At 40.0% G+C, this 105,358-nt stretch overlaps 1 protein-coding gene across 1 annotated transcript; it reads left to right on the plus strand.

The window, feature by feature from the left end:
• Nucleotides 1-22,324: 22,324 nt before the first annotated feature.
• Nucleotides 22,325-83,221, plus strand: CDYL2 (chromodomain Y like 2). The gene is made up of 7 exons (XM_036390427.2): nucleotides 22,325-22,554; nucleotides 54,366-54,960; nucleotides 63,052-63,269; nucleotides 71,013-71,185; nucleotides 75,560-75,770; nucleotides 76,471-76,614; nucleotides 78,701-83,221. The coding sequence occupies exons 1-7, from the start codon at nucleotides 22,531-22,533 to the stop codon at nucleotides 78,857-78,859; spliced, it is 1,524 nt and encodes a 507-aa protein (XP_036246320.1). The 5' UTR covers nucleotides 22,325-22,530; the 3' UTR covers nucleotides 78,860-83,221.
• Nucleotides 83,222-105,358: the final 22,137 nt, after the last annotated feature.

The raw sequence follows: 105,358 nt of genomic DNA on the forward strand, positions 1-105,358 counted from the left end.
TAACTTGGTAAGAATTAATCTGCCTAAGTCAAAAGGTGACATTAAAATCTCTAAAATGGAAGCAAAAATTTTCTTTCCTCTATCCTTCCATAAACTGGATGGCTACACCTGGTTTTAAAAGGAATACTTCTTTGTTTCCTACTAAAAAAAGAAATCGTTTTCCATAAAGTGTTGGCTTTCTTGGTAAAATGCTCATTCATTAAAATAGAAAAAAAATCATTGCAAAATACATAGAGGGCTTTAAACTGTATTAAGGTTCTAGAACAGACATGTAGTTTGAGTCTTGCACTTCCATGAGAGGAAAACTGTAATGTAACTCTGAAAAGACAATAGCAAAAATAAGACACTCTGGAAACATTTCCAAATTCAAAATTTGAGATTCTAAACCAAAATCTTTCAATTGAAAAAATTTGTGGTTTCACTGTTTACTTTTTTTTTCCTTTTTTTTAACAAAATCAAAAAGTATTTCCATTAGCTTTAAAAGCAAACTTTCAGAATAATTATCTCTAAACAGACAGAGATATTCACTTAGCTTGATAAATGCAAGAACAGTTGAGTAGGACATGTCTTTGAGAAAGAGTAGAAGCATCAGATTGTACTAACTAGATTTAGGCAAAAAAATGTTCTTCTCTCCCAAAAGATTATTAAGAAGCTGAAGACATTACTGCACTATATTTATCGAAGTACAAGGCATGAACAGTTGCTAAAATCTCCCTCCTGTGAGGTCAGATACAGAGTCACCAGCAGGAGGATGCTGAGGAGCTACTGCAGTGTGAACCAGGCTGTGGCTCCTGGCCCATCCCAGAACACGACTTGAGTGAACTCTTGCTGTGAAGAGACTGCCATGGGGAGTATCTGACCACTGGCCAGTTCATAGAAATATTCTGGGTGGTCATTAAATATTACAATATTAGTCCTTTGTAAGAGCCATGAAGACACACTCAAGTGAAGGAGATTTTAGCCCTCAGCCATTAACATAATTAGCTTTTATTCTGCTTTTTTCAGGCCAACTCAGAGCATTAAATGCACGTACAAATTTCCTACTTCTTACAGAGGACACAGATGTGAGCTAATTGAAAGATCTCAGAAAACATGTATCTTTTGGAGGAAATATACATTTCTTGTGCCTACTGATGTCTTTGTAATTTCACCCTCTTAAGAGATAATAGCTGTCTTCTTTTCCCCTGTAAATTAAAGGTACCCTTATTAACTCAATAAAATAATAGTGGTAAAAGGGAACAAGTACCAGGCCCATTATACTCTTGCATTGCATAAAACCAGTATTCTTCAATAGAAATTTTCACTGTAACTGGTCTCTAGAAATTAGACCTCTACGGAGAAAAAATATTTACACAGGACTTCAAGATTTTAAAATTTAACTTCATTGTAAATTAAAAACCAAAGCTTATAAAAGCTGTGCACACTACCAAAAAGACTGCAAAGAACAAGGCTGGCAGGGAATGTATTTCCCCCAGATTACTAAGACAAATATTGTGTCTCTTAATTAATAGCTGTTGATTGATTTTTCTTTCATAAATTTTTCCAATTGCTTTTAAATTCATGAAAACTTTTCCTTTCCACAGGATCCTGTGGCAGATAGTTCCACAGGTGAATCCCATGGCTCTAAACTTTTGCTGTTCTGAACCTGCCTGATGCTGCTTTCATTTCATGCCCCACATTTTGTTGAGAGACACAGTGAGCAATTTCCTCCTCACTTTTTCCATGCCACTCTGATTTCATGGATATCTATCATATCCTTCATTTACAGGCTAAAAAGTGCCACTCTTCATTCATTATCCAAGAGGATGCAGCATTACTCCTTTGATTTGGAATGCTGTTTCCACAATTTTCCATCTTCTGGAATTCTACTGCATTTCCTTTGAGGCACAGAACCAAAAATTTGTATACAGTGTTATGGATTAAACAGCATAACATGCAGCAACTTTATAATGCTTTCTGGTTTGTTTATATTTTTCCTGATTTGTGTCAATATCCAATTTTTTTTGACCAATCCTGGGTATTAAACTGACAAAGTGAACTGAGTGACACTCAACTGAGTGGTGCCCTGACCCTGCTTTGAGCAGAGGGGTTGCAGTATAAATTCTCTAGATGTCTCTTCCATTTCAAAAACTCAGTGAAGTCTGGGATTCAAGCTTAGGGGATGGCAGATGAAAGATTTCTATTTTGCCATTGTCCAAGACATTGGAGTCACTCCTGTCTGTCCCAGAGTGATGCACAGCCTCGGCAACCCCCGTTGGAGAAAAATGAACACAAACTGGATCAAGCACAGAAAATCATTACTAAGATGAATGGGAAAGGCAGAGCTTATCTTCCACAAGAAAACTAAATGAACTTAGGCTCAGCCTAGCAGACTGAAGCCTGCAAAGGTTTATGATTGATGTCTGAAGTACATTAGAGAGCTAAATACATTGAATGGCTATTTTAGCTATATGACAGCACTGAATTAACAACAAATTGTCCAGGTGTATGAACCATTCTCAAAAAAACTGAAGCTAGAAAATAGGAGAAATATTCTGAGAAGGTTTTAAACAACATTTTCATCTGCCAGTGATTCTGGCAGTACCAAAATCAAAAGCTTATTATATTTAATATTGAGTTTACCAAGTTTTGACATTTTTGTGAGCTCTTTCTTGAAACTAAGTGATGGGAGAGACAATGTAATTTTACAATGTGCTTTAGCTTTCATGAAATTTCAGACTGTAATGGAATATGACACTTGAAATTTCTCTATCCACATCTATCTCAAGTGCAACATATGTAGCTTGAATCTATGAGCTATAGCAACAAGTCTGAGAGAGGCTTCCCACAAATTCTGCATAAAATTCTTAACAATATAATGAGGAAAAACTTCAAAAGTCTCAGAACTGCCTATATTGAAAAGAGAAATACAAGCCCAGAGAAATACAGCTCTTGGAAAAGGTGATTAATGACTTAGAAATTATAGCTGCTAACTCTTTCTAAGGAGATGTCACAAATGTTTACAGAGCTAAAGCAGCAATGTTTCTATCACCTCAAATAAAGGCCCTTATTAATGACTGGAAACAACAAGAAATTCCTTGAACATTAGGTCAGAAAACTCAAGACAACAGCCTATATTCTGCCTATTAAAACGGGAGAAGAAAGTACAATCAAAGTAATCAAACTGAACAGGCTTCTACGCTTGCTTTTTAAAACCTCCTGTTCCCTGACCTCCCTGTGCATGAAGCATTTAAGCTACACAAAGGTGGGGCAGAGTTTGGGAACCCATTGGCCTCGGCCCTGGAGAGCTGTTCAGTGCTGCTGTGTCAGAGGAGCCACATGTCAGATTTTATTTGAGCTGCAAAAGTCAATCTGGTAGTTAGGAAGTACAGAGCATGAGACATTATACACCTCATAAACTCTTCTAGTCAGAGCATTCTACACAAAAGACTTTGAGTCACTGACTTTTTCAGGACTAGTTAAGTACATAAAGCATGTCCAGTGCATTGCTGCTACAACAAAAGGTCTGTCACACCATGCAGAGGGTTTGTGCCTACTCATAAACAGCTTGGGTAAGATCTCTCCCTCCTCCCAAGCTGTGTCCACCCTGACACACAAGTGCATCTTATTTTGGGGAGCACCACATGCAGGGAAAGATCAGCTCAGGTGAGAGATCTGTTTGTTTCACGAAGAAAAAGCAACAGAGCTTTTCTAACTCTTTAATTTTAAACAGGAAAAAAATGTTGTTCCAGTTTTTAGACAAACATCAGCATCTCTGAGGATCATTTTACTCCTTTGATGGAGCAGCATTATCACATTATCTCTGGAGTGAACACAAGTCTCCCTACAATTCACATTTTAATTCTCATTTTAATCACTCTCTCTTACCAAGTCTTGACCTCACTAGGGGAATGGCACATACATCACTGGCCCCAGGAGAGTCAGTTCAAGACTCTTTTTTGTACATAAATTATTTCTGAATATGGACACAAGACATACAAAAGTGCCCAACACTTAAATCTTTAATTACTATTATTGCAGATTACACGAATCTCCTGCTTATTAAAGTGGCGAACTTCTGACAGGATTTAAACAAATTACTCTTGTGTGGTGGAACAGATCACATCTGGAACAGTCAGTCCAATCAATCACCATCCTGCTGTGGAGCAATAGTGATGGCAGTTGCCTTGTAAACCTTCTCTGGAGAGCTCCTGGGGAGTAGACCGGGGTGAACAGGTTCAAGGTAAGCTCAGTTGTCAGTGTTTGCTTGTGGATCTTTTTTAATGTTCTAATTTAATTGCTTAACTGATTTTGTTTCAGAGCCTTTTGGACACCTGAGCTGATTTACCAGTATAATGAACTCATTTAGGCTTTACTATTCTGATCAAAAATTTAATTTGAATGTGAATACATTTATTTGCCCAAGTATATTCCTTTTTCCACTTAATTCTCCTGTCATTTTTTTAAATTTACTGCTTGAAGAGCAGACTTAAATATTTCAGCCAAAAGGTCTGGCTCAATCCCATCTCATTTGATGGGAAGTCATTGAAAGACTTGGCTGGAAGTGGATGGGTTCCTAATGGTTCCCTGAAGGAACACCAGGTCTAAGGGACAACTGAGTGGCCATCATTGCACTTTTTTCACAAATATTTACATAAGTGTCAATATACATTTTATACTCTTCCTTAGGGTCAACACACCCTGAATATTACATAACTTTCTACAAACTAATAAAAGTTAAAGAAAACTTCCTTGGAGTTTCCTGGAAGTCTGGATGGAGTAGAGCTGAAGGCTTTAGCTCCACTTCACTATGCTGCCACTTGAGCCATCCATTTTCTTTACCTCAAAGATTTATGATGACCAGAAATGGTTCGGAGACCACAGGAATAATGAATGGAATCCTCAGTGACACATATGTAATAATATGAACTTGATGGCTCCTCATGAACTCAGATTCTACACTTTTAATATTCTGTGGCCCAGATTTACTGACATCTTGCAGCCATTCACTCTTTATTCTGGTACTTGCCTGTATGGAACTACTAAGAGAAATTGTATATTAGCCTTGTCTCTGTAACTTACAGTAACTTCCCATTATACATAAATGGAATCATCTGGGACTGCATCATCCTAAATGCTAAAATAAATGTGGAACAAATACTACCATCTAGATGTAGCTACATTTAGCTCTATCAATATGTGCCATATTCTACTTAGAATAAATAGCTCTTCAATTTTCATGAACAACGTTTATAAAATTCTGGTCTAAGATGAAACAAGCTTATTCCAAAGTTACCAGTTATGGAATATTACTTTACAAATTTATATTTTCAGCTTTTCTGTAACTTCCCAAGTTGACTCAACCATTAATGCATGAAATGTGTTGATGGTCAGATAACTCATCAAAACCAACCTTAGCTAGAGATTACCACCATATTAACACAAAATTTTCACTGATTTTCCTTCAAGTGATCAAAAGTCACAAGACTATAGCTGATGCTGCATATATCCTCTATTTCCCCATCATCAGTTGGGTTTATGCCATGAGTCATATCCCACAAGGTCAAAATGTTAAACACAACAGAGGATTCATTCTATATAATGCAACCCTCTGTAACATAATTTAGACTTACTCTGATGCAATATTATAAATTACTTTTGGTTTATATGTTCCAATAGTAAAATTCATGTAGCTTATAATAGGTTTTGATATTATTATTCTTATGTTACTATAATATTGAACACATTAAAACACAACAGGATGTAAAGACTCCAGCTCGTACCACTTCAGTGGAATTAAGATCTTTGTAACCAAGAGGCAGATCAAACCCAAACATAAATTTTACTATCTACATAGCTTAGAAACATAAGACAGGAACAAGTTCAGTAGGGCAAATAGTATAAAGTAAATTTAGTACTGAAATATATTTTCCATATAACAGGCTGACAAGTTTTTGAAGGTTTGCAAAAGGCACTTTATGACCCATTAGGAATCAAATGCAATATTTGTGGCACAAGTGCATATACTGTAACATTTATTGAGTCTATTTATCTGCGATAAAACACATAGGATACAAAATGTGAAAGCCATTACCATGTTTTGTTCCCATTTATTTACCTGGCCAGGATACACTATTGAATTTCCCAAGTCATTTATGACACAGTCATGGGAATATGGCAATTGCATAAATAAAAGTCAAAATGCAAAGCTGTACCCATTGAAAAATTGCCTTTTATAGCAGTTCTTAATCTCCTCTTTCCTCACCACACAAATATAGCACATTAACCATTTACTGATCTTTGATGTCATCATGTGATCTTTAAAATGAAAATGTGTGGACTTAAACAAAACTCTGTTCTGTAACAGACTAATGCAGTTGGCCTTTGTTGTGACAAAGGGGCAAGTGTTTGTGATGCTGGATGCCAAATATCATAATCATGGACAGAGCAACAGGAGAGAGAGGCACCATGGATCAGCATCATTGGTTTAGCCTGGTAATGAGAAGCAACCTTAAATAGAAAATAGTTGGGTACATCTAAAATAAATCATGTCTTTGTTGGAAACTGATTAAAATACATGAAACTAGTAATGAAATTAGTTTCCAACTTCCATCTAGGCCATACACAGACTGCAGACACAAAATACCTTCTACCATGAACACATCTCAAGATAGAAGTGCTGGAACCTCCACACACAAGGGATTAAAAAACATCCAAACACCTGGGTCCTTGCAGTTTTTAGTGAATGCAGTGAACTTACAGACAACATTCTGCTTGCACTGACAAAAGAAGTACTAATGTTGCAGTCATATACTTCAATTTCTTCTGCCTTTTTTTCTTTTTTTTTCTTTTTTTTTTCTTTTTTTGTACCAGTCATACTCAAATACCTGTAATCACATAAATTGCTGAGTCATTCAGCATGCACTGCTGACTCATGGCTGCTTCAGTTTACTTGTGTGAAGAAAAGCCTGAGAGAAATTATTTAGTTAAGTAGCTGCAACAGAATTAGAATTTCCTATCCTGGTTCTACTCACATAAAAATAATTATTATATTTAAGTGCATAACTACCTTCTTGCCTACCTGAAAGCTCAATAAGAGCTTTGCTTGCTGACAGAAAAAAAAAGAAAAGATATCCATTATGTTCTCAAACAAGAGGCTTCTAAACAGAAAAGGTGACATAAATCTCACCATTTTAGTAAGTGCAAAGTTCTGTACCAGTAAGCAACCAATGCCTGCCATGGTTGTGGTCTCAGAATTTCCCATCATTTGGCATGTTGGAGTAAATGATCTGGAGAGCTCTTCCTGAGCTTCCAGCATTTATTGCAGAGGCTTCCCCACCTTTACGCTCTCCATGAACAACTGCAGTTGATGTTCTACGTCCTACTTGATATTTCCACAACAGAAGGAATGGGCCATATGTTTTCCAGCTACAACAAGAACAATGTGTGGAGAGATGAGACTCTCAGACTCTCAGTGCCAAATCCTGCTCTGCTGCCATGATGTGGCCCCAGTGATTTCAAGATGTGGCTTTAGGGATAAAAGGAAGAATGGAAATGCAGCTACATCACAGGGCAGCTTTAAATGAAGAGGCAGAATATAGAAAAGTATGAGCAATATTATGAGTAACACATAATTATGTTTTAAAGCAGAACTATGAATCAAAATACTCATTAATGGAACCCCTGAATTTATTAATTTTGGTAAAGAGGTAAGCCACTAAACTGCCTTCGAAGTGGTGTTAATAGAAAGGTCAGTCAGTCATTACCAGCATAAAGTATCATCCTGCACTTTGGAGAATTTGAATGCTTAGTAATGGATATTAAAAGAAAAGCTGGAGTTTTTTCAGTGCATTTTAGCTGAAAATTGGAATATTCTTCACATAGAAACATACCAGGAAAAAAATTATAACCTTTTCACAGCAGGAAATGTCAGTGCTAAACTACAGAACAACAGAAATATTACATTTCTATTGGGGTTTTTTTGAAATGCAACTGTGTAAGCGTTGACTAATGGTGAGGGAGAGACACTCAGCAAATATTACAAGTGCTTTTTACCCTATTTATTGCAGATGTAAGTGATTCAAAATTCCCACAGACACACTCCACCTGTGGAAACCCAAACAGTGTAGAGGAAAGGCAGCTGGGAAGCCATATTTTTTATTTCATGGAAAGTTTTAATCAGCAACAAAAATATTTCATTAAATTTGGGAAAGGGGTCTGCATAAAACATGTTCTTGATTATCAGAATTGAGAACATTTGCATGTTTTCAGACTTTAAGTAAAAAAATAGATGTCCCAACAAAGTTCTTCCATCCCCAAAAGTGGTACTTAATTGAAAAGTACCATTTTATTTCCAAAAAAAAAAAAAATTTGCTGAAAAATTCCTACTTGCAACTTCTGGTTTTAATGCTCAGCCTAAGAGTCTGGAAACCATTGACACTGATAAATTTGCTTGCAGTAGCAGAGCAATGCTGCAAACTTCTTGCAATCCCCACCTCCCTTCAGGGACCCAGAAATAGCTGCCCAAGTCCCACCGTGGGTTTAGCTGATTCATGAGAAATACAATTAGGCCAGGAAAAAAATGCACTGATTAGTCATTTCCCAGATAGGTTTTTGCAGGTGAGAGCTGCAGTGTTGGAGATTCTTTTGAGTCGTAAGAAACTCAGCCAAACTGGAGAGGCAATTCCAACAGCCCTCATTAACTGACTCTTAATCCACAAGTATAAAGTAATTTGTGTTCTGTTTTTAGGGATTAATCTAGGCCAGAGCAAGAGTTTCTAGTAGGCCTAATGCACAAGAAAATCCCAAATGCTGAAGGAAAAGCTTGCAAACAAGAACATGGCTTGATACACATCTTATCACCCCCCAGTTTATTTGGTCCTACTCCAGAGTTCTACAGCAGTTGCAATCAGTAACAAGATAGCTGTGTTGATAAAGGAAGTCTGAGTAATGGGCATGGAGAATTTAGTTACTGAAACAGTGCTCCAGACCTGATAAAAATAGCAAAATTTCTCTGGAAAATATAGGAAGTGTTTTACCAAGAACTTAATGAAGAAGAACATTTCTTGAAACTTCTTGTCCAGTCTCCACAATGCTTTTGTACTGGACCTGTGATTGCTACAGACCAGTCTTGGGCCACAATGAATCCAGAACAGCAAAATAATTTCCCCTTGACAAGATTATACCAAACCGGCCCTCCATACTTGATGAAAAGGGAGCTTCTTCTTCCTCCTCTTGTAGGTTAGAGGGAAGGATTTAGAAAGTTTAAAAAACCCTGTTATTGGCCATTATTGTTATTGACCAGTCCAAGATTTATAATGTCTAAAACCCTGTATTTTAAAAGATTCTTAAAACCATTTTGACAGGCCACCATGGTTGCCACAGGTTTTTGAAACTCAGAAGGCAGAATGCCCTTAAGCTTAAAAAGTGCCTTTACTTCATCCCATTGAATTGTACTCAAGCTGAGCCCAATTACAAATGGTTTAAAATTGACATTTTCTTCTTATACTTGAATTGCTCAGGAAAATTTAGGAACATAGGACTGGAAGGGATCTCCTGAGTCATCAGATGCAGGCTACAGGCACCATATTATATAATTCTTTTCATAAAAGTCTTGAGCTCCACCTTAAAAGCTGCTGTTCTTTTTCTGAACCCACTTCTTCATTTTCAGGGTGTTCCAGATCCTCATAAAAATAAAAAAGCTTTCCTCTGATTTCCAGTCAGTTTAGACACATTTTTTATCCATAAGCATATACTGCCCTTTAGCACAATAGTTCTTTTCCTTGTCTTGTATTTATTCCCTCAGGTATTCATATTGTCTCTGGTTTTCCCCTCCAATGCTGAACAAGCCAAGTCTTATCCTAAAACAGGTCTTTCACTCTCCTAATGAGCTTCAGGAGCACAGCAAAAATGAGTGTCCATGGGCATCCTAAAGGGCCAGGTTTGCAGGGCTAACCTAGAGCTGCCACACTGCTCTTCCCCAACCCAAACCATTAAGCATTCATCAACAATTTCAGTTAAGAAATGGATTAAGCAAAACCCCTCCAATACACCCATTTTTGGAGCTCAGCACCAGCAGGGAACAAAAGGAAGACAACACTGGTGCATGTTTAGGTTTTTTATTTCTCAGGTTCTTTTGGAATTGATAATTCTGGAAGCATGTGATCTAAGGAGAAAACCAGAAAACATCAAGAAGGGTTTTTAAGTGTTGTATAAAAAGCCACTGAAATCAGTCTGAATTTTCTAGAAGCTCTCAAAACATTTTTAACCAATGGGGGGTAGGTTTTAAACATTTAGTGACTGCCAAGACAACAGAAGTAATGGGACATAGGTCCTTGCAACAGCATAGTACACAAAGACTGGTGTAATCATGTTGCCTGTGGACTTCTTGGTGGATATAATAAACATAGCTCTTGGAAAAGAAGTGAGGAAATACAACATCAAAAATGGGAAAGAAAAAACCAGAGATTATATAATCACATTCGGTGAGTCAACGTTGATTTTGATGAAGAAAAAAAATAAACACATGGAAAATTAGCTTGAGTATTAGAAAAAGCTTATAATTTCATGGAGCTTGGAAACTGCAAAACAGTGAAATCTTAAAGTTTGTAGCAAAAATCACTGGATGTTTGTAGCAAAAATCAGTGGAACAAAGCAGAGTTGATCTGAAAGCATTTTTCTATATTTTCTGTCTTCTGTTTCTCAGGGTTTGAGATGGTCATTCTTTGCTGAGTTTTCTTAGCTTTTTTTGTATTATACCAAATAAATTTCCTTCTAAATTCCACCCTGAATTTCTCTCTGTAGAGGAATTTCAGGGTGATGGATCAGAATGGCACCACATCTATTTCTCAGTGAATACAGTGAATACACCTGATGCCAGAGAGCAGGGAGAGGAGCCCCACCACTGTTCCACCATTCCTTTTGTGTATGCCCAGGGCTGAGAAGCTCTGGAGAAGGGCAGTGAGAGCAAGGGAATCATTTGCCAGCCTAAAAGATGAACACTCATCAACAGCATTTATGAATGACTTAGCATTCAGAGTGCACTTGGGACAGTCTTGTGCATCCACCATGGACACACACAAAGAAAGACACATAAACCAGAAAATTAATCCTTTCTATGTCATTTTAGCCAGCACAATGTGTCAGCCTGACCTTACAAAATACATTCTGAAGATGCCACAGTGGGACAACAGCAATACATTTTAGCAAGCAGGAGACTTGTGGCTTCAATATTACATTCAAAAGTCCAGCCTAGCTGAAGGAAAGGTTGGTACTTTGCTTCAACATATCACCACTTTTCTGCCCTTGTTGGACAGTTCTGAAATCTGGAGCAATGCAAATTAACCCCTTTAAAAGAATAGGAAAGGAGCTGTATGTACTGAAAAGAGAGGTGAGAATATATCACAAGAGTCTTTAAGGCCATCAGGCACAGCTTTCAAGAGCAACCATAGGTCAAAGGAGCAGTTGATATCATAACTGATTATTGATTTGATTCACAAGTTCTCCTGAGTCAGTTTTATCTGTTATTGCTCAATTTTGCTGTAGATCCCCACAGCAACTACTCAGTGGCTCCTGATACAGTTGTCTCTGTCCTCTTATAAGAAATACAGTATCTTTTTGTAACTTTACATATTCTCTGTCCATATATGAAATTTCCTCCATGTCTACCCTCACTCGTGTGAAAGAAGTATTATTCCATCTGAAGACAAATAGTTCAATTTGAAATTAATCTTCTACTTTTGAAATTATTCTTCCTCATTACACATCTGAAGAAATACATTTTCTAACTGTCAAGAACAAATACTGTTTTTAGGGTGCCACTTTCCAACTCAATTAACATCAGTAGTGTGTTCTCAGTGTTCTGTTAAAGCCTGCTCATGGACCAAGTTACCTCTATCCTATTAATCATGTGAAAGTAGAGGCAAGGTTTGCTCTGTAAGGAATTTTACTACCCAGGAAAGGTGACAGTTAACAGCCATAAAGTCTGAAGTGTACTCATGGATTTCCTGGGAGCAGGCAGCTGATACACACAACCTTTGGGCTAAGCACACCACATCTGAAGATGACAGTGACATTCTGGGTTTATAGCCACCAACATTAGTCTTTTGAGATCAATAAAAAAAGTTGCTGGTTTTGTGACATGAATAACAGTTCACCTAGACTTGAAACTTAAGATTCCAAACATATTTCACAGACATATTTTCCTTTTCTAGTTGGGAGCAGACTACTCGTTTTGAGCCTTCCTCCACTTCAGCTGCTTTTGCTGTCTTTCAATTGCGCCGACAGAGTCAGCAAGGAGGCAGCTACTGAGCACGACTGGCTGCACCAGAAGGAGCCAAAGGCAGTTCCTGCCTCTGCTGCTGTCACCACCATGTGACAGCAGAGCCACTGAAGCAATCTCATGAGTTAAGCAGAGTCCACAGCCCAGCTTGTCCATGACCTGTGAGAAGTCCATGACAGCAGCCAGCACAACACACCCACGTGGCCGTGGTGAGACATCACGGGTGGGTCAGGCAGAATTCAGACAGGCAGGGAGGGAATGAGACTTGTGGACAGGAGAGGAGCTGTTTCTGGGCATGGGAGCGTGCTACCAGTGGGGCTGAAAGTACTTTTTACCCTATTTTCAAGCACTGTCTCTGCTGCTCTGGGCAACCAAAGAAACACCCCCTGTAACAGTACTGGACCCTCCAAGAAACTCTGGCTCAGGCTGCAGCTCCTGCTCAACAAACAGCACCAGACTGCAAAGGCAGAGAGTGACCAGGCACATCAGCCCACTCTGCTCCTTTCTGAATGTCAAATGTTGGCAGGTACACCCAAGAATCATCAAGCAGCCATCAATGGCCGTGTCCCTGGGTTGCAGTGCCTTGTAGAGCTAACATTCTGGAAAAGTTCATGGGTCAGACTCTAAAATAGCCTGAAAACAAAAAATAAAGACAAAACATGAAATCTGCATCACATAAATGTAGAAAACACTGTCCTCCTAGCAATGCCAAATGCCCAAATTCAGGTATATTTTACTAACCTTTGTTTGTTTGTTTGACTACACATTTGAGTAGAGCATCAGCATCACAACAATAACTGGCACACCATGATCACCTCACAGGTTCTCTTGCTTCCTGCCTTCCTTCAGCTGAAGCCACCTTGGTACTCGCGCACAAGGCAGTGAAGAAAGAGCACACAGCAATGCAGAGAGCAGGAGCTCCAGAACAGGATACATTCTGCTACCACCCTGGTTTAATTACTATTTGCTGTTCAAGGCTGCACAGATTACCTCCACCCACGCAAGGTAATTTGAACACTTTTATTTCGTCTAACTATGTACTGACACAATGTTAACAGTTGCAATTTCAAGGAGCAAAATCCTTAGAACTGAAGTTACAGATCAAGGAGAAAAATCTCAGATCTCTCCCTCTGGTTTCATAAAATTCTAAAATAGCCGAGCATGGAAAGGACCTCTGGAGGTCATCCAGTCCACCTTCTTTTTCAAAGGGTTAATTTCAAAGTTAGATAAGGCAGTCCAAGGCCTTGTCCAGTTGAGTCTTGAAAGCCTTTGAAGATGGAGAACCCACAAACTCTCTAGGCATCTGTTCCATCACTTAATCTCTCTCATCATGATTTTTTTCCTTCTGTCCAGTCATATTTTCCCCATTTACAACTTGTGATCATTGCACCACATCCTTTTGCTATGTAATGCTCAGAAAAGTCTGGCACATCCTCCCCATGACCACTCCTTAGGACCACTATCAGATCCACCTTAGCCTTCTCTTCCCTGCACTACACAAACCTCTGTCCCTCAGCCCCTTCTCCTGTGAGGTTCTCAGTCACTCCAGCCACTTGAATGACCTGAGTGCTCCCCCAGCACAGCACAGCACAGCACAGCAGAGAAACACTGTCCTGCTCTGCACCAACCAGGCTGGGAGGGTTGAAAACTCTCCCTACCCAGGACAGGGACATCAGGTGGGAGGTCCCAGTCTCCACATCAATTTAAAGTTCACAGTGAAGCCAGGTGCTCACCTCTGCATTCACAGCCACATCAGGACCTAAATTCTGTTCGGGGGGTCAACAGGGTAGAGAACATGGGTCAAAGATTTCTGAATAAAGAGCAAAAATGATCAAAAACACCACTAAGGAATTAAGTAGCCATTTTCACGGGGATACTTAGTTGACACATGCTCTGAAACTGTGTTATTAAAACTAGAACAGAAGATTATATATTTCATTACCCAGAATTAGAATGAGAATGGACTGGTTTGTGCACAAAAGAGAATGTAACTGAGAGACTGTTCAAGATAACAAAAAAAAAACCAAGACTGTCATCTGATGATATCAGCACCAATATGCTGCACTGTCTTGAATAAAAAATTATCTGTATCAGATACACTAAGTTGCACAAACTCACAAATAAACAAAACTCAGGTCTCATTTCCATACAGTGCATTTAGACAGGCTGATTTGGTTTGGTGTACCTGGTTAACAACAGAGGGAACACAGAGCAATACAAGTTACTGAGAAGTACAACTACAACTGACCAGAAAGCCAGGCTGAAACAAAGACCCAACTTCTGCTTTCAGGGACTCTGAAAAGTAAGAAGTAACATGTTGCCAAGAGAGTATATGAAGAAGCAAAATTAATGCACTATTCTAGAACTGGAATAACACTGAGTAAGACAAAGTGTGAGAGGTGAGTCAGGAGTAATCCTTGGATCCTACCAACATTATCTCCAGTTAAAAAGTCCAGATGGGAATTTCAGGGAAGGTGAATTGCTGTTTGCTATGTTGACATCATTACTTAAATTCACTGGAAGTTCAGATTTCAGGTTTTGGTTTTTAATACACTCCAGCCTGCTTTGTTCTGAAAGACCACCAGGAAATTTAGGGTTGAGTGTAAAGGTACAAACCTGACTCTCATATCTCCTCAAGCTTTATGTTACCTGATTTTTCAAGAATTACTCTCAATTCACACTGATAAATGAATTAGTCTTTCTAATTAAAACTAGGCCTTTTTTCATTGAGTTTTCTCACTCTAGGACAGTCCAGCCTGGTTTAAGAAAGACTATTATAGAGGCTATGTACCAGTTCATGCCTCCTCCAAGTGGGCTGGCTTCCATCTCATCTGTACTGACACACTGGGTAGAGGCACTAAAGAAATTTAAATGGTTTGTTATATGGAAATCAGAATTACAAATGCATTTACAATTTTTAAAAATCACTCTAGCAACAACTAAAAAGAGTTAAGTTCTTGACAATTCTGAAGTTGAGAATATTTAATGTCTAAAAAAATGAAAAAGAGAATATAAAAACTTAGAATAATGTCTAATAACAAGATATTACAAGTTTCTAAGTTCTTTATGAAAAATTTTATGAGTAATGCTTTGGAAGGGTACTTTTCCTGCAAATAAATGTAATGCAAATACTTAAGTCCCATAAGACCAAGTTTATAGCCCTTGCCCTAAAAAGCAGTCCTAATGATTAACATAGCTAAGTATGTACTGTAATGCAGAGCCTGATGCATATTCATTCACAGTGGGTATAATTCTCTTCTTAGAGACACTACCAAACCACCAGCAGCCCTTGTATGTAAATGGAGACTTCCATTATCTTGTATTTAAAGGCATCTATAATAACAAATAATCAACATGTGCGATGTATTTACACATTTTTAAGGTGCACACTGTATGATAAGGCACCATTAAACATATATTATTTTAAAACATAAAACGTTTAAACAAAATAAATTAAAAAGAAAAATATTCCTTTAAAATTTAGTTTCCACACTTCTAAAAAAAAAAAAAAAAAACTCCTGTGAATATATAAATCTTTCAAAAAGTGTGCTATTAGGAATTCCAGCTAACTTGGCACAGAATGAATTTCTGAATGACCAGCAGACAAAATGAATTCTGCTTCTCCCTGGACTACATTCGTTTTCTCCCATTTTGCCAAGATCAAAAAGCCCTTATTTTAGCTTTCCAGGCAAAGAGTAGCTAATCCTTGACTAGCTCATAATAATATTTTAGGCTGTGCTATGATATTCAAATACAACATATATTCATTTTCCTGAGTGAAATCCAACATAATTTACAAAGGCCCAAGAATCCTATAAGCACAACAAGAAGTCTCTCCTTAAAGAATGTCATCAGAAACAGCACCACAGATTTGCCAATTAACTGATGGAGAAAGGTCCTCAGAGCTGGGGTACTGATTTCATCCCTGGCTATGCAGCCATGCTCAAAACCCAACTGGAGACAGTCACAAGCAAATGCACTCTAGATGACTCAGGGCTGAGCTGCAGGCTTGGAGTAGACACAGAGATTGTCTCCAGCCACCACTATTCTATATTTCCTTATAATTGTGTGTATTTTTAAACACTTTCAGCGTATCATGGAGTTTTTGCTTGTAAGCCCAGAAAAACAGACTTGAAGGTACCTTGTGGCTTCAGCCTCTCCATCCTCACAAATAAATACATTATGTAATCCTTCTCATGGATGGATCCAGCCCCATACTTTTTCTCATTAGTAAGGAATAATGCTTTTAGTTTCCTGAAATGTTATGTGTCCTTGCATAGTTTCAGAGTCATTATTAAATCATGCAGTGGTTTTCCCTTTCTTGGGCAACCCTCATGAGCAGCCTGCTATGCACAGAGGGTTTGTGAGAGGCAAATACAGAGGTGCAAGCTGAGTCCATGATTAAAAGCCACAAAACACAGTATTGCTTAACATATACCATTTATACACCTAGATCCTCAAACCTGCATATTTGTAGGCTGGGTATCATTAATTCAGTACAATTTTTATAGAGCAAAGATTCAGGGAGAAAAAACAGCTTAAAAAATTAGCTTACTAATGTGCTGTAATACACTGTGATCACTCTGAATATCACATGCACTCTATGTGTAAACCACACTGAACATGTCAGATGGCTTCCCTTAAGAGAATCACTCAGATTAATCTGTTTCCTATTGTCTTGCTGTTTATGGATTATTTAAAACGGTTCTAATACTTCTTGCCCAGATGTAATAAATGAATAATATTAATAAAATTAATAAATAAATAATATAAATAAAAGCAATAAAACATATCCCAACCTCCTTTAATTTCAAGTTTCAAATCCCATATTCTACTACAACTTACAGCATTCTTAGGTGTTCACATATTGTTATTTGCTGCTTAACAGAAGAAGCCACTGGAGCTCCACTTCACACTTCAGTTTCAACTCACACAAAAAATAAGGCCATAACCCAAAATCTCTAATACTGGACTCTTTCCTGATGTTAAGGATATACAGAAGTATAGAAAAACAATGTGTGCCATTTGCTCCTGTTGGATGTACATCATGATTTCCTAAATCAGCTCCAATTTTGAAGGTTCTGTGCAGACAAGAGCTCCCAAATGAGACCGACTTCTACATACATGATCTACACTTTGTCTTTTTTTTCACCTTAGTTGGAAAGTCAGCAAACCGTCCAACAGGAATGCTTTGGCACCTTCTTATTATCTCTGACAACATGTCAAGTGGCAAAAAAGGCATTTGCAAACAAGAGGGAGAAGAATGTGCAAAGATTCTATTTTTGGTGCTATATTGGGAAGTACTCAATGTGTTCAGAGAAAGACAAAGTTATCGTCATTTTATCCTTGGACAAAGTTTTTTCCCCTTCCCCAGATAAGGCAAAATGGTATTGGCCATACTAAAGATAACAAAATAGACTCATAAAGTTGAAAGAAATAACGTCACTTTTCAGAACAGCAGCCATTAAAATGAACTGTCAACCCTAGAAAAGTTCTGTTCCACGGTGAATGATGCACTGCAACAAACAAACATTACTTTGTTTTCCATATATTACTGTTGGTTTCATTATACTGTGGTATTTAAGCTTCTATTTCAAATGTTTCCTCTTGATGATAAGTAATTGCATGTTATAAGATCCAAAGAAGGGTTTGGAGGAAGACATTAATTTAGCATCAGAATCAAATGATCACAACTACTTGTTTGCTTCCAAAGACAGCATGGCACAAAGCAAAGTGCATGGGGCTTTCCCCAAGCCTAGTTCTTCTCACAAAAGAATGCAAATCAATTATTAAAAAGCCATGCTGCTTTCTTATCTTCTCATGTTCATCTCATTTCTAATTTTTAGATGGTCTCTGTATGCCAAGGACACCCTCCTCTTGTTTTGCAGTTCCTTTTTCACATCTTGGATAATTTTTGTGATAAGCTTCCTCTGGTATCCTGGTGCTCCCTCAGACCTACCAGGTGAGTATGGAGCCACCACAGTTCCCAAACCCTGAGGAATCCCTGATCCTGCCTATCTCCCATCCAAGACAGTGGTGCCATAAACAATTCTCCTTTTCCTGCAGTAGCTGCTCACCATTTCCTGTCATCTGCTACTCTGCGAACCTACTAAGACACTTTTTTCATTTTCACTCACTGACTTTTTCCATGTTCTGATCATCCTCCCTTCTTAGGTTGGCGATAGACATCTTGCTACCTTGTTCCCTGCTTTTGCTTCAGTTACTGCTGCTAAAATATTCCTTTGCCTCCCCCATTTTTTCACACAACCAAGGCTTTGCACAGCCTTCTCCTTGCATTTGCCTTTGGTTCCTTATTCTTCACTCATGCCTTGTTTTCTCCCATTCTCTCATATAATTTTCATACCTTAGCACATCAATTCTCTCAATTTCTCCATTTATTAATTATTCTTGCCCATCATTCTTGTTCCTCTTCAAGAGCCAACGCAGCCCCTCATGGCAATGTTTTGTACAAGGTGTTTGCAAATACTCAGCTGCACTCAGTGGCTGTACAGTTCCCACATATTTGTATAGCCCTGGACTGATTGACTAAGCAATCAATAACAAATCAATAGCCCAGCTATGACAGCAGTATTTTTGCTTTCTGGAATAGAATACTTTTGCTCTGAAATGTATTCAGATTGAGAGATAATTCCTTCAAACACAGTAGTGGAAACCAGAGCATCCATCAAATCCAAAGAAGTGTTCGAATGTGATGTATCTTGTCTGGAATGCCTCCCTTGCCTGCATTACTCTCTTGGGATAGGAAATAAGAGAAGGCAGCAAAACAATAAGAGTAATGAATAATCACATACTTAGCAAAACCATTAAGTTTAGAGCTTGAAATTTGTACAACAATCTGGAATTTGCTGCAATTTAATTTCATAGATATTACCATTGAAAAGCAAATAAAACTGGAAAAGATGTATTCCCAGAAAATCTATTATCAGAAACCCTAAAAGATTATCATAAATTTAAGCATTTCTATTTTTTACACAAGACTCAGAGGAACACCATTTGCCCTGTCTAGTTACAATAAAGACCTGCTGGGCAAATGAAGGTCACTTGAATTTTTTACAACTTAAAACTTTGTTTTCTGCTCACTCACAGGGAAATACACCAAAACCATAACGAACTTTTCTTGGGTTTGACAATCACAAAAGTTCTCTTTAAGTACTCTCTCTCGCTATTGACTCACAAACCACGGCATCCCAAGGGACTGTGCCCTCTGAAACGAGGAGCGAGTAATCAGGAAAAAGATGTTTCCCCTCTTCAAAGCATCCACTAAAGCATTCATCCTTTCAAAACTTCCAAGCTACTATTTGTTTGGGTTGTAAATCTTACAGCAACAATATTGACAATGTTATTGTAAACACTGTACAATGTAAATGAAATTGTCAAAAATATAGACCAGGTCATGGAGACTTCTTCCAATATGGCACAGGGTGAACTGGTCTCATTTCTTCTGTCTGGGAACACAGAAACAGCAAAGCCCAGAAAGAACAGTTTGATTATTAGACCTATCTCAAAATAAAAGACTTATACTCTTCTACAGCTTGGAAAGGGACTTTTTTTAATTCAGTCAAGAGACCTTTGGAAAGAGTTGATACCATGAAGGAAGCCAACAGTTTCAGAGAACAAATATTTCAGTATGCAACGAAAAATTACTCACCAGCTCTGACTGCCATTTTGTTTACTGCTGTGGAAGGCTGCAAAATGTAGTTGTAATAAAGCAGATATTGAAGAGATGTATTAAAACACCTACTTATTGTGGATATATTCTTATATTCGACTCAATGAGCTGATTTGCTACTGTAAACATTAAATGTCACTTTACAATAAAACAAAATAATTGATTTATCAAGAAGAAACCATGGGGTGTGATTATTAAGTAATGCACTGCTTGGAAATTAAAAAGTATTTGCTGCATTAATTATTGGAATTACTACACATGGGTAGTTTCCAGTATTTCTTTATCTTTTCAACATTTTCCTCTTCAAATACCAAATCCCAACAATCCAAATATTGCTGGCAACTTGGAAAGCAGAGGACAACTCTCCAGTTACCACAGTCAGGTAAAAAAAAAGTCTTGTCCTTAGGAGTCCAACATCATCACACACCTCTGTAGACCACACAAACCATAAACGTCTTTGAGCTCCAAACTACCATTAGATAGTTTTTATTGAACTCTCAGTCAATACTAAGCTGGTTAGCTGGCAAGTTCATAATCACCAGAGGTAATATTCACAGTTCAGGAGATGGGGTCAAGCAAGAGCTGGATGTACATGCATGATTTCCTACTTTCACGATAAGAAGTGACAATGTTCAAAATACCCAATATTGATATTTTAAAAAGGAATCCTCTCAGCCAGAAGGGTCTTTGGCTTCACATCACTTGAACCACAGCAGGATTTTTGGTCATAAATAAAATTTTGGAAATAATTCAGTGCACAGTACCAGCGACTTTTATTAACCATTATCACATTCAATAAGCCTCTCCAACCTGTGCTCTGAGCAGTGCCAATTCTCACATTCACATGGAAAATCAAGAAGGGAAAAACAACAAACACAAGAAGATGAACAAAAGCCACAACTGTGGCAAAGCCAGACCATACAACCACTACTGATCCCAGGTTACAGGGAATGGCTGTGAGGTGAGAACAATGAGTCTGAAATTCAGTAACAACTAGAGCTGGCTGGCTACAGAGCCAAGGTGTGAAGAGCTGGTCAGAGAACACCCTCACGGTGCTCCTTCCTACCAATAAATAAGATATCGAGAGGACACTCAACACTTTACCTGGAGAAGCACATCCTCCACAGCCCGGAGCCGCAGGAACACGACGTGGTGCTCATCAGCCTCCACAGGGAGCAGCTCTTACCTCTTCGGTGGCCCCAGCATCCTGCTTGGGGCTCTTTTCCACACCGCGGCTCCTGCCTCCTCTGGAGTCCATCACTGCTGCAAAGTGCGTCTTCCCATCACCATGAGCCCATTCCTCTTCACAGAATCACCAGTTCATAGCATCACTCATGGTGGAAGGGACCCGAGTGGGTCATCTGGTCCAACCACCCAGCTCTAGGGTCATCCTACAGCACATGGCACGGGATTGCATCCAGGCCGCTCCTGAATACGTCCAGACTCGGGTCGCTCAGGGCCGGTTCCTGTGGGAGAAGCTCCTCAGGCTCTGCAGCGATGGCCGGCGAAGGCCGCTGGTCAGTCAAGGCGCCGCCCGGCTCACTCGGCATCACCTTCACACGTTCCACACGTTCCCCGTCTCTCAGGTAAGCACCGCGGGGACGCCAGCGGCCATGGGGCGGCATTTTTCCTCCAAGAAACGACACGGACGGCTCTAAAGTGGCGATGGCCGATGGCTGCGTGTCGCCGCGCATCCCCCGGCCGCTTCAAAATTCCAACCACCGCCTCCCACGTGGAGGGCAGGTGGCGGGAGGCCGCTGGCTTTCACATCCCCGAGTGGGCTGGCGAACCTGTAAAATGGCTGGGGGACAGCGGGAGAGGCATCGCCGTGCCCGGCGGGGAGCGGGGACGAGAGGTGTCCCCGAGCCCCGCCGCGCTGCCCGCGCCGCCGCTCCTCGGGCGCTGCCGCCCGCTCGGCTCCCTCGGCGATGGCCATGGGCGGCGGGGCGGCCACGCGGCGCCGGGGGGGCGGAAGGTGCCAGCAGGGCCGCCCGAGGCCCCGCGCCCGCCTCTCCCCGTGGTGACCTTGGGCGGGCGGTGCGGCCCTCCCCGCCGCGCGCCCGCTCCGGCACCCACCCCTCCCGCCCGCCCCTGTATTTCTTCTTTTTTTTTTTTTTTTTTAATTATTATTTTTTATTTATTTATTTTGGCCGCGGAAAGAGTTTGAGGCGGGGGGGGGCGGAGGGAGGGAGGAGGAGGAGGGAGAGGAGGCCGCCGTCAGAGCGGCCCGGGGACTTTCCCGGAGGGAGGGCGCGGAGGGGACCCGTCCCGGTCCCGGTCCCCGCCCGGGGCGGGAGGCGGCGGCGGCGGGCGGGGTGTGAGGGGAGGGCGGGGGGCGCCGGCCCCGCCGCCGCGGGGGAGACGCGGCTCCCGGCGCTGTGCGCCCGAGCTGCTGCTGCTGCTGGTTACGCCAGCCCCGCCGCCTGCCTCTCCGCTCTCCTCGCCTCTGATTCTGCGCACAGCCAGCCCCAAAGCCTGTCATTCTGCAAAACACAGTTTACTCAACAGAGAGAGCGAGTGGGGGAGCGGGAGAGGTGGAGAGAGGGAGACGGCGCGGAGGAGCCCAGTCCCGCACCCCAGCATGGCTTCGGGGGACCTTTACGAGGTACCGGGGGCCGCGGGGCGGGCGGGCGGCGCGGGGGGAGCCGGCCGGGGCGCCGCCGAGGGCAGCGGGGGCGCGTTCGGAGCCGCTCCGCCGAGCCCTCGTAGTTGCCGAAGAGCGGAGGAAATCGCCGAGGGAAGGGCTGGGGTGGGGGGAAAAGGGCTGGCGTGTGTGCCCGGGGGGGGCAGGGAGGGATGGAGCGGCTCCCCTCCCTTCCCGCTGCCTCTCTCTTTCTCTTTCTCTCTCTACTTTCCATCGGGCTTGATCTTAGCAGGCCTTGCAAGAGGGAAGGAGGAAGGAGTGAAGGAGAGCGAGAGTTAGCGGTAGGATGGGGAGGCGATCGCGGTGTGATGAGCCCGGAGAGTGGAGAAAGTCCAGGTAAAGTCATAGGCGCTCTGGACGTGCTGAATGTGCAGATTAGTGCGAAAAAATGCGCCTTAGCGCTGCCGGGAGGCGCAGGGATGGAGGCGGCTCTGCGCCCGCTGTGCAAAGTGCAGGAGCCGGCGCCAGGTTGCTTCACCTCCTGCCCGGGGTGCTGCCGGGGCGGCGGGGGCGGCGGCCGGGCCGGGCCCCGGCTCCCCGCGGGCCGCAAAGTTTGGCGGGGGCCCCGCTGCGGGCGGCCCGGGGTGCGAGGTGGGGCGGGCGGCGCCCCCCGGCCCCGCAGCCCGGCGTGCGCTGCCCCCCGGCCGCGGCGGCGGCGACAGCGGCGGGGCAGCATCGGGCGACGGCCGCCGGGTCGGGGGCAGGCAGGGAAAAAGGAGCCGGCGGGCGGTGGGTGAGACCCAGCCGAATTTTGACCTCCGGCACCCAGTTCCAATGCCCCGAGTGAGAACGAGTCTAGCCACTCTTGCCCATGCCAGAGAAGAAGAAGGGAGAAAGCTGAAATGAAAAATAAGACAGACTGGACATGGGTGTTTGAAATATCCAGTTCCAGTAAGTGGAATTAGGGTGGAAGTGTTAAAAACACCAAACATGACTGGATGTCCTACACTTCTTGGTCTGGAGCACCTCCTCAGGCTCCACATTTCCTGGTGAAATGGCCGTTTGCATTGAGGTTCTCTGAAGTGCACAGTTTAAGACCTAGGACAGAAAACATCACCTTCCAGTTGGAGCTGTGTGCCAGTGATAGGTACTGCTCAACCATCACGGTGTGCTTGGGTGTAGAACTGCTGCTGTGGTTGGTCGGACATGGTTGGACTTATTCTCTGTTTGATGATCTTGATGATCAGTTGTAGGGTTTCAAGTGCAAGAAGTGCAGGATCTGACAGGTTTCATGTAGACAGTTTTCACTTTGTCATTGTCTTTCAAAGTCTTTAGCAGAGGTCACAGCTAAGGGATGACATTGCTCTATTAGGATGGTATTTTACTGTGTGTGACACAGACCTCCTCTGAAGTGAACAGCACTTAAACTCTCCTATGTGGTGTTAAATTATCAGATGTACATGATGATCTGGATAGTGTCATTGACCTCCCCCCCCTCCCCACCATTCTGCAGTATCTGTCATTTAACCTGTAATTTTAAGGATATTGTAAGTCAGTTGTATTGCTGTTGTGACTCCAGAATAGCCAGTGGGAGTTCTGTGAAGAACAACTTTGACCCAAAAAAGTTAGCAATACAATTTTAGGATTAGTAGTTTCTGGGGTGCATAGAAGATCTTTGCCTGGTGTTGTCTGGGTTTTCTTTAGACGTTTGGATTCGTTCTAGAAAGAAATGAAGCTAGTAGGTCATAGGCTAATGGTAGCCATGCTGGTTTAGCTCTGACTAATCGTTAAAAAATTCTGCTGTTTTATGATCCTTGTGTTGTAAGATGGTGACGTTTGGTAGTTGGATGTGGCAGTGTCGCTGTGTGACATCAAGTGAGGTTGCTCAAGTGGTCACCTGGTGTGTTCTGTGAGGGAGCAGACCAACAGCCCAGTTTGCAGGCAGTCTCTTTGCAGGCATCTGCATGGAGGAATGAATTTTTGGTACTGTGGTTCAAAGCCTCTGAATCACTTCCTTTCTTTGTTACTCCACTTGAAATACTTTTGCTTATCATTGTGCATATCTTCAATATGGAAGAATTGTCTCTACCAGAAGAGGTAGGCGGAAGAAGTGTGGCTGTTCCTTTCTTATTGTGTGAGGTGTTTGGAAAATGACCTCAACTGGTCATAGTGTAAAATCTTCATCTACATGTTGGACACTTGGCAAAAATGTGTGCAGGGCTTCAGTTATCAATCCATTTGCATTTTGCATCTTCACTAGGAAGTTCTCCATTACAGAGGTCAGAAGAAATGTCTAGAAAGCTGAAGAATTTGAATATCTAATAGGTAGCAATTGTGTAGATGGTAGTGCCTTCATTTAAAAGATCACTCAGCTTTGCCTCCCTGCTTTTTCCCCTTCCCAAAAAGCAGCTGCATCCAGCGGATTGATTAGAAAGAAACTCTTAGAGCTTGGATGTCCCACGCCAGTTTGCAAGTGAGATGAAGTGCTTTGTGCCCTCAGAGCAGTCCAAGTTCTTGAACAAGTAAAACGTTATGTGGATCATAAGATAATCATTAAACAGTTTCAGGATTTTACTTTGAAATAATTTGGGACTGTGGGTGTAAATAAACAATTTGGATCTTATGGTGACATTCCAAAGGTATAGTGCACTCTTGATTCCCTTTTCACTTGTTAGTAATATCCAAGTCCTTCAAGGATTCTTACTGAACTTCATCAAGTAAGACCAATAATTAACTCTGCAATTTGGAGAATGTAATACTGGCTGAAAAATTATTTTTAAAGCCAATCACGACACAGAAGCCCTGATAAAGCACATGGAAAAAGTGCTGTGTGTATATTGCCTGTATGAACTCATCATACTTTGGTGGTACCCAAGAAACTTTTATAAATTTTGAAATTTTGGAAGTAGATGTGCATATTTATCCTGTCAGTTCATTCATTTTCTACTGTTGTGTTATTTTAAAAGGCTTTTCAACCTTTAAACTTAAAGATAAATTCAATTACTGCCTTTATAATGAAGCAAAATAAGATCACAGACAAAATAACCTCAGTGTTTGGTTAGGTAGGTGCCTTTTTCCAGTTAGAAATGGCTTTTAATCATCTGAAATGCCAGCCTATTACATTTAGGTTAGGAGTGGGAAACAGGCACCAATTTATTCTAGAAGCAAAAAACCACCCATTAGGAGTTCTGTGTTTCCTGGTAGTCAGTTCTAGACCTGTGTGGTAGAACCAAGACACTTTACAACTAAAGATAATTATTCCATTATACGGTAAAATGTAGGTGTTAGTTTTGATGCTTTTAAGTACATTTTTTCCTTTAACAGTAAAGGATGTTGTGTATGTTTTAGTGTAATTCTCAGGCTATATGAAATACTGGTTTGCCTTTGCTTGACTTCCATGTGCTTATGATTTCAAGCTTTTATGAGTGGGTGAAAGTGTCATGGAATATTCCTTTCTTTTTCCTTGCTTTTCCTCTTAAGAGGTAACCTGTTAAATATTAAAGACCTATGGTGCATGTTTCCTTAGAAATAATAATCTGAAAATAAAGGACTGACAAAAAGGGTCTTCAGAGTAGCCTTCAGTAAAGCTGCCCTGGTTTGCCTTGTGTTTTACAATACACTGTTGGATGCATGGACAGGAAATACTCGTTCATTTCGGCAACAGACTGAAAGGGAAATGTATTTACTTTTAAATACCAACTTTGTTGATTTCACATTAAAGTTTTCAGTAACTTGAAGTAACATTTTTCATTTTTCACGTGCAATTCCATGTACATGACCTGAACCCAGACAGTTATCTCACAGACTCTGGTATTTTAAGTCTATGACATGGCTGTAGAGGGGAGAAAAATTCCATATGAACTGTGCTCCTAACTTTTTTTCCCGAGCCCAGAGCATCCTTTTTACTGCAATAAAAACCTCCTTTACTGATGAATATGTGAGCCAGTTATCAGTGTTAGAGAGATGCTCTTTAAACACATTTCAGTGCTTTTTTTAATTTAATATTTTGGGGAGTTGGTATGCAATGAACACCATTAGACTTTCAGGGGTGATGAACTTGAAATCTAAATTGGTATTTTACCATTGTGGCAGACTGTATTACACCTTTGATAAGTGATCTAAATATTATACCCAGTTCTCTGAAGGGGACTTAACATCTACGCATTTCTGGATCACAATAATAAAACCAGTTTTTAAAGCTCAATAGTTACTGCATTTAAGGGAAGAATGACATTTTTAAAAATGGCATCTTCTCACTGAAATGATGCAATGCCCATGGCTAGGAGCACGTCCACCACAGTGACACATTTCCATTCAATCTTAGCCTGTTTAATCAGCAGTGTAAGAATGAGCTGCAGTTTATTTCAGCTCACATGATCCACTAGAAAGATAACATACTTCCAGATAATTGCAACATTTCCCATTTATACCTGCACTCAGGTACCAGCAAAGTCAAAACTTGAAGATAATAATGGCACTGTTTGGGCTGTTGAATCCCTATGACATGTGGAGACATGCAGATGGGAGAGAACAGGGTTGAACTTTTGGATGCAAGGTTTGGCTTGAATGCAGGGTTTAGAAAATCATCTTTGCTTTACAAAGAAATGCAAGTTTTTGAACGTTGTGCTTTCCATCTTGTATCTCTTTCAATGGAGTCACTTTTTAGCAGAGATACATACTCAAACCTGCTTATGGAACTAAAAAGCAGAAATCTATTTTTTAAGTATGTCACGTGTATTTTCTAAGACAGAGGTGACTTGGAAGAAGATGGTGCATTTTAGTAAAGGTTATTATTTCTCAAATCAACCTCTGTATTTTGATACAACTGTGTTGAAGGAATAGGACTGACTTCACAAGCAGAAAGCAGTGGCTTGAAGTAGGATTTGGGGAACGTAGAAGAGTTAAGCACCTGCTCCTGTACACTGGCAAGCTGTGGATGCAATGCTGATTTCAGTAATACTGAGCTGGCACTCACAAGCTCTAAGATTTGGTTGTCTGTAAGTAACACCTTTTCAATTTTTTTTGTGCAAAAGCTTTACTAGCAACTATTTTGAAGAATCAGCTATTTATCACTGATCTGTTCTCAAAATCAGTGTTTAGAAGACAACTGTCCTCAAAATCAAGTAACCTCCAAGCAATATTAACTTCAGTAGGTAAAAATCCAGAAATTTTGTTGCCTGATGAAAGTTTTCAGGACTCTGTTCCAAATGTGGTGTGATTTGCAGTGCAGACTGTATTCCTCAATCCTAAACTGGGCAATCATCTGAGGTATAAATTGAGGTATAGAGATGGTAACAAAGAGTTAACCAGAGGTCCTCTCTGCCCACATCATGGCACTTCTCTAAATTAAAGTTACCAAGCAAGGTTCAAGAGCAGACCTGGATAACTCTGGCAATATTCACTGTCTTACTAAGAAATTCCACTTTAGAGCTGCATCTGGAACATAGCAATGCCCATGACTGTCTTGTTTACCTACATCATCACTGCTACCACCAGCCCAGCTTCCTCATTACACTGTAAACTGCTGAGCATATTTTGGGACACCCAAAACCCATTGATTTCTTGTTACAATCTTGATAAAGTGTTTTATCTGGCTCAAGTGTAGCTTGCTTCAAGGTACAAGTCTTTAGTGTGCTGCTGCTTGAGAGGGACACTGAAACACACCCTTGTCACTCTTAAGAGCCTGAACATTTGAAGTGAAGGTACCTCCAAAGCCACTGAACTGAACAGGCTTCCTTCCCTTCAATGTCCAGGTTCAGTGCCCATAACTATGCAAAGATTCAAATTGCATCATTTTTGGTAACACTTCCTGAATGACAAATACAGTGCTTTATTTTGGGCTGGTCTTTGATTGAATATTAAAATCCAGCAATAAACTCATTGCTTAGTAAGTTTCTTCTGAAAGTTAAAATATTTTGAGAGAGACAGCTCAAATAATGGCAAAATTTAAATGTAGTCTAATATTGAAGGAAATGGGCTAATTATTTTTTTAAAATCAATGGAGTGATTGTGATGGCCAGCTATGTTGTAAATAGCATTTCTTTGTCCATTCATTTGACTTCTAGCATTAGTACAGTTTCTTGGCTCTGTACATTTTCATCAGTGCAGTCCCTTTTTGTTGTTCCTTCTTATCCATATATTTTTCAGATCATTTTTGCAGCACAATTTATGGCACTGGAATCCTGACACTGGCAAAAAAATATTAAATAGTTAACTGTTTCTTGTATTCAAACTATTAGAACAATATAATTAAAGTCAAATGTTTGTAATGTACATTCATGCAAATACAAATATTTTGGTTTTGACAAAAGGAAATTCATCCTTTCTGCCTGTTGAATTACAATGCCACACTCTTTGTTTACTATTAAAATTTTACATTGGTAATATTGCAGCACTAAAAGAAATACACTTGAGTCTGTTTTCTTCTATTACACAGAGCAAATGTAGATTACAGTACTATTTCAATACTATCTCATTACAAGTCCTGATATAAAATATTGCTGCAAATTTATTTGGTCTCTAAAGACTTTCACAAGAAATTGATATGATTGACCTGTGTAGAAAAGAATGATTCTTCTCATGCCTCACCAAAAAGAGGAATTAGGCTGACTCTTGCAAAATGGTAAAGGGTAGTATGAGCAGGAGACTGCAACAAAACACTAAAGCAAAACCATCTTTTTAAAACATCTGTCAGAAAGACACTTCTGTCTGAAAATAGCAGTTCCCCTACTTGAGCTTTCCTAGATGTCTCATAGAATATCCACAAAATTTGCACCCCATTCCTTCAGAGGAGCAAACCAGAAACAATGAGGATATTTTCTTCCTTCATGTTCTTCAATGCATTTATTTAGATTTTGTTGGGGTTTGGTGAAATCATCCTATATTAATCACTTATATGTGCTGATACCAATGGATTAAGAAGGAATACGAGGGACTGCACAGTGCTAAGTCTGAGAGCCATTGCATACAGATTAGTAGCACCTGTCAAAAGAAATAGAATTAGCAGATACATGTGAACATGGCTTGGTTTGGACAAAAGGCAACATTTTTATAGGACATCTCACAGATCTTAGGGTCAATATTTAGAGAAGAACGACTCTGGCTGCTGTAAATGCTTTTTCAAAAAGCCTTTTTGTAAGATCCCACAGGAGCAGCTGGTAACAAAACCAAACTATGGTCCAAGAGGTTTGGTCATTTCTTAGACCACCTGGTTTACAGAGAGGTGTCTATGAATAGAGATTTCAAACACTGGTATTGGGACCTGTGTTGTATAACAGAGCCATCAATTATTTGAAAATAATGACATTTATTCCTGATAATTTATAGATTATTATTATTATTATTATAATTGTCAAGACAAAAGTTGGCAGTGAAGAGCTGAATGACAGCAACTGAAATTCAGTGCTTACAAATGCAAGCTAATGATCAAAGGAAAAATAATCCTGACTATTCATGCATAAAAATGAGCCCTGAAGAAGATGTTACTATTCTGGAGAAATCTTGGAATCATCGTGGAAGGTTTCTGGGTGTGTCCACATTAGTATTTTAATTTGGATCACGTGCATGCTTTTGAAGTGAACCTCCCTGTGATCCCCAGGTACCATACCTGTGCTTGCATCACAGCACTGTCTTGGAGAGCAGTGACCACACTCCCCTGCAGTGCAACCAAACCAGAAAATGTGTTTCAGCTCCTAATGGGTGTCCAGTCCACTGGACCAGACTTCGGGCAAACAGAAGTTTACATGTTATTAAAAAAGCACTCAGAATGAAAGAGAAGATGATGATCCTTGCGTCCCTGGGGAACATGGTGCTTCCACCTCTGCAGCAGTGCACCCACTGCCAGGAGACACAGAACTAGAAGTGATGCAGAGAAAGGCCATCAGGGCATGGAGTGGCTGTCAGTGAGATGACATCTTATGAAAACTTTCTGGCTGGGTAAAGAAGTGATTGAATGGTACAGAAAAGACAGATGGGGGATGTTCAGTTAAGTCAGAGATGAATGCTGTTTCTCATTGCACAAGAAAAGTTATGCAGCAAAGGAAATAATTAGGCAAGTGATGGAGACAAGGGAAGTACTTCACAGTATTTAAATCTTGGAACTCTTTGCATGCAATGTTGTGGAAATCAGAATTGTAAAAGGTTTCAAAGAATGGTAAAGCAGGTTCTTGGTAGATTGATCCCTTTACACTTTTCAGCACAAAGCAATCTTTAAACTGCTAATCATGAGAAGCTGTGAGGGCAGAACAAGGGCAACACTTACTCTACAGATGCTGTTTCCCAAGCATCCAATACTAATTTCTGTTTGAATATACAACACGTTGAGCTAAGTGGACCTTTAGTCTGACCTCGTATGGCAGTTCTTAGTTTTGTACTTACTACAGTCATTAAACAAACATAGTTATTGACTAAGGTGTTGATATGGTCTGCAGAGATCACAAACACACAAGCTGCATCCCAGTATTCTAATTGCTAACCCTTGTGAATTAATATCTTTGCAATGCAAAAAACAAAACAGAATAGTTTGGTTTGGTTTGGTTTCTGCTTTAGAGCCCTCACAGTCTAGATTTAGAATCATAGAACCATTAAGTTTGGAAAAGTCTTCTAACCATTAAGCCAGCACCATTAACCATCCTCACCTCTAAGTTATGATCCCAAGTACTTTTTGAACACCTCCAAGGATGGTGAGTCCACCACTGCCCAGGACAGCCTTTTCCAGACTTCTAACAAGTTGCAGTGTGTGGTACAAACCAACAAAAGAGAAGAAGAGAGGAGGTGATAAAGTACCATTGAATCAAACTTATGTAATAAAAATGAAGTTTTGGCTCCTTGTTGTCACTCTGCTTAAGAACTGGGCCTAAAGGGTTAAACTAGAAAACATTCCAGTAAATGCATGGCATGAGGCAAATGATTGAGTCAATGTTACTGGAAAGTCACATTAATGGAATAATATGTTTCTGATGAACAAACAAGGTTTCTACTATGAGAAAAGCATTTCAGCATCTTAAAGGGTTTATCCACAGCTTTCCCACATTTATGGTTTTGGATGGGATTTATAGACTTCCTTAATACTGTACAGAATTGTCAGTCTGCCTAACCTCAATATACATCAAAAAGCCACTAACTTTTAATTAACTTTTAACAAACTCATCAGTTGGTTATTCTGTTGTTAGGGTTTTTTCCCAGAAATGGTGATTATTAATATACTGATATATAAACAGCCTCATTTCTAACTGACCAGCCTGACCTGTCAAATTCTTTCACACATATACAATGAACTTTTCTGTGACATCACTTGGCAGTCACTGCAACAAAGGAAAGAGCATTGCTCATGTATCTTATTATTCTTAGTAATATGAGAGATCTTAAAATAAAGTGTGACGTTGCATAGTTTTTTTAAAGACTACTTTGTGAAATTTGTTTTACTCTGCTAATGGTTTTGCCTTTAAATGTTATGCAGTTGAAATTTGCTCTCCTATTTTCCATTTTTTGGGGAAGGGACAATTTTGCAAAATATGACATGACATTAATGCACCTAATGAATTTGTCTTTCAGAAATCTTTTGTGATAAGTTTCAGGTATTTTAGCATAGGCAATCTGACAGGAAAGGTGCTGGAGAAATGCTGGGTTCACATGGAAGGAAAAGGCACAGTAATGCTTACAGGGCTTGTAAATGGGTTCTGAGAGAAACTGCAAAGATGTTGATCACAAAGTGTTTTGGTGATTAATGTAAGGGAGGAATAGCAGACTGCAAATGGGAGTGCATGAATTTAGGATGACACAGCACGGAAGACCTTCGTTGATGTGAAGTGACTGAATTTATCTCTACATAAGCACAGGAAGTAGGAAACTTAGGTTCAGCAATGGTGCAACATAGCAAAGTTTCAAATGAAATAGGAATATGACTCACATATTAAAAGCTATACAGAGAAGAGGAGGGAAACTTTAGATCCCAAATTAAGTACCAGGAATTAGAGGGAAAACTACATTTATGTTCAAAAATTACTTCACATGATTCCAGGAGAAATAACCTGAAAGTTCTTGAAGGAATGATAAATACAGGCTGAGGAGGGGCAAGAACTTTGTGATTTTTCTGCAGTAACTGGAAGCAAGAGTCTGTAATAGGGTCCAGGTGCATAAACTCAAGCTTTCCACAATCTGAAAATTGGGAAAGTTGAGAAAAAACTTGTGCTATGGTGTTCAGTAAATATTAGCACTGGTTCATCCTTTTCTGCTGTGCTGACAAGTCAGAACCAATGTACTGTATTACAACAGTCAGAAAGGACATGGTAGAGATGATGAAGAACTTGACAGTGTTGTATTCATGTGGTCACTATTACAGACCATGTGCTGCTGTTTGCTGCAGATTGATAGATGGTGGTATGCAGTGTTTGTACAGTCAGCAGAATGCATCATGGTATGGAAACAGTGATAAAAGTGACAGGAAATTGAAAGAAGCAATGAAAAAGAAATTATTTCTGGGGGTGTGGTTTTGGGTGTGGTTTTTAGGGTATTTTGTTTGTTTCATTTTTTACAGTGAAACTGCAAAATGACCACTTCTCTGTCTTTGTGTATAAAAACAGCGTGAGATAGGTAATTAAATAGACAGGCAGTTCAGGTAGCAAAATTCAATAAGATTGAATGTTCCTTGAACTTACCTTTATGGTCTGTTAATGTCTTATGTGCAGTAGAAGCCACAATCATCTGTGCACTGATGATACACAGAAGGTGTGACAGAAACACCAGAGAAAGTTGTGCTTGATAATCTGTTTTAACATCTACCAATGAAATTGCTTCTCTTTCACCCTACACACAAAGAAACCCTCAGGTTTCTTAAGAAAAGGAAAAGAGTGAGGTCCTTGGCCAGCTTTTTTGGCCTTCCCAGTGCTGCATTTTATTTGCCTCTTGGTGTCAAAAATGGTGATTGTCAATTAACTGTAGGAAATGTGGCTCCCTCAGAGGAAAATATTTGAGTATCAATGTGCTGAGCAACACCTTCAGAGCCCATGTGATTTGGATCAGCTCCTTCCTCTACTTTTAGCTGGTTTAGGACCTTGTGCAGCATTCTGCACACAATAGTGATGTGTTAGTGCTGATAGGGAAGCTGAAGTGTAAGTACACCGTCAGAATACACAGTGAGCAGGGTGCCTGTGTGGCCTGGTGGAGCTCAGGAGCATCAGAGAGCTCTGCTCCTCCCCTGGCCTCACTCAGCATTGGAGGCCATTGGAAGGAGACTTTTCACCAGCAGCAAATTCCATTGCCTTTCCTATGCATTGCATCAGATGATGGGTTAAAGCACGAGTGCCAAGGTGGCCTTGTCATCTCTCCCTGCTGACTAAGGCTTGTGTGAATAGTCTGTTGTATGGCATTTAACAAATGGATCAAAATAATAAAAGTTACAAGCTCCAAGGAAGATACCCTTTTTTTTTCATTGTACACATCCCAAGATTTGCATTATTATTCTCATCAATCTTTTGTTACACTGAGAATATGCATTCATTGAAGAGCAGCATGGCTCAACATGTGGACTACCAGTTCTAGTTCATAATCTCCTATGAGCTGCCTCCTGCTGCCGCAGGAAGCATTAAGAAATTGCCAGAACTGATGGAAGACTGTTCTTTCTCCCAGCTGAATAGCATCTCCCCAGCTTTGTCATGGGCACCACAAAGGATGACAGATCTTTTTCCTGCATTGTTTGACCATGCTGTGCTTTGGCTTTCTGACATGACATCACTTTCAGTATTTCTATGAGTGCCTCTCGGAAGCGGATCAGGTATTGCAGTGGCACAGGGTGACCACTTACTGCCAAGCTGCTGTGGGCTGTGATTCAAATTGTTCTGCAACTGTGCTGCTGTTAGTTTTTGTGCTTCATCCACTCATGTCAAACACCACTGACAACCTGCTCTGTTTAGAAGAAAGGTAGGTCTCCTTTTAACATGAACTGAACCTTCTATTTGTACTGTGAATGATGCAATTTCCTCCCCTGCTAATAACTGCTACTCTTGTAGCCTATTTAGTTTACAGGGGAAAAAAAGTCTTGCTTACTGATCAATAAGAGATGTAGTTTACATATAGTTTTTATTTTGGATATGCAGTTTGTATTGCTGGTATATCTTAGCTTACACAACCCTTGATTTACTACACTCCATTTGAAGATATGTGTCCAAAGGACAGGTTACAAACTAAGGACAATATTTTTTGAAGTTTTGCTACAAGGCAGAATTCCTTTAGTTAACTGAAATAAATTCTGCTTTAATATAACTTTTCTAAGATGTCCAGATTCCCTTATTAATTCTAGGATTTTGGGGAGCACAGAACAGCTTTAACATAAGTTTTCCTAAAAATCTTTCTTACTTCATGTCCATCTGCTGTTGCTCCTGTTACCACCAAAAGGCAGCCATTCCACAATAACAAGCATCTTAAAAGTTGCAGTGTAATGGCAGTTGATCTTTCCAAGTGCTGGGTTAGACACCAAGGATGTTGTTTAGTGCTGAGAAATCACCAAGGTATGTTTTGGATGTACATTTAAATACATACACTTTCTCAGGCATTGAGGGGATATCTGGGGATTGCCTACAGATATTTAGTAGTTGATATATCACTTATTCAAGATTTGGAAAGTACTTGAGAAGTAAGCCTCAGGGTTAGCAGAGGAGCTGTGTGATAAGCCTTAGCTCTCACAGAAGAACTGATAGCAAGACCTACCTTTTCATTCCCCCTCTGATTATACAGTAGTGCAATACAGCTTTGCAGAGACAGATACAGCCTAGCTGAGGGACGCAGAGGATGAACCAAGGCTGGTTTACAGCCAGTTTTGAGGCTTTTTTTTTTCTTTTGAAGTGACTACTCTGCAGCTCCATTTCTGAGATGGTTACTTGAACCTGTGACTCAAACAGAGACATCTCAGAACGGGGTGAAGCGGTGGCTGCAGCCCTTGTGGGACAGAAACTGCTGAGTGCTCAGAGCACCTTCCCCTCTGCAAACATGGTGGCAGCTGCTTTCGATCTGTGGCTTCTCACTGCTATTGTGTGAGGGAATCACACTCTGAGTTTCATGAGCCACAACACAGAGTTAGTAAAGCTGTGGCTCATCTAGGACTGGGTGTTATTTTAATGAGCTTAATAAATCCTATATAGGACTGAAAGTTTCTTTGGAGTTCTCAGTCCTGCAAAGCAGCGCTCTCAGTCTGACCTTTGAGCTTTGTACACTGCAGAGCTCAGAAAAACTGCACCAGTTCTACACTGCACCAATTTCAGCAACATCAGCAACCCCAGTGGAAGTAGCTCACCCACTTTAGCAGCTGTTCTCAGCATCAAGTTGATCAGACATTGTACTGCAAAGGGCTTCCACTGCCACAGCTCACTGTGGTCACAGACACTCACTGAAGTCCAGGAGATCCACACTCATGTAAAAAGAAAATTATTTGCTTTTGAAAGAAGTACAGTAGATAAGGAGTTGGAATTTTGTTAACCAAACTCATCACATGATTAAAGCTGAAATCTTCATGAATGTTAATATTGTTCTTGTAAAGCATGAATGGCAAGGATTCATTCCATGTACAGTATGGACACTGACCTTCAAAAGGAAAAATTAATTGCAGCAGCATTTATCTCACTTTTGGCAAAGCAGGGTGAGGAACTAGTATAATTTTTTTTAAGTACTATCACAGTTGTTTTCTGGCTACATTACAATTTCATTAATGGATGTGTATTGTAAGTTATCTATCCTTGGACAGCCTACTGTCAAGGAACAGTCAAATGAAAAAATCACTTTTTTAAAATTATTTCAGTGTGGTTTAATACCAAATGCTGAGAAATACGGTAGCTATACCAAGAAAATTAAAAGCCCTAGGGCTAAATATTTTTAGAAAAGTCACTTAAAAACAAAACTTCAACCAACTAAGTTGACCTTGGTTGTTACAGTGCTGGAGAACTTTGGTTTTGCACAGCTATAACACTGTTGGTATTACTTATCAGAATCTGCCAGTGGTGTAAGGTTGTGGCTTCTACTAATTAAAAAAAATACAGCTTTTGATTGAGATGATTAGGGAGATGTCCAACATGCCATTGAAAAGGTTTTCAGGTATCTAAACCCAAAAGATACCTGAGGGTTTGGCCCTTAAGTGAAAATATTCACAATTTTCCAGAACTTTCCTGGAGCAAAAGGTTGTGTCTCTATTCCAGGAAAAGGATGGCATCCTAGAACACAACAGGATTGCTGCATCCTTCCTTATGGTAGATGTGTGCTGCTCATTTTTGTGTGAGTGTAGCACAGACAAGCAACAAATCTCCCATGTGGCATATGGGCAAGGCAGTCACTTGAGCAGCAGCGATGTACAGTTTGGGCAATCCACACAGCCATTTCCAGATCATTCCTAGTCCCAAACCACTTGTTCTCTTCTGAAGACTCTGTAAGGAACTTCTCCACTCAGCCCTGCTCCATCACTCTTCCCATCCCTTCCCTTTGTGGTGCCAGTGGCATTTCCCTGGATGTTGTTGGCCTTGCTTTGGGAGGGTCCCTGGCAGCCCTGCTCTGCCCATCTGCAGCTCCCTGGCACCCCACTGCCTCTCTCTGCTGCCCCCATGCACAGGAGAGCCTGGAGGATGAGACAGGCTGTCACAGCTGACTCCACAGACAACTTGGCCTCAAAACTAAACTCAGGGTGTATTTTTGAATGTCATGTAAGCTACAAACGTGTTGCAAGGACAGGGAGGTGTTGCTGATGTCCTCCCTCTGTCTCCTCACACTTGGCTGCGCTGGACCAGGGAGCTCATGTGCCACTGATGCAAACATTCACTGCATTCACCCCGTGGAGTTCCCTGATGATGCACAACTGGGTTATTTCAGTGGAAATTGATTCACTAGTCATGAATTTCATTTGAGAAAACCATGTAATTTTTGGTTCACTGTCTGCTCTAAAGTGGCAGCAGCTCTTTTACATACCCCAACAGGCTCAGCAAACTATTTAGTCAGTTTGAGATTGAGAGGAAAATGCTGTTACGTCTTCATTTCCCACATGCAGCTGATGGTGAATCACTCATGCCTAGTGAATGGTCTGTCAGGTCAGCAAAACCAACACCTTTCTTATTTTTGGGCAGATATCTCCAAAAGACTCTAATTGTTTGGATAAAAAATGTGAAAGTACTTTACTACAGTAAAAAATATATGAGACACCAACTCAACTTATTTAACTCCTTACACTTTATGAATGTTTCGTGTGTCTGCTTTCCACTCCTAGAGTGTTCTGTTTCAGTTTGTTTAACTGGTATTTTTGAATTCATGGCATACAATTTTTAATAACCCAAACACTGAAAAAAAATTTTTTCAGGTAAATTGTTAATTTTTTATAGTTGTGCATCTTTCATAGATGACTTCTTCTTAAGCTTTTGCACTTAGGTAGTATTATGACTCTAAATGAATCCAAATACATATTTAGCACTTAAACTTTTTGCAGCCAAACAAGGCTGTTTTCCTGTTTCCAGCAGGGTACAGATCTGTGCAGATGTAAAGCAGTTTGTGGACAGATGTGGGTAATTATGTAGTTGTTTGCAGTGATCCAGTATAGCACAGTGAAGACTTCTCTTTGGCCATGTGACTGAGCACATGGCTACAGATTGAAGACAATAAGTAATAAACTTTTTTTACCAGAAATAAAACTGGGGCACAGAAGTGAGCACATCTTCCTTGCATTTAATTTTTCCATCTATGTTAATCAAAATTGTGCCATTTTAAGAGGTGCAATGTTTTTCTAAGGAATAAAACTAAGAAAAGAAGTTACTTATATTGATCTGGTGAATGCAGTTATTATAGTTACACACTTCATAAAAGTGCTCTCTCCCAATAATATCCAAAATAACATGAATTTGAACTTTAAACATAAGTGATGATCCCTAACATCTAGGATGAAGTTTCAGAATATGACTCTAAAGCAGCTACAAAAATTTAGACAGAGCCATCACATTAGCTCCCAAATTTTAAAAAATGTAAAGAAACAGAGACCATCTGTTCAGTAAGTTGCAAACCACTTTGCAGGATTTAATGTTTGGAAAATTAAATTAACTAAGAGATATAAAAAGTGCCAGTGGCTGGAAGTTTACCCTTCAAAATCAGAGTTGAGACACACTTTTTAACATTAAGGTTATAGCATTCTATTTATGGGACTTGGATTCACTACCAGCAATGGTGTACTTTCTGTGAATCACTTCAAATTAAGGCATGATGACTTTGGAATAATGTGGTTCAAGTAAATCAGAATTTGGGACCTCATGCAGAACACGGATGAAAAACGTTCCTGTGCAGCCCAGTGGGTGTAATTGTCCCTTTTGGAGTTCAAATCTGTAACTGAGCCTAAAAGTAGTGTCATGACACACAAAGAAGCAAATCTGGGCCTCCTACTGAAAAGAAACATGGGTTCCTCATAACAGAGTGACTCTGGGACTTCTTTGGTGCCCTGGTATGCAAAACTCGTTCTAGATCTGTATTTGAGTTTTAATCTATGTTTCTACGTGTTTTTAGTGTTATCAAGACATCATATCCCCAAAGGTTTATAGCCACAGAATAAACATTTGTCAAAAAAGGAAAACTTCGGTGACATTGAAAAAAATTTGTGATATCATATGTCATTTACTCCAGCAGGTCACTATTATTTTAATAGTTTTGTGTTTTCATTGTAGATTATACTATACACTAAACACCTAAAATGCTAGAAACCTCAAGCTCATATATGCAGAGTCTGTCTCGCCATTATTTTTAGAACATTTGATGAACAGGATATTATTAGCTTTTTATGTTAAACAGTGGTTAAAAATCTATAGTTTGAGGAAAGGCATGGTGACCAACTGTTGGAGAATGAGTTCTGGTGTGTGAATAAACTATAAAGTGCAGATCACTCTAACGGAGCAGAAACTTCCAGTATTTTATGCTGTTTCAAATAACAAGTGATTTTAGACTCTAATTCTTTAGAATGATACACTTTTTCACTGGACACACAGTATATTTAGATTATCACTGGATGCCCTTCATTGAACAATGCCCACAATTACTTACATAATTAGATTTAACGTAGCTGACTTAGGAGTCTGTGACTAGATGGGCACGAGAAAAGGGAAAGAATGATGTCTTGGGGATGGTTTATTATCCCATATCATTTTTGAGGTTTTTGATCTGTTTGTGTCCGGAGTGGCAGCTGTCCCCACCCCAGCTTTGGGCTATCTATCTCCATTTTTGGGAGCCAAGATGGGGTTTCCCAAGGGAGTTGGCGGTGGGGTGGGAGGCAGCCCTTTCATTTCAGCACGTTCTGTTAACTGGATATATGCAGTGGGTATCTCTGACCAGGGTTCCTGCTGTTTCTGTGGGTTTTGCTTCTTTTTGGTTTGTTTCTTTTTTTTGCTTTGGCACCGTCACTGAGCTTGCCAGCTTGGCTTCTCTTGCTGCTCTGCCTTTGGGAAGCCCAGAGCCAGTGTGTGCCCATCAGGACTGGGAACACCCTCATTTAGTGCTGGTGAGCAATCCCAGGGACTCTGGCCCTGCCGTGTTTGGGAGCGGGGCTGCTGCTGCCCAGTCCCTGCCGTGTTGCTCCAGGGTTTGTGCTACACTGGAGCTGTTTGGGAGGTGCCATGGTCCACAAACAGCTTCAGAGCTTCTGCTGCTTCTTGCTTGCTGCCCCAGGTGTGCCTGCCCTGCCATTCCAGCTTGCTGTTCCTGAGGTTTCCTGCCACAGCTCCTTTCACTCTCCAGAGTGAAAGCCCTTCACAAACTCACACGCATGGGTTTGTGAAGGAAGCCCCTTCCCTTCTCCATCCCACGCCATTACCGCGCACAGAGAGGCGGCCGGACCCGCGCCACAGCGCCCCCTGCAGCCGTGGGGGAATCATTGCACCCCTGCCCGCCCGGAGCCAGCAGCGCTCCCGCTGGCTGTGCCCGGAACTGCACACAAAGGGAAAGGGCCTGCAGCCCAGAGAGGCTGTGGTTGGGTTTCTGGGGGGAAAGTTCCACAATTCACTGTTTATTCCATTTTTATGCTTTAAATGAACATTGTTTTTTCACTTTCACCCCGTAGTATCCATTTCTCACATTGACAGAAGAAAAGGGAGCTATTGAAGCCCTTTTCTCCTTAAAAGGAATGCCTATTCCAGGGCATTTTCTCCTGAAATTTGTCTTGAAACCGAGACAAACCAAAATCATAAAATGGAGATTGTGGGGTGAAGAGAACCTGAAAAATATCCTTGTTCCTTAAAGATCTGGGGTTTTAATCATATTTTTTTAAAGACTATTTTTAAAAAAATTGAAGCCAAAAAGATTTTTGTTTGTTGAAGATAAATTGCACTTCTGATTCTTACAAAGAATTGAAGTGACTTATTGATTAACTTGGACAGGACTGTCCATTTTGATACGTATAGTATTTCAAAAAGTTTAAAAAATGAGAAGGTACATCATCAAACAACTGAAAGTAGAAAGATTTCAGATATTCAGATTATCTTGAATAAAAACTTGATATTCTATGGCCATCAGGGAAATTTTTAAACACCTCACAATGCTCATCTGAGTAAGGAATATTTCCAGAAAATCTTGGAGATGTACAGGTGATTCAGACAATTTTTTCTTACTGTCACCTTTGGAAGACTCTTTCCAGCCATTTAGAGAGAAACTGGAGACTATTCCATCCATTTTTCCCCAGCGTCATCTAACCAGTATTTATCCTTACACATGTCATAAAATGTCTGTGATTCCCTCTAGAAGTAATGCAAACTTGCCTTTTAAAACCTGCACTAACTATTTCTGATTGTTGCATTAATGGAATGAGCAAGACAAGAACTGTAAAGGTCCTGGAGCAGAGGGTGCTGCCTCTGCCTGCACTGCACAGTCCATGTGACATTCAGCAGCCAAGGGCAAGGTCTTCTCCAGAATAACACCGAATTTTTGCACAGCAAAACTAACATCTCTGTCTTTGGGGCACACTGGGCAATCATTAGCACTTTTCTGACAGACACTCTGGACTAGATTTTGTGATTAACATATTGTGACCATTTCATTTCAAGAACAAGTCAAACGTTATGGCACGCTACATATTAAAGGAAAGTGCTCACTGCTCCAAGCTCCACCTGTGATGCTGCTAAATAACAGTAATGAGCATTAGTATCCATGTCATAGGATAGGTTTACATGGTGCTTTGTAACTATGAAAATAACATTTCAGAGTGGTAATTGGGGAATCATATACTCTATAGGGAAATCCTCTGATTATCTAAAAACAAACTTGGTTAGTTTAAATCCTTCTTGCATGACCACAAAAGTTTCTTGTTGCCTTGGAATTAAAATCAAAAAAATTAAACATGTGCACATCATCTTGAAATCTTCAAAACACAAAATACTTTCTTATTATCTAGAAGGCAAGATTACTTATTCCACATGCCTTACATTAGTTATTAGCCCTAAAAATATTCCAAAAGTGTGAGGTTTATGTTCCTTCATTGGACTACAGCATATAAGAATATATAATAGATTATAAGCACAATAAAAGCAAAACTTATCCCAGTATTTTTGTATTTCTGCTGAGGTACTAAGAATATAGCACCTCTCCCTTGTGGGTCTTATTGTTTATTTCTGTGATATTCTTTCTATGTATGCCTTTGTACACAATGCTCTTTGGAGAGAAACAACAGTTGAAGTGTGATCAGAAATTCCAAATGTTATTTCAGAGCCATATAATCCTGATATAGTATTTTTCTTGTGAGTTTCTTGCCCCTCCTAAGTTTGCCAGGAACCTTTTGGTCTTATCAGGCCATTATATTGCATATTCTGCCCCCAGACTGTGAGATGAAAGCAGCAAGCATCATACAAAATGCACATATACAGAACAAGTTAATCTTGGGATTTTTCCCCTTTTTTTTTCCCCACTATGCTTCAAAACAGATCTGCTTCACCAAAATTTTTATTTTGTACACTGCTCTACACACTAATTATCTCAATGCACTTTTCCCATATTCCACACCAGGTCTGAAATTACTTCACAGAGTGGGTGTTCTTTTTGGATGAGGCACATAAAAGCAAAGAGAACAGTTGAGATGGTGACATGGACTAGTGAAACACAAACTCTGACCTTGAAGCCCTATCTAAGCATCCTATCCTGCAGAACACTCTATTCCTACTTCAGCACAAACCTCCAGGACAGGTACAGGAAACACAAGTATATTTTGATTAGCATATTTCCTCTTAGCTTTGTGGTAAAGGTTTGGCAACTTATCCCTCTTATCCCTGCCTTTGATTCCATCATGTTGAACAAAGAGCTAATAAACAGCTGTTGCCATGGAGCATGTTATATGTGCACACCCCAGCTTAGCACATTCCTTCTTCTCCTTATACCATGAATACTGAATGTTCATTTAAACACTGAAAAGACATTGAGGAATGACTTCACAATGTATCTCAGTACTAAAAAACATCCATTTAATGACTAGGAAAATTTATGAGCAGCTGACCTAGGTCTTCAAACCCATCTTTTTGTACATCTCAAAGAGTGGATGGCTCTTGCTGTATGACTGAAGGCAAACAAACCCTAATGGTACCAGGTCAAAGAAAGTTAGAAGTTCAAAGCTGGTTGTAGCAAGCTCCCTTCCAGCTGCCTGGTGAATCTAAACTCAGATTAATTGAGTCAATTCACACACACACTTCCACAGATTGCACAGAACTCGATTTTCCAAATGGAGATGCTTTTCTAAGTGAAAAAGAATGAATAAAAAATTAGTAAATTATTAGTAATTATTTTAGCCAAAATGTATTACAGAATCATATAATAATGCAGGTTGGAAGGGACTTTTGGAGATCATCTGATCCACCCCTTTGCTTAAGGCAGCACTGACTTAATTAGGTTGCTCAGGGTCTTGCTCAGTCAAGTTGTGAATATCTCTGAGTGGATATCCCATAGCCTCTCAGGATATCTGTCCTTGTATTTGACCACATGTGTGGTTTGTGCTAGGCATGACAGTGAGGACAGCAGAAGATTCTTACTGACTCATTAGAATCAGATTAATTAGCTGTCCAATTTGTAAGAGTCCTAGAAGTTAAAAGTCCTTTTTGTAGGCTCATAAACCATTTGCAAGTGGGATCTTAGTATTAAAAGTGACTCAGAGGTTTGTTATACTAGAGTGGGAACTTAAGTGTCCATTCATGAAGTACCTGGATAACAGTTTGGGTGTTGGAGCATCAGTGTGCATTGGTCTCTGCACTAACCCTCAATTAATAACAAGCAGACAGCTGCAGCCTTCCCCAGCTCCAGTTTGTGACTGGCATAGTGCCACAGAAGGAACATACACTAACCCAGTCCCAGTGGGACAAATACAGGGAATCAATCTTAGAAAAACCTTCATCTATAAAAATATAATTCTGTAATTGCCCTATTCTACAGAGAGATATGGAACAAAGCCCTTTGCCACACTGCTGCGAATGCATCCAGGAGCAGCTGAGATATTCACACAGCCGCCAAGTTAGGAATCTGACTAACAAATACATGGAAAATTTCCTCAGTAATATATTCACTGCTTACATATTCAATAGTGCTTCGAGCATAGACATTTCTAAATGGTTCCTCAGCTTCATCATAGTTCCAGTCTTACCCTGGCTCTTGATGGGTCTGCACCATCTCTGAACAGAAACAGGAGGTAGCTGCAGGATGGAGATGTGCACATGCCTCCACAGGAGCCCTTGGAGTGATGTGGCAGGAGTTTGGAGCAGGGTGGCAAGATCTGTACCCTGCCACCTGAGAACCCCCAGGGCTGTTCCTTAGGACCTCCCTGAAAGGAGTAATGGATTCCAATCTAGAGCAACCCCTACTACTGCCTGGCTGGAAGTACTGCCAGCACTTGGCTGAAACCTTATCATCAGGAATCATGATGACCTGAAAGAACTCAGGACTCATCAGTTAACAAGTCCTTGGCTTGAGTGAATTACCAGAGCTGACAGAGGACTCACTGAGATCAAGGAATGGTGTCCATCTGTTGCCAAAGGCAGCTTTAAGAGATGTAGGGCCTGAGGACAGCAGGAGGGTAACCTGTGGCTGTCTCCTGGGCAGCACCATCAGTGGCTGTGATGGCAGCTCCTGGGGACTCTGCATTGCCAGAGGAGCTTCAGGGCAGCCTGTGGCCAGAGCGTGCCCTGCAGTGTGCTGTGCTCAGCCTGACTCACTGCAGACACTGGGACAAGCCCACATGTGTCAGTGCCTTTCACCCACCCTGGAAGCAAACAGCCTCCTCAGAGCCCAGCTGACTGCTCCAAAGCACACTTGGTTAAATCAGTGGATATGCTTTCATACCCCGTGTCTCTGTGTTTAGAGCACTGGCCCCATATTTTAAATGCAGATGATTTTTCATTAGCTGCACTCTCAGATGATTTAAGATGCATCTGTCTGATGAACATTGACAGCTTTCATAACTGCTTTTGCTGCTGTCCATAAGATAGTTTGTTCCTTCCAAGCACCAGTAGGAAGTTGGTTTTACACTGGGCAGAATTCAAATCTCAAACACAAATTAAATATGCAGTGAAAACCAATGCAGTAATTGAGGCCAAAACTTGGCCTACTGACCCTGCTCATCTGAATGCTATTTCTATGGGGATAATGATATATTATTCTTCCTTTTTGACAATTACTTCTTCACAGATAATTTTTGAAATTTTCTGTGCCATTTTTCTGTGATGTTGCTCTGGTATCCTGGATACTTAGTTGTAATATTCTGTGCTCCTGTCACGCCATTATAGTTGCCTAAAGCATGTTTCTTTATTCCTTTTTCTGCTCTACCTTTCTTTTTGGCTCTTTCCTGTATTCTGCCACCACATTAACTTCATTTGTGTAACCACAAAAATGAAGAATTCTACTGAATTCTGAAAGAAACCTTTGTGTTTCGTGAGTTTTCTTCCCTTATTATCCCGCTACTTTCCAAACTGCTACTTCAGCTTTTCACTCAAAGGATCACCCCTCGGCCTTCTGTATTGTACAAAGTCATCTATTTTTAGCCCTTTCCCTTTAAAACCTTTCCCTGCATGGTATTATTCACAAATTTGACTGTTACTTCTTTTGCTATATGGATGTTCCAAACCAACTGCCCCTTATTCTAGTCTGGATAGAAAGTATGAAGTGGATAAATGATTTATCCTTCTCATATCACCTTATCCCTGTCCAGTCACTCATATAGCATGGACAAGGTTCTGCATTTTCTTCTCCCTTCTGTGTCAGTGATGGGGAGAGATTACTGTCCTCCATTCACATTCAGACCCGGGGATTATTTTTGATTTGCTCTGTCAGGTATGTATTACTGTTGTCCTACTTCTGGCCAGGACAGGGTTAATTTTTTGTGGTAGCCAGAAGGGGCATGGCCAGGACCTTGATGTTTTTCTATACTCCCTCACATAATTGCCAGGGACAGGGAAAGGGACTCTTCCAGGGAGAGGGGGTTTCTTCCAGTCAAGAAAATGTGGTAGAGGGAGCTGTCTGATATTGTTTACTTACAGGGAGTTCTTCTGTGTGAATTATTTATTTTCTTACACCTCTTGTTGCTGTTACTGTTAATTTTTATCTCACTGCTGTTTCCAGTAAATTGTTCGTATCTCAACCCATGGTCTTTGCCTTTTGTGTCTCCAGTTGGAGGGGAAGGGAGAACAGAGGGTGGTTTTAAAGGGAGTACTAAATTGGAGAATATAATTTCTAAGCCATGACAATAATTTAAATATAGTTATATCTCCCTGTGTGCCAGAGCTACAAAATGCATACTGCCACTGGAGATTCTTTACACAAAAACTGCTGTTTCATATCCTAGATCTAGAGTAACTACATCTCATTGTCCATTTGTCTTGTTTTGCAACCCAGAGCCTTCATTTTTACCAAACTTTCATTTCAGTCCTTGAAAATCTCTGCAAAACTCTTGCATTACCCTGCCTTAGATATCCCTGTACAATCCACTTTGAGCCCTTTGATACAGGACTGACCAGTGTCCCCTTGCAGGCCCCTCTTGTCCCTCATGTCCTCTTTGCCATGTCACCTATGCAGAGCCAGCAAGGCTCCCTGTTCACTTGGTAAATCCTCTCTGAACCTCTGAAATCCCAAATCCTCAACACCTATAGATGCATTTAGTGACACAGGGCTCCCTCAAAACCAAGGCTTTCACATCTCTGTGCTCAAATTTACCACTTTGCTGTAAAAGGGCTAAGAAAATATTTTTCTACCTACCCCACAAGAACATGTGGTTTGTTTTATGACAGTCGTACCAGTAGCATTTGCAAAGCAATGACTCACTGAGTGGCAGTACAGCAAATAGTTCAAATATTTGTTTATGCTGCATTATAGCTAAACCTTTGTGTTTTTTTAATGTGGAATCTTCACTTCTGACTAAGCTTTGGAATGGATGTAAAAGTGTTGAACTGAAGTCCTGGCCTTGAGCTGAATCTGAATGAAGCCCATATGGTGAAGAAAAATACTGTGTAAACTGTACAAAAAACCAAAAAAAGCCATAACTGAACAAGGTAGAGAAGAAAAAACTGCCAGTGAACATAAAAGAAAACAGAATTAATCTTTTTCTAATGATTTCAGGTAAAATTTTCATGTAAATTGATAATTGCTTCCTGCATTTCTGGAATTGCTTTAATGTTGAAGAGCACCTTTAGTGATAGTCATATTTTTATTTTTTAAGTATTACTTAACACATTTCAAAATCTGTTCAGAAACATGAGTATTTTTAACAAATTCCAAGCAGTTCTACTGAGAGAACAGGGATCTGTTCATATAAACACTGGTTTGCTTAGAAGTCTCTTCAAGTCATGCTCCTGTTCCTATAAGCTTGTTTTAAAATAAAAAACTAAAATCTTCATGGTTTAAATCCCAGGGATTCCTACTTAGATTTTGCTTGCATGTAAGTAAATAGGGAATAACTGTGCTGACTTGTAGTAGTTAAAGGAAGTATAGGCAGAATCAAACCATACTATATTGTGCTGAGCCTCTCTTTGCTGATAAATGCACACATTTCCCACACACGCACACTCTCAGATAGTAGAAAACTGGAGATTCCCATTAAATTTGGCAGAAATGAGTTGTGCCAGCAAGTTTGTTGTGGGTGTGTTGAGAACTGACCACTTTTTAGCATAAAGAACACCAGAAATTTGGAATGTCCTGCTTCTTGCTTTCTTTTCAACTATTACCAATGAAATACAGTAGCAAACTGATTTATTGTACAAAAGACAGCGGAGATTTGATAAATAAAATGTGTCACTGTGCCTTAAAATAAACAGAAACCCCTGTGTTTTTTGGATTTCTGAAATGTGGTATGTGATGATAATGCCTGTAAGTCAAAAGGATTTAAATCTTTTATGGAGGAAGAGATCCAGAGAGGTCTCCTCCATATTGCATGACAGTTTTTGATGACATGGATGCACTCTTGGATTGCAAAGGAAAAACTCCTGTTCTTCCTCTATATAAAGAATATTCTCAAGATTATCTTAAGCTGCTGATATAAAAGATCGTGATTTTTTTCATGCACTTCTTTTGCAACTTTGAAAACACACTTGCTTTCCAAATGAAAGCCTAAAACATTTTAACAAAATCAATGCATTTAGGAAGGAACAGCTCTTTGCTGTGCACCCTCTGAGAAATAAGCCTGGACAGAAACATGTTCTGTATCACAAACATGTCCATTTTGAAAGGGTTTGTATGATGCAATTGCCTACAATGACAGGGACTACACCAGTTGACCAAAAAGTCTCTTTCTGATCCCTATGTCATCTGTCAAGTTTCCTGTTCTAGGGGACAGTATCAGTTTGTACAAAAACACCTTCCCTCCAGTGCAAGACTCTTGTGTATATTCTTATTCCTATTTGCTCCAAAACCCACGCTGATGTGGCACTTCCCCCACAGGTATAGCTTATACACTTCAATATCCTAAGAAAAGAAAGTGACATAGATTACATCCTTAAATTTATAGTGGGAGATGGAAATGGCTTTAACAGACTGAGATATTTGAGCACTCTTAAGTTCCGACCAGGAAAAATCTTTTGGAAAGAAAACATGAGAGGACAGGGCTGTGAAAATGGGTCCTGTTGATAGAGTGAGCAGCAGGGACAGATGGGACCAGGGAGAACCAGGGCCCCAGTGTGGGAATGGAGATGCAGCACTAGGACAGGTTTGAAGAGAGTCAGAAAAGAACAACAGAGACCAGACCAGAAGTCCAGTTTCAGTGAGACTGAATTTCACAGAAAGATGAGACTTCCCAGAAGCTGGTATAAGGTCACTGAAGATATGAGTGTTCTTGGAAGTGTAGTTGGTTCAGGCCCTCAGATGGGATCTCCACCGCTAATGAAGGGAAACTCCCTCTGCCAGGAGGCCCCTTAGACAAATGTTGCTCAGGGAAGGTAACTTACAAAGTGTGCTTCTGCAGCAAAGTGTTGGGTCCAGAAAAGAGGAATGTGAGAACACCACACCGAGCAGTAACTTCTAATGGCTGCACCACTGCTGCAAATACAACTGATGGCACTGCACTCCTGGTTTTCCATCTAAACCCCAACCATGGAATCTCACAGCAGGACACCTCTGCAGTGTTACTGTCTCTCAGGAGGGGAGCACCAAAGGTGCAGGACAGGGAGCAGCAGGAGATCTCACAGCATTTATTTGTTCTGTTGTGGGTCTTCCCATGTCTGTGTTGAAGGACACATACCCAGTGCAGTGGTTTCCATACCAGGGGTTTCCATATCAGGCTGATAGGCTTTTCCAAGTGAAAATGCACAAGTTCCAGGAGTTCCTTACTAAGTTTTAAGATCTCTTCTGATTCTAAGGAAATTGGAAAACAGAAAATAAAAACCCCACGTGCTTAAAAAGAAACAAAAAAAAGGAACTGAATGAAAAGCAGTGTCTTTGGAGAATAATGGGGTGTTCACTGGTTTTCTTGGGAAGATGTCACTTCATGTTTTGCCTAAGAGTAATTCAATGAAGAATGGCTTCCCTTTTGTTTTTAAGACCATCTAGTCCTTTCACTTTCATTGTGACCTTCCAGGTAACAACACAAATTTAGAACTGAGGGGGTTTCATAGCTGGACCTACTCCATGGGTCAGATTCCAAAGAGAGTCCCAGCAGCCATTCCAGTGTTATTTTTCTAACATGAATACTGGATGCTTCAGAAGATATGTTGCCATATTTTTTGTACATCTGGAACAAATGCTCCAATTACCAGATTTTGTGAAATCAAATACAAATACAAGAAAAACAAAAACAAGTTACAAAGACAAGAAGGCAAAAGATTTACTGCTAATGAGACAGAGTATTTCCCAAAGCAAAGGTAACAAAAAGGGGGAAGTTAGGGCAACAGTGAATTTTTAAAAGACAAACATGTTGAATCAGATGGCCTTTATCTCTCTCAGAAATCTTACTGCCTTTCCTTCTTTGGCATTTTCTTCAAACACCCTTCCAACACCCTCAGGCACAACATGGGACAAAGACCTCCAGTGCAAAAAAAAAACCACATAAACCAGTACAAGTCCTGTAATCATAGTAATGAAAGGCAGTTTTTCTAGTGTCTGTCATGCAGTTGCTCTGATGCTCTGAAGAGTTCACTAACAGAGACCATCTGAACACCAGTGATTACAGTTTCAGTTGCTTACATGGATGTGCATGTTACGAAGAGGAGATGATAAATGTATTTATTTTGGAAATCTCTAAGTAGATATGCAACCTTCCAAATGTTTCTAGAAGTTACTGATCTCCCAGAAGGTGTCTTCTGGGAGCACAAGGATTTTTATTTGTGCTCTTTAGAGCTGTGAACTGAGATGAGTATGCTGGGCTTTGACTTTATAGTTACAGCTGTAGAAATAATTCCATAGGAATTATCCTTTTTTAACTTAGCCTAGATCTAATATTTTTTATAAGCAAACAATAACTTTGTGTGGATAAATTATTTTGATCCAGAATTTTCTGTGAAGGAAGGGTGGTGGGGTTGTTGTACTCTGCATATATAAGGAAAACACTAAAGTTTATGAAGCTCTAGATATTTGTACTTTAATCCACTAATGTATTATTTTATTTCACATGAAGCATAGAACGCAGATATATTTTAAAGGCTTTTTATTTATGACTTTCATCCTAATTTGTGCAGCTGTGTATAGAGCTAGGTTTAAGGCTACTTGGAAGCTAAAAAGTGTGTTGCAAATGCATTTGCACAGATGCCATGTTCTTATTCTATTTGTTCTCTTTAAAAGTATTTATATGGTAACATATCAGAACCTCAGTTCATCCAGAATTGGCCAGCAGGGGCAGGGAGAGAGAAAGAATCCAGGGAAGTGATGATACATGACATTTCAGCAATCTTTTAAGTGTGGTACCTCTACAAGGTTTGTTTGTAGTCATTGCACTTTTATTAAATTTAACTCCTTAGTTTTCCAAAGCAAATATAGTGAAATCATGGATTTGGCAACTGTAACTACCACGGTCACTTTTGGGAACATGTTACTCAGTTCTGATTAAAGATGGAACTGAGGGGGAAATGGAAAATCAGACACCGAAGCCCTAGATGTTTGCTGCATATTCTCAGAAACATGTATTGCTTATTCTAGGGGAGGATTTAAAGTATTATTTCTATTAATCATTAGCTGTCACAGAATTATTTCTCATGAAGAAAACTGATATGATTTGTGCAACCTTAAGTAAATACAATAAGATTATTATTTCACATAGTACCTGTTAAAACAAATACACATCATTAAAAAAACAGAGTAGTGCTGTTTGTTGTTACTGTGCACTGTGGATAGAAGGAAAATGAGACAGACAGTAGCAGGTGTGGCTAAAACCCTGATATTTATGCCTCCACTGAAGCACTTCCCAGTGGCACCTAAAGGGGATAAATATTACTGAGGAACTTAAAGCCCTGTGGTAGAAAAGGGACCATGTTGAGAGGTCAAATATATTTGATGCTACCCTCAGATGCATTCAGTGAACAATGAGGCAGTAATGAGGACAGGAAAATATCTACTCAGACTTTTTATGCATCATTAGTCAAGCCACTGGGTATTATGGTTGAACTAAAAAAATCAAGGAAAACAAACTAATTTTGGATTATACCACATTTTTTTCATTTTCTCTTCAACAAAACAATAAACTGAAAAGAGGGTTGACCAGAAACAAAACATTTTGTCTTCATTTTATTTAGTCTTCATTTTAGTTAGTTAAATTTGAACATTGATAGTTTTGTTCTGAAAATGTTGTCTTACCCAAATATATTTGCTTTCTGAATATTTTTTTCAGAAACTATTTATTAAATTTGACCCAATTTCATGACTCCTTTTATTCTCCCTTCATGATGTGTTTAAGTGGTTAATCACATCCTCCATTGCCATTATTTTATTTTCCAGGAACAAAGACTACTCATATTTTCTCCTTTTATCCTCCTAATTGAAATGCAGGATGCCTCATCACCAAAATACTTGAGTGTGTTCCATATTAAACAACACCCTCCACAAAACCTCTTCACATAGAGCAACAATGTGAAAATAAGAAATCTGTGTAGTTAAAGATATGTCCCCAAGTGAAAAAAGGTGAGGGTGGAGAGATGGTTTCTTATGTGATCCCAAAAAAGGTATTTGTCCATCCTTTCTGAGGTTCTGCCCTCAGTGAGCAAGTTGAGGAACAATGCTGGTGCAATCCCAAAACAAAAACAACTCTCAAGCAGCACCAAAGTGACACAGAGTTTGTGTTCCAAGTGCAAAGTCCTGAATTAAAAGGGAGGGGAATGCATGTACATTGTTTATCTGGTACAGACAGAAAAGCAGGAACCCACACTCTCCAGTACTGATAGCTGTGGTCTACCAAGTTTAGCAGCAATTTCATTTTTTCCCCAGGACACACATGCATGTGTTTTGCTCCTTGCTTTAGGAAGCTGCAGTAATTAAGGTAACAAATCCACAGGCAGCCCACACAGAGTTCCGTGGTTCAATGTACAGTTTTTCTGGCTAGTCCCTGATAGGAAGATGAAAATATTTGAAAGCCAAGGCTAATTTGGACAGCTGCTCTCTATAAAGTCAACAAGATCATAATAAGACTACTATTAGTTTGACAATTGAAAGCCACACATCCCACATGAGGAAAAAAAAACGCCAGTTCATTCATTTTGTGAAGCCTTTTCCCTCTTTTTAGACAAATGATCTCAAACTTGCCCAGCCTGAGCTTCAGTTAATTGTTTTGCCTCTCTGAGCAATCCTGAAGGGGACTGTGCTAAATTCAGAGTAAAGAGGATGCCTTGCTTTGCTTCTGAGTGGTTCTGTGTAGATCTCTGATAAGCCAGAGCACAGGAAGGAGCTGTTTGAGATGCTGCAGTGGGAGCCCTGGAGATGGAGGAAGGTGTCCACTATGACTCAGAGACAGATATCTCAGCACAGTTCCCATATAAATGAACTGAGATAGAACTATAATGTTTAGTTGCTAATTACATTTAGACTCCTTTGGGGAACCCACCAAGATTTCTATGAATGTACAGTTCCAGGCAGTGAACAGACAGAATTAATCCATTGGTTTGCTCTAACAAGGGACCTAAAATGAACAATTACTTACACTGCTGTGATTGCCCTTCTTCAAGGTTAAATTCTCCTTACAGTTTCCACTGTTGTTCTTCACATGAGATGATTTTTCTTTGAGGAGCAGTGAAAGCTGTTACGTGATCTATCCACTTATTTATTCTTCTAAATAAACAATACTGCTTTGGGTTAATGATAATGATTTTTTTTTCATCAGTGGCATCTTTATCCTTCATAAACCACATATTAAAAACAAAAAACAAAATTAAACAATGAAAAAAGAAAACCTGGGAGAGTCTTCGAAATTTTCCTTAGCATAACTGATCTTACAGCATTGACTTTTCATAGCAGATACATGTAACAAAAACTGTTCTATAAACCCTCCCTACCTTCTCCACATTACCAAGTACTATTCCAATATTTAATTCCTACTGCCATTATAACATTTTTCCCAGTGACTTGATCTGAATTTCACTTGGTGCAGTTTAATCCCAATTTGCTGCCACTGTGTGGTGTGTTTGGATTTTTCTCTGCATCCTCCTACTTGAGGCTTGACCAGCATCCAGGTTCCACAGTATAATGATGCTGTTAATTCACATTTAGGGTGCATTCCCAATACAGTCCACTAACCCTTGGTGTAGAAATGGTCCTTACAATGACATTCTCCATTCTCCAGCACAGGCTGATGAAATTCATTCCTTCAATGTGAGAATCCTGACTTAATGCCCTTTGTTTGCTTTTTTTTTTTAATTGGTGCATTCAAAAATTTTGTGTATTTACTCAAATATTGAATTCCTAAAACTACAAATTTGTGTGAGTTGGAAGCAGCAAAGTGAATGCACACTACTGCAAACAAGAACTTTGATGTAAAATACTGCAATTTGTTGTCATCAGTTCTCTGTTCAAGGTAGTTTCAAGACACAAAGAAGACTGGGGAAGCTTATAGGGGCAAAATACATGTGTGGATTCAGGAGAATGATCAGTAACAAACAAAGCAGCAAAAACCACTTTAGTTGGCTCTTTGAAACAAGAGGTAGCTGAGGAATGTAAAGCAAGAGTCTCATTTTGCAACCAGATTTTCAAAGGAATTGTGCTTTCATTAATGATCTCAGACTCTCTCTTGTTTCTTCACATTGGAGCAAGTGCCCAGATCAGATTTGAGGATGTGTTCATGTCTCTTTTAAATGTTTTCAGAAGGGGCAGTGGCCTTGCTGTCAAAATACCACTGGGGCTCTCTGTTTCACTCCTTTACTGCCAGGTTTGTTGGTGGGCATTCTTTCTAACACAGTTTTGGTTTTTCCTTTTAGGTAGAGAGGATTGTAGACAAAAGGAAGAACAAGAAGGGCAAATGGGAATATCTGATTAGGTGGAAAGGCTATGGGAGCAATGAAGACACCTGGGAACCTGAACACCACCTACTGCATTGTGAAGAATTTATTGATGAGTTCAACAGACTGCACGTTAGCAGAGAGAAGCGATCCAGGCACGGCAAACAGGCCAGCGTTCCCAAACTGCTGCGGGAAAGCCGAGGCTCGTCTGTTGAGAAAATATCACATAGACCTTCTGAATCTGGGAAGTCTAAAGGATCAACACACAAAAGGAAGAGAATTAATCCATCTCATCAAAAACAGAAACGAGGATATGCAGCAAAGCCAGGATCTGCAAATGACAGGGCTGCTAAAACTGTGACTTACCGAACTACTCCCAGCGGTTTACAGATTATGCCACTGAAAAAGCCACATAATGGTCTGCAGAATGGAGATGGCAGCCATGAGAAAGATTCTAGACATTTTGGGAATGGCTCACAGCAGCAAAATGTGGATTTAAATGATCACGAAGGAGAAGAAAACTTGTCCAGCGTGTTGGAAGTCAGTAACAATTCCCCTGTGGTGAATGGAATTGGTATGTGATTTACAGAACTCCTCTGTGCGGGAGGGGGTGTTAATTGCGGCAACTGCAAGTAGGGCCCACTCGTGGAAAAACTGTTGTCACACAAGTGCTATGGTGAGAAGCACACAAACAAGTTCCACACTTTCCCTACATATTACACACTTTTTTTATCAGTTGGCTTCTCTCTTTCCCGTTCCCACGGAGTGATGGTGAAGCAGTGTGGGCTCTCTCACGAGATTTGCAGTGTAAATCCCCATGGGAAGAAGTGAGGACAGGGCATGGAGTAGGAATGACAACTGAAATGTGTATAGTGCTGCAGCTTTGGGTTTGTGTATCACCATGCAACAAATCACTACTGTTGGGTGTGCTCAAACCCAGTGGCCTAGAGAAACCAGAATTATTTTAGAATTAATACCACTCTTGCTAAAGTGCCCTGGTAAGTGTGGCTGAATAAGATTCAAGTTCTCAGTATCGATGCTTGTCATAATCAGGAACACTCAGAACAGCCAGGTCCTTGTCTCTGACAGTAACTGGACACATCACAAGTCTTAAGACAGACTTTAGAGGAAGTTACAAACAGTCTTGACGTGAGCAAGAAGATATAGAGACATTTCTCTCTAATCATCTTAGTTACTGACTGGCTTATTTCTCAAAGAATAAGGTTTATATTCTCTATAAAAACTATTCAACTTAATGGAAATTAAATAGCTTCTCGTTATCTATATGTGTCCAATCTTTTTGGTTTGTTTGTTTTTAATCCTACCAAATTTACAGCCTCAATGGTCTTTTGTGACAGTTATTTTTAGGAGCTAACAGTAAGATGCACATTCTATTTGATCAAGTTTTGGGATTTGGGGTTTTGTTGGCAGGGAGTTGACCTTTACTTTCACTGAGTAGCCTCTTGTCCCTCTATGCAGGGATGAGGTGGAGGATGCCCTGTCAGTCAGTAGGCAGCTCCAGCCCTTTCAGCCTTCCTACCACCTGGAAGGCTTTGCTGATTTCTGAGAGTTTTGAGTATCTTCTTGTGCCATTGGTGTGGGGGGTGGTTTTAATACCTTTTAAAAACAGCAGGAGCTGTTCCAAATGATTTCCCACTGCTTACTGATAGAGTGATGATAGAACCTTTGGAGAATTATTTTTTCTGCTCTTACACACTGCATAAAGGTTTTCATTGAGTGATCCACAGTTGCTCTTGGGCTTTTTTTCTTTCCCTGTTACAGTTAATTTAGAACACAGCTTTATGTATGATCCCTTTCACTATGCATTTAATCTGCTTTACTGTTGCCAATTCACCTTTTTATTTTGATTCAGTGAAGCTCTTCAAAATCTTTCCTAGTTTTCACTCTACTTATTTTGTATTGCCTTCAAGTTTTCCTCTCATATTTCTCTTCCCAGCTCATTAATACATACATTAAATAAACTAATCCTCCTGCAGGTCCTTGGGACAGCCAGCTTGACATGATGAAAAGTAACCATTTGTTCCAATTATTTATTTTTATTAGCTACTTTCTATAGCCCATGATAGTACTCATTTCCTTAACAGCTTCTGGTGAATTGCCCTGCCAAAAACTTTTCAGAAGTCAACACAAATCATATCACCCTGCTTTCCATTTTCCACCCTACTGGCAACCTGGCAAATGCTCCTTGATTTGGGCAGGAGAACTGACCTTGCCCAGTCTTACTGGCTGTATGTGACAGCTACTGGAATCTTTCAAACCAGGCATCAAATATGCTACTAAAACTCCCAAACCAGCAAAATGCATGGTCAGATTTAGATGCATAAGTACTCCTGATGATACCAATGAAATTTGAAGTTAAATCACTTTAAAAGTGTATTTTGTCTTTTGCATTTTGAGGAGTTTGAGCTCATGTAAGAATGCTTAAAAGTTACCTGCTTCTTTAGGACAATTTGCATATCTAATTACAGATGTGTATAAAGTTTTGGTGTTTTTTTTTTACTGTTTCTAATTAAGTTTTTCTAATATTTTATTTTATGTTATTAGTGGAGAAGTTCTGATACAAAATGTATCTTTGAAATGCATTAATTCCCATATTTTAGAATTTTTTGTTTAATGAAGAACTGAAGGGTCACAAAGAACTGTAAGGTCAAATGAGCCTCTCCTTTGTCCCCACAAGAGCTAAGGAGTGGCCTCCATCACCCCTGATTGAATAATCTCTGGCAGAGAGCTCTGCTTCAGTGGAAAGCTGCTTTGCCTGAGCAGCCAGGTGTTCTCTCCTGGCCCAAGAGCTGATCTCTTCAGCTCCTTTCAAACAGCTCTTTATGACAGCTTTTGTGTTCTCCAAATCCGTCACTTGGGTTCTGTATTTTCTTCCCCTTGCATTCTGTAGGCAAAGGGAAGAGATCTTTAAATCTCTGCCTGGTTCTTTTCTGAAAAGCCCAAACTCAGCAGCTCTGCCAAGGTCAGAAATCCCTCGAGTCCTGCTGTGTGATACCCAGCACATGCAGAGTGGAGAAGACTACAAGAGGAGAGATGAGACTGCCTGAGTAATAGCAGACAGAAATTGGTGAAGAAGGGTCAAAATCAAATCACTAGGTTTTTTCCTTAATATTGCCCTGCAAGCTTGAGAGGAGCCACATTTCCTGATACAGGGGCCTGAAACATCAAGTGGAAGTAATTTGCACTACTCTTCACCAAGTCCAACAGTTTCCTGAACTCCCTCAGTATTGACACACAGAGGATCCCAGTGTGATCCTGCCCTGTGTCCCATTATTATCACAGAAATCCACACTAAAACCAGGCTGAAATTTTACAAATTACAAATGAAGAAAGTTTCAGAGAAAAATGCCCAATTTGATGAATAACTGAAATTTTGTTCCAAACATCTTGGGTTTCAAAACTTTCTCCAAATCTGAGCCAAGGTCCTAAGGCTGTGTCCCTAGGGAGCAGGAGCAGTGTGGCAGTCTGCTTGGCAGGACTCCCACGTTTAGCTTGGAGGCAGCCAGCTATGCCAGAGGTTTCAGGCAGTCTGCCACTGAGTCTGGAAGTTGAAAGCCTGGCATGCTCCATCAGTGCTTGCAGGGCTCCCAGGCACTAGATGTGCAACAAAGAGGGAGCCTGGAGGACCTGGTTTGGCTCCCAGAAGCTGTGGCTCCTGGGCAGCCCCGTTCAGAATCTGAGGGAGCAGACATTTGTGTCAGCTTTCAGATTGCCTGTATGGAACCCAAATGAATGTCAGATTCATTTCTCTAAGCTAAGTGTAAGACTGCACAGAAATTATGTGTAGAAATTTAAGGTTTGTCATGAGATGAAGCCTGGATTTGGAAAAGTCAAAAATTCCCTACAATTTGCGAACCTGGCTGTAGGCCCAGCTCTGCTACCAGTGTGGGCCTATGCTTGAAGGTCTCCAAACCCCACCAACCTCAACCAGTATTGTTTCATATTATAATAATCTTTAACCACCAATGCATTGAACCAAGCAATATACACAGTAATATTTAAATTAGAAGTAATCAAATAATGGCTATTTTGTTTGTCTGTCCATGGCAGTTCTGTTCAAACAAATAACAGCTATTTGAAACCCAGATTTGATGACTCCTTAAATGAATTTCCACCAGTCTCTTGGTTTTGTGTATAAATCCACTTGGGTACAAGTGTTTCTTCTCCTGCCTCTAGACAAACTCCCATCAGGAAGGTCTTTACCCCAGAAGGATGAGTGTGTACCCTCAGGTGTGTGCACAAAATGTCCCAGTGAAGGCCTGGGACCTTGTGGAAGAAAGGACAGATCTTTAATACCAAAAACTGTCTTCTACACATCCTGCCATCGGGAGAGCAGGATCATCTCTACTGACAGTTATTTAAGGGTCTGCAAATTGGAAAATATTGAAAAATTCTGTGAACAGCTTCCATTGATGCTCCCAGGAGCTAACAATACTGGTCTTTCTGATGATATTTGTTGTCTTCTGTTACTACATTTCTGTTTCTCTCCAGATATTGTAATTGAGAGTTATTGTTTTGTCAAGTTTCTTGACAGCATCAAAAAACATCCCCTCTTAATTTTATCTTTCCTTTTTCTACATCTCTCTTTCTGTGTACCATCTGCTGAAGAATTTCTGCCTGTCACATATCACTAACCACTGTTTTTCTCCACTACAAAAATCTTTGTAGTCTCATGGTGCCCTTGATTTAAAGACTCTCTGTGACTTAGTCACTGCTGCCTCTTGGTTTTTTAGCTTATTCTGTTCTATTTCTTCTGAAAGAATACTGGCAGTAAAAGACAAGCAAACATGCTTGCTCTCCTAGTTTGGATAAAAACCCATTGCTTTTAGATATCTTACAGATGCTCCCTTAGCTGGAGAAGTCTGAAATTATTAGTAAATTATCAACAGAACAGAGCTTTTAAGTATGTACAGCATTAACCATTACCCACAAGAAAGACAGAAAAGAGGCAGTTAAAGGCTATTGGGAAGACTGAGGAATGCCAAGCTGCTTTCTCAGGGAGAGTGAGGGAGCATGGCTTATTTCACCTAGAAAAATTAAAGCCTCAGCTCCATCATCCTTTCCATCCAGCATAAATGCACACTGCTAATAAAAGCAGCAGTCCAGCTCTCCTTCCCATGACACCCTGATTGTTATTCCCATCCCTCCCTCTGTACCAGTTTTAATACTTCTGAGGCTGCAAGGTGAACTGCATCTGTTTGAAAATTAACCAGTTTTGCAGGCTGAGTTTTCAGCCAGAGCAGATCACCAGGCCAACTCATGGTGTGGCTGCTCTTACCAGTACTGGGGTTGCTGTGGAGGGTGGTGGCACAGGGACTGCACCATTAAACTGGCTCTGATGAAACACTCAGAAAATATGTATCTGAAAATAACAGGAGCTTGAGGTGTCCTCCAGCAGTGGGCAGAAGCAGTGAAGGAGATGTGGAGCTCCCCCAAAGCACTGAGGGTCAGTGCAATCTTTCCTCACTTTCCTCTCCCTCTTTCTCTGCCTCAGCCTTTTAGAATATAAATTTCTATTGTGTTTTCTGCAATGCCTGGTAGAATGGAACCCCAGTGTCAGACCCTCTGGCAGTGGTGGAGTACTGTAGAAGATGCAGGGATGGGCAGCTAAAATGAAGAGGATTACAGGAATAAAAGAGCCTTGGAGAGGGGGTGGCTGAGGGGGCAGCATGATCAAAGTTTACAAAATCATCAAGGCCACAAATATACTAAATGCAGAACTGCTGCTCCTGAAATCCCTTGATAGCAGAACTAGGGACCACTCACTGAAACTGGTGGAACATCAGATAAAAGCACAGATGAAAGAAAATTCTTCTCTGTGTAGTGGCTACCCAACTTCTCAAACTCATACCACAGGAAGCTGTGGAGACAGACAGCATCAACAGGCTCAGAAGGGGATTAGAGAAATCCATGAAAAGGTCCACAAGCAAACGCTGAAGGAAACAGGAGGGATGAGCCCTCTCATATTTCTGTACAACACTTAGGGATGATACTATGGGAAAGGACTGCAGAAAGCAACCAAGCTTGCATTTTCTCCTTAAATAGCATCCTTTACTGCCCTCTTTTACTGCCATTCTTGGAGAAAGATTACTGCATGCAGCAGTGGTCTGGGAACATCTTAGGTTTCCTTAAAAATATTGAAGCTTCTTAGAAATGTTGCCTTAGGTATTCCACAAGTTCTACTGCTGATTAAATACAAAGTAATAATTAGATTCAACTCCCAGTAAAGAGTGTTTTCTCCCATTTTTTTGTTTTCTTTTTATACTTAGACTGAGCATCAAATACTCACAATTAAGCCAGAAAACTACACTTAGATGTATCTAAAGCTTCCTTAGTTAATTGGTGACATCCTTAATTTGTTTCACGTGCAGTACAAATTGCTTTGAGTCTTTGAATGTCTCTTTTTGCCTGTCACAGTCATTTTTCACCTTGACATACTCAGGTGCTGCTCCCCTTGTGTGCACTGAGCAGGTGCTGATATTGAGCCTCATGCAGAGACAATCCCAGTGGCTCCAGAGCAGAGCCTCAGGAGCTCCAGCACCTCCCACAGCAGCCCTGCTGAACTGGCCTGGTTCCACAGCAGGGCTGTCTTTGGAGTGTGCTGATCATTTTCTCCAGTTGATCAGATTAAACCAGATTACAGGGGTGCACTGGAGACACAGAAACAACAAGCTACTCACTATATATTGTTCTCTTAATGATCCACTTTTGGAAATGGCACTTTTTCATTTATGCTTCTCTCATATTGAATTTAGATCTTTCCCCTGATGAAATTTCTTTCAGCTGGCATCCAGATGGTTAAAATACTGTGATAAGATCTATAGTTTCTTACATCATGCATTCATTTACAAACTGAATACATAAGAAAGAATAAAATAAACCAAAAAATTACTGTGAGGCTTTTTGTTGAGCTGGGTTATCTGAGTGAATTAATCTTCTACTATTCTCTTACCATCTGTATTTAAAATAGATGTAGCATAATCTTCCACACAAGGTAGATAATCACTACAGTTAGTCTGACACACCTTCCATTCTATGGGCATTTGTGACTCTGATTCTGTAAGCTCTTTACACTTTTTTGGGAGTTTGAAATCACCACAATTCAGTAGCTTATTGCTGGTTAAGCATTGAATAGATAAAAGTGCAATATTTAATAGCCTGCCTCAGTCAAAGGGTTAATTAGTTTCACTACATTATTCCCAATGACATTGGTGTTCTATTAGTAATTTCACAAGTTGATTTCTGTTGTAAGAATACATTTAAAAAAACAACCTTAAGAAAAAGAAGAAACGTGCCATAGGAATTATTCATAGCATTTAAAGTTCAAACACATGGTAATTTCTACACCTGTGGATGCTTTTTGTCAAGAAAACAGATTTCCAACTTTTTTGGTGTCAAAAGATTTTTTTTAAGTGATGATTTAATGGAATTTGGCCATGTTTGCATAGCACCAGGCAAATCCTCTATTCAGTATAACCCAGGCAATGCTTTAGATGGTATCTCTCAATTCAACAACAAAAAAAGAGTTTCCTGACTGACTGAACAGGCTCCTGGACCAAGGTGGATCCCTGTGAGTAGATGTGTGAGTACCCACATGCACACACCACATGAGCCCCTGTCACACACCACTGAGCACTGGCTGTGTGTTCACATCCCAGCTCCTAACTGCAGTGCACATACAAGATTTCACACACTGTGAACAATTCCACAGGCCACTGCCAACTGTGAGGTGTCAGACAGATCAGTTACCTACATAAGCACCAGGCTGAAACATAGCTAATCCAAATGAGGGTAAGTGATTCTGGTTGAGAGGCATCTGTCATGAATTCACTGTTCAATTCTATTCCAGCAGAGCATTTTTAATTGGATGGTGGTGACTTAAACCTGTATTCTAATATTCATGTCATCTGCCCTTTAAAAATTCCTGGTTATTTGAAACCAGGAGCTGGAACAGGTCAGCTTTGGCAGGAGTAAAGAACAGAGCAAACAAAGGTGTTTTCATTCAGCTCTCTCTTGGCCTTTCTTAAAAATACTGCATTGTGGGCTGGTATCTATATAAACAAAAAACAGTGACTTTAATCTCTGTCCCTCAACAACCTGTCTCTGCTTTATTTTTAATGGCAATAGAGTGAAATATCTGTAATTAGAAAAGGATTATTACATACAAACCCTATAAAGTTCCTTCAACACCCCCACACAGCACTGTTACCAATCATCATCTATTGCCTATTACAGAAACACTGTAGACATCAGCAAAGGAATGGTTTGCAGTTCATACACAGAGTAAGTCAGAATAAACTCTCTTTTAAAACTGACTTACTATTGCTCTTACTTGTTTTTAAGGAGGAATTATATCTTTCTTCCCATAGTTCTCTTTTTTCCCTGTTGTGGATACTCTCCAAAATGGCATCAGTTCCTTGGGTCTAGAGGTTGTCGGATCAGAGAACAAAAAGTTCTGCACGTTGGAGAACAGAATAAGAACAATGGCTTGAGGCCACGTTTGACTAGACAGGCACATTTTTTTATTTATTTTTTTCCTGTGATTTTATATATATATTTATTTTCATTGAAGCTAAAAGAGAGTATCACTCCATTTCTTTGATGGTATAGAGGTAATTATGCTTCAATTCTTTCCATCTGCAAGGTTCTTCTCTGGCCAGTGGAAGCTTGAACCTACACAGCACTGTGAAAAGGAAACTTGATGGAGAGAAAGATTATGTGTTCGATAAGAGACTGAGATACAGCGTGCGCCAAAACGAAAGTAACTGTCGCTTCAGGGACATTGTGGTCCGGAAAGAAGATGGGTTCACACATATTTTGCTGTCAAGTCAGACTTCAGAGAACAATGCACTGACCCCAGAGGTAAGTGTTTAGCCCTAAAAGCCAAAGAAAGCCATCCCAATGTGTGGGTTATTTTGCAAACACTGCACTTGAATTTGATTTTATGTATTTTTTTTCCTAATGGATGAATTTAGAAAAGAAGTCTGGAGTACAGACATATCTAACTTTTTCACACTTGGGATTCCTATCCAAAAGAATGCAATGGAAATTAAATTTTAATTCACATGGCTGAAAAAAACTAAAAGTAACTAATGGAATGGCAGAATCAGTATTTCCAGCATGGAATTGTGTGAAGCAGCTTTTCACACGTTGAAGTTACTGATATTTACTATCCTTAGGAGAAATCTGCTCTCTTTCCTTTCACTAATTAAAATAGTGCTCCAGTTGTATACAGAGAATTTCAGTCTATATCCTGAGACAGCCTTTCTAAATTCCATCTTGATCCCTAATTACTTTTTCTCTGAATCACTGTATTTATTTATGAAATCTTAACCAATTAGGGGCTCTATCCTCAGCTGAATTGCATAAAGTCATACAACATATAAAAGATAAAAATTAATTCCCTTGTTCCAAACATTATACACACAGGCGCAGACTCAGACTTGCAGCTCGTGCTATCCCAGTACACACATGGATCACTGAAAGGGCTAAGGAGCTTTTCCTTCCATCCCCTGTGGCTGCAATGCCCTGTTAGACCATTCCCATGCCAGGAGAAAAGGGGTGTCCATGAGTGCTTGCATCAGGATGGGTGTCCTGGAGAGAAGAGAGCACACCTGAGCCCTGTTCCACACCTGAGCCCTGTTCCACACCTGAGCCCTGTTCACACCTGAGCCTGTTCACACCTGAGCCTGTTCACACCTGAGCCTGTTCACACCTGAGCCCTGTTCACACCTGAGCCCTGTTCACACCTGAGCCTGTTCCACACCTGAGCCCTGTTCACACCTGAGCCTGTTCACACCTAAGCCTGTTCACACCTGAGCCTGTTCACACCTGAGCCCTGTTCCACACCTGAGCCTGTTCCACACCTGAGCCTGTTCACACCTGAGCCCTGTTCACACCTGAGCCTGTTCCACACCTGAGCCCTGTTCACACCTGAGCCCTGTTCCACACCTGAGCCTGCTCCACACCTGAGCCCTGTTCCACACCTGAGCCCTGTTCCACACCTGAGCCCTCTTCACACCTGAGCCTGTTCACACCTGAGCCCTGTTCCACACCTGAGCCTGTTCCACACCTGAGCCTGTTCACACCTGAGCCCTGTTCCACACCTGAGCCCTGTTCCACACCTGAGCCCTGTTCACACCTGAGCCTGTTCACACCTGAGCCTGTTCACACCTGAGCCTGTTCCACACCTGAGCCCTGTTCACACCTGAGCCCTGTTCCACACCTGAGCCCTGTTCCACACCTGAGCCCTGTTCACACCTGAGCCTGTTCCACACCTGAGCCCTGTTCCACACCTGAGTCCTGTTCACACCTGAGCCCTGTTCCACACCTGAGCCTGTTCCACACCTGAGCCTGCTCCACACCTGAGCCTGCTCCACACCTGAACCCTGTTCCACACCTGAGCCCTGTTCACACCTGAGCCCTGTTCCACACCTGAGCCCTGTTCCACACCTGAGCCTGTTCACACCTGAGCCCTGTTCACACCTGAGCCTGTTCCACACCTGAGCCTGTTCACACCTGAACCCTGTTCCACACCTGAGCCTGTTCACACCTGAGCCCTGTTCCACACCTGAGCCCTGTTCCACACCTGAGCCCTGTTCCACAGGCAGTAAAGGCCTGATGGATGGACAGGGGCTGCCATGGAGCAGGGAGCACCAGCCTGGCCTGTCTGAGCATCCTGCAGGCAGAGCTCCTCCAAGGGCTGCCCTCACTGGGGAGATCTCGGCCTTTTTTGCCCTCTCTGTCCTACACAGCAACTTCAGGAGTGTATGAAACACCAGTTTGAGCACCACCTGAGGGAAGAGGAGATTGTAGCTTTGGGGAATCATGTTATTCAATAAGAAAATGAGTAACTTTGAAGTTAATTACTTACAATGGGCAGGTATGATGAGTCCCCTTCTCAAATGCACACATACACATGGGCAGTAATGCACTGAGTGATATTAAATGGCTAAAACTGATGGTACACAACATATTTCACTCCTAGTTTTTAAACTAATATTTAGAAGAACTATCTTGGTAATTACCACAGAACTCCCAACACTTGCTTTTAACACTAATTTCTTAAAATGCATTAGATTGCATCAAATCCATCACTCCATCTCTGTCTTAATTACCACTAATTGACACTGCAGGTAATTTAAATGAAGGAGCTCAAGGGCGTGAAAAAGCATGAAATCATGGACTGTCTGTGTTCTGTCAGAGCAGACATACCTTTACATTGCTGGCTGTGCTGTTCCACATCAGCAGAGTTCAGATGCTCTAACCAGGGGATTAATTCAGCCTCTTTGGATCTGCCAAACCAATCCATTTCATCCTTTGAGAGTTTTCAATATGCCAGGAACCCACCTCTGTGGAAGAATAAATGATAAGCATGTAATAGTCCTCTCCCTGCATCACCAGCACAGACTATTTCTAGAACCTTTATTGAAGCTCACTTGAAAACCAGGAAATGCATTTTAGAAAACCACTTTACTGACCAGGATGGTCAGGAATTAATCAGGTATTGAGTTCTCCACATGGAGATTGTCTGTTTAAACCTCATCCAGGCCAAGAGTGATCACAGGCTCTTGCCCTTGGAAGACTCATGGCTGTAAACATGAAACAGCTCCTTTGGCCTCAGTCCAGGCTGCTGCCCATGATCATTCACACCACAAAATCCAGCACCTCCAGGACTGGCAATTTCACATTCTTGCTGGCAATTACAGCAAAAACCCCAGGAACTGAAAGAAGGAAGGTGTTGAATGGCTTGTCCCTGCAGTTTGTCACCCATAGCCACAGGTGAGGCGAACTGACAAAGCATTTTAGGGATGTTCAGAGCATTTTCAGTTTTGATGCCTTTTGTCCCCAGTGAATACGAAAATACAAACACACAATTCCTACAAAATGAAGAAAGTGTGTTTCACTTTGTGTAAAGAAGTGCTAACTTCAAGCTTTATTAGACATTCAGTAAATTATGTTTGCCAAATAGCAAATGAATCATTTATTCAGAGCAGGTTTATTTGATGTGCTTAAATAGTGGCCTGGTTATACTTGGCCATCTATGTTAAAGAAAAAAAAGGTGTGCACTGCAAACAGTCATTTTAAACTTTTAAACCTAAGCTTATACAAAATCCCATTCACCCCTCAACAGCTCTGCTTCCCTTTTGGCTTTATAGGAATCTTCAGATGAAATTAATGATTGTGTTCAACCATTGGCCCCGGTATTTATGCCAATTTAATTAAAATAGCAAAGAAGTTATTTATACCCCCAAAAAAAATTAAAGTCTAGGGAATTCTACCTGACTCTTCATCCTATGTTATTGGTAATCCCGTTTGTGCAGGTGATTTTAGCATGGAATGTGCCAATGCTCTTCCAGCAGCCTTTGCACTGATTGATGTTGGCTCTGTGCTTCTTTAGTAATTGAGTTCTTTCTACAGAAATGTTCAGGGCACTATAGAAATTGTTTCTTATTTTTTACAAGAGTTTATAAAACTTCCAAGGCAGTGCCACGAAACAGCACAGCTTGTTCTTATTTCAGTAGCTTAGGCTTGCTACTTTTGTTTTTTAAATACATTTCTGAAATATTTAATTATGAATTCCATTCGGGCATTTTTTCTTGTGGGACTTTTGCTGCTCCTGAAGTTCCTTCTCCAGTGGTGCTGCTGCTGTTTTAACTCAGCACATCTCAAGGATCCAAATTCTGTTTCAGACTAAATGGACCCATCAGCTCTTCTCATTTAACACTATAAACAGAGCTAGGAGTTAATATTCCCCTGAATTAAAAGTGAAACATTCTCTAAACAGCCGGTGCTTCCACCCAAGAGTGACAGAACTACCTCAAGTATCTTCTCACACACAAGAATCAGGTTTCAAATTTCAAATCTGAATAACAAGGTATAAAGTTCTGCCAGGTACATTTTGGAGCACTGGTTTGCCTTCACTTTTCCTAACCTGGAAATAATAAAAAAGAGGCAGGTACAAGTTTACTGTTCTCTGTAGCTCTTCTCTCTACACAAAAGTAAATTGTGGGTTTGGGCCAGTGCTTCTGCGGCTTTCGAGGTTCCCAAATCCTTTAGGTGCTGGACAGAAAGGACTCGGAACCCGTAACACAAAATTCATTTATGTTAGAAAGCACAAGTCGGGAAGATGTTCTAAGAACAATGGAATGGCTTTAAAATTTGGGTTTAGGGTAATATTTACAGAATAAATTAAATTATCTTGAAGAATATTCTTAAATTACCTTTAAGAATATCACAGTGAGTCCTCAGAGATTGAGAAAAGTTAACTTTTATTAATTAGTGTTTCTATTTATGTGAACAAGAGATTTCTGTTCAAATACTTTATGTAATTGTGGTGATAAATTCCTAGCTCTTTGATTTTCCCAGACTGTAAGCAAGATGGAAAGCAAAGGGCACCAAATACCTTTGGAAATTTCCTACTTCCAGCAAAAGGCATTAAAATAAGCTCTTAGAAGTTTAATTAAGTTTTTAACTGGTTCATGTTTATTTTGCAATATAAGATGTCCTGTTCAAGAATTAATGAGATTACTTACTTGACAGGATTAAAAATATAAGCAACTTCTGAGAAGGTGATAATTTTATGATATATTTGTGTTTCAATAAAACAGTAAGTGAAGCACTAGGTCTGGTCTAAATTTACAATCCAGTCAACTATCATAACCTAAATAACTGGCCCATACTGTTGTGTAAATACTGCCTCAGAAACTTTCATCAAATGCATTCAAAAAGAAATACTGTCCCCACAACTGAAAATTACCTAAAAGGCCATAAAAAAGCTAAATAATAAAAGCATAGATCTGGCGAATATTGCTAAGGAGCTCTGGAAATAGTAGCATTAGATCTGGTCCACTAGAGAAAATAAAATTTATTGGACTAATGCCATAGTTTTAGCAAGATGGGGAAAGGTTTAAGGGCTGTGGAAGAAAGAAAAAGAATATGGAATCTGACAAAGAAATGTAACTAAAGACAGGTTGTATCTCTGTATTTGAGAACTGAATTCACTACCACATGAAACAGAAATTTGTCCCTAAAACAGAGAGCAGTTCCAAACTAAGATTATATTTACTTTACAGTACTACAGTTCACCACACAGTTCTGCAACCTTGCAGACAAACTAGATCTCTTATAATTATTTTCCTGCTCGTAGCTTCCCTGTAATCACAGAAATAGCTGGGGAGAAATGCCCATCCCCAGATAACCCATGGGGAAAGCCAAGGCTCAGAGGCAGCAGTGAGCAGCAGCTGCTGCAGCCAGGCCAAGTGACAAAGGGACCTGCAAAGGAACCGTGGCAAAGTTCCTGACCAAGGGAGGGAGCGTGGACTTGGCTGGCATTGCTGGATTCCAGTGAGCCTCCAAGCACCTCTGGATGATAAAAGTGAATGACAAGGCTCTTTAGAAAAAACTATACTTTTTGGAGCCTGATAATGCTGATACATAATGGTTTCCTTTTGATACAAACAAGTGGAGCAGGGGAACTAAATTTCCCCTCCTGCTCAAAAGTAGTAACCAAAGCTTTCCCACTTTTAACCATATCTGAGAAATTGATTCCTAATAACAGACTCAATGTCATCCTCTCTAAAACACTAGAAAAACAGTGATGGCAGAATATTGGTTTTTCTTACAAGAAATGTAACCTCGGCTCAAAAATTTGGATGGGTTTTAGATGGCTTTAGTCATCCAGATCAGTGAGGGGCGAGATAAAAAAGAGGCAGGTTTGTAACAGAATGATGGGTGTGAAGGAGAGATCACTGGTGACAGCAAAGAGGTGGCTCAAAGGCAAATACCACTGAAGGAAGGGGAATAATAAAGGAACTTGCTGAATGGGTATCGTCATGGCATCATACTTAATGCAACACTGGATGGAAAAATGTATTCCCTAATATTATTTATACATTCACCCTAAGAAAGAGCAGATTGTGAGATCTTTTACCCTGAATTAAGAGGATAACATTGCATTCAGATGGAACTAGGAAAACCAAAATACTTTTTTTTAAATTTTAATGTCTACCACATTCTAAAGTTTCTATTTTAACACTGATTAAAGGTTTTCGGGGGTTTTCCCCTTTGTTTCCCCATTATATGTGCAGTGTTGCTGTGTTTCTCTAAGCTGAGGGCTGAGACAGCCTCTGAGACTCTCAGAATAAACAGTGCTCCTAAAATTGCTGATGACATTTTTGTACCTGCATAAGAATTTCAAATACACTTCCAAATTCTGCAGCTTTTAATTACTTCACTTCCACCCACTGTCACACACTCAGTCTTACAGGCGTTCTGAAGTGCTCTTGTAGCAGTCAAGCATCTGAAAGTTCACCAGCTGCTCTCTCATGGCCAGTCCCAGCAGCCAGTAATACTCATCTTTACACAAACCCATAGGGAAAGCAGCACAACCCATAGGATTTCTATTAAAAGGCTAACCAGGGGGTGGCATCAACAAAACTTCAGTGTTCAGGGACATTTCTTAAACAAGGCACTTCAGAGATCTAAAGAAGTTTTTGTAACAGAAAGTAGTGAACAGAAATAATCACAGGCTAAAAAATCTTGGGTTTCTCTCACATGGAAACTCTATTTAAATCCCCAGCCACATTTAGCTCTCTCTTACCTAAATTTACACCAACAGCAAATCTTTTGGTGCAAAAGAGAAAACTTTGAGATAGCAGGACCATGTCTATAGGAAATACTTTGACACATGGGTATGATTAAGGACAGGAGGTGTCACACTAGAAGAAATCAGGGCCCTTGCAGTGAGGAGCAAATTATTTGAAATGAGGAGCACATTATAGAGGAGAGGGGGCTGAAATGAGTTACAGCTCACAAACCATGCCCATCTGTGACCAAACAAGAAGTTAAGCATCAGAAGTTTATGAAATAAAATTTCCTTTTAAAAGTCATTAGGAAACAATTCTCTGCTCAGGTGAAAGGCCATTTTCCTACAATACCAGCAGCTCAACTCTATACAGATTTTGATTAGGTTTGTTTTGTGGTGTAATTAATAGCTTGATCCAGTTGTAAAACAAAGTTAAAATGTCTCTTTTTCAAGGGACTTTAATGATTTACCTTTTGTAAACTGTAAAAATGAAGAATATATTTGTCATGTTGATGTATATGATGTCCTCTTGTCCTGCTTTGCTCTGGTTGAAGTCATATAAACCAAAATAGTTGAAGAATTTAAAACTGGGGTTTACAAATTCTGCTTTCAAGCTGTTGAGGTTAATAATAGGCTTTTGCTATGATAAACATGTTCCTGAGGATACAGTGATGTACACAATGAAAATAAAGAAGAGATATTGAAATTATTAAATTGCAATCAAATAGCATAAGCTGGGTAGAATTTCCCATACAACAAAGAACCGCCAACTCCTAAAACTTCTTGGAATTAAAAAAACATCAAGAAAGCACTGCCAAATAGAAAATATTCTGCAAACTCTCAGTGTTATCATTCTAATGATTCTAATATCATTCTGTATTAAAATTCTCTATATAATTGATGTAACTATTAATAGTGCCCAAAATTTAAGTCTCTCAAAATCAATAAGGTTTGTAAAAGTAGGGAGATGATATTGCCACGGCATGCATGTCGAATTGTTTACTTTTCTTTATCCACAGATCATGAAGGAAGTTCGGAGAGCATTGTGCAATGCATCAGCTGATGACAGTAAACTCTTACTTCTCAGCGCAGTGGGAAGTGTATTCTGTAGTGGCCTAGATTACTCATATTTAATTGGCAGGTTATCCAATGACAGAAGAAAGGAAAGCACTAGGATTGCAGAAGCTATAAGGTGACCCAAGCTTACCTATGATCTCTAAATTATGAAATGCAGTGTGTGATTATAAAGATATTTATCAGGTCCAAAAATGTTGTATATTTAAATGTTGATTGCATTCCAATTATAGTCCTGCAAATTTGTTTAGTAAAAACAAACTTGGACCTTTCCATATTAGAAAAGAAAGCACATTTATTCCAGTGCTAATATCCATAGGGATTTATTTTATTCTAATTCTCTGTATTTAATATTTCAAATCATTCCTCCAAAATCAAATACAACTTTGTTTTTGTTTTTCCAAATTCAATATTGCTTCATGTTCTAAAGTGGTTCCTGAACGGCAGATCTTTTACTTGTTTTAATGTTCGTCATTTTAATTAATTTCAGTCCAAATGGGAATCCATGGCTTATATTCTGTTGAAATAGCAGTCTGCCACTGTATTTCAGAACCTTACTAGAAGGGTCTCCACTCTTCTTCTTAAATTTAAATTACTTAATATATATGTAAATGTAATTTTAGTTTTGTAACTAAAATGCGACTTTCCTTATATATATATATATATATCACATCACCTTAATAGAATTCCAGGGTTTATGACATGCAGTCTGCAAATCAATCTGCACGACACATCACCAAATGTTCCATTATCCACTAGGCAGATTTTCCAGTATAAATCAATATTATTCCACTAAAGCCAATGGTATTTCACCAGTCTGTACCAGGAGACAATTTGGTCCTTTTTTTTCCCCCCATTTTCTACAAATAAGTATTCTTCTGAGAGCTTTAAAACTTTATGCAACAATTCTATGAAGGAATATTAAAGATTTTTTTTACAAGATATCTCTACTTGGAATTTATTAGTGTAACATAAGATCAGGTTTAGGTATTACACAAAGTATATTAACCACCAATTATCTCAACTACTGCAGATCAGCTTGGATTCCAGGTTAAAAAATTTTGAAATTCTCAAAGTAGCAATTATTTTGAAAGACTTTAAAGATACTTCTTAAATGTAGTAAGTTACAAGCTGTTTATAAGACCCTAAATATGCTCAAATGTCATGGAGTGATATTTTTTAAAAGAGAAACCCTTTGAAGGACACAGTCGAAGTTTATTTTTTTAAATGTGAGGGGTTTTTAAAAATGTGGAACAAAAAAAAGTGAGGGTAGAAAATCAAAATTCTTGTTTGAAAACACAGGCACACTCACCACCTACCAAAAGATACAAATTTAGTATTATTGTAAAAATTGTGCAGTTAGGTGTTGTTATATAAATTTACATTTATTTGCACACATCTAATATACAGGTGTACTTATCAATCCAACATTTAAATAAGTATAAGCCAGACTGTGATACTCAGTTTTTCCACCCTTGGACTCAGAGAACACTCTTGAAATACTGGTACAATGTACTGCTTGTACCTTGTCAAGAATGTCGGCTTCAGGCCCACTGAAAATAGATTTTTATTGTACTTCTGGAAACAATACCCTACGTTTTCCATTTAGCACTCTCTGTGCTTTCTGTGAACAAAGGACTCAGCTCATGGAAAATAAACTGTAATAAGAGAAGAAAAAATGTCCATTGCTTTTTTCAGTGGTTTGGATGTCCTTAAATACATCCATGGATCTCTGCCTCCACTGCTTTACATCAAGTTAGACTTGTATCAAAGCGAATTTGAAATCTTGGTTACCATGTGTTTCCACTCTCCAAAGCGTGGCTCTCCTGGACCGGTCACAAGTTACAGCTGAAGTTTCAATCCCTGTCAAGTCTCCTCTCCCATGAATGGTTCAGTCACTGGTGCTGTGCCCTCAGCCACTGGTTGGCAATGAATGGATGTGCAGCACTGCAGCTCCGTCCCAGTCCCACCAGTGTACCTGCAGAGCCCTGGGATGGACTCACTCCTGGAAGGCATTCCCAGCACTGGGCTCACAGCACCAGCTGGGCAGCGCTGTGGGACCTGAGCCACAACATTCTGGGTGTGCTCAGAAGAAAACAGACAAGGACAAATTTACTTGCTCAGCTTCTTTACAGCCCTGGATGTGAAGCCTGCAAGCCCTGACCAGCAGCAAGAGCCTGGAACAGTGCAGAGATGTCTGAGCATCCCAGCATGTATTCCATGGTCAGCCTCCCAGATATGCTCTAGCAAATCCAGAAGCCTCCTGCAGAAAGTTTTTCCTATATTTAAGCATCTGGATCTACTGTGCAACAGCAGCTATAATGTGAAATCCTTTTCAAAGACTGCTTTGAATTGAAACAAGGATCCTGCAGCCCAGAAACTCCCTGTGTGAACTTATGGTTTGGAGACAAGGAAACATGCCAAGTTCAGGGTACAGAGACAACCCACTGAAACAAGGCACCAAACAGGAAACAAAGATAAATGGAGTGCTGGTCACGGCAGCTTCTGGAGACCAAAGGCAGGCATTTGTTCCCCTCATCATCTCCCAGTATTGTAGCCTTCCACTCCATCCTAGAGGTAGCATGTTCCATACCCATCCATTTTACCATCCTCTGTGCTCCCCATTCTTCCCTCATGACAGAGGCTCTCTGTGCCTTCTCTTGTGTTCCACTCTCTCCAGGTCCTCCCTTCCTTGATCACTCATATGAAGACTTCTTCAACTCTTCCCCTCCATTAATGTGTTCTGCTTTATTCTTCCTCCACATTATGTTTCCTCTCCACATCCCAAATTGCTTTTCCATATTCACTTCCAGTCCCATTTATCACCATGATTCCTGCTTCTCTCCACAACACTGGTTTTATCTGCCTCCACAGGGTCCTCAGATTTACTGCCACCATTTATCCTTAGTTTGCTTTCTTTTTACCTATCATTCATCACATCCCTATTCACATCTGCAGTCCTGTCTGAAAGACTTACGTAACTACTGAGGTTCTCAAAATTCTGGAATTAATGAGGTGCAGTGATCCACAGTCACTACTCAGTCATAAACAACCGAAGAAATAATGAGATAAGGGAAGAGCATTGTATCTGCAACAAAAACTAATCACAACTCTCCTTAACCCTGCTCTCCTCTAGACAGAAATGGTCTTGAACAGACAAAAACCATGTTCTTTATTTCACTCTCTTTGTCTTGACAGTCATCTCCTGGTTTACTACTGTGAACAGAGCTGCATCAATTCTCTATTTTCCCATGGTCCTCCTTACTAGAGGACTTCAAAAACAGAATGTATTAATTGAAAATTTAATGCTGGGTCATCTCAGACTCTTTGTCTTCATTTTAAACACAGCCAGTGCCCCTGCACTTCAGCCCAGTTGCCACATGTGCTCTCTAACCTGCAAGGCCCACCTGTGCTCAGGTACAGAGGCCTGGATCCTTTTGACCTCAGTGGGAGAGCAACAACTCATCAAAGGGTACATTTGACAAAATGTTCTTTCCTAAAATCTGTTAGCAAAGATGCACTCTGGATCTAATAAACACCCAGGGCAGGGAGAGAATCTCCTCTTTTGCTTGGAATTTGATTTATCCATGTCTTTTTTCTAAAATAACTGAGCATCTCGTTTGCCTCCATATACCTGCTGTGCACTGAGCTGCTGGAGCCCATAATTTGCCCACAATTACACTCTTACTTTTTCCTAATTGGTGTAAAGGCCGTTCCATTCAACAGATGTCTTTCCACAGCTGCTGGTAGGTAGCTTATTTAAAAGATCTCCTCATTGCACAGAATTTAACATATTCTAGTTCATTCATCCAGATGAATCTGATGACATTTAACTTCCCTGTAATTTCTCATCACATTACTGGGGTAGTCAGGCAAGGGCATCTGCTTTTTAACAGCTTTGCTGAAGATTTTTGCAATGAAGACCCAACTGAAGATCACTCATCCTGTTCAAATATTTCTCTGACTCCTCTTTGCACGTCTTGTTCTTTCTGCTGGTGCCATAAACTTTACAATCTCCCAATCCACTGATGGGACTTGCAGTAATCTTTGACTCAGAATCTTAAGAGAACTTTTTGGAAAAAAAAAAAGAAATCGGACTCTTATATTTCATCAGCAGCCAAACAGGGTCCATCCCAGCCACTGTGGAGCAGACCAAGAAGTGCTGCGTGTTCAAACTCAGGAGTTACTGGTCCAGAAGTAAAAGTAACCCAACCAAACCTTCCTGAAAAAAGTACAACACTCAGTGCAATCCACTTAATCAGGCCATATACAACATACACAAAACTATGCAATAGGTACTCAGAAAGATTAAATAACTAAAAATAAGCAGACTTTTCCATGTGCAAACTAAAAAGTATCTTGCAGTTCTGACCTCATAAAACTGGCCATTTGTTGTGTTCTTCATCAATTTTTTTTCAGATTAAGTACTTTAAACTTGGATATTTATGTGTTACTTCTGTATTCAAGATCTTTCTTTTATTTTTTATTTTAGGGATTTTGTAAAAGCTTTTATTCAATTTAAGAAGCCAATTGTGGTTGCTATCAACGGCCCTGCTCTGGGGTTAGGAGCTTCTATTTTACCACTCTGTGATATCGTTTGGGCAAGTGAGAAGGCTTGGTTTCAGACACCATATGCAACAATCCGACTCACTCCAGCTGGCTGCTCGTCATACACATTCCCACAAATTCTGGGTGTTGCACTGGTAAGGTTTTCCACCTCAAATTGCTGAAGAACCTTTCATAAATTCCCGATTCTTTCTCTCTTTAAAAAGTAAACAATTTTCTTAATTGTCTTTAATGAAAATGAAATCTGTGGAAAGTTCATCTAATCACTACCAACTTCTTATCATGAAATAATCTTGGAATTCAATATACAACACCTGCTGTACACAAGAAAGATTGAAAAAGCAAAGATTGTCAACATCATGGTAGAAAAGTGAAGAAATGCATTAGCAGAATAACCTTGCAGAGTAGTTGTCTGCATCATGTTAGGAGTGGGCAGTAAGACAGCCAGATACTGCTCTATGCTCTTTAAAGATAATCCACAATGATTCCAGTAAGACTGCTTAGCTTTTACCAGTATAGTAAATCAGAATTTGCCCCACAAATATTTCCTACTGGGTTCCATGACTCTCCACACAGTATCACTGATAGTTACACTTGTAAGATCAGCAATACAGATTCACCATGCATGCCAGCACATTTCTCTTAAATTAAACCCATGCTGTGCTCTGGCCACCTGCACAATCCTTAAATAGCTACTGAAACTCCTTTTAAAGTATTTTGCAGTATAGAAAGATACAGAAGAACATTTGTAATTTAATCGTAAAAATAGCAGGCAAGTATGAGAAAAATTTGAAGGGAATTATAACCCAAGATTACCAGAGTCTTTTGGTTTCACAGGCAAATGAAATGTTGTTCTGTGGGAGAAAGCTGACAGCACAGGAAGCCTGCAGCAGAGGACTGGTGTCACAAGTATTTTGGCCAACAACATTCAGCCAAGAAGTGATGCTACGAGTGAAAGAAATGGCATCCTGCAGTGCAGTGGTAAGAAATCAAAGTCCCTCATTAAATTTCACAGACATTACACAGAGGTAAGGTGAGCTCCCAAAGCTTGTCACATGTGGGACCTCAGTTTCCTCAACCATACCTGTGAAAGAAGGCTGACATCAGAAAACCTGGATAGGAAACAGTGAGCCCATGGAGTTTCTCATTTTTCAGGGATCAGGATGGGGGGAGTTATTTCCTTTCACAATATTGGCATTTATTCAATGAGTGGCACCTCCTTGCCCCAGATTTTGAAAGGGGATTTTAGCACAGGTTTCCTGCATGAAGGTGTAACAGTCTGAAACTCTACAACTGTACTGGGAAACCTGTAAGAAAACAGATTTGCCCTTCACTTTGTCCTGGCCTACAGGACAGGATTTCAGCTGAATCTGCCTTCTTTCTGCACCTGCACTCCTGGTGCAGAATGTTCCAGACAGAAGGGCAGGATAGTGCCAGCTAAGCTCTGCTGTGAAGGAGAGGTGAGATCCAGACAAGAGGGATTTGAACACATTCTGGTCACAGTGTATTATAACTTTCCTTTTGTGTACACAAAAGTTGAAAGAAAATCCTTTCCTGTCTTCCTAGAGGTTTTTCCCTTCAGGCAGATATACTCCTATTCTGGGCACATCCTTGTTTAAAAAACATGTAGTGAAGAAAGTGATACTGGCTGCAATAAAACTGCAGTAATTAAAGTGAAAACTGTTATAGTTTCTTGCTGTATTTCCTATGTCTGAAACTGTCTCAGCATCCTTCAGTTTCATTGAAAAGATCTGCTGTAAAAGGAGGTAGAGACACAAGAGATTTTTAATTAAACAAAGTGTAGATTAGATCTCACAGAAGACATTGAGAATGAAATTCTCTGGAAATGAAGCAGAATTTTATTTGATGATGCTGATATAGTGTGTATTATTTGAGTTGGGAAAACCTCTGGGCTTTACTGTGAATTCTTCCTTCCCTCACTGCTATTGGCTGTCAATGAAATTTTCTCAAGACCCCTTGGAAAGACCATTGCTGACTTGTGGACAAAGATAAACCTTCAAAGACTTGTTCACAAACAGACCACAAAAAATGCACAGGGTCCTTGATTTGCTATGAACACCATTTACTTGAGTTAAAGACAAATACTACTTTGCAATAGCAGTGTTGAAACCCACAACATGTAGGAACTGGGCTTAACATCAAGGTCTTGACAAAGCTGAGTGAAGAGAATGCACCTCCCTTCCCACAGAACACTGTGTTAGTTATATTAAATCTCCTGTCCTCAGAAAATCAGTAATGTAGGAATTATTACTGGGTTTGTTTGACCAGTTGAGGTCCTTGTGAGATACATACTGGTGGTGTGTATTTTAAAACTAATTTAAAGGAATCAATCTCAATGCGCTTAAAAATGGGTCTGGGAAAAATGGCTTGAACTATGGGAGCAACCATGGACCTGCAGTTTGTGCCTTTCAGAACTTGCAACAATTACTAAGGGCTTGAGATTGGGCTTTCTATTGCAAAGATCTCAGGTGATTTGTTGTATCTGCCAAGTAAATCTAACTCCAGAACACAGTCAGAGGGTTTGTTTTGCTTTGCACCATTCTTTTACAAAATATTCAACTTTTATAAAAATGTAAGCAAATAGGCTTAAAAAGGGATTTGCAGTATTAATTTCTGTATTGATAATGAAATAATACATGAGGGAAAATTGTTAAAGATAATGGACATCCACATTTGGGTTTCCAACATGTCTACCCTTAAAGGCCACCTTCCAGAAAACAGGTAGCCAGTATATTGTCCCTCACAGATTTTCATTTCAGTGTGAGGGAGTTCAGCTCGTTGTGCTTCATGGCAGACCTTCAATAAACTAAGGTACTCTAGAATCCCTCATTCTTTTAAAAACCTGGCACTAACCCATCAGCCTCAATTCTTAAAGATGCTGACTATCAGCACAGGGAGTTGTGGCTAGAAATCAAATGTAATTTCTGTGCCCAAAGGAGTTACTTAGATCGTAAAACAGAGTCAGTATAAAAATGCTGGTCACGCCGTAATCCACAACAATTTTTTCAGATTCAGAATAAAATACTGAGTTCTATTTTGGCTTTAGGTGTTGGAAGAGTCCAAATGTCTCGTGCGGAGCTTCCTGAAATCCGGACTTGAAGAGGTGAACGAGAAGGAGTGTCAGATGTTAAAACAGCTGTGGAGTTCTTCCAAAGGACTGGATTCATTATTCAGCTACTTGCAAGACAAAATTTATGAAGTCTGATATCTTGGCCTAACTTAAAGAGAAATTGCTCCAGTTGTGACCAGAGTCAGACATGACCATGTTTGAGAAGCAGAGGCAATGCATCAGTGAGGAATTTGTGACAGTGATCCCAATGCCTGTGGCTGTGTGAGCTGCACAGCTGCCTTGTAGCTGGTTTGATTTTGTGTAACCAAGACGTGGGCAGGCGTTCAGTGCACGTAACCTGTGCAGAGGCTGCATCTTTCACATTGCTCATCCACATCCAACTCTACATTCCATGGGCTGAGAAGCACCACTGAGGCCCAGCAAGGCTCACCCACCTGTAAGGGTTTATTTTGTCTGTCCTTCTTAACTTATTCTTGCTGTTGCAGCACATCTGGGCTGACACAGAGGGCTCAGTCTAAAATCCAGGTCAGCACGACCTTTGGTAGACCCAAAAACCATACATTAGAAATATGATAATTATTTTTTTCTAAGTTCTAACAGTTTAATGGAAAAATCTGATAATTTATATGTATAATATGTAAAGTTAGTTTACAAAAACTTCTAGAATTTTTTTCTTTGTTAAATTTATTTAACTTATTTATTTTGTGTTCATATTCAGCTGTTTATTGATCACAGATCTTATTTTCATATTACCCGTTAGACTGAATTAAAGGTATCACATGAGAATGCAAACACATTTTTAGCAGCAAACTGAGTAGAAAAATAAAGAATATATAGAAAATCCACAGAATATTGTGGGCAGTAAATGAAACAGCCACGTGCATGCTCCTCTGTGTGTAAAACTGTACAAAAAATGTATGAAAACAGATTCATTTGCCAGGGTTAAGAGAAAAAAACGTGGGTTCTGACACAGTGAGTCCCCCTTAAGTCTCTCTTCACTTTCTGCCTTCTTGAGGAGCACTGAAGGGCTCACCAACCAGATGCTATATTTAAGTTTACTATACTCCTGTTAGCCAATATCAGTAACAGGGTGAGTGGTGCCCTTGTGTGGCATCGTACTGTTTTTCAGGTTTAAACACCCCTTATGGTCTGAAGTCTAAAAGCAAATCCTTATGAGCCTTAGTCTAGTTGCCTGATTCCTCAGGTGTGAGATAATTTCTGCTCTGGAGGCCTTTGGGTGTGGGCCAGCAGTTTATACAAGGTGCTAGGCATTGAACTCAGTGGAGGCAGAGATTTTGTTTTGCTTTTCCCAGCTCTCCACATCTGGCCACCCCAGCACCTGTTACAAGAACTTATGGCTATCCATAAAAGCAGTCCACAATAAAGAAGGAAAATCCAATCTGCTCTTTTGGAATGTGATCCTAGTACTGTTCAGTGACACTGACAGACTTCTGAACACTGGATGTCTCTCAGTTCTTTCCTGCTATGGGCAGTTTGTGTGGAAAGGACAGGAGCATGCTCTGAGACTTCACCTGCCATCGTAGTACGCCCAAATTGAAACCTCTTGAAGCAGAAGCTTTGCACATTTGTTTGCTTTGTAATTTGTGCACTTGCTCTCCACCCTTGAGCTCAGTGACTTACTATGATTTAAACCTCTGCAAATGAGGCTGCTCAGCTTTCTTCCTCTTAGCATTTCCATAAAGAGTTTCAACAAAGCCTTTGTAAAGTTAACAGGTGATTACAGCAAACAGTAGCCTTCAACATATTAATGTAACATTTCTTTTTCCACAAATAATTAGAAGTGCTGGTTATATGCCCTAATTGTACCACTGAATTTTAAGGAAATCATTACTCTAAATGCAGAAGTACTCATGGAAATTCTTCATTAAAAAGACAGAATCTGGCTTCTAATTAGCCTGTTTAAAATGTTTTTTAAAAGAAACTTATTGAAACCATTAGCTTATTTTAAAATAACTGAAAGAGAACCGTTCAATAACTATTTGAAGTGATGGATGCACCACTTGTTTTATACCAACCCTTGTTTTTGTCCACAACCAGCAGCACCATGGGGCACGTTGGATCGAGGCCCCAGGCCCCCAGCAGGGCAGGTGCACACAGAGTCACCTGGAAAAAGAGGGGTTACCCCAGTGAAAACCACACAAACACTCACACACACACACACATGAGTTTGCACAATCAGGCCTCCAGCATACACCTTCAGAAAAAGAACAAAAGGCAATGGAAAGTACCATGATTCCTCAATTTCCTTTATTTCCTTTACTCCCGTCCAGAGAGCCATAACTCCTAGTCATGTGTTAATAAGATTTTAGGACGTTTATTTCAATACTATGCTTAGTTTTTGTAGATAAATATAGCAAGATTGCTCAGCAATGTGAAGGAATGCGTTCCGAAAGAGATTTGAAAACAGAGAAGAATCTTACATTGTTGGATCTTTTAAACTGCACCATTTCATCTGAATTTTCAGATATCTGTATCTTAGCATTTTTTATGACAAAGGAATGGTTGAAATACATTTTCTATAATTATTTTTCCATTAAAGCAAGCGCTAACCATAGTTAACATTTTTAATTATTCATATCTATACAGTTACAATCTAGTTTTCATGGAATCTATTTTCCCTTCAAAAAAGAGTAATAACAATGTTGAAAGCTTCTTTTCCAGTATTTAAATATCAGAATCTGAATTTTCTCTTGTGTTTCTATCCTTACTAGGTATTCAGATATCTAGATGTACTGTACATATTAGTCTGGGTACCTTTACTAATATTCACAGTATTTAAGATTAAAAATGCAATTTGTTGTTTAAGTATGTTATTTTATTCTTGTGTAAATTGTTTTGTACAATCTTTAAAATTCTACAGTTTTGCATTTGTAGATATTAAAGGTAAGCGATTTATTTTGTGTTGTCCTGCATGTATATTTTTGCTGTAGATAAGTGTTGCTTAGTTTACTATTTCAGTACATTTCTGTTTAAATAAATAAGCTTACAAACTTTAATACAGTATATATTTTCAAAATATAAACTTTTATATTTCTGTGGTAGGTTAGGGTATGCGTTTTAGGCAATCTTTTTCACTACTATGAACTGTTCTTTTAATCTATAATATAATGGTTTTGTGCCAATAGTTTTTCATTAGAATAAAATGCTCTTTTAATGTTAGGGATGAACAAACAATTTTGGTTGGGGTTTGTTTTATTTTTGGTTTTGGGTTTTTTAATTATTTTGCCAGCCTTTACAGTTTTAAATATAATTTATAAATGCATTGCATTTGTGAATAAGCCTTACCATTAGGTACAAGAAATCTTTAAAGCTGCATAATTGCTTGTGCAGCACTAAGGACTTCCCCAAATAATTGCTGTAAGAAAGTTAGCAAATCAGAGTACAGGGCCTTAAGTTTTTCTTGTAAAAAGGATAATACGGGTTGTTTCTTTTGAACAACATAGGTAGACTTGTCAGCATGGGCTTTGTTATATATAAACTGTGCATTTGTGCTCCCAACCATGGTAGTTTAATCTCAGGCTTTGTGTGGCTGGGTCTATAAAAGTCAAATCTGGCTAAAGCCAGCACTCTTTAGGAGACACTAAAGAAGTTTACATAAGAGACTTATAGACAATCTTATCATAGTACATTTGGGTACTCGCTATCCTCGATGTGTTATCTGTGTCTGCCCAATTAACCGTATGTTTTAAGCCATATTAAATCTCTTTACTGCTATTTTAAATACTACACTGAAAGTCATTCACTAGCTTGCTTGCTCACAGACAGGATTTCAATTTTTAGTGAATAAAAATGTTATGCCTTCCATAAAAAACAAAGGACCAAAGAATTGCATTATTCTAATCAAGCATTAGTTCCTTTGCCAGTGAACTAGTTTGACATTTGTACCGAAGATCAAACAGTCTCTTTCTGCTTCAAACACTGCATCCTCATCCATGTCAGGTGTAAGGGGGAAAGATGTATCCACTGAGCTATTGGGAAAGGAGTGATGTTCAGCTGGGATGGCATGTCTATTGGTAAGGCTTATTACCAAACCTCTGAGATGAAGCAAAGAACCAAAAATTCACAAGTTATGTCTATGTAAATTTATTTTCAGAACTTGCACAAAAAATTAATTGTAGAACTTTGCAAATTAGGCCCTTAAGTTATTTTGTCAGAATGCCATGGAACAGACTAAAACAGTTTCTAATATTTGTAATGATGAGTACATATTATAATATTATAAGGGTACAGGCACCCCTATATCACAGTGTTGTAAATATTTTCTGAAACTGGTACAGTACTGAGGGACTTGTATCTTCTGATATATCAAATATTGACTGTCTAGATCAAATTGTACACAATTTATTTGTTGATGGTCCTGTAACTAGTGTATGGACACATTTCTGGGTGCCTTAGAAGTTGTATTTTTCATGTGTGTTAATATGCAGTATTTATACATTGTGAGAAGCTGCTTTGAATAAAAACATTGAAACTTCATTTCACTGCAGTGATTTTCAGTTTTACATAATCAGAATGAACATGATAAGTGGTAGCCATTATATATGATAATGCTATTCACAGTCTCCTGCCTTTCCAAAGACACCAGGCACACAGCGGGCTTTTCAAAAGAAAATTAATTTTTTTCAAATGGCAAAACCCAGGGCACTAAAAGACACTGCATTAAGAACTCTCAGAAATCAATTATGATCCATTTCAATTACCATTTCTTGATCAAGTCCAGGAAAACCAGCAAGAACTGTCTCAGAAAAGCACTCCTAGGCCACCATTACCACTTCCGCTACTTGATATGTGCACAGCACCTAAAGCATTCCTGCCCAGAACCAGCTGCTCCAGGCAGGATTTTGGCTCCACATGAGAGAATTTGATTTTGAAGTGGTGTTTGCCAGGTTCAGGCCAGCCCCAGCCTGGTGCAGTAGGTGGATCAGCCTGTGGGCCCCCCATGGCTCCAGACAACGCTCCTGCCAGAGGCTCTTGTGTTCCAGGGGATTCTTTGCCCATAGCATCCACAAATGCTGTTTGCAATCATGTATCTGCTGTGATTAGAAGAGTAACTGTAAATTACTTCAGCCTGGGGCAGAAAAGGAAGGATATTTTTACAGAGAGCCAGGGTTAGACAACCCAGTTATCTAACAAGGTCTGAAAAAATTATCTACACTTCACTCAAAGGAAACAATTAGTTCTGGCAATTATATTGGTTGGCTTTAAACTGACAGGCACTGCTAGTAAAAAACTGTGGTCAGTTCTTTGGAGCAGAGGATTGAGCAATTTAGTCTTGCTTCACTATCAACAAATCCAATTATTTATTAGAGTGACTCTTGTCAGGAATTAATGTAGCATCCAATGGACTGTGAGCAACATGCACATGATGAACAGGGTGTGACACCTTTCCTGTCTAACAGTTTTATTGATAAGTTTGGTTTAGTTTTGACACAAATTGTCAACATGTGAATTTAATTTTAAATAACTTATTTTTAAAAGAAAGCAAAATTCTTTCAAATTAAAAACTTCATCCAAATATTTGGAGAAGGGGGGTTTCAGGGTTTTTCAAATGTCAGTCCTTGTTGCAGCAAATTAATACACAAGTTACATGGAAGAGGAATCTGTTAAGTAGATATAAAGAAGTAATTGCATGTATAAAAGAACAGGAAGGTATTAATCCCAATTAAGGTATAAAAACAGGTCAAAGCTCTGCATACACTAAGATGTGCCACTTCTCATTTTGAATAACAGAAACAATATTGCATATAGCAAGAACAAGGAGAGGAAATGATAGCATGTGAAAAAACCAGAAAGACAATTTTAAATACTGGAGGAGTTCGAAGCAAAACAATTGTCAGAAGTTGGACTAGGGGACAGTTTGGTTACAAAGGAAGAAGTCAGGTTTGATTCTGGACATATTAACTTCAGGAATTCACCTCTCCTTGGGTGTCTTATTTGTCATGAAACCCCCTCAGAAGTAAAATTTAATCAAACATAACACATCTCTTCACCACTCTGACTTAACCTGAAAACCAATCTCCAGTCATAGCGTGGAGAGTTTCAGATTACTAAAAAAGCCAGTCTAACAACCCCCTCTAGAATTCAAACCATTTGAACTCTGTTAGCACCACTTTGCTTTAATTTATACTCTTTCCTTGGTTTTACAAATTTGCTCATTACAGATATATAATAAAAATAGAATTGTTAAAAACTTTGTTAAATTCTAATTATTAACTCCGTCTGGTGACTCAGTAATTTTCATCTGGAACAGTTAAAATATTATGGGAGAAAGAAGGCAATTTTCATTTTGAGAAAATTAAACATTTCATATTTAGTAACTTTAAAAATTCTATGTTGGACTGTATTACCTTTCATTATCACTTCATGACACTGGTGTCACTTGAACAAAACCCATGGATCCAAGTCAAGAGCTACAAGCATCAATAGAGATCCTCCTCCTGACTTCACTTGCTTCTAAAGAAACATTTTCAATGTTTTTGCTGACTCCTGTTAGTGGAAAGTCATGCCCTGCTGTGTTTTAACCTTCCTCAACTTTTCAGTCACATTTATCAACTTGAATTCTGGATGACTGTGTAACACATCTGTGAAAATGATTTTATACATTGGTCATAGATAGAAATATATTAGTGAACAACTATAAAGAGAAAAGTGAAAAATGCTCTTTGCAACCGGGAGTCATGTTTGAAACAAGGGATGTTGAACTGCTGCTGCTTCCTAAGATGAAATAAAAAGTTTCATCTAACATTGGAGTTTCTAGAATGAAAAATTATTTAAACACTAAGCAGCAATCTTGACTCGTTAGAGCTGAGTTAATTACTATCATCTAGAAATAAGTTATTCACAGTCATCCAGAAATGTGTTTCTGACGTGTCTGTAAAAAACTACTACACTATCTATTACTCCAAAAAAAGATCAACAATTTCCTACTGCTGTCCTTCCAGATGCCTGCTTACTCCATATGCTGCCCACCAATTCACTTGCATTAAATGAATACAGGAATTCACATTAAAATCTTCCCATGCCTAATTATTTCAGCCTCTCACTTGTTTATTTTATATGCAGCTGCAGCACCTTTGTCAGGGACTCAGACTCTGATAAACAATTCCCTTCAAGTCTACCTTTTGCCCATTAGACCCAAAATGAGCAACAACTCCAAGCTCCTGATGGCTGCACTGCTGAGGGATGCTCCTGCTCCTAAGGGCAGATAGATGAGCACAGCTTTGATGGCTCCAGCACATCCCACTGTTGGACTGTGGGCTCCAGAGTTTCCCTTCGTTTCTGAGAGCAAGCCTCACTGAGACCAGTGGTGCAGCAGCCCTGAGTTTTCATGTAATGACATTTTATCACTCCTTTGCATAGGGCTGCTCCCAGAATGAGCTCTGAAACCTTGTGATTTATTAACTATAAAGCAACCCACAAGCTCCTTACGCCCATGGCCAGGGCATCTGACAAAAGCCCCAGACATGGTGCTGATAACACCACCCCACCCCCAGCACCTGCCTTCATCAGAGCAGAAAAACAGCAAATTTTCTTCTTCATGTATTTACATGTAGCAGGATGAAGCAGACTTATTTTCCTGGATGCTAATGTGATGCCAGTTGGAAAGGAATATCCCAAAGCAGTTAGACCTGGTAGAACTCACCTTCCAAATATGGCTGTAACTAGTTAGAACACAGAGACACTGTCTCCTTGTAAATGATGCTTTTTAAATAAATGCTTTTCATCTGAAAATATATTCAAAAATTAAAACTGAGCTTTAAAGGAACAGTCTGCATTGTGGCTGATTTGAAAGGCTAAAAGTTTTCCCAACCATTTCAAGTATGAGAAAATCCAACAGCTCTCCATTTGTGATTCAAGCACTTGGTAAACACACTCCACAACTGCACCATGGCTGTGTGCCAGTGAAATGGTGAGTCAGCAGGCAGGGGAGGGAATCAAGGCAGGAGTGAGGCATTAAACCTCACTCAGAGAACATTCTTCTTACTAACAGAATGAAAGAACACCATAAAAATGCAAAAAATTACTGGAACTTTTAAACCACTAATACTGTCAGGCAACTGTCTCAGTTTTCTTCCAACTTTACAGAATTTCTCAAGTTTTAAATTAGGACAAACACTTAAGTAAATAGCAAACAGCAAACTAATGAGAAAGAGGTTCATGAACACATATCAGTGCAGCCCTAAAATCCTTACTCTGACCAAAATCCCAGTGATAACCCTGGTAAGACTGAATGCTGAAGGGTTTCACATGAGCATTAGAATTAATGATATTTAATACTTGCACAGATAAAAAAGGAGTACATTTTCCTCATGAAAATACAGTTCAACTCATCTGTCCTATTCCCAAAGGAGTATCTGTGCACACTACTTTGCTTCACAGTGCTCTTGTGGAGTGGTTGATGAAATCACGAGATTTCCTAAATCATTTTTAAATTAACCCATTGTAAAAAATTCCCCACTGAATTCCATCACTGGGCTTGATCACTCTAGGTACTCTAATCAGGATGGAAAAAGAGCATTAAAAAGTAAGGATTAAATATATATATATATATATATATATATTTTGAAAGAGTACTCAATCATCCACCTGAAAATTTGAACATTCATTTACAAGGTAGTTAAACACTGCCAAACCTGAATGACAGCATTTTATACCTACCTTGTTACTCACTCCTCACAGGTGTACATAACCATGTTGGACACCTGGGGTGGAGGGGAAAGGAGTGGGGAGAAAAGACTGCAGTTACTGCCTTCAGAGTGTTAGTTAAGGGTAATTATGGAGCAGCTGTGAATGTACAGCTTGCCCCCATTAGGGAACAGATACAGTTCCCAGTTATGGCTGAGGACAGCCAGCTCTGCTGCTTGAGCCTACAAATGCCTACACAAAACACAAAGCTTTTTTGCACATCTGGCCCTACTGACCTCCATGGCCAGAGCCATCTCCTGCAGGAACTCAACTCACAGCCACTATCAACCATTTGCTGTTAGTTTGTCCTGCCCTGGTGAAGCCTGGGCTGTGAAATGGCAGAGATAAGAACTAGTTTGTGTAGACAGCTAGTATGTCCAGGCTGGAACCACAGTGAGTGTCCCTTCAGAGATCTTTGAAAGTCTTTTCTCCCATCTCATGGCCCTCATAAAGTCTAATTCAAAGTTTAGAAAAAACCATCACCTATGGCCTTAAGAGACAAGGCCTGACAAACCCTACTGGAGTAGCCAGAGAGACTTCCCCATCCTTCAGCTCTGTCCTTCTGCCAGATGTTACCAACTGCAGCAGGGCCTGCAGATTACACAGACACATCTGAGCCAAAGGAGATAAATTTGAGCTGTGAGCTCCAGTGGTTGACCAGAATCTAGGACATGAAAAGATGGCAATGTCCCACAGAAGAACACAGCAGGAAGGAGATTTTCTCTTCAAACCCCACATTCCCCTCCATCATCTTACAGACTGGAAATACAGAACTATGACCAAAGAATAACTTCATTAAAAACCAATGTCACTCACTCACTCACTCTGCCACGGGTTGCACTTGACCTACAGAAGTGTGAGAAGAGAACCAAGTCCTGCAGATCTTCAGTTTAGAAAGCAAATTCCCCATGCATGCTGCTAAATTCCTCCATCTGAGATTTTGGTAAAAAGAAAAATGTAAAAGATTGTCAGTGTGCAGTATTAAGCTTGCAGTTTATGGAAGAAAATCAAGACACATCTTTCTTGTATGTAGAAGGCTCTAAGTAATCTTCCATAATTATAACAACACTAATTCTCAGAAATCCTGCAGAGTTCCAGAACTTTCTAGAGCATTATTTTATATAGCCAGAACCACTCCATTAAAAATTATCTTTTAAAAAGAATCCATTTACAAATAGGAAATTCTTTTAACTTTTTCTCCCAAACCCAAACACCCTTTTGGTTTTCTTTGTGTACCTCCCTGGGAAATTACAATATCTCCATGTCATTCCATTCTACACTGCTTGGAACCTATGGAACATACCAGGAGAGTCAGAGAGCAAAGGAAATGACACATGTAGTGACACTACGAGGCTAACACAATTGTTGATTTAGCAGCAGAAATATCTGAACACTTTAGAGCTTGGTGGCTTCTTGTATGAAGGCTCTTCACCCAGATAATGTGAATAATTGTTGAGAATTTTATTTATATCATTATCAATTGTTTTGCAGAAAGCATTAGCAGATACTGTTTTAAATAATTTCTGTTACTCAGCACTAAATAAGTGGCTCACTTTCAAGAACCAACCAAGAAAAAACATTCCACAGAATGTCATATTTTCCTTCAAAAGGGGAGTGACATTTCATTAGTACGGATGCTTAAGTGGAATAAGTCTCAGTATGGGAACTGTTTTCAGCAATAGTTGGTAATTAAGCAGTAAAATACTAATAAAATGTTTAGGCAGGTTGCATTTTAATAGCAGTATAATGATATGTAATTACTAAAAAAGAGAGCCAAAACCATTCTGCAATAGACCACGTTCAGTTTTCATGCACAATACAAATCCATTTGAAAACAGAAAGGATTCCAGTGTCCACTGTTCAGTGGCCAGGGCACAGGCAAGCTGTGAAACTTGAACTCTCAGTCACTGAGGGGAAGCTTTTACTTAAAAGCATACTCTAAGTTTCTCTCCCAGAAAATACAGAAATGAAAAGAAAATATTCTTAACACATATAGGAACAAATAAAGCATGAGTGTCCCAGTGAGGCCAGCAGCTCTTCTGCAGGGCCACGATGAAAAACCAGCAAGAAAACAAGGAAGAGCCTGTGAGGAAGGATAACACTCCCTGACCTCACCACAGGGGACACAGCAGGAACCTGTCCCCACAGGAACTGTCCAAGGGTGAGGCACTCAAAACTAAACCTGGTGGAGAAGGTACCAAAATGTTCTGCTGCAGCAAGCTATGGGGAGATAAGTATAATTCTTCATGGGTAAGCAAAACATGCAGTAGGCAAAAGGAATTTGGCATAGCCAGAATGAATTGCAACCAAAAAAAATGCAAATATTTAGAACTTAAAATGTGTCAATGAAGATAAAGTCTCAGTGGAAAAAAACAAATAAGGGTAAAGCTGAAATGCACAAGACTGCCACCACAGCAGAAATTAAATAAAAATACTGCATCAACAAATGTTTCTATTTTAGATATAATTTATACTATTATCTCTAGAAGATAAAAACCAGTAACACCAAGTACAGGGATATTTTGATTTTCTAACAACTCCTCTTGTGATGACAGTAGTTCTCAAGTTGTGTATAAATGCAGTAAGTAGCTGACAATCTAGTAGGTCCCAAAATTGCTTGCAGGATCTTTATATTCTTTATAAATCTTTAAATTCTTCCATAACAGCCATTGGTGTCTTTTAGACTAATTAATAACAGGTTGCCATGAACATGGGCCCCTGTTTGTTCTAAAATCAAATATAAGTGTCATTCATATAATTACTACAGTAACAAATACTTTATAAATATAGATAATAAATGTGAAAATTTTAATTTTACTGTCTGTGAAGCTAAAGCTTGGCAGGCCCTTCCAACTTAAATTATTTTATGATTTGCAAACTAACAGAGTACATCTCTGCACCACTGAACCCCTCTGAGTTCCCAAGGCCAGAGTTGCCCTTGTGTTTAAGGGAACCCATGGAATGACATCGTGGCTGCCATGGGGCTCCTTCCAAGTCAAAGTCCAGGCATCTCCTTCTGTGATTTTTTCAAAATTTGTACCATTGGAAATTAGGTACCAAATACACACTGCTGCTTTGAGAACCTGTCTTTTGTGTCTGCCCTGGCAAGCTTTCAGTGTTTTGGCAAAGCCTTTGCTCCCCTAGAACAGTGCCAATAATCCCTTTTAAGGTACCAAAGTGCCTGCTTTTGTGAGCACTGCCTGAGTCCAGCATGGCCAGAGAGCAGGTGCTCAGTAATGCACCTTTCAGACAGTCATATTCTTAACAGGTCCATGTGTTTAAAAACCTTCCTATCACCTTTCCAAAAACAGGCTGAGATACTGGATTTGCAGAGATTTGGAAACACTAAATCATTGGTCTGTTTTATTTAATTAGAGCAGCTGACCACAGGTTACATGCATGAAAATAACTACCTTTTTAAAACAGGAGGAAGGTCTTGTTCATTTGACAAGAATGGTTCATTTTTTAGAGATTCAAATCTTGCAACTAGAAAAAATAGGTCATCTTCAACTGATATAAAATGAATTATAACCAAGCAAGTACAAAATGCTGAACTCAAATGCTTGGGGTGAGGTTCTCACCCTGTAAGTCAACTAATGCTCTAAAATGTTCTCCTTTCTATTCTGCAAGACCTCCCAATTTTCCCTGTGTATAATCTGTGCTTTGAACACTAAGAAAGATGACATTTGTATTAAGGGAGTAATATATTCAGTGGGTTAATGTTCTACTTTGTGAACAGATTACCAAGAAAGAACTTCCCTTGTTCTAAAAGGCATTTCTGTTCTTTGGATTCAGAAAGCTGATTTCACCATGTAACTGAGTCATCAAGGAAACTGCTGAGCAGCACCAGCCAAGAAACAGAGACCAGGTTGCATCTACAGCTGCTCTATCCTGCACCTTTTTTTGCTCAAACCCATTTGTCCACAGTCACCTCAATCTCTTTAGAACTGCCCTTGTACAGCACTTTGGTTTCCAGATGTAACAATCCACAAAGTGACACTGCTGAAGCACAACAGGAACTTCATTCCCACACTCCCATAAATCCCAGTGCTGGGTTTGCTCTCTCTCACTGATCTACAGAATTAAGAATTATAAAATTGAACAGACAGTGGGCAAATTCACTGCTTCCAGTGTGGCAGCAAGGTGAGCAGGAATACCCAAATCCTTTTCCCCTTTTCTTTCCCAGTCTTTGATGTTGGCAGATGTGGTATTAAGGGAAACACTTCAGTGGTGGACTTGGCAATGTTAGGTTTGGTGTTATGGTTAGACTCAAGGGTCTTCAAAGTCTTTTCCAACCTAAATGATTTCATGATTCTATTACAACAGAGATGAGATCCTATACCCAGATTTGTCTCCGTTGCCAAGATGCTGTGGTAAAGCAGACAAAGATAGTTCCTGTCCAAGGAGGAGGAAAATTCACCATCAGAAATACAGTTATAAATACAGATCCATGGAAATTTGATATTGACCTTGCTGCACTAAAAACAGTAGGAGATTTTTCACCAACTCGAATGGATCAAGCCCACAGATGGGAGATCTGCCAGCTTTGCTCATCAGCCTCTACCTAGCCTTTGCACAGCCTCATTTATTATAATCATCACATTAGAGGGAGGTCTTTAAGATCAATACAAAAGAGAAACAGACACAGTAGGTTTGTATGAAATGTAAAAATGGGGTTTGAAGGTGGGGATCAAGAGACAATGAGACAAAAGACAAGGTGGAAATAGCACAGGTTAGCAGGTGATACAAATCGTTACAACTCCAAGAGAACCGTGGAACATCTTCATGAACAGGGCTTGGAAACTAACAGGGTAAAGCACAAGGAATGAAGAGACTGAAAATGGGGCTTTACTCCAAGAAAGAGGATGGTTGAGTGCATTTTTATATAAAGGTAGTTAGGGGAAATAAAATGTTGCTCTCAAAATGTGGACTTGGAATTACTCCAAGGATTTGTTGTCAGCCTGCACAGTGACAGGCATTGGGTAAGAGGGCTTCCAGTGATGTGAAGTAGGGACTAGTCTGAACATGAGGGACAGAGTAATGCACTGACTGATTTACACAGCATTTTGAAGGCTGAAGCAACAATTGTTAAAATAACCACAGAAATTTAAAAATACTGAAAATTGAGTGTTCTCAGAGTGCACAATTACATTAATAAGCAAACAAGCTGTTAGTGGGTATCACATGATTGATTCTGGGTTCACTGTTATGAAGATTTGATTCAAAAAACAAGGATACTTCCACTGTGACTGACAGTAAGACAAATGAATTAGGGGCTGCTAGCCAAAGAGTTTATTTTATCTCAAGAGAAGGGTTGCTTACTCATCTCTAGTCAACAGCCCCTTTTAAACACACTGGAAGTAATTTTAAAACCCCAAGGAACAATGGAATTTAAATTATTTGTGAGGGTGGAAGACTCAGAGGTTTTCCTACATGACCAGTTATTTCCCAGAAAAATATCAGATGCTCTATCATCATATTTATGATATTTTCCCCAAATTAAACTCCAGCCAATACAGTTAAACTCAGACTCATCACTGCAGATCAAATTTCTTTGCAATGTTACAGTTGTTGCAATCTGCTATTTACTTTTCTCGTGGTCATATTTCTGAATAAATCAGTGCATTCAAATAATTCTAGAGAATCAGTTAATACTTCAAATGAAGTTCAAATTAATTCAAATTAATCAGACAGCTTAGAGAGAGAGAAATAAGTAAGTAGGTCAAGGTGGTGAGTTTAGCTCCATGAAACCCAGGTTCAATCCTGTGCTCCAGCATGAGATGCTCCACACATGTGGTGTGACACACGAATTGCTTTTGGTGTGAGTCTGCAAAATATTTAGACACTTTTCACTGAAATCCCCTAAACCAGACAATCAATGAAGAGCCCTAGTCCATCAACAGCTTCACAGAGCCATAGAATGATTTTGGTTGGAAGGGTCCTTAAAGATCACCTCATTCCAACCCCCTGCCATGGGCAGGGACACCTTCCACTGCACCTGGTATGGTTCCTCCAAGCCCCATCCAACATTGCCAGGGATGGCACAGCCACAGCCTCTCTGGGAAAACCTGTGCCAGTTTTATTTATTTATTTATTCATTCATTTATTTGTTTGTTTGTTTGTTTTAATTGTTTTTCTTTTTTTTTAATTTTACTATTGGCACACCAAATCCCCATTTCCCTGTCCCTGTCGGGAAATTTCAGAGACTCAAATGTCATCAGTTACATCATTGGAGACATTCTAGTCCATGGCTTGCATTTTTACATAGCTAAGGAATTTCTAAGTTCTCTACAGTTTTTCTTTTCCAGAAGGGTAATAGCAGTTCCCACTTTAGAAGAAATCCAAGACAGAGAGAGAGGCCACCCTGGGGAAAGAGAAATGAAAGCAGGGACAAGGAAGAAAGCCACAAGAGTGAAATGGGGTGAGGTTTGGGGGAACAAAATGTCCAAAAAGATCAGAAATGTGGCTTGGCTTGTGAACCTGATGAGTATTAAAAGCACTCAGAAATTATTATTTGGTCAGAATGTGGATAACAGGCATGGGGATAAGAGAGGAAAAGAGACATTTTGCAATCTTTCTCAAAATCTAAAATCATAAAAAATCTTCTTCCAGATGAAAAAAAATCTGCTGAAAATAAATTAGTTTGTAAATCAGGCTTACTGTGCAAATCTAAATTTAACCACAGCATTTATTACCAAGCACACTTTAAAACACATCACACCCAGGGAAAGTTGGTTACTTACTCCATCCAGGCTGTCTTTCTAGATCTCAAAATTTGCTTCCTTGCTGCATCAACCTATTTTAACTTTTGAACTCAACAGTTGCAGGGGCTTTGGTATGACCTATGAAGGAAGTTACACTCAAGCAGAACATACCTGAAAATATCAAGTGCATAAAGCAAACACCATATTGAGAATCACCTGCAAGACTGGTGTTTTATTTACTGAGTCCTTTTCTTTTTGTGTCTGCATGTTCACGAGCAATAATGTTTTCTGACGTCTGCTGGAAACCCAGTGGGAGAGTTCACTGGGATGCCTTTGAAGCAGTAAATAAACATTTTTAACTCACTGTGTGTGTGCCAGATTAGCTGGGAGCTTCCCATGTTCTGCCCTGCAGCTGAGACCATTGCTGACTGCCCCTGAGTGTGGGTTCCACAGGCTGCTGAGTGGGAGAGAGAGATGACAGTTCCCTGAATTCCTCATTCATCCCAACACACACTTGGTCTTTTATTACAATGTACAGAATTCACTCAGGAGAAAGAAAGTAAAGCTATTCACAGTCTTCAACATTTCTACCCTTCCACTAGCACATTTCAACAACTTCCAATCATCCCTCTTCTCTCTGTTATCTGTAAAATGTTCAGGTGCTCATATCCCCAACACTGGAGATACATGCCCTCAAAACTGGGCACATGAATCTCTGAGTTCTAGTTTGCAGCTCCTGACTTAGACACACAAGTAAAAATGTCCACAAATTAAAACATAATGACTACAGATGCTCAACTGCACATACGTGCACATTTAGCACAAGCAAAGTCAATTTGTACTAGAAAAGGGTAACACAAACTACAGGCTCTCCATTGAATAAACTGCAAATGAAACCACAGATCATGGCTAGTGTTCTCTTCTATTGTGCTGTACCTCTCATAAGTGTTTTAAAATAAACACTAAATAGGAATTGCTTAATGCACTTTAACCATGCCTTTGGGATGCTCTGTGGACAACTGCATAAAGTCACAAGTCCCACAATATACTCAATACCTTTGAAATATTAACTTCTGTTAAAATATAATTATTTTCTACTGCTACCTCTGTGAACAATAATTGCCAAAGGATATTTGTATAGAAAAATTCACTTTTCTGTGTCACTGATTAAGGCTTCAATACAGTTCCTCAATCAATGCAGTACAATGCCCACAGGTACAACTGTATTTTTTCCTACAGATATAAGCCACAGTAAAACCTCCAAATCAGTAGAGAATTTGCTGTTGAACACTGAAATTCTAGGATGCCTCTTTATTCTTATGCACTGAAGAAAGTGGAGGGATCTAAATACAGTCAAAGGTTAAAACAATCTTATTTTATACACAATTGCAGGGTCAACACAGTAGCACGTTTTACATATGAGACTATGTACAACACATAAGAACACCTACTAGGCAGGGAAAACTGAATTTTCACATTTGGAACAAAAATCAAACTTGTCTTGCACACTCTAAGCTAAGAGCACCTTTACTGAAGCAGCTAAATGTTCTTGTTCCAGGTACAAGGTATGATCTCCCAGAACAAGCCTGTCTATTAAAGAGGTTTCATTGCAAAAAGTGAGAGGTTACACAAAGTGACTGTGAGTGCATTTAAGAATGATACTCAACCTGATTATTTGCTTTATTCTTTAAGTAACCAAATCATTACACCTGAAGCCTACTAAAGGCTCCTGCACAGTGCCATGGCTGGGAATTGCACAGCAGCAGCTCAGTAAGCCACAGCCAAGCTCAGGAGCCCTCTGGCCTGGCAGCCCCAGCAAGGGAAAGCCCAGCTCAGCAGCTCTCCTTTCAGCTCCCAATGCCTTTGCCAGACTTTACACATCCATGCCAGTCGTTTGTCTAGATGGAGGAGAACAGCAGATAAATAGAGAAGAGAACTAAAGCACATTTGGCAGGATAAGACTTTTCAGTGGGAAGGGAAAGCAGAGAACTTGGGAGGTGCTATGCAAGGTGCCAGCAGAACTAGTATTTGGGGAAACATCCCATACATTATGTAGTACCACATGGCCCTAGATTATGTCATCTCATAACATCCTTTTCCACACTCCCTGGTATCAGGACAGAAACATGCAGCTTGATTTTGGAGGAAAAGGCTCCCATGTTATTGTCCAAGGTCATGAGCACATTTGAAATGGCAGGGAGTGGGCAGAGGAAGGCAAGGAAAAGAAGCAGGTCTCATGCTAGGACACCTGTATATTGCAGAATGGAATGGGATTTCATCCCCATCTCTAATTTACTTTCTCATCATTGGAAAATCTTTTGACTCAAACATGGCCCACAGTTTCAGGGATTCTGACTGGATACAATGATTCTGAATACTGACCAGCTGCACTGGAAGCTGTTCCCTGATCATGGAGTGATGGGCCACAAGGGGGTTGAAAACAGGAAACTTGAGTTCTAGGTGTCACAATTTAGGCCATCAGAATTAGTCACAAACTGTCATTAATTTCCTTTGCTACAGTTTATTACCTGTAAAATGGGGGTGCTATACACATGTCTCAGACTGTTTTGAAATAAAAATGATAATCCAAGAACAAACATGCAAGAAAGCCTCTGAAGGAATTAATCTACTTGTCCATGTGGTTGAGTGTGAATGTTGTACATAGGTCAACTAAAAAAATCAGAAAAAAACCCAAAATACCAAGTTCCTGTCCATTTTAATGTACAAGGAGTTCATTCACAAATTTCACTCTTGAAAGGACAACCTTTCCAGCAAATCTGACAATGTGCTTTCACCAATTGCATAAAACATTTACAGAAGGGATACCACTCATCATTAAACTTGGCTGACATATAAACCTACAATGAGCTGGAAAGCAGCAATCAAACCTTCAGTTTTTTGATGGGGGCATGCATATACTGAAATTCCCTTATTTTCTGAGCATGACAAAGGAGGCTGCAGAGTATTTTACATCACAGATCTCCTTCAACATCATTACTTTTCTTAACAGAAGCTATTTTTCTATTGCACTCATTCTGCTCTACACAGAGCAAGAAGTACAGACAAATTCTTGCTGTTAGAGAGAAGAAATTAACCATGAAGTAACACTAAAGGCTCCAAAAATAACTTGTTCATTTTGAACTCTGACTATAACTACTTCAGAAAACACAGAGTCTCCTGCAGAACCATGTGTTTATTACTGGAAGCCCCAGTTTCCTTACTCCACTCTTGTATATGGGTACTGTCAGCATCTGCAAGAACAGTTTCCACTACTGCTGAAAAGAAGAGGAAGAAACACAATGTGGAACAGAAAAAGTATGTGCACAGCTTATTATGTTAAAAAACAGCTGTGAATGCATGCATTCATGTGCAAGGATTACTGCAGCAAAGCCTACAACCACAGATAAAATAAAACTGATTTTTTTCCAGCCTCCCAGAGATATTCCTCATGTAATATAAGATTTTTACTTTCCCTTCCTGACATGCCCTAAAGCTTCCTGCATTCCAATCCCATGGTCTTGTGCAGTGCTCAGAAGGAAGCCAAAGCCTCTTGTTCCAGTCAGCTGCACTCCATCAGACCTACTGGGAAGCACCAATACTCAAATAGAGCTGCTGGGGAGACTCAGAGCTGTTTGCAGCATTTACCAGATCACAAATGCAGTTCATTGTACATATTTCACTTATTCTTTATGTTTTAATTCAGAAATTGAGAAGTGGGGTACATGAGAATGACATTGCAGGAGCTGGTGGATTTGGTAACCACAGTACTTTGTCAGAATATTTTTATACAAGGAAAGGCAAAGCTAAAGAATATAATATTAAAACAAATTCTAAATCCAGTTCTTGTTTTTTATTGATCTCTAGGAAACAATATCAGATTTTTACAACTTGGTATCATCTGCTAAAAACAACACTAATCTATCCAAGCACACCAACACTCAATACCCTTTTATAGGTGTCAGTGAACACAGCAGGAAGCTGAGATCACATCAATTTCTCAAACTTAGCTTCTCAGTTTTAAAACCAACATGGTCCCAGCTAAGACCTTTGTCATTTCACAGCCTGAATGAAGCATGAAGCTCAAAGGCAGTACGCGGATTGGCTCTTTCTTCTCTCAAACTTCTCAAATAATATATTTTCTGCTTCTATTGTTTTTAATGTAGATATTTGCAAATCATTTAGATTATATCATAGCTGCCAGAAAGATAAATATTCATGACATCAAATATTGGAAAGGAAATTCTTCAGAACAAGATCCTTAAGTCCTAAATTATATACCATTATCTAGTAAAATGTATGGAACTGTCTTAATTTACATCCATGGAGAATCTTGTTCATTTCATATGTCTCTTAAATATTTTGTCCCTTGGTCATGATACAAACATCAAATTTAGGATGCTTTCATTTTGCAGGTCCTCTAGTGAGCACTGCACTACAGAAGGCACTGAATTGAAAAAAAAGCATCCAGATGAAATAGTGTCACTAATTTCAAAACATGCAGCTGATTTTTATCACATTTCAATAACGTTTCTAATCTCCTAGCATAAAATATAAACCGGCTCTCTGAAAGGCTAAATAACCAACTTCAGCTGCTATGATCTGCACAAAGACTCTGCTTTATTAAAAGACATTTGCTTCCATAATTTTTAATACATCACTTTCTGCTGTACTAGATAATCACTTATCCAAGTTTTAATTTCCAAGCTCTGTGCTGTTTTACAGTACTTTACATTTTACAGTACTTTCAAAACATGAAAATCAAGAGGATGGTGACGATGATCTAAGAAAATATTTCTATTTTTTTTAACCTGCCTTAAATGTGTTTTACATTGTGTGTACTGAAATCCTGCAATGACAGGAGTTCATATTAATTACTTATTATTCTCTTGATAAGAATGTTCCTAACAGATGCTGGTTCATCTTCTGACATGATCAAGAACTCAAAGTTTAAGAAGTACACTCTATACACCCACAGGAGACACCACATAAAGGAACATTTTTCATTTATTGCTGTTTAAGGACATTGCTCCCAATCTTTAAAAAAGGAACAGATTTGCTCTGCAGACACACAGAAAGTGTCCCAGTGCTCCAGAGCAGAGGAGAGCTGCAGCTTCACTACAGTGAGAGCCAACACTCACTTATAGCCAAGTTCCCTTCAAAACTTTGGTGGCAGAGCTGGAGAAAAGAAATAAGAGTTCACACTTTGTTACAATCTCATTTTTTTTAAAAAACAATGTCACGGGTTCTTAATCAATGCCTCGTTAAGGGCACCAGATTGGCAATACCATAAACACAACTTCTGCCATCAGCTGTTCCCTGCTTTTCCCTGCTACAGATCCTCAGAGGCCTTGATCAAGAGATAAGAGAAGGAAAATGGGGCTATTAATTCCTGAAGAAATGTCATGCAACTAATGGGAAAAAAAGAAAGTAAAGAGCAATATATTCTCAACATTTTCTTGCAATCATGCAGAAGGATCTCTGCCAATCCTTTAACTGACAGCATGTTCCAGTGTGTTTTCCTGAGATATATCATAGCAAGACTTCCTTGGGTTCTGGATTCCAACAAACTAATAATAAACAGTATTGGAAAGAATAAGAGAGAATGGGAAATGAACATGGAGAGCTCCCCACACCAAGTGAGTACCCAAGGGTTTGCAGGCCTCTCTTTCACCAGACCCTTCCTTCAGCCCTGCAGAGCAGAATTTAGGGTGTGAACAAACACCCACCTTGTGAAGACTGCATCGGTGGAAAATGTTTATCCCCAGCTGTTCCTCACCATCAGCTGCAGAGGCTTCTGCCTCTTCAGAGCAGCTCCCAGCTGTCCCCTCTAACCAGAACCAAAACCACTTCAGCCAAAACAAAGCAGATTAGCACAGATCTGCCTCTTAATACTGTTAGAAAAATGCCAATGAAAGCTGGCAATACACCCCCTGCCCTTCCCCCTCCAATCCACTCATCCTCTCCCTCATGCAAGCAACAGCACTTAACTGACCCCTTCAGGCATCACAGGATGCTAAATAGACAAATAATGATTATTTTTCATTGAACAGGAGAAAAAGCAGAAGGGGGAAGGTAGGAAAGCCTTCTTCAGTTGCCAGCTTTGTGTCTTCTGAACTAAAGTAACCAGCAAGCCATGGCTTTATCTTCAATACACAAATGGGAGAAGAAAGGTTAATTTATTTCACTTAATGAGAAACATACTGTTTCCTCTTTAGCAGATAAAACACAGAATGGGCCAGAAAAGTGTAAACTAAATATACAGCAAGACAGGTCTAAACTATCCTAGGTCTTCCTCTCCTTTAGAATCAGAACCTTCTATCCTTCTCATGACAAGAAAATATTTTACTGTTCACCATTTAGAAAGACTATTCAGATTGGTTTACCTTACATTTTTCAAACCTGAAACACAGAATGAATAATTACAAGTGTTCACCTTTTCTATTACTTTAGGGCCCTCTAGGGCAAGCTGTTTAATTCTTGCCTTTAAGGCTAAACACTATTTTTCCTTCTTGAGAAGCAGTTCAGAGAATGGCATGGGTTTGATAAGAAAGATTTGAAATACAGAATAAAAAGAATCCTCTTTTTATTAAAAACAATAAAAATTATGGGCAGAGGCTAGGAATCTCTTCCCTCCACCTCTTTTTTTCTGTCTTTGAGGAAGACAAATCACTAGAAGTTTAGACATATAAAAACTAACAGCAACATCAATTTGGAAGCAATGTGTATTTCAACAGACAGCACATCAGTCAGTTTGGTTTACAGAACCTGAGAAATGATGTTTTAACCTTTACTGTTGCTTCTGTCAGAGTAGAAAAGATGTCGTTTTTCTGCTTTGGAGTGCAACAGATAATGCTGTCATATTCAAAATTATACTTACTGCTTATGCAAATAGTAACTACAGCATTTGTCCTGCATTTAATTTTTTGTCTGAGTTCAAGTGCTTGCTTGTTAAAAAAAAAAAAAGGGAGAGAAAAAATAGTAAAATAGTGCATGTGTGTTCTGCATGTAAGTGCATTTTTTTGATGTGCAGTGTCTAATTTGGGGCAAGGGGAAAACAAAAGGAAGAACTGTTGTGGATTTTAGGGAAGGTAAATGCAAAAGCCTTAAATTATTAACCTAAAAGCTAATTACATCTTAGCTATGGCAAGTGCACCTCTGCAACACAATGACAACAAGCTCAGACCGACCAAAACTTTCTGAACTCTTGACTTTTCCCTGCCCACTGCATAGATAACCCTCACCAGCAGTGTTGGTCATAACTAACATGTTTTAAAGAAACAAGTAAAAATCTCGCAGCGACAAATTTAACCCATTCACTAAACTGCCCTGCACAGAACTCCAATATGAGCTTTTCTTGCAGAAGATAAGGCCTGAACAATCATGTTTGTAACCCATGGCAAAAACACCAGGTTGGACACAATAGTGATGTGAACCAAGAAGATGAAACCATGTTTCATCCCTTCCACACTGAAATGGCAGGTGGAGGTGAAACCCCCTGTCTCCCCTCACACAGCTGAGGTGAATTAAAGTAGCAAATAAAGCATTGGGGGTTACTCACAGTGCAAGACAGTCCCTTCCCTCCCTCCATACCTGGAGTCCAAGCTCTCCTCATTCCAGCACAAACATTAATCTTTCCTCCTGAGACATAGACCCAGAACAGCTTAACTCTATATCCTAACTCCAAGTATTCAATTCCAGAAACATCAGCTCATTCTCCTTCCTTGAAAGCTGGCTAGCTAAAATGTTTTAAGCGCCAAAATATTAGTATTAAGCCAGAAGTGCATTATTCAGGCAGTCAAACAATACCTCAAAAGAGCAAGTACAAGTAGCACTGCAGCAGGATCAATAACATCCAGAGGACAAGAGCAGAACAGACCCCTGAGGATCAGTCTGCTTGAGCTCACTGACAGTAACAAAGACTAAAGACAACAGGTATCTCTGGCAGTTGAGGCACTTCACAAATCTAGTGCCCTGGAACAATATACTCTCTGGCCCTGATGGAAGTAGCCCACTCTCCCTCAAAAAATCACTAATATAGACAGTCTTGAAAATTACTGATCCATTCCATCTGTTTGAAAAATGACAATAAGTCCTCATAATTTCACACACTTCCTTATTCCTCTGCCTGGTCTATATAATTGTAAGCTCTTCAGGGCAGAAGGTAGGGACATTTTAATACTGCAGTGAAGAGTACAAAACCAAATATGGCTTTAAGCACTACTTTATTGTCAAAACAATAAAGGTCTACTTCATCCAAATATTGCCTGCTTTGTCAAAAAAAAGCACCATCCAGAATCCTCCCCTTTTCTGTTTCTTTGTTCTAAGATAAGTAAACCTTTTGCTGGGTTCATCACTGAAACACATATTTGACTCAAAAAGGACCCCTAATAAGGCTTCCTCAAGATGCTACTTTTTCCTCACTGCTATGACTTTTGGCTGCTGACTCTTCCTTGTTTTGCTGACTCCTCCTGATTTCCTCGCGTGTGTTCATGCCTACGTGCGCCTGTGCGCATTTCCTCCTCCACGGCCGAGTTCTTCAAAGCGAGCCCAGCGCTCCACAGAGGCAGTGAGGGAAACAAGGAAGCCGATCTGCCTCAGAGTGGCTGTGAGGAGATAACAGCTCAGGGGCTCAAATCAGCATCGGCACTGCTGCCAGCACTCCTTGTGCCGCGGTTCTGCTGAACGAACCGGTCCCTCCCCCCCCCCAAGAAACCCCTCCCTGACCTCAGCTGCCAGATGGGAGTGACAGCCAAGAGTCAGCTCTCCCTTTGTTACCAACATTCGAGTATTGATCTGTGTCCCCTCAGAGCACAGAACTCCAGCTCAACCTCAGCTCTGCCACCACAAGCTGGTTTAGGTCCCGGGGCAACAATATTGAAGCCTCATAACAGAGACCCCCTGCACAGCACTGGCTCTTCGGTCCTGAGCCGGTATTTTACATTTACCAATGGATAACCCTGCCCAGGAGCCTTTATACCACAGCTGTGAGTGTCAGTGCAAGCTGAGAGGAGGGAAGATGAGAGATGATAAGGTGACACAGCATTTCATTTCTTTAGCTCTTCCAGCCCCCTTATTATTGCTGGAATATAACATTGCCTCTTTTCCTACCCTGGATGATCCTGACCTTCTATTTTAACACCAAAACTCTCTACATTACTGTCTCAAAGAACAGCAACAATAGACACCAGCAGAGAAGAGCCTGACCTAAGTGGTGCAAAGGAGAAAAACCACTGAAAGCCTCTGTATCCTCACTGTGATCTGTTTTTCCTGCTTCTCCAAGATTATGGGCAATATTTTTTGTTGGTGTGAACCAACACAGGCTACATCTACATACACAGGGTTGATATCACAAACCTTGTAAACACACAAATGTCTGGAAGGAATTTGCATCCTTCAACACCATGCCAGCACCACCATCTCCTCAGACACACTTAGCAAGCACTGCCCCAAATGTTTCGACTAAATCTGACATGGTACAAGAAATAGCTGTAGAAGAGGACTCTCACTTGACAGAAATAGGTTGCAGGGCTGGAAGATGGCCCCTGTCCACAAGCTATTGGAAACCACAGACAGACATCTTTGCCAGTTTCAGCTGAAGTCTACACCCATCTCTACCTTCTCATCAGTATCTACCAGGACTGTGCCCTACAGCAAAGGTGGATTAACAGCTCTAGAAGAATTTCCCAGAAAATGTTCACACAGCTTCTACTGCAACACAGAAACCTCTGACAAAGAAAAGTTTCTGAGGTCACCAAACTGTCCCTGTAGTTCAGAAAAATAAGCTTCATTTTATGGCACAGAAACCTCTGAAGTAGATGAAATGATATAAAGGCAGAAACAGCTGCAGTGTGGATCTAGGAATTACACAGCTGCCTATGTGACCATGGAGAGCACACAAAGAGGCAATGCAAAGTAGAGGTGGAGGTAAGAAACAATCCCACCTCAATGGATCTGTCCCTGTGGAAGCAGCAGCCCTTTGGATTTAGTGACATTCTACCTGTATTTGCACAGGTACAAAGCAAGCAGAGCTGGAGCCTTAACTCAAGGCAGAGAATGGCACTTTCCTGAAAGTGCTTTGACACAAAAGCATCTCCTGTATCCCAAAACCTGTCTGAAGCACCTAAATCAGCAGTTATTCTCCTGATTGAACAGTTTGAACAAGGGTATTTTCAGAACAGTTTTAGGTATCGATGTGTGCTAACCACTGGCAGTAAGAAAAATCATAAAAACCTTGAGGGATGGTACAGACTTTCCAGGTGTGAAATAACCACTTGTCTCTAAGAGGCAACAATGGCTACAGCAGTGAATCCACTGATGAAGCCTCTGCTGTTGTAAATGTTGTGCTGTTTTAATACAATCTTGCCTTTACTTTTGCACAGAATCCAGCCCCTTTCCTGCACCCGTAATTTTATGCCCTCTAGAATGCAGTACTGGAAGAACCACTCAACATTGTGGTGAGCTCCAGAGAACTGGTGATGACAGGATATTGTCAGCACCAGTTTTAACATCCAGTGAGCTGGGATACTGAACAGACATGGGGAGCTTCCTCACAGACACACAGAAATAAAAGGCCTCTGCTTGTTCCTGTAACAAGATCAGTGTATGCATTAAAGGAGACTCAAAGCAGAAGTATTTCAGCAAAGCCTATACAAACAGAAAATCAGGTACATTGTTTTAAGTATTAGGCAGCCTTTTCTGTGATATGGCAGAGGATGCTGGTGTGTCTGAGTTCCTCTGACTCACATCTTCTGTAATATGTTCCATAGAGGCAAGTCACTGTCTTCCAGTCCCACTGTCTTTGCAATGAACTCACAGGAATCTGATGACACAGAGAAGCCTGCAGCTGGTTTTGGTGGTAAACTCCCTCCCTGAACGTGCACATGCAATGCTCCATGCACGTGCTTCTCAATACTGTGCACAGCAATGACCCTGCCCCAAGGAGATTTCATGTGAAAGCTGCATGGCAGAGCAGCCATGGAGCATGAGGGGAGACAGGAAATGTGATTCCTGCCAGCACTCAGTGCTGCACCAAGTGGGAGCACTCACTTCAGCAGCTTATAGATTCATCCTAGTTAAATTTATAATATTTAAGTGCACAGGGGTTTCTGGTTTTTTTCCTTTTTAAGGCTAGAAAATGAGGTTATTGTGGACAGCTCAGGTATCTTGTAAGATGCTTCTGTGGGGTTTGCAGTACCAATTAACTTTCCCAAGTAATGAGGTATAA

The sequence above is a fragment of the Molothrus ater genome, chromosome 12 (assembly GCF_012460135.2).
Source record: "Molothrus ater isolate BHLD 08-10-18 breed brown headed cowbird chromosome 12, BPBGC_Mater_1.1, whole genome shotgun sequence".
Taxonomy (NCBI): Eukaryota; Metazoa; Chordata; class Aves; order Passeriformes; family Icteridae; genus Molothrus; species Molothrus ater.

What these genes read in the sequence shown, in the direction of transcription:
- CDYL2 (XM_036390427.2), top strand. Translation starts at nt 22,531, where the DNA reads ATGGCTTCGGGGGACCTTTACGAG. An exon ending in CCCTGTGGTGAATGGAATTG is followed by an intron (nt 54,961 to 63,051) that starts GTATGTGATTTA and finishes TCCATCTGCAAG; the next exon opens with GTTCTTCTCTGGCCAGTGGA. An exon ending in AGGATTGCAGAAGCTATAAG is followed by an intron (nt 71,186 to 75,559) that starts GTGACCCAAGCT and finishes TTTTTATTTTAG; the next exon opens with GGATTTTGTAAAAGCTTTTA.